General features: G+C 37.5%; 2 protein-coding genes and 3 pseudogenes across 5 annotated transcripts in view; 2 read left to right on the top strand and 3 right to left on the bottom strand.

The window, feature by feature from the left end:
- The window catches only part of LGALS3 (galectin 3), an 18,518-nt gene extending 296 nt beyond the window's left edge, over positions 1–18,222 (top strand). Inside the window, exons 2-6 of the mRNA XM_077122574.1 lie at positions 6,395–6,416; positions 7,017–7,427; positions 8,679–8,767; positions 15,439–15,604; positions 17,912–18,222. Coding sequence (XP_076978689.1) covers positions 6,399–6,416; positions 7,017–7,427; positions 8,679–8,767; positions 15,439–15,604; positions 17,912–18,067 — 840 coding nt within the window. The 5' untranslated portion in view covers positions 6,395–6,398 and the 3' untranslated portion in view covers positions 18,068–18,222. The remainder of the gene's footprint in view (positions 1–6,394; positions 6,417–7,016; positions 7,428–8,678; positions 8,768–15,438; positions 15,605–17,911) is intronic.
- A 25,595-nt stretch (positions 18,223–43,817) lies between these two features.
- On the bottom strand, positions 43,818–49,558 carry LOC143651790 (proteasome maturation protein pseudogene; annotated as a pseudogene).
- A 24-nt stretch (positions 49,559–49,582) lies between these two features.
- On the bottom strand, positions 49,583–121,695 carry DLGAP5 (DLG associated protein 5). 4 transcript variants are annotated; one of them, XM_077122570.1, is made up of 19 exons: positions 121,526–121,694; positions 109,776–110,014; positions 107,464–107,663; positions 104,869–104,931; positions 103,667–103,751; positions 103,454–103,573; positions 94,548–94,618; positions 73,858–74,132; positions 73,004–73,131; positions 72,481–72,610; positions 70,547–70,632; positions 69,601–69,761; positions 66,513–66,602; positions 61,835–62,054; positions 58,362–58,554; positions 55,138–55,213; positions 53,688–53,937; positions 52,580–52,626; positions 49,583–50,830 (listed from the first exon to the last, which is right to left on the bottom strand). In XM_077122570.1, exons 2-19 carry the CDS (start codon positions 110,011–110,013, stop codon positions 50,690–50,692), a joined length of 2,574 nt encoding a protein of 857 aa, XP_076978685.1. In that variant the 5' UTR covers position 110,014; positions 121,526–121,694; the 3' UTR covers positions 49,583–50,689. The 4 variants fall into 4 exon arrangements, with proteins under 4 accessions (XP_076978685.1, XP_076978686.1, XP_076978687.1 ...); XM_077122571.1 differs by lacking the exon at positions 121,526–121,694 and adding an exon at positions 121,320–121,486; XM_077122573.1 differs by having other exon boundaries at positions 50,714–50,826.
- Positions 63,081–63,316, top strand: LOC143651214 (diphthamide biosynthesis protein 3-like; annotated as a pseudogene).
- Positions 88,492–93,946, bottom strand: LOC143652631 (actin-related protein 3 pseudogene; annotated as a pseudogene).
- Positions 121,696–144,179: the final 22,484 nt, after the last annotated feature.

Here is a 144,179-nt window from a genome sequence, read left to right as displayed (position 1 = left end):
GACCGACGGAACTTCGCGCTCAGGGCGAGCGGGCGAGGCGGCGGCCGCTGGGCGAGCCGGGCGCCGGCCGCTTTCTGGGCGCTCGGAGGACGCACCCCGGCCGCACCCGGGCCCCACCCTCCCGCTGCCTCCGCCGTCTGTGGTTTATGGACGTGGAGTCTCTCGGAACCCGAGTTGGGCCACTTCCGAAACGGCTTGGTGCAAATGCAAGCAAGCGTGCTGCGGCGGGACCCCCGCATCCGACCAAGCAGCCCCCTCTCTTCCGGTATTAGAAACCAGGCGTAGGGCGGCTTTTGGGACCTGTGATCCCGCTGCCCGGGCCACTTTTATCTCTACAAGGAGATCTTGGTGAGGGCAGGAAAGAGTTCTAACAGGCCCAACAGTCCCGAGACAGGGGTTGCGGCCAGCTTTCTGAATGTGGATTCCACGGAAAAGGGTGCTGCCCTCCCCACCCCACCCCCAGGCGTCCGGAGCATGCGTCGCTTTTGCAAAGTCTGCACACCCTAAACTGTTAAGTGACTCATCCCTGCCCAGTTTGGCTACTTTGGGCCATAAAAGCTCATATCTGTGCTAGGGATGTGTCAGGAGCGGCAGAATTGTGCAGAGCCTCAGCTGGGGGGTTTTAAAACGTGTTTGAGGATATATTCTGAATTATCAGCTTATCAAACAGAAGTAAAAATGCGGCCACTGGCGGTTGGGTGCTAGATGCTAGAGAGACAGGCACCTATCGGTGGACTTGGGTCCCCCAGCCCTTCAGAGCCAGCCATTCCTATTTCAGATACTGTGGAATATTTGTAAAATGGGTCGTGGACAGTGAGGTCAGCTGGACTTCGGTGACCCAGTCTCCTTCTGGGATTCTGGGAAAAGAAGGGCAGGCAGGCTTTTTTAATTCTGAAGAAAATGAGAGAGAGAAAATGAACTACTTGGGTGCAGTGCATCAGAGAAAAATCCCACCATCTTCCAAAATTTTGATTTGTATGCCTCATGTTTAGAAAGTTTTCTAGGAAAAGTATTTGTTCCCATAAAAGTTAAAGTTTAATAATAAAAATTTATTTTCCCACGAAAAATGGTCTCCTTTTTAGCCTTTGACTTTGAATTTTTGGAATGGGACTTTCATTTCTTTGATGGTCCTGCCTCATCCTTGATCTTTTGGAGATTCGAGCTGGTTCCTAAATTCATGTTTTGATGGTTTAGAAGCAGCGCTTCTTCCATATCCTGGGAGAAAATTTGATGATGGTGCATGAATGTTTAGGGTTTAGAAGTGTTAGGAGGTTGCCTCATGAAGTAAAATAAGTAGCAGAAAAGGGGGCATTCTGCCCTGCCTGGTGGATTGACCCTCAAAGCTAGTCGTTTTCAAGTAGAATGGGAAGCCTCGCTCTACTGAGACTTGACTTCCTATCAAGAAGAAATGACTTCCTATCATTTAATCATTGATAGTTCGCAGTGCTACGGATACACATAGGAGCTTCAGGCAGACTTCTGATCTATTGCTAAGGATGTCAAGAGGGCCAATCTCATCTGTAATTTAGATCCTGTTTGCCTAGAACCTTCATGAACCAGACGCTGAGTTTCCACTGCGACAGAGACCTATCATCAGAGAGTATAACTTGAGTACCCTGTGCCGGCTTTAAGTATTAGTAAGCTTGTGAACTGATGGACCTGCAAACTCGTGGTAATTGAATAACTAACTCATGAGTTCTATTGAGCTCTGTGTGTGTAGTGCCTGAAGTGGTTCTTCTCATTAAATTCTGAGTAGGTAACAGAAGAGCCTTCCAGGGCAGTGCTTGCTGTATACTTCCAATTGCGTTGGACTAAGTATCATGTTCTCTCTTGACTACTGTTCAGCTTTTCCATAAGGGAAAAAGAACCAGTAACTGAGAAGCACAAAGTAATTTTGCCTCCCTTGCTCCTGAGGAACTAGCATGAGAAAGAAATCCCAGGAAAGGATGGGTCTCCTTCACCCCGCTTAACATGGGTTGTGGAAAGTGGACTTTCCCCCAGCTCCGCTGAGTGTTTCAGGAAGTAGACCCCCCCTTTGTGTTCCTTAGGGAGGAAAGTGGTGCAGGGTTCTGGGGTTCTGAGGTAATACATTCATCATCTACTTCCATTAACATTTCTGTAACGGTCAGGGCCCCTCGAGCAAAAATTTCAGAACTGTGCCTGATAACCCAGATGAGTGGGTCCATTGCTAGGGTGGCCTAGAATTGCATGGTACGGTAAGCTACTCGATGTTAAAGGGAAGAGCTACCAGCTACCAGCCAATGAAAATGATCTACATTTCGGCACCTGTTTAAGTTCCTCATTCTAAAGCTACACTGAATTACTGTAAGTTTTCCAAATATGGAGACCCAGGTAGGATTTCCCATTTTGGGGGTGCCTTGTCTTTCGTGCAGTGTTTCTTTTCTGGTTCTTCAAAATTCTCTGATTCTGGGAAGGCCAGAATGGAGTTTTCATATCTCTGGAGCAGGGAGATTTTTTCTTTTACATTTAATTGGCCTTCTCTCTGTAAACTGCTTCATCTGGGGGGAAAAAAGTGTAGCTAGAAATTTTTCAGGCAGCTAGATGCTAATTTTAAAATAGATGTCTTAAAAAAAATGTTCTGAGGTTGTCCAGCTTGATTTCAAAAGAGCATTGTTACAACTCTTTTCAAAAAAAGAGATCTGATGGTAGAGGTTGACATAACCCAAACAGCGTGTTCCCAGTTTTTGGAACACTTGTTGAAATGTGGTTATGATTAGCAAAGTGACTGTGCAAAATGCATCCCAGTATTTGGCTACATGGTGTGTTGGGCAGAGTCAGCCAGTCAGATTTCTGACAAAAACATGATTCTGCTTTTAAATTTGTTTACCATTTCAGCAGGTTATGTAATTCTGGATGAAAAAACCAGAGACTTGCTTTCTAAGAGTAGTAGTTAACACTTTCCAAAGAGTATACTTTAAAATCTCAAAGTGTGAGGTGTTAGTGTTGAAGGAGCCGGCCAAGGCATTCTGGTGACAGGCTGACTTTGCCCCACCATGTCAGCTCTCTGCTCCTCAGCTTTCTCACCTCTAAAATGTAGTATTAATTTCTCCAACAGTCTCCTAAGATGTTATCAGAATCAAAACAGGTAAGCTGTGTGAAAGTGCTTTGTAAAGAGAAAAGCACCACGCCAATGCAATGCAATTCTAATTGGCCTTTCTGTTGTGTCACAACACAATCCAAACTGTCACCCAAGGTGTTACGTAAAACACAGTGGAAATAGAGTGAAATCAGCTTTTTTTTCTCCAAATTTCTTTGGTCGGGTTGGAAAATAAACTGAACATGCTCGAGCAGAGACTTTGAAAATAATAAATGCTAATATTTTCGAAATGTCCCTTTATTGTGACTTTCTGGTTGTAATCAGCCTTTAAACACATCTTAGGCTGGTTGGAGTGATGTTACTAAGACATTTGATGAGATCAGTGGTACAAATTTAGCTAGTTTTAACAACAGAAGCTCTCTTTTTGTTATTTCTTGACCTGGGTATGTGCATTTATGTAGGGATCCACGTGCTAATCAGCCTAGATGAGTAGTTCTCAGCCTGGCATGATTTTGTCCCACAGACGACATCTGGCACTGTCTGGAGACATTTTTGATTGTCACAGAGGGGTGGGGGTACTACTTAAATCGCGTGTGTTGAAGCCAGAGATGCGGCTAAACACTGTATAATGCGTAGGGCAGCCCCCCCCCCCCAACTAACTATCCTATGTCAGCGGTTGGAAAGTTGAAGATAAGCCCCCAGGCAATAGGGAACATTTAAAGCAAGTCAGCACACTTATAAATTTATTTCTGGGTCTGTGGTATGTTTCCTAGGCATGGAAGATTAACTGTAATCCCTAGGAACAAAGTTCTTTGCCCACATTGAAGTTCAAGATTGTTCTCTACCAGCATGCAAAATGAGAAAGGCTTTATTTGTCGACTTAACAATTTTCTCTCTTTCCTTTTCTATACCAACTCCTCTCTTGAGTTCCTCCTGGGATAGCACAGTTTCCTAAGCAGTGGCAACTTTTGGGGGAAGGACCTGAAGGCAGAGAAGCATGATGGGCACACTGATAACCCAACTCCCTTAAAATATTTTGGAGAATGCCCAGATTAAAAAAGATATGTGAAAAAAAAATAGTCAAGGTATTCTTCAACTGTGATTTAATTAACAGTGGTATAGTATAGAATATTGGTGTGTGTCTGAAGCACACATTAAGTCCTGGAGAAGACCTGCCGTTTGAATTTTCACCAAAACAAACAATATTTTACATTTTTAGGATCTAGCAGTAAATGACATTCATTGGGTCTCTTGAAGCAATGTCATATCTTACAATAATTGAGTAATTATCAGCAGTGAGCAAATCAAGGGAAAAAGGGTTCTGCCTGTTTCAAGGTTCAGGTAATTTTGGCCATAGCACAGGCCATCCTGAGCTTTGAAAGAACTCACCCAGGCCTCAGGGAGACCAGAGCCACCCTACCGCCCCCCTCCCTGAGCCCCTGCAGTGAAATCGGTTGTAAAACATCTAGTGCATCTTAGAGTCTTGACAGAGAGAAAGTAGGAAGAAGCAGGAATGACGCCTGAAGGCCATGGTTTGGGGCAGCTTCATCAAGGCAGACCCTTTGGTAGTAGCTTGCCCACACGCATTTTCCTCCATCTCCTGACTTTTTTCATCTTAGGTTATTACATAGTTAGAGTTCATTTAGAATAACAAGTATCTTTAAAAAATAAAAATAAAAAAGCAAACATCTTGTGCCTGCCTTTCTTACTTCATTGCTTCGCTTCCAAATCTCAAGTCTCCTTCAAGGCTTAGCTCAAATGGCACCCCCATGAAAGCATTCCCATCCCACTGTTGAGAAATAATCGGTCTAGTTTTGAATTCCCACGGCACAAAATCTGACTCATGGCATCAGCCTTTTTTTTTTCAGTTTGCATTTTGATGTATGTGTCTCATACATCCTCTGCTGAACAGAAAACCCTTTGGCCATCTAGATCTTGGCTTGCTCATCTTCATACCCAGACAGGAGCCCACGCAGTGCCTGGCCCAGAGCAGCATGAATGCAAATGAAGATGATGGGACAGCAGATGTGTCTCATGGCTCTTGTGTTTCATATCTCAGTAGGAATCAACCAACACCTCTTTCCATGTAAAACCCAGTGGAGGGCTTGGCTGGTAGTGGCAACGAAAGGGGAGGTAAATGATACTAACACAGTGAATGCTTTATAAGGGGTGATGGATGAAGAATGCAGGAGGGAAGATGAGAGAAGACAAAGATAAACCATGACTGCATTTATTTTACCAAGGAAAGGGAGAGAACATTTTCTTCCTCATTCTTCTTCTAGCCTCCAGCATTATATGGCCACTTACTCTCAGGATTCAAAGTACAGACTAGTGTCAGTTAGAGTTTAAAGTTATGAGCTAAATAGGTTTTAATAATCTAGCTAGAGTGGTTACTCACCTTGCTGAGATCGTATTTATGGCTCCATACTACTGACAGCGTATTTGGGGTGTAGACAGGATTGTGTGTAGAAGATTGCCTGGAGATTAACTAAACTGCCCAGTGAACTACTGATGCAAAATTTAACGGACGCCGATGTTCATAGTGGCATTATTCACAATTGCCAAAACAAGGAAGTAGCCAAGTGCCCCTCGTGTCCATCAGCAGATGAATGGATGAACAAAATGTGGTATATGTAAAAAGGAATGAAGTTTGGATACATGCGACACCATGAATGAACCTCGAAGACATCAGGTTGAATGAAATGAGCCAGACACGAAAGGACAACTATTGTATAATCTCACTTAAATGAAATAATCTGAGTGTGCAAATTCAGAGTGAGAAACCAGAATATAGGTTACCAGGGGCCCGAGTGAGGGCAGAGAATGGGGAATTGATGCGTAATTGTCACAGAGTATGTCTCTGTAGGGTGATGGAAAAGGATGGTGGTGATGGTAGCAGAGCATAGCAGATGCAGTTAACACAACTGAAATGTATATTTGAATGTGATTATAAGGGAAATTCTAGGTTGTATGTACTACCAGAATAAAAATGTTTAAGAGCCATAGGACTGTATAACACAAGCAGCGAACCCTAATGTAAAGTAGGGACTACTGTTATAGTACAATTATAATAATATTGTTTCATCAGTGGTGATAAAGTTACTGCACTAAAGTGAAGTGTTACTAATAGGGAAAACTGTATGTAAAAGGGGACGGTTTGTGGGGACACTGTACTGTCTGTATTTCACTGTAAACCTACAACTTCTCTCATTAAAAAAAAAGCTAGTAAACACTCAAAAAATAAATAAGGCACAAAAAATTTTAAACCAAAAATATAAAATTGGTGAAATCTTGTAAGGATCAAATGGTAACCTATTTTTTTTTACTCCTTTTCAGGAAAATGGCAGACAGTTTTTCGGTAAGTTTTTCATTTTTTTCTTATCCAAATATACATTGCATGTGGGTTGAAGACTTTTTAGCACTAGACTTTCCCCTTTAAACACTCCTGCCACATGGCGTCCTCTGGCCTCGCCTGTCCTGTGAGGGCTTGTTAGCTGGAGTCTGATTTTTCTGGCCACAGATTTGGGAAGAAAGCCAGGCAAGAGAGGCCTGGGCAAGATGGACTCATGGTCAGTAACTGAGGAATGGGCAATGGGAAATACGGCGGAGTCTGAGCAGCCAAGTTTTTATGATCATTTTTCTCACATTGATTAAAAGTATATGCTTTTATAGAGAGGTTAACTAGCTCCTAACTTTAGCAAAATTACAAAAATGCAGTCCTCTATGATCTGAGATAATGGGAGACAAGAATAAAATGTAAAGGTATATATAATCCCAAAGTCTTCTTTTAATCTTAAGAACTCTAAGTACTGAAACTGTCAGTAGGTGGCAAAATTGTATTTATGCTGGTTTCATACCTTCACCATATCCCTTTGCTTCTTAGATGTTTCTGTTTACCTGAAAAACCTGTTTTCTTGACTATTTTCCATCTTGTAATTGTTTCTTTCTTCCTTTCCAGCTTAATGATGCCTTATCTGGGTCTGGAAACCCAAACCCTCAAGGATGGCCTGGTCCATGGGGAAACCAGCCTGCTGGGGCAGGAGGCTACCCTGGGGCTGCTTATCCTGGAGCTTACCCCGGGCAGGCACCTCCTGGGGCTTACCCTGGGCAGGCACCTCCTGGGGCTTACCCCGGGCAGGCACCTCCCGGAGCTTATCCCGGGCAGGTACCTCCTGGCGCTTATCCTGGACAGGGGCCACCTGGGGCCTACCCTGGCCCAACTGCACCTGGAGCTTATCCTGGCCCAACTGCACCTGGGGCCTACCCAGGGCAACCGAGCGGACCTGGGGCCTACCCACCACCTGGACAGCCAAGTGCTCCTGGAGCCTACCCAGGTGCTGGCCCCTTTGGCACCCCGGCTGGACCACTGGTGAGATGGAGTTCGTCATTTCATTTACTTGACTGGGACAAGAGCAGATGGAGAATGCAGCTATTGTGGGGGCAACATAGCCATCACTTTGCAGTGCTCTGGCCAGGTGCTCTGGGCATTGATATGCAAAGGGCTTCAAGAAGACCTGAAGCTTTAAATTCACTGCTTAGGGCCACTTTTCAAGGATTAGCCATATTATATGTTGGTCCAGTAGAAAAAAAATAATTGTTTGTATTGAGTTTATTATGTTTTATATCCCCTAGGATAATTATTGGTTAAGGCTTATGAATCAGAGGTGACTCTGACCTTCCAAGGCTGGAGAACTAGAGCATCCACAGTGCGTTTGCCCAAACTGGGAGCTCAGGCTGAGGATTTTGTGGGAACGGGGCAGGGGAGACAATTCTAGGTCGTACCTGTTGGATTTGAGGCACTGGCAGCAAAACCAGAAAGGGGGGTGTATACGATTGTTAAGGATGAAGATCAGAACTGGAGATAACAGATTTGGGTGATAGCTGAACCCTTGGGATTAAGGGAAGTCACAGGGAAAAAGATTATAAAGGGAAGAGAAAAGAGGCTATAGAGATAGAGCTTTGGACATATTCATAGGACTTGAACATAAATGTTCAGTAACTGTTTGTGGAATAAAGTAGGAACTGTACTAACTAGAAAGTGTTCATTCCACATATTATCACTGAGTATCTGCTGGGCACAGAGCACTCTGCTGGTGCTGTGTAAATACAGAGAACCCAGAACCCCAGACTGCTACAGTGCCTGCCCCACGGAGCACAGAAATCCCACAGGCGCAATTGGATGTTTAGAAATAACCATAATGAAGTACATTCTATGACAAGGGTCTTAAGAGTGGCACAAAAATGTGTTGTAGAAGTTTGATTGCTAGGTCTTCTTTAGCCTTTTTGTATTTAAAACATTTTTAAAAATAGTCTAAGTGAATGAGTTAAAGATTGGGATGATCACTCAATTCATGTGAGTTATAGCATTCAGAAAGAGGGTATTTTCTGCTTTTGGCACTGATTAACTGATGGCTTTATTCTCAGTTACTTGTGTATGTAGGGAATCTTGTCTCTTAAGGCCTGGACAAGGTGGCCCAAGAGTCTGATCAGAGGGTTTAAATTAGGATTATGTGTTACTCACACATATTCACGGTGATTGAACTTTCACTACTGTTTTTTTTCCCCATTCCCTAAGAAAACTTGAGTGTCTATTGATGTATATAATTTTTTTCATTCCTAGATTGTGCCTTATGACCTGCCTTTGCCTGGAGGAACCTTGCCTCGCATGCTGATTACAATTCTGGGCACAGTGAAACCCAATGCAAATAGGTAAAGAGCAAAATTAACAAGACTAACTTATTTATTAATTGGTTTTTGTGTAAAGGATGATACATTTTGAGTTGTAGATTTTTAAAACTATATATTTAGAATCTTGGCTATATCATAGTATAATACCATAAACTAATGTGTTCCTACTAAGAGGATAAGGTTTCCCTTGCCGAATCTCGTTTTTCCTGCCAGGACCAGAATAAAATGTGAGGACAAAGAAGAAGAAGAGAAAAACCCCATTCTTTTGGGGGCCAAAGCCTTAGAATTAAAGGAAGGTAGAGCCGTTGTGATGTAATGTTGGCCTACCCCTCTGCCTCTGAGCCACTTACTTTGTAATATAATGTTTGTCTAAGCCTGCCTCTGAGCCACTTAGAACCAAGCATACATTTTATGTCTAGCTACCCATTAAAAATGAGGGTCAAAACCAAAAAGTTCCCATTGGACATAGTTCTAAGTTCAAGTCAGAGCTGGACTATTCTCCTCTCTGTATGCATGTTGACAAAAACCTGTGACACTTGTGGCAGCCCCAGATCACTTGAGCTATGCTGTCATTGCCTCTCCTACTGGGCACAAAAGCCGAGTCCAGATTCCCGGGGAGCTGGCCTGGTCTCAGTGACAGTGAAGTCTCACTCTGGATAATACACTCCTCCACTGTTCCACGTTTTTTTTCAAAAGAACTCGGTGTTTTAAAAGCTTTTGAGGTAGGTCAGGATGCAGCTTTTTTTTTTGCTTAAACAATGAGGATTTACTGGCTCACAGTTTTGAGGTTAGGAGAAGTCAGAAATTGAAGTGTTAACAAGGTGATGCTTTCTCCCTGGAGATTGTGGCTTTCTGGGCTGGCTAGGATACAGCACTTTTTACTTCTTTTTTTTCAGCAGCTGAGCTCTAAGCACACAACCTAGCAGCATCTAAGAGGGCTGTAGCTGGAATTTAAAGTAGCTGCTCTTCTCATATAATATTTCTAAGTGTCAGGGTACTTACAGTAAACAGTAACACAACCTGTTCTGTATTTTGATATGTTTCATCTCATTTAATCTTTACAGCTGAAGGCAGGGTAATGAAAATTGCCATCCCCTTTTTATAGAAAAAAACCAAGATGAGAAGTGGTAGGACCAGGAACCCCATTTGAAAGGGGATTCAAAAGATTAGATTTGAAAAGATTCTACAGGTTCAAAGACTTTATCAAAATCGGTCGACCTTAGCCATTGGAACTGGTTTGATTGAAGTAAGCTAGGATGGGGCAAGGCTTTACTGAGGTGAGTTTGGAGAGTCTGTATTGATTTACAGCTGCCCTGGATGCCTGACTCTGGTTACCACCACTGATTATACTTAAACATAACACACGGAAGCTAAGGGTGTCCTGAAGCCGTCAGTGTGCCCGTCCCTGAGTCTAGCACACAGTGGTTCTGCTAAAGTTCCAACAGCCATTGAATAGTCTGGGTCTCTGGGTCTTATAAACAGTCCACAAAAGGATACAGATTCACGCCATGTACTGAGGTCTATTCAAGAATCCATAAATGGCCTCTGAGTATCTGCGACTTTGCTCCTGAGGAATTAATAGGAGTCACCTTCTCTGCCACCAGGAGATGGATTCAGCTTCTGATGTGATCATTTCACATTCCAATAGCCATTCCCGTGACCTGGTCAGCTAGAGGTCTGGTTCTGCACGCCAGTCACTACCCTAAGACAACACTTTTTTCCACACAGCTGCTTCAGCTTCTCTCAAGCACAGTGTTTCCTGGCACAATAAAGCTTGTCTCACAGAAGAGACATTATAAACACATATATCTGCTGCCCATGTCTTTATCTGTCTTCCTCCCAAAATAGCATAGAACCAGCATACCTTATTCTGTGTATACCATGTTCACGTGCTTGTATTTGCTTTTCCCCTCCGACGACCCTTAAAACACAGAACCACACTGATACTGTTGTAGTTTCCTAGGCTGCTTAAAGCAGATCCCATGAAGTGGGTTGGCTTTAAACAGTGGGATTAGCTTACAGTTTGAGGCTGTGAGACTGTCTAAATCAAGGCATCATCAAGGCAATGCTTTCTTCCCAAAGACTGGCTGCCAAAGATCCTTTGCTCCTTTGCCACACGGCAAGGCACCTGGGGACAGCTGCTGGTTTCTCCCTTCTCTTCCGGGTTTCATTGCTTTCATCTTCTTTCTCTGGCTTTTTCTTTCTCTCTCTGTGTTCATTCCATATATAAAGGACTTCAGTAAGAGGATTAAGATCCACCCTGGGCTATGCCTTAACTGAAGTAACCTCATCAAAACGTCCTACTTGCACTAGGTTTTATACCCACAGGAATGGATTAGCTTTAAGAACAAGATTTTCTGGGGTACATACAGTTTCAAACCACCATACTCCATCCTCTGGACCCCCAAAAGACTTGCTCTTTCTATATGCAAAATACATTCATTCCATCATAATTTCCCCAAATCCTTAAGCCATTTCAGTAACAATACTAAATACAAAGTCTCATAGAAAACAGTTGTAGTGTGGTATGTCCAAGGGCAGAATTCCCTTCCGGCTGTGGACCTGTGAGAACAAGTTATCTGCTTCCAGTCTACAAAGAAGCAACTCATAGCATAAACATTTCCATTGTCATAGGGAGAAATTGGAAGGAAAACAGGGGTCATGGGTCACAAACAATTCCAAAACCTGCAGGACATACTCCATTAGGTTTCAAGGTCTGAGAGTCATCTCTGGAATGATGTTTAGTCATCTGGGCCTGATGGAGAAGCAGCCCCACCCCTTCCAAATGCTTGCACAGCAGCCTGAACCTGGGATGCAGACTTCAGCCTCTGAGAACACTGGGGAGACAGTCAGCCTCTCTGTAATCTCCAGGGCACAGGCTCAACCCCCTCAAAACAGAGTGGTGGTGGCCAGACTCTCTGCAATCCCCAGGGAATATGCTCCACCCTTTGTGAAGACTGGGGCAGCAGTACTCTTCCTAAATAACCAGGCAGAAGGCTTGCCTTCTCCAAGCTCTGGGGCAGGGTCATCCTTTGTATCCACATGCCCAGGCCTGCCTTCTTGGCCTGAGAAGACACTGTCAGCCCAGACCTCAGCTTCCACAGTTTTGCTTTTGAATCTGTCCCTTTTAGTCCGGGCTGACGGTGGTTTCACTCATATAAGTCTTGCAAATAAAACTTGTCAGTTTCGCATTATGTTACAAGCGGTTCAAACCATCAGACAAAAGAACCTTCTACAAATCCTTATATTTCCAGTTCTGATTTGCACTGAAATGGCTGACTGGTTCTATGTTTAATTAAACCCTCACATGGAGCACTGTTCTGGGGACTCACTTCATGGAAGCTCAGAATTTTCCAAACCATCAATTTCTCATTTCTTTGTGCCAAGAGTTGTTCTCAACTTATCCCTTTCCTCTCACATTTTATTATAAGCTGCAAGGAGAAACCAGGCTGAACTTTCCACATTTAGTTTGGAAACCTCAGCTAAATACCCAAGCTCGTCACTTTCAATTCTGCCTTCTGTCTCCATCTGATATGAGAACTCAGTTTTGTCAAGTTCTCTGCTACTTTAAAACAAGGCTTGCCTTTCTTCCAGTTTCCAGTGACACATTCATAATTTCTAAGGCCTTATCGGAAGCAACTTTAATATCCATATTTCTACCAAAGTAATCTAGGCCTTTTCTATCAAGTGCCCACAGCTCTTCCAGCTTCTATCCATTACCCAGTTCCAAAGTCATTTCCACATTTTTGGTATTTACAACAACAGTACCCTACTCTTCTGGTACCAAAAATCTGTTTTAGTTTCCTAGGCTGCTTAAAACTGATACATTAATTGAGTTAGTGTGAGCAATTTATCGTTTAAATTTTTTAATTGTTGAATTTATTAGCTGACAGTCGGAGGCTTTGGGAATGTCCAAATCAAGTCATCATCAAGGCGATGTTTTCTTCCTGAAGATTGGCTGCCAGTGATCCTTGTTCCTAGGGCACGTGGCAGGCAGGGCACATGGCAGCATGTGCTGGTTTCTCTTCTCTACTGGGTTTCGTTGATTTCGGTTTCTTGCTTTTCTGGCTCTCTCTCTCTCTCTCTCTCTTTGTATTCATTCTGTCTATAAAGGACTCCAGTAAAAGGATTAAAACGCACTGTGGGCCATGCCTTAACTGAATATCCTCATCAAAATTATAATAGGTTTATACCCACAGGAATAGATTAGTCTTAAGAACATGATTTTCTGGGGTGGCTTCCAAAGCACCACGTTAGGATTATTGCACTGGGACATTTAGTTGCAATAACTCTGGAGATGTAGATTGAGACTGTGGTGATAAAGACAAATTTTGATTGAAATGGTTCTGATGGTAGTAAACTGAAAAAACTGTTGCTTGGCCTTACAAATTCTAAGTGATGAATTGCACGAAAAAATATGGTTTGAGTTGGTAGCGTGAAAATATCTTCCTTATCATTGCAAAGAAAATACAATCATTAGATATTTGTCAAATACAAATTCTACTGCTATTTGATTATCTTGGTCCTTTCCCTATGAATTTAATAATTGTATGATACATTTGTAGTTGAATGTGACTATTACTGTGTGAATCAAAATACCCAGAGAATTATTGTTTAAGGTCTAGAATACAAGCCTTGCTTTAGAACAAGAACCTTGTTCTTAATATTCGAGGAAAAGGAACAGTGTTAAAAAGTTAAACTAGCACTTCCATTAATTGCACTTCACATCATGAAATCATGAAATGTTTAATGTATTTATTATCTTGACTTTACAACTTAGCAACTTTAACTACTACCTCATTCTTGTTATTTTAGAAGAACTAGGTTTCTGGTTAAGTATGAGGAAGCCAGGAATCTGTTGCTCTTTATGGAGCTGACTTGCCTTTTACCCGTGTCAAAAGCAACCTGGCAGGGGGTGGTGTAGCAGTGGCTCAGTGGCACAATTCTTTTTTTTTTTTTTAATTTATTTATTAATTAAAAAAATAAACAAAATAAAACAACATACATAATCAGTAATTCACAATATCATCACTTAGTCGCATATTCATCATTTATCAGAACATTTGCATTAATTCAGAAAAAGAAATAAAAAGACAATAGAAAAAGAAATAAAACGAACACAGGAAAGAAAAAAAAAAGATTATACCTACCATACCCCTTACCCCTTGCTTTCATTGATCACTAGCATTTAAACTAAATTTATTTTAGCATTTGTTCCCCCTATTATTTATTTTTATTCCATATGTTCTACTCCTTTGTTGACAAGGTAGATAAAAGGAGCATCAGACACAAGGTTTTCACAATCACACAGTCACATTGTGACAGCTATATCATTATTCAATCATCCTCAAGAAACATGGCTACTGGAACACAGCTCTACATTTTCAGGCAGTTCCCTCCAGCCTCTCCATTACATCTTGAATAACAAGATGATATCTACTTGATGCATAAGAATAACCTCCAGGATAACCTCTCACCTCTGTTTGGAATCTCTCAGCCATTGACACTTTGTCTCATTTCCCTCTTCCACCTTTTGGTTGAGAAGGTTTTCTCAATCCCTTGATGCTAAGTCTCAGCTCATTCTAGGGTTTTTCTCAATCCCTTGATGCTGAGTTTCCATTCATTCTAAGATCTCTGTCCCACGTTGCCAGGAAGGTCCACACCCCTGGGAGTCATGTCCCACGTAGAGAGGGGTAGGGTGGTGAGACTGTTCGTTGTGTTGGCTGGAGAGAGGGGCCACATCTGAGCAACAAAAGAGGCTCTCTTGGGGGTGACTCTTAGGCCTAGATTTTAAGTAGGCTTGACCTATCCTTTGCCGGGGTTAAGTTTCATACGAACAAACCCCAAGACTGGGGGCTCTGCCTATAGCTTTGGTTGTCCACACTGCTTGTGAGAATATTAAGAATTCAACTTGGGGAAGTTGAATTTCTCCCTGTTCTCACCACTCCCTGAAGGAGGCTTTGCAGATACTTTTCCACTCACTGATTGAATCACTCTGGGATTCATCGGGGCATCACTCTGGACAAACCAGCAAAATCTCATATCCTACCTGAGATTCCAAGTACTTATGGCGTTCAGTCAAACTATCTACATAAGTTATATTAGGAAATGCACTAGTCAAAATATAAATTTTGTAACTAATAAACATTTTTTGCTTTAGTCTCACACAGAAGGTGACATTTTAAAATATTAATTACTATCTATTTTCAGTATCAGTGGCACAATTCTTGCCTGCCATGCCAGAGACCCAGGTTCAATTCCCAGAACCTGCCCATGCCAAAAAAAAAAAAAGGCAACCTGGCAGGGTGGAGGTTAACTACCATTGTCCTTGATGTGGGGCATAAAGTGCCTCTTAACCCCTATAAGGAAACCTTGAAGGACTTTTGTCAGTAGAAGTGGGAAAGAGAATATGACAACTGAATGGGGATGATGTGACCAAAGACACAGAGAGCTAAGAAAATTCAGTGCATAATGCCTTGCTTCCCTTTAGTTACTATAATAGTATGGAGAACACCTGGCCTACTGTACTTTTCAATTTGAACTCATTCTCTGGTTTTCATTTGCTTTCTGTTCAGAAAATGTTCCTGTATTTTATAAAATGGTTTGCTCTTCAGTAAATGATGTTCTTTACTTGGTGTAAATGTTGTACAACTTTAATCATTTTAAGAACACTAATCTTTGGTTTAAAACAGACTTGCTTTAGATTTCAAGAGAGGAAATGACGTTGCCTTCCACTTTAACCCACGCTTCAATGAAGACAACAGGAGAGTCATTGTCTGTAATACGAAACTGGATAATAACTGGGGAAGGGAAGAAAGACAGATGGTTTTCCCATTTGAAAGTGGTAAACCATTCAAAGTAAGTTATTGCTATTACTATTTATTGATCATATATATTTCTCATGGGGAATCACTTTAAAATCACAATGCACGTGAAATTAATTTTTATCTCCTGTTCTTTGGCACCTCACCAGTACATTTCCTCCCCATCCCAGGGGACCAACTTCAGCAGGCTGGGGCTATGGCCAGGAGTACACACTTCCCAACTCCATCCAGGCACCTCACCATTACCAGCCTTCTGAGTTTGAGTCTTTTTGGAAGTGGAAATAGTGTCTTTAATTTTAAAAAAGGAGGAAAATCCTTATGGTACAGTTGGATCAAGACTTAGTGTCTTAAAACAACACAATTGATGTGGTGATCAAGACTAATTTTTTAAAATACATACTTGTCTAGGGTAACTTTCCAGAAACCCACAACCTCTAGATGAGTCCCTGGACCAAATAAGTCCTGAAATGCAGAGGGCCCAGCCTCTCCAGACATCAGCTAGTCCCATCCCCCATCCATATTATTGACAGCCCCTTCCAACATGAAAAAGTTAGAATCGACATAGCCTAAATACCCCTAAAGAGTGGGAGAAAGATCAAAGGTGATGGTGGAGTTTTACAGAGAAGGTAGGGTTTAACAAATGAGTATGATTGCTGTATCATTATACTGATATTTCTTTTAGTCTCTAGTATCTTAGAACAGCTAAAAGTAAAAACCTAAAATTGTGGAATTGTAACCCATACCAAACTCTGAAATCTGTTCAACAACTAATTGTTGCAATTGCTTTGAAATTTATTGCTTTTTTGTATATGCTGTTTTTCACAAGAAAGAAAAAAAGTCAATTGTGATGATAAATGCACAGCTATAAGATGAAAAAAATTAATATAATCATACTGCATTAAAGAATAAAGAATTTAAAATCTTAAAAAAATACATACTTGTTTTGTGAAAAGAAAAATTTATAGATTTGTATTAAGTAAAACGTCATCTTTTACCACTTATCCTCACAAAGGTTGCAGTTTGGTGAGTATCTTTCCAATATTTTCTATGACATATAACACACTTTTAATTTTTGAGCACAAATAGCATTTACTGCTTCAACAGATATTTATCAGGTCCATGGCAGTGATTTTGGGTTGAGTGTAGAATGGTCAATGAAACAGCTGAACTGTTTTATTAAAAACTTTATTAAACAGATTATTATTAAAAACAGCTGAAGCTCCACAAGGGCAGGAGTTGATAGGGACCACGTTCCACATTTGGCGGACATCTTTCCATAGCAGAACATAGTTACCTAATAATATTTCACTGTTTAGATATGTGATAATTGAACCAACCCCCTATTGATGAAAATTTGAATTACTTCCAGGTTTATCCTTATTATTTCAGTTTACTAAAGCTGCTGGAATGCAATATGCCAGCAGTGGATTGGCTTTTACAAAAGGGATTTATTAGGTCAGAAACTTAGTTTTAAGACCATGAAACTGTCCAAATTAGGCGTCAGCAAGATGATACCTGGACTCTGAAGAAAGGCCAAAGGCATCCAGGGTTCCTGCACCACTTGAAAGGCACATGGCAATGTCTACTAGTCCTTATCTCTAAAATGTCTCTGGGATTCTGTGTCCTTTCTTCTTCCTCCTGGGACATTTCTGTCTCTGAGGTCTCTCCAAAATGTCTCTGTCCTTTATTCCCTCATAAAGGATTTCAGTAAAGAAGATAATAGCCACCTTGATTGGGTGGGTCACATCTCCATGGAAACAATCCAATCAAAATGTCCCACCCAGCAGAAGGTCTGCTTCCACAAGAATGGATTAGAGGAACATGGCTTTTCTGGGGTACATAATCATTTTAAACCAGCCCAACTATTCTTACACATAAATCTTTGTTTCCTAGAAGAAAAATTCATCCAAAGAGTATACACATTTAATATTTAGATAAATATGAATACTATCAAATTCCTAAAGATTAAGAATTAACACATCCTCTGATCCTTGCCCAAAATGGTTATTCTCAATCTTTGTAAAATTTGCTACTCCATTAGTAAATTCCTACTTTAGTGTTTTTACTTTTAGGAGTTTTAGGCTATATGAAACTTTTAGTTCTTATGTAGATACATTATTAATCTTTTCCTTTATGGATTTACTTATGTATCCTAATAATTTTATTGCTTCATCTTCTTTTGTTTAAATCATCAATTAATCTGGAGTTGACTTTTGTTGTAAAGTTATGTATTCTTGGCCTTAGTTGCACATAAAGATGGAATGTTGAACATCCTGGGCTCAGGCCAGACTGACTTAAATTAATGTGCATTTCTAACGGTTCTGTATATGTATCATTTCAGATACAAGTGCTGGTTGAATCTGACCACTTCAAGGTTGCGGTCAATGACGCCCACTTGTTGCAGTATAATCATCGGGTGAAAAATCTCAACGAAATCAACAAACTGGGCATATCTGGTGATATAGACCTAACTAGTGCTTCATACACAATGATATAATCTTTGAGGATCAGAAGCTTTTCTAAAAAATAAAATTTGAATGTAAGCCATACACATTTAAGAGCTTCATATTCATTATAAAAAAAACTTTGTTTATCCATCAACATCGTTCTTGTAAATCATCCATTTAATAAATATTATTATTCTAAGAGTTAGCTGTCTTTATATGTTATTTAATTTAGTACAGTTTATTCTAGATAATGCTCATTGAACTCAAAGGAGAAAGAAATGTGTGCCAATATTAATACTGCATTAGGGTCTCCTACATTTTTCAATACTTGTTAAAATATTTTTTTAATAAAGGGTTAGGAGTATATACTACTCCCAAATTATTTTCTCCATTTTCTTCCAGAGTTTCATAAAAACCAGGAGATGCTACTGGGAGAACATTCTTTCCCTTGCTTATTTAAGAAAATATTATATATGCAGAAAATGAGAAAAGTAGGAAAAAAAGCTTACCCACAGATGACCAATGGCCCATTAACCATTACTGACAGTTACTATTAACATCATTCTGGTATATTTCTTTTGACTACTTTTTACTTTAAATATTTTTATTGAGAAATCTTCACACACATACATTTCATACATGGTGTACAATCAGTGGCTGACAGTATCACATAGTTGTGTATTCATCATATGATCCTTTTTTAGAACATTTGCATCACTCCAGGAAAAGAAATAAAAAGAGAAAAAAAACTCATACATGCCCCTCCCTCTTATTGACTAGTATTTCCATCTACCCAATTTATTTTACCCTTTGTCCCCCGTTATTTTTTTATTTTTATTTTTTAGTTCATACAAGAACCTTATTTATTTTTGTATTGTTAAACAGTTGGACACATAGGTCTATACAACCCCTTTCAATCGTCTCCACCTTCATTGTGGTAATATTACTTACAGACCCACTAGAGAATGGCCTTCACTTCTATCTATCCCCTTATATTTGATTTCAACATCATTAGCTAACCGTTTACCCATCTCTAACTTGTATTTATTTCTAAGTCCCCTAAACCCTGTATTATAAGCCTCCGATTTTACCTTTACCACAGTCACAAAAGTGGAGTCATACAGTATCTATCCCTTTGCGTCTGGCCTATTTCACTCAGCATTATGTCCTCAAGGCTCATCCATCTTGTTATGTGCTTCAGGATGTCATTTTGTCTTTACTGCTGCATAATATTCCATTTCATGTATCTACCACATTTTGTTAATCTATTCATCTGTTGATGGACATTTGGATCGTTCCCATCTTTTGACAATTGTGAATAATGCTGCTATGAATATTGGTGTGCAAATATCTGTTTGTGTCACTGCTTTCAGCTCACAAGTAATGCTACTGCTAGGTCATAGGGCAACTAGATGTTTAGTTTCCTAAATAACCACCAAACTGTCTTCCATAATGGCTGTACCATTATACATTCCCACCAGCAGTGTATAAGTGTCCTGATTTCTCCACATCCTCTCCAATATTTATAGTTTCCTATTTGTTTAACAGCAGCCATTCTTATAGTTGAGAGGTGGTATCTCGTAGTTTTGATCTGCATTTCCCTTATAGCTAATGGAAATGAGCATCTCTTCATGTGCTTTTGAACCATCTGTATTCACTCCTCAGAAAAATGCCCATTCATATCTTTAGCCCATTTTATAACTAGGTTGTTTGTTCTTCTATTGTTGAGTTGCAGGACTTCTTTATGTATACACGATATCAAATCTTTGTCCGATTGTGTGATTTCCAAATATTTCATCCCATTGAGTTGACTGCCTCTTCACCTTTTTGACAGTCTTTTGAGATGCAGAAGCATTTGATTCTGAGGAGTTCCCATTTGTCTACTTTTTCTTTTGTTTCTGCCCCCTATTATTTTTTATCCATATTTTTTTACTCATCTGTTTTGACTGCTTTTTAATCCTATTTTATCTCTTTAAATTAGAGTTCACTGCTTTCAAAATTTGATACAATATGAGGTTATCTCATATTGTAAATCCTGTTAGTTTTCATGAAATCTCCAGAATTGTAGAGGAAAAAAAGTAGTTTTATTTAGGTACATAGTCAGTGTTCTAGTTTGCTAGCTGCCAGAATGCAATATACCAGAAACAGAATGGCTTTTGAAAGGGGGAATTTAATAAGTTGCTAGTTTACAGTTCTAAGGCCAGGAAAATGTCCCAATTAAAACAAGTCTATAGAAATATCCAATCTAAGGCATCCAGGGAAAGATACCTTGGTTCAAGAAGGCCGATGAAGTTCAGGCTTTCTTTCTCAAGTGGAAAGCACATGGTGAACCCAGCTTTTCTCTCATCTGGAAGGGCACATGGCGAACACAGCGTCATCTGCTAGCTGCTTCTCTTGGCTTCCTTTTTCATGAAGCTCCCTGGGAGGCGTTGCCCTTCTTCATCTCCAAAGGTTGCTGGCCCATGGACTCTCCTTTGTGGTGCTGCAGCATTCTCTGCTCTCTCTGAATCTCTCTTTCTCCAAAATGTCTCCTCTTTTAAAGGACTCCAGAAACTAATCGAGACCTACCCAAATGGGTGGAGACATGCCTCCAGCTAATCCAGCTTAATAAATCACATCTACAGGGAGATGATCGAATTACAGTTTCAAACATATAATGCTGAATAGGGTTTAGAAGAAATGACTGCCCTTACAAAATGGGATTAGGATTAAAACGTGGCTTTTCTAGGGTACATGAATCATTTCAAACCAGCACAGTCAGCTTCAAAGATTTAATTGTTCTCATTGTCAGAATTCTTCACCATCCCTTTCTGCCCTTCCTTCTTACCAGCAAGTAAGTTATTAATTATTATTTATTAATATTTCAAAATTAGGTTGTAGTCATACCCTTCATTTTTTAGAAGATCAAAATAATATTTTATCCATTACTGTTCTTATACTGACATCTTCTCAAATACTTTAAATTGGTAATGTTACAGGTTTAGTTTCCCAGGAAGCAAAGAGGTTATGTGATCAACAGCTGTAGGAATGAGACAGCAGAGGTCTGGGCAGAGGGAGAAGTTAAGTGGCAATGCCTCAGGCTTCCTTACTCTACTGAAGTTTTTTTTTTAATATTTGTATTGAGAAATCTTCACACACGTGCATACCATACACGGTGTACAATCAGTGGCTCACAATATCATCACATAGTTGTGTATTCTTCAACATGATCCATTTTAGAATATTTGCATCACTCCACAAAAAGAAATACAAAGAGAAAAGAAAAAACTCACACATACCATACCCCTTACACCTCTCTCTCATTGACCACTAGTATTTCCATCTACCCAATGTATTTTACCCTTTATCCCCCCATTATTTATTTTTTTAATCCATATTTTTTTACTCATCTGTCCCTACCCTTAATAAAAGGATCAACACAAGATTTTCACAATCACACAGTTACATTTTAAAGTTTTATCTTTATACAATCATCTTCAAGAATCACAGCTACTGAAACACAGCTCAAAAGTTTCAGGTACTTCCCTCCAGCCACTCTAACACACTATCAGCTAAAAAGGGATATCTATATAATGCATAAGAATAACCTCCAGGATAACCTCTCTACTCTATTTGAAATCTCTCAGCCACCGACACTTCATTTTGTCTCATTTCTCTTCCCGCTTTTGTCAAGAAGGCTTTCTTAAAATCTCTTGATGCCAGGTCCCGGCTCATCCCAGGATTTCTGTCCCACATTGCCAGGAAGATTTACACCCTTGGGAGTCATGTCCCACATAGAAGGGAGGGTAGTGAATTCACCTGCTGAAGAGAGAGGCCACATCTGAGCAACAAAAGAGGTTCTCTGGGGCTGACTCCTAGGCTTAATTTTTTAAAAACTTTTTTCTATTTTATAATATAACATATATAAAGCAAACAAAGAAAAAAGCAATTGTTTTCAAAGCACTCTTCAACAAGTAGTTAGAGGACAGATTCCAGAGTCTGTCATGGGTTACCATACAATCCTCTCAGATTTTTTCTTCCAGCTGCTCCAGAATATAGGAGGCTAGAAGGCATAAATATTTATTTTTATCATCACAATCGACTTTTTTGTGTGTGAAAAATAACATATATACAAAAAAGCAATAAATTTCAAAGCACAGCACCATATTAGTTGTAGAACATATTTCAGAGTTTGGCATGGGTTACAATTCCACAATTTTAGGTTTTTACTACTAGCTACACTAAGATACTGGAGCAATATGATTCTGCAATCATATTCATTTGTTAAATCCTCTCTTCTCTGTATACCTTCTTAAGCCTAATTTTAAGTAGGCTTAGCCTATCCTTTGCAGGAATAAGTTTCATAGGAGCAAACCCCAAGACCAAGGGTTCAGCCTATTGATTTGGTTGTCCCTAGTTCTTAAGGGAATATCAGAAATTCTCCAAATGGGGAAATTTAGTATTTCCTCCTTTCTCCCAGTCCCCCAAGGGGACTTTGCAAATCTTTCTTTACTCACTGCCCAAATTACTCTGGGTATATAAGGGCATCACACTAACCTGGACAAACCAACAAAATCTCACATCCTATTCAGACTCCATGCAATTATGGTGTTCAACTAAACTGACCATACAAGTTAAATTAGGAAATGCACTACCCAAAATATAAACTTTGCTACAAATAAACATCTCTCCTTTTGGTCTCACACAGAATTTGAAGTTTTAAAATTTGGATGATATCCTATACCCTGTATTCTGATTTACCTTAGTCCCATCCAGATCAGCTTCTTTCATATCTCTAGTTGAAGTTTGATCCTTTTTTCAACTTTTTAAACAGTTCCTGTATTGGGTGCTGCTGACTTTCATCGTTTCGGAGCTCTAACTGTGAGTCTTAGGTGTCTTATAAATAACCAAAGTTTACTGGTTTTAAACAAACAGGTTATAAACAAACAGCTCAGTATCTCAGCGTTTTCTACTGAAGTTTTGATGACCCTTCAAAGTTATTCCAAGTTGGGGCATGGGGTTAGGCTTTTCTATCCTCACTTCAGTCACTGAATACAGACCCCCTGGGTAATGGGGTGTGACCTTGGTGAAGCATGCTCTGGGGCTGAGGCAGTTCTCATACGGGATGACAGCTGATGGCTGTCTGCCAGCAGTATTTCTAGCAGTTGAGGGAATAAGCACTTCACTCCGAAAGGGTCTGGGCAGCACATCACAGCAGATTTCAAAAAATATGTTGATGCCTTACCTCAACATTCTGGTCTCCTAATTATTCTACTTATATGCTTAAATGGGAGAAAATAAGCTTTAGAGATAAGAGAGAACTTGGTGTTCATCCAAATCTGACTATTGGCAACTATCTGACTTTGCAAGTTACAGAAATCCTCTGAGCCTTGGTTTACTTTGTCTCTAAAATGGGTGGTATAATACATCTCTTGTGGGGTATCTGTGATCATTAAATGAAATATTGTTTTCAAGATCTTGCCAAGTAGTAGGTGTTCAATAGATGGAAATTCCCTTTCTTCCTATTTTGAAAAGGCTCTTGTTCTACCCAAGTGTTTTTTTTAAACTTTTATAAATTGTAAAATATAACATATATATACAAAGCAAAGAAAGAAAAAAACAATAATTTTCAAAGCACTCTTCAACAATTAGTTACAGAATAGATCCTAGAGTTTGTCATGGGCTACCACTCCACTATCTCAGATTTTTTCTTCTAGCTGCTTCAAAACCCTGGAGGCTAGAAGTTATATTAATATAGTGATTTAGCAGCCATACTCATTTGTTAAATCCCATTTTCCCTGTTATACCTCCTCCTTCTTCTTTAAATATCTCAATCTATAGGACTCTCTGGGGAATGCCCGTTCTGACTTTGGGGAATGCCCATTCTAATACCCAAGTGGTATATTTTCTTTTTCATTTTATCCCCAAAGATTTTCCTGATACCTCATAATTCTAGGGTCCAATCACTCAAAAACACTCTATCTAGTTGTAAGAGACAATATCCATTCTCTTAACAGTCATGGTTTTATTCAGATATGATTCCAGATTCAACAGGGAATACCATTTCATTTAAGCCAATCAGTATCTGGGCCCCTCCTGCTGACTCTCTTTATTTTATCTTTATTTAAAAAATATTTTTATTGAGAAATACCCACACATGTACAGTCCAACTATATTATACATCAACAGCTCACAATATCATCACATACTTGTGTATTCATCACCATGATCATTTTTAGAACATTTGCATCACTCCAGAAAAAGAAAAAGAAAAAAAAAAGAACTCATACATCCCATACCACTTACCCCTCCCTTTCATCAATCTACAGTATTTCAATCTACGCAATTTTTACCCTTTATCTCCCCCTATTATTGATATATATATATTTTTTTTTTTTCAAAGAGAGGAAAAGTTTATTGCTAGGCACAAAACAGAAAATCAGATGGCCCATTGGCTCAAAAATCTGTCTTTCTGAACTGCAGAAAGGCTCTCCCTCTTCTTCATTCCTTTAGAACTAAGAAATAGTAACAGTTTGCTAATTATTAGCTCTGGGTCACTGCAATATCCCTTGTGGTTGTCCTACACCTAGTCTTATATAAATCAGCTTCTCTCTAGTATTCCACCATACACTAACTGATACATTAGTATAATTAATTCAGGATCTAGTAGTGAGCTCTTCTCCTCTTTAATTTCTGGGTAGAGTGAAACATTTACTCAAAAATCTGGGTATTACTTTCACTCAAGAAAAGCTGATGCCATCCACAACACCCCTTTGAGATGGGAAAGCATGTGGCTGGCATCTATTGGTCCCTTGTTCCTGGTCTCCGTTGCTTTCAGCCTTTGTTTCTTTTTTTTTTTTTTTTTTTGACATATTCCAAGTTTATTCTCGAATGTTGTTTCACATCAGTGGGACCATACAGTATTTGTCCTTTAGTTTTTGGCTAGTCTCACTCAGCATAATGTTCTCTAGGTCCATCCATGTTATTACATGCTTCATAAGTTTATCCTGTCTTAAAGCTGCATAATATTCTATCGTATGTATATAACACAGTTTGTTTAGCCACTCGTCTGTTGATGGACATTTTGGCTGTTTCCATCTCTTTGCAATTGTAAATAACGCTGCTATAAACATTGGTGTGCAAATGTCAGTTTGTGTCTTTGCCCTTAAGTCCTTTGAGTATATTCCCAGCAATGGTATTGCTGGGTGGTATGGCAATTCTATATTCAGCTTTTTGAGGAACCGCCAAACTGCCTTCCACAGCGGTTGCACCATTTGACATTCCCACCAACAGTGGATAAGTGTGCCTCTTTCTCCGCATCCTCTCCAGCACTTGTCATTTTCTGTTTTGTTGATAATGGCCATTGTGGTGGGTGTGAGATGATATCTCATTGTGGTTTTGATTTGCATTTCTCTAATGGCCAGGGACATTGAGCATCTCTTCATGTGCCTCTTGGCCATCCGTATTTCCTCTTCTGAGAGGTGTCTGCTCAAGTCTTTTTCCCATTTTGTAATTGGGTTGGCTGTCTTTTTGTTGTTGAGTTGGACAATCTCTTTATAAATTCTGGATACTAGACCTTTATCTGATATGTCATTTCCAAATATTGTCTCCCATTGTGTAGGCTGTTTTTCTACTTTCTTGATGAAGTTCTTTGATGCACAAAAGGGTTTAATTTTGAGGAGCTCCCATTTATTTATTTCCTTCTTCACTGCTCTTGCTTTAGGCTTAAGGCCCATAAAACCGCCTCCAATTGTAAGTTTCATAAGATGTCTCCCTACATTTTCCTCTAACTGTTTTATGGTCTTAGACCTAATGTTTAGATCTTTGATGCATTTTGAGTTAACTTTTGTATAGGGTATGAGATACGGGTCTTCTTTCATTCTTTTGCATATGGATATCCAGTTTTCTAGGGACCATTTATTGAAGAGACTGTTCTGTCCCAGGTGAGTTGGCTTGACTGCCTTATCAAAGATCAAATGTCCATAGATGAGAGGGTCTATATCTGAGCACTCTATTCGATTCCATTGGTCGATATGTCTATCTTTATGCCAATACCATGCTGTTTTGACCACTGTGGCTTCATAATATGCCTTAAAGTCAGGCAGTGCGAGACCTCCAGCTTCGTTTTTTCCTCAAGATGTTTTTAGCAATTTGGGGCACCCTGCCCTTCCAGATAAATTTGCTTATTGGTTTTTCTATTTCTGAAAAAAAAGTTGTTGGGATTTTGATTGGTATTGCATTGAATCTGTAAATCAATTTAGGTAGGATTGACATCTTAACTATATTTAGTCTTCCAATCCATGAACACGGTATGCCCTTCCATCTATTTAGGTCTTCTGTGATTTCTTTTAACAGTTTTTTGTAGTTTCTTTGCATAGGTTTTTTTGTCTCTTTAGTTAAATTTATTCCTAGGTATTTTATTCTTTTAGTTGCAATTGTAAATGGGATTCGTTTCTTTATTTCCCCCTCAGCTTGTTCATTACTAGTGTATAGAAATGCTACAGATTTTTGAATGTTGATCTTGTAACCTGCTACTTTGCTGTACTCATTTATTAGCTCTAGTAGTTTTGTTGTGGATTTTTCCGGGTTTTCGATGTATAGTATCATATCGTCTGCAAACAGTGATAGTTTTACTTCTTCCTTTCCAATTTTGATGCCTTGTATTTCTTTTTCTTGTCTAATTGCTCTGGCTAGAACCTCCAACAAGATGTTGAATAATAGTGGTGATAATGGACATCCTTGTCTTGTTCCTGATCTTAGGGGGAAAGTTTTCAATTTTTCCCCATTGAGGATGATATTAGCTGTGGGTTTTTCATATATTCCCTCTATCATTTTAAGGAAGTTCCCTTGTATTCCTATCTTTTGAAGTGTTTTCAACAGGAAAGGATGTTGAATCTTACAAATGCCTTCTCTGCATCAATTGAGATGATCATGTGATTTTTCTGCTTTGATTTGTTGATATGGTGTGTTACATTAATTGATTTTCTTATGTTGAAACATCCTTGCATACCTGGGATGAATCCTATTTGGTCATGATGTATAATTCTTTTAATGTGTTGTTGAATACGATTTGCTAGAATTTTATTGAGGATTTTTGCATCTATATTCATTAGAGAAATTGGTCTGTAGTTTTCTTTTTTTGTAATATCTTTGCCTGGTTTTGGTATGAGGGTGATGTTGGCTTCATCGAATGAATTAGGTAGTTTTCCCTCCACTTCGATTTTTTTGAAGAGTTTGAGGAGAGTTGGCTAATTCTTTCTGGAATGTTTGATAGAATTCACATGTGAAGCCGTCTGGTCCTGGACTTTTCTTTTTAGGAAGCTTTTGAATGACTAATTCAATTTCTTTACTTGTGATTGGTTTGTTGCGGTCATCTATTTCTTCTTGAGTAAAGTTGGTTGTTCATGTCTTTCCAGGAACCCGTCCATTTCATCTAAATTGTTGTATTTATTAGCGTAAAGTTGTTCATAGTATCCTGTTATTACCTCCTTTATTTCTGTGAGGTCAGTAGTTATGTCTCCTCTTCCATTTCTGATCTTATTTATTTGCATCCTCTCTCTCCTTCTTTTTGCCAGTCTTGCTAAGGGCCCATCAATCTTATTGATTTTCTCATAGAACCAACTTCTGGTCTTATTGATTTTCTCTACTGTTTTCATGTTTTCACTTTCATTTATTTCTGCTCTAATCTTTGTTATTTCTTTCCTTTTGCTTGCTTTGGGATTCATTTGCTGTTCTTTCTCCAGTTCTTCCAAGTGGACAGTTAATTCCTGCATTTTTTCCTTTTCTTCTTTTCTGATATAGGCATTTAGGGCAATAAACTTCCCTCTTAGCACTGCCTTTCCTGGGTCCCATAAGTTTTGATATGTTGTGTTTTCGTTTTCATTCGCCTCAAGGTATTTACTAATTTCTCTTGCAATTTCTTCTTTGACCCACTCGTTGTTTAAGAGTGTGTTGTTGAGCCTCCACGTATTTGTGAATTTTCTGGCACTCCGCCTATTATTGATTTCCAACTTCATTCCTTTATGATCCGAGAAAGTGTTGTGTATGATTTCAATCTTTTTAAATTTGTTAAGACTTGCTTTGTGACCCAGCATATTGTCTATCTTTGAGAATGATCCATGAGCACTTGAGAAAAAGGTGTATCCTGCTGTTGTGGGATGTAATGTCCTATAAATGTCTGTTAAGTCTAGCTCATTTATAGTAATATTCAGATTCTCTATTTCTTTATTGATCCTCTGTCTAGATGTTCTGTCCATTGATGAGAGTGGTGAATTGAAGTGTCCAACTATTATGGTATATGTGTCTATTTCCCTTTTCAGTGTTTGCAGTGTATTCCTCACATATTTAGGGGCATTCCGGTTCGGTGCATAAATATTTATGATTGTTATGTCTTCTTGTTTAATTTTTCTTTTTATTAGTAGATAGTGTCCTTCTTTGTCTCTTTTAACTGTTTTACATTTGAAGTCTAATTTGTTGGATATTAGTATAGCCACTCCTGCTATTTTTTGGTTGTTATTTGCATGAAATATCTTTTCCCAACCTTTCACTTTCAACCTGTGTTTATCTTTGGGTCTAAGATGTGTTTCCTGTAGACAGCATATAGAAGGATCCTGTTTTTTAATCCCTTCTGCCAGTCTATGTCTTTTGTTTGGGGAATTCAGTCCATTAACATTTAGTGTTATTACTGTTTGGATAATATTTTCCTCTACCATTTTGTCTTTTGTATTATGTACATCATATCTGATTTTCCTTCTTTCTACACTCTTCTCCATACCTCTCTCTTCTGTCTTTTCGTATCTGACTCTAGTGCTCCCTTTAGTATTTCTTGCAGAGCTGGTCTCTTGGTCACAAATTCTCTCAGTGACTTTTTGTCTGAGAATGTTTTAATTTCTCCCTCATTTTTGAAGGACAATTTTGCTGGATATAGGAGTCTTGGTTGGCAGTTTTTCTCTTTTAGTAATTTAAATATATCATCCCACTGTCTTCTAGCTTCCATGGTTTCTGCTGAGAAATCTACACATAGTCTTATTGGGTTTCCCTTGTATGTGATGGATTGTTTTTCTCTTGCTGCTTTCAAGATCCTCTCTTTCTCTTTGACCTCTGACATTCTAACTAGTAAGTGTCTTGGAGAACGCCTATTTGGGTCTATTCTCTTTGGAGTGTGCTGCACTTCTTGGATCTGTAATTTTAGGTCTTTCATAAGAGTTGGGAAATTTTCAGTGATAATTTCTTCCATTAGTTTTTCTCCTCCTTTTCCCTTCTCTTCTCCTTCTGGGACACCCACAACACGTATATTTGTGCACTTCATATTGTCCTTCAGTTCCCTGATCCCCTGTTCAAATTTTTCCATTCTTTTCTGGATAGTTTGTTTCTTTTTGGAATTCAGATGTTCCATCCCCCAAATCACTAATTCTATCTTCGGTCTCTTTAAATCTATCATTGTAGGTATCCATTGTTTTTTCCATCTTTTCTACTTTATCCTTCACTTCCATAAGTTCTGTGATTTGTATTTTCAGTTTTTCTATTTCTTCTTTTTGTTCAGCCCATGTCTTCTTCATGTCCTCCCTCAATTTATTGATTTCGTTTTTGAAGAGGTTTTCCATTTCTGTTCGTATATTCAGCATTAGTTGTCTCAGCTCCTGTATCTCATTTGAACTATTGGTTTGTTCGTTTGACTGGGCCATATTTTCAATTTCCTGAGCGTGATCGTTATCTTCTGTTGGCGTCTGGGCATTCAATCAGATTTCCCTGGGTGTTGGAACCAACAGGTTGAAAGATTTTTCTGTGAAATCTCTGGGTTCTGCGTTATCCGGCCCAGTAGGTTGTGCTTGTGGCACTCGTTTGTCTGCGGGTCCCACCAGTAAAAATTGCTGTGGGTCCTTTAACTTTGGAAAACTCTTGCCGTGGGGGAGGTTCGCCAGCCAAAGCGGCTTGGAAGAGTGCCAGCTGGCCCAGGGATCCGAACGCGGGGAGGGTTGCCGGCCGCCGCAGCCCGGGAGAGAGCCCGTCTGAATCTCCTAGCCGGCCTGGGGCACCAAGCGTGGCGGGAGGGCGCCAGCCGCCGCGGCCCGGGAGAGTGCACCGTTCCCAGCCGGACCGGGAAGCCACGTGTTTGGAAGGGACCCCAGTCACCGTTCTCTGTGGCCTGGGGATCTCTGATCCAATTCTCCCAGCTGGTCAGGGGGGCCACGCGTTGGGGGGGGGCACCAGCTCCCGCGACTTGAGGGGACCGTCTGTCCAATTCTCCCAGCTGGCCCGGGAAGGAGGAAGGGAGGGACTCCGGCCGCTTGCAGCCCTGGCCTGGAGAAGCCCGCGCCCCTCGGTGTTCTCACTGGAGTGGGTTCTCCCAGCCAGTCATCTGTTCCAGAATGGGGTACGCTGTCTTCTTGATCTCTGTCGTGGCTCTGGGAGCTGTTCTGTATCGTTTCTACTCCCCAAGTAGCTGTTCTGGAGGAGGAACTAAGACCCGCGCGTCTTACTAAGCCGCCATCTTCTCCGGAAGTCTTATTATTTATATTTTATCCTTATTATTTTTTTACTCATCTGCCTGTATCTTGGGTAAAAGAATCATCAGACACAAGCTTTTCAGAATCACACAGTTGCATTGTAAAAGCTATATAGTTATACTTATACTGTCTTCTTCAAGAATCAGGGCTACTGGAACACAGCTCAACAGTTTCAGGTATTTCCTCTAGCGACTGCTGCAATACATCATAAACTAAAACCGGGTATCTATATATTGCATAAGAATAACCGCCAGAAAAGCCTCCTGAATCTGTTTGATATCTCTCAGCCACTGAGATTTTATTTTCTCTCATTTTTCTCTTCCCTCTTTTGGTCAAGAAGACTTTCTAATTCCCGTGAAGCTGGGTCCTGGCTTATCCCTGGGAGTCAGGTTCCACATTGCCAGGGAGATTTATAAGCCAGGAAGTAATGTCCCACTTAGAGGGTAAGGCAATGAGTTCACCTGCTGAGTTAGCTTAGAGAAGAGGTCATATCTAAGCAGCAAAAGAGGCTCTCTGGGCGTGACTCAGGAATAATTATCAGGGCTTATCTTCTCCCTTGAAGGAATAAGCTTCGTAGATGAGGGTTCATCCTATTGAATTGGTTGTCATGTCAGTGAGGTACAAGGTTTTTATTTTTTAATTATTTTATTTTATTCTTTTAAATACCAAAAAACACCAAACAAATGCAAACATTCCTATTTTGATAATTCTGTTCTACATATATAATCAGCAGTTCACAATATCATTACATAGTTGCATATTCATCATCATGATCATTTCTTGGAACATTTGCATCTATTCAGGAAAAGAAATAAAATGAAAACAGAAAAAAATTTATACACAACATACCCTTTACCCCTCCCTTTCACTGATCACAAGCATTTCAAACTAAATTTATTTTAACATCTGTTCCCCCTTTATTCATTTGTATTCCATATGTTCTACTCGTCTGTTGACAAGGTAGATAAAAGCAGCACACAAGGTTTTCACAATCACACAGTCACATTGTGAGAGCTATATCATTATACAATCATCAACAAGAAACATGGCTACTGGAACACAGCTCTACATTTTTAGGCAGTTCCCTCCAGCTTCTCCACTACATCTTGAATAACAAAGTGATATCTACTAAATGTGTAAGAACAACCTCCAGAGTCCAAATAACTCTGTTTGGAATCTCTCAGCCATTGACACTGTCTGATTTCACTCCCTTTTGGTCAAGGTTTTCTCAATCCCTTGATGCTGAGTCTCAGCTCATTTTTGGGTTTTTCTCAATCTCTTGATGCTGAGTCTCAGCTCATTCCAGGATCTCTATCCCACATTGCGAGGAAGGTCCACACTCCTGCAAGTCATGTCCCACGCAGACAGTGGTAGGGTGGTGAGACTGCTTGTCGTGTTGGCTGGAGAGAGAGGCGACATCTGAGCAACAAAAGAGGCTCTCTTGGGGGTGACTCTTAGGCCTAGATTTTAAGTAGACTTGACCTATCATTTATGGGGTTCAGTTTCATATGAACAAACCCCAAGACTGGGGGCTCAGCCTATAGCTTTGGTTGTCCACACTGCTTGTGAGAATATCAAGAATTGAACTTGGGGAAGTTGAATTTCTCCCTGTTCTCACCATTCCCTGAAGGGGGCTTTGCAAATACTTTTCCACTCACTGATCAAATCACTCTGGGATTCATCAGGGCATCACTCTGGACAAACCAACAAAGTCTCATGTCCTACCTGAGACTCCAAGTACTTATGGCGTTCAATCAAACTATCTACATAAATTATATTAGGAAATACACTAGTCAAAATATAAATTTTGTAACAAATAAACAATTTTTGCTTTAGTCTCACACAGAAGGTGACATTTTAAATATTAGTTACCATCTATTTTCAGTACCCTGCAATAATGACATTCCTTTGTTCTTCCTCACGCAAAAGCATTTTTAAAATTGTACCTTGTACATTTCAGTATTATTATACACTCTAGGCATTCCTAGATTATACCATCTCAATCTTTAACATCTATCTTTCTTTCTGATTTCATTCATGTCCCCGCCTTCCTCCCTCTATCATTCTCACATGCAGCTTCATTCAGCATTTTAACATAATTGTATTACAGTTAGGTAGTATTGTGCTGTCCATTTCTGAGTTTTTGTATCTAGTCCTGTTGCACAGTGTGTATCCCTTCAGCTCCAATTACCCATTATCTTACCTTATTTCTATATCCTGATGGTCTCTGTTATCAACAAAATATTCCAAGTTTATTCACTAACGTCAGTTCATATTGGTAAGACCATAAAGTATTTGTCTTTTTGTTTTTGGCTAGTCTTACTCAGCATAATGTCCTCAAGGTCCCTACATGTTGCTACATACTTCATAACCTTATTCTGTCTTAAAGCTGCATAATATTCTATCGTATGTATATAACACAGTTTGTTTAGCCACTAGTCTGTTGATGGACATTTTGGCTGTTTCCATCTCTTTGCAATTGTAAATAATGCTGCTATAAACATTGGAGTGCAAGTGTCTGTTTGTGACTTTGCCCTTATGTCCTCTGAGTAGATTCCTAGCAATGGTATTGCTGGATCATATGGCAATTCTATATTCAGCTTTTTGAGGAACCGCCAAACTGCCTTCCACAGTGGTTGCACCATTTGACATTCCCACCAACAGTGGATAAGTGTGCTGCTTTCTCCACATCCTCTCCAGCACTTGTCATTTTCTGTTTTGTTGATAATGGCCATTCTGGTGGGTGTGAGATGATATCTCATTGTGGTTTTGATTTGCATTTCTCTAATGGCCAGGGACATTGAGCATCTCTTCATGTGCCTTTTGGCCATTTGTATTTCCTCTTCTGAGAGGTGTCTGTTCAAGTCTTTTTCCCATTTTGTAATTGGGTTGGCTGTCTTTTTGTTGTTGAGTTGAACAATCTCTTTATAAATTCTGGATACTAGACCTTTATCTGATATGCCATTTCCAAGTATTGTCTCCTATTGTGTAGGCTGTCTTTTTACTTACTTTCTTTTTTTTTTTTTTTTTAAGATATAGAATGTTAATATAAAGAAAAAAAATAAAAGTAATAATAATAGTAAAAAAAACCCAAAAAACAACCTATAGCTCAGATGCAGCTTCATTCACTGTTTTAACATGATTACTTTACAGTTAGGTATTATTGTGCTGTCCATTTTTGAGATTTTGTATCTAGTCCTGTTGCACAGTCTGTATCCCTTCAGCTCCAATTACCCATTATCTTACCCTGTTTCCAACTCCTGCTGGACTCTGTTACCAATGACATATTCCAAGTTTATTCTCGAATGTCGGTTCACATCAGTGGGACCATACAGTATTTGTCCTTTAGTTTTTGGCTAGTCTCACTCAGCATAATGTTCTCTAGGTCCATACATGTTATTACATGCTTCATAAGTTTATTCTGTCTTAAAGTTGCATAATATTCCATCGTATGTATATACCACAGTTTGTTTAGCCACTCTTCTGTTGATGGACATTTTGGCTGTTTCCATCTCTTTGCAATTGTAAATAACGCTGCTATAAACATTGGTGTGCAAATGTCCGTTTGTGTCTTTGCCCTCAAGTCCTTTGAGTAGATACCCAGCAATGGTATTGCTGGGTCATACGGCAATTCTATATTCAGCTTTTTGAGGAACCGACAAACTGCCTTCCACAGCGGTTGCACCATTTGACATTCCCACCAACAGTGGATAAGTGTGCCTCTTTCTCCGCATCCTCTCCAGCACTTGTCATTTTCTGTTTTGTTGATAATGGCCATTCTGGTGGGTGTGAGATGATATCTCATTGTGGTTTTGATTTGCATTTCTCTAATGGCCAGGGACATTGAGCATCTCTTCATGTGCCTTTTGGCCATTTGTATTTCCTCTTCTGAGAGGTGTCTGTTCAAGTCTTTTTCCCATTTTGTAATTGGATTGGCTGTCTTTTCGTTGTTGAGTTGAACAATCTCTTTATAAATTCTGGATACTAGACCTTTATCTGATATGCCATTTCCAAGTATTGTCTCCCATTGTGTAGGCTGTCTTTTTACTTTCTTGATGAAGTTCTTTGATGCACAAAAGTGTTTAAGTTTGAAGAATTCCCATTTCTTTCTTTCTTTCTTCAGTGCTCTTGCTTTGGGTGTAAGGTCTATAAAACAACCTCCAATTATAAGATTTATAAGATATTTCCCTACATTTTCCTCTAACTGTTTTATGGTCTTAGACCTAATGTTTAGATCTTTGATCCATTTTGAGTTAACTTTTGTGTAGGGTGTGAGATATGGGTCCTCTTTCATTCTTTTGCATATGGATATCCAGTTCTCTACGCACCGTTTATTGATGAGACTGTTCTGTCCCAGGTGAGTTGCCTTGACTGCCTTATCAAAGATTAAATGTCCATAGATGCAGGGTCTATATCTGAACTCTCTATTTGATTCCATTGGTCAATATATCTATCTTTATGCCAGTACCATGCTGTTTTGACCACTGTGGCTTCATAATATGCCTTAAAGTCAGGTAGCGTGAGACCTCCGACTTCATTTTTTTTCCTCAAGATACTTTTAGCAATTGGGGCACCCTGCCCTTCCAGATAAATTTGCTTATTGGTTTTTCTATTTCTGAAAATTAAGTTATTGGGATTTTGATTGGTAGTACATTGAATCTGTAAATCAATTTAGGTAGAATTGACATCTTAACTATATTTAGTCTTCCAATCCATGAACACAGTATGCCGTTCCATCTGTTTAGGTCCTCTGTGATTTCTTTTAACAGTTTGTTGTAGTTTTCTTTGTATAGGTCTTTTGTCTCCCTAGTTAAATTTATTCCTAAGTATTTTATTCTTTTAGTTGCAATTGTAAGTGGAATTCGTTTCTTGATTTCCCCGTCAGATTGTTCCTTACTAGTGTATGGAAACACTACAGATTTTTGAGTGTTCATCTTGTAACCTGCCACTTTGCTGTATTCATTTATTAGCTCTAGTAGTTTTGCTGTGGGTTTTTCAGGGTTTTCAACGTATAGTATCATATCATCTGCAAACAGTGAGAGTTTTACTTCTTCTTTTCCAATTTTGATGTCTTGTATTTCTTTTTCTTGTCTAATTGCTCTGGCTAGAACTTCTAACACAATGTTGAATAACAGTGGTGATAGTGGACATCCTTGTCTTGTTCCTGATCTTAGGGGAAAAGTTTTCAGTTTTTCCCCATTGAGGATGATATTAGCTGTGGGTTTTACATATATTCCTTTTATCATTTTAAGGACGCTTTCTTGTATTCCTATCCTTTGAAGTGTTTTCAACAGGAAAGGATGTTGAATCTTATCAAATGCCTTCTCTGCATCAATTGAGATGATCATGTGATATTTCTGCTTTGATTTGTTGATATGGTGTGTTACATTAATTGATTTTCTTATGTTGAACCATCCTTGCATACCTGGGATAAATCCTACTTGGTCATGATGTATAATTATTTTAATGTGTTGCTGGATTTGATTTGCTGGGATTTTGTTGAGGATTTTTGCATCTATATTCATTATAGAGATTGGTCTGTAGTTTTCTTTTTTTGTAATATCTTTGTCTGGCTTTGGTATGAGGGTGATGTTTGCTTCATAGAATGAGTTAGGTAGCTTTTCCCTTGTCTTCAATTTTTTCAAAGAGTTTGAGCAGGATTGGTACTAATTCTTTCTGGAATGTTTGGTAGAATTCACATGTGAAGCCATCTGGTCCTGGACTTTTCTTTTTGGCGAGCTTCTTAATGACTGATTCAATTTCTTTACTTGTGATTGGTTTGTTGAGGTTGTCTATTTCTTCTCAAGTCAAAGTTGGTTGTTCATGCCTTTCTAGGAAGTTGTGATTTCATCTACATTGTTGTATTTATTAGCATAAAGTTGTTCATAGTATCCTGTCATTACTTCCTTTATTTCTGTGGGGTCAGTGGTTATGTCTCCTCTTCCATTTCTGATCTTATTTATTTGCATCCTCTCTCTTCTTCTTTTTGTCAGTCTTGCTAAGGGTCCATCAATCTTTTTGATTTTCTCATAAAACCAGTTTCTGGTTTTATTGATTTTGTCAATAGTTTTCATGTTTTCACTTTCATTTATTTCTGCTCTAATCTTCATTATTCCTTTCCTTTTGCTTGCTTTGGGGTTAGTTTGCTGTTCTTTCTCTAGTTCTTCCAAGAGGACAGCTAATTTATTGATTTTTCCCCTTTCTTCTTTTTTGATATAGGCATTTAGGGCAATAAATTTCCCTCTTAGCACTGCCTTTGCTGCGTCCCATAGGTTTTGATATGTTGTGTTTTCATTCTCATTTGCCTCGAAATATTTACTGATTTCTCTTGTAATTTCTTCCCTGACCCACTGGTTGTTTAACAGTGTGTTGTTGATCCTTCACATATTTGTTAATTTCCTGGCACTCTGCCTATTATTGATTTCCATCATTCCTTTATGATCTGAGAAAGTGTTTTCTATAATTTCAATGTTTTTAAATTTGTTAAGACTTGCTTTGTGACCCAGAATATGGTCTATCCTTAAGAATGATCCATGAGCACTTGAGAAAAAGGTGTATCCTGCTGTTGTGGGGTGTAATGTTCTATAAATATCTGTTAAGTCTAGCTCATTTATTGTAGTATTCAAATTCTCTGTTTCTTTATTGATCCTCTGTCTAGATGTTCTGTCCATTGACGAGAGTGGTGAATTGAAATCTCCAACTATTATAGGAGATGTGTCTATTTCTCTTTTCAGTGTTTGCCGCGTGTATTTTGGAGCATTCTCACTCGGTGCATAAATATTTATGATTGTTATGTCTTCTTGCTGAATTGTTCCTTTTATTAGTGCATAGTATCCTTCTTTGTCTCTTTTAACTGTTTTGCATTTGAAGTCTAATTTGTTGGATATTAGTATTGCTACTCCTGCTCTTTTCTGATTGTTATTTGCATGAAATATCTTTTCCCAACCTTTCACTTTTAACCTATGTTTATCCTTGCATCTAAGATGTGTTTCCTGTAGACAGTGCATAGATGGGTCCTGCTTTTTAATCCATTCTGCCAGTCTATGTCTTTTGATTGGGGAGTTTAATCCATTAACATTTAGTGTTATTACTGTACGGGTAGTACTTTCTTCTACCATTTTACCTTTTGGATTTTATATGGCATATCTAATTTTCCTTCTTTTTACCTTTACTCATAGTCTTCATTTCTACACTCTTCTCCACATCTCTCTCTTCTGTCTTTTCATATCTGTCTCTAGTGCTCCCTCTAGTATTTCTTGAATAGCTCGTCTCTTGGCCACAAATTCTGTCAGTGATTTTGTCTGAAAATGTTTTAATTTCTCCCTCATTTTTGAAGCACAATTTTGCTGGATATAGAATTCCTGGTTGGCAGTTTTTCTCTTTTAGTAATTAAATATATCTTCCCACTGTCTTCTCACCTCACTGATTTCTGCTGAGAAATCTACACATAGTCTTATTGGGCTTCCCTTGTATGTGATGGATTGCTTTTTTCTTGCTGCTTTCAAGATTCTCTCTTTCTCTTTGACCTCTGACATTCTGATAAGTAAGTGTCTTGGAGTACATCTATATGGATCTATTCTCTTTGGGGTATGCTGTACTTCTTGGATCTGTAATTCTTAGTCTTTCATAAGAGTTGGGAAATTTTCAGTGATAATTTCCTCCATTAGTTTTTCTCCTCCTTTTCTCTTCTCCTTCTGGGACACTCACAACACGTATATTTGTGCGCTTCATATTGTCATTCAATTCTCTGCGTCCCTGCTCATATGTTTCCATTTTTTAACCTATATTTTCTTTTGCTTGTCAGATTTCAGATGTTCCGTCCTCCAGTTCACCAATCCTATCTTCTGCCTCTCGAAATCTACCCTTGTAAGTTCCCATTGTTTTTTTCATCTCTTCTACTGTGCCTTTCATTTCCATAAGTTCTGTGATTTTTTTCAGACTTTTGATTTCTTCTTTTTGTTCATTCCTTGCCTTCTTTATATCCTCCCTCAATTCACTGATTTGATTTTTGATGAGGTTTTCCATGTCTGTTTGTATATTCTGAATTAATTGTTTCAACTCCTGTATCTCATTTGAATTGTTGATTTGTTCCTTTGACTGGGCCATATCTTCAATTTTCCTAGTGTGATTTGTTATTTTTTGCTGGCATCTAGGCATTTAATTACCTTAATTAGTTTATTCTAGATATTGCTTTCACTTGTTTTACCTAGAGTTTTCTTGCTGCATGAATTTGTTGTCTGTCTGTTCTTTCACATTAGTTCAGCTTTTTCTGGACATCTAGCTTAGGTTTTGTTTAACAGAGAATTTTTCAGTTCTTGTTTTCTTGTCTCTTGCTCTGACTTCAAGGTGCCTTCCCCCATCCTCCACCCTTAGGAGGGTCTACTTAGGTATTATAGACCCCAGCCAAATTTTCCCAGTCCAAACTGGCCTCCTGTCAGGAGGAAAGAATCACCTGTGTCAGTTTTCCCTGAGGGTGAGACCCAGCATGTTGAAAGATTTTTCCTGTGAAGTCTCTGGACTCTGTTTTTCTTATCCTGCCCAATATGTGGCTCTTATTTGCCTGCAGGTCCCACCAACATAAGATGATGTGGTACCTTTAACTTTGGCCCACTCTCCCTGCTGGGGGCGTGGTGGAGAGAAAGGAGAGGTTGTAGGCTGGTTTTAATGGCTTCAAATTACCAAGCCCTGGTGTTTGAATTCCTTAAGGGAGGGATTCCAGCTGAGTTGGTCTTCACCCCTCCCCTGGGGAAGGCACAGGCTCCAGACAAGCCCTCAAACGAACTTGTTTCTACCTATGTCCGGGCCAGTTGCAGCCTGAGAAGTCCTGCTGCTGTATCCAAAGGCAGTCAAGCCTTTGTAGAAACACAGCCACAAAAACTTGTTACTTCTTTTTTTCTTTTTCCGTCAGCCCTGCCCCCTTGGCGCCAGGGCAAAAATGAGCAACCTCTGCTTTGACCAGGTTCACCTGAGCTGGGGGCCTATTTTCAGTTGTCAGAATGTGTTAATTAATTCCACGATTGCCATTTGGTTGCACTCAGTGCCTGCTGCTGGAAAAGTCCCTTTCCTTTCCCCTCTGGGAAGCAGCCTGGGCAAGGGTCGCTGGCTGCAGTGGCTTGGGGAAGTCATGGTTCTGGGGGGGCTCACAGCCGGTCCACCTGGTCCAGACTGGGGTACATTGTGTCTCCAGTCACTGACATGGCTCTAGGAGCTGTTCTGTACTGTTCCTGGTTATTTAGTAGCTGTTCTAGAGGACGATGTAAATCACGCACCTTGCTAAGCCACCATCTTGGCACCTCCCCCTCTGGTACAAGGTTTTGTTGCTATGAGTGGTAGGCTGAATATACACTCGCCCCCTCTACCCCTCAAGATGACCACATCCTAATCCCTGGAACCTGTGAATGTTACCATATATGGCCAAAAGGACTTTACAGATGTGATTCAGTTAGGGATCTTAAAGCAGGGCATTTATCCTGGATTATCTGGATGGTCCTGATATAATCACAACTGTCCTTATATGAGGCAGGTGATCAGAGGGACAGAAGGCAATTTACTAAAGTAGAGAGAGATTTAAGATGCTACTCTGGGGACCTTGAAGATGCAGGGAGGGGCCATGCCTCAAGGCATTAAGGAATATACCTCTAGAAGCTGGAAAAGGCAAGGGAATACATTCTCCACTAGAAGCCCTGGAAGGAACCAGCCCTGTCAATACCTTGGTTTTAGCCCTAAAAGGCTTATTTTGGACTTTGAACCTTCAGAACTGTAGGAAAAAAACATTGAGTTGTTTTCAACTGGTAAGTTGGTGGCAATTTGTTACAGAACCACCTACCAGGAAACTAATATACCATGTTAATTTCATCTTTCCTTTTGTTTGTATAATAGTTGACTCACTCTTCCTTCTGTATACAGTTAGGGAGGAGAAAGAATTGCAAGTGTATGTGTGAGTCCGTATAATTTGGGATTCAATATTAAGCCAAAGGCTCTCTGAAGGTAGGAACTTCTTGAATAAACATCTCCTAAGTCCTGAGCAGAAGTTCAACAGCCTTGAGCCCCCATGCTGTGGGTTGACTACATAAGCAAGGACCTCAGGATGAACAAATCAATGATGGAACTGCTATGAGGGTCGTGTGCACATTAATCACACCTCCTTGTGGTTTGGAAGGCCACCAGATGATAATGCTGCCTTTAACCACAACTTACTGAGCTGAGAAATTTCCTCGGCCCAGTAAAAGCCAATGATAACCTTACATACATCTTTGTTTCTCCTTTCATTTCTCACTCCTTTGCTGGATAGTGGAATAGAACCCTTCAGGACTCCATTCTAACTGCTGTCTTTCATCCAGGGAACACCTGTGGACAAATGAAACATTGGGACAGGAGTTCCAGTTCCACAGCATGCAGCCCAAGATCTCCAGAAACCAGCAGCTGCCCTCTCACCTCTCAGGGTTCTCTTAAGAATATGGAAATGTTTCCACCATGCCATGCTGTAGTGGTTAATGCTTGATACAATGTAAAATAGACACTGTACTTTGGGTCAGCCAGGTAGATTTTCTCACTTGTAATGGAAGCTTTTAGTTTCCAGTTGCAGGTAAACGTATTAGTTGGTCTCAAATAGTTTGAGATCAGCATTAAGTCCAGAGGTACACATTTTTTACTGTTGTTTTGGTTTTGTTTTGTTTTTGATGGCTGGGGTAGTTAGATTCAGTTGTCAATTTGGCCAGGTAAATGTACCTAGTTCTGTTGCTGTGGATATGAGCCAATGGTACATGAACCTTATCTGTTGCTGATTACATCTGCAGTCGGTTAGGAGGTGTGCCTGCTGCAATGAATGTCGTTTGACTTACTTGGCTAGTGCTTAAATGAGACAGTGCAACGGTAGCACAGCCCAAGCAGCTCAGCATACCTCATCTCAGCACTAGTAGCTCAGTCCAAGCCTTTGGCGATGCAGAAAGAAATCACCCCAGGGAGTTGTTGGAACCCAGAGACCTGGAGAGAAGGCCAGCAGAGATCACCCTGAGCCTTTCCACGTAAGAAAGAACCTCAGATTAAAGTTAGCTGCCTTTCCTCTGAAGAACTAATGAAATAAACCCCCTTTTATTAAAAGCCAATCCGTCTCTGGTGTGTTGCATTCCAGCACCTAGCAAAGTAGAACCATAGCCAATAGCACTTAATGCTAGATTTTGTATGTAAAGAATGGCTCAATTCCAGATACTTTCCTCAAAGGGAAAAAATGGTCTCAGCATTTGTAGCATGACAGTTCCCGGGTAGATAAGGTGGTGGTGAGAAAAGTCTCTGTATGTTTTGGGTGTTCCTTTGTCACGTATGACACAGCAAATTCACTCTTGGTATTTACCAAGGAGAGATGAAAACATGCATCCACACAAGGATCTCCCATGAAGGTCTGTGGCAGCTTTGTCTGTAATAGCCAAAACCATGTGTTTCAAACAGGATCAAGTTCAGTTGTGAGTCACAGATGGCTGGCAAAAAGCAGTGCTTTGAACAAAAAAGAAATTCATTTCTCTTTTACTTCCTGAAGGTGAGAAGTTATCAACCCAGGATGCCATCAGAGACTCAGGTCCTCTTACTTGTGCCACTGTGCAAATATTCATTCCTAGGACCACCTCCTGGTCCAAAAGAGATGCTATAGCTCCAGCCCCTACATCCAATTCTAGGAAAGGCATGCTTCCCTCTTTTAAGATCACACACCATGGAAATTTCAAGTACCACTTTCTATGACATACATAAGTCAATCACAGGACCACAGCTTCCCAGGCAACAGCTGAGCGCTGCGGGCGCAGCTGGAGAGAGAGCTGGGAGAATCCCTCCTGGGGTGGGGGCTGCAGTGCTAGAGAAGGACATCCCAGAGGGAGCGGGTCAACCGATTGCTAAGGAACAGCCTGGGAGTCGCCCTGCTCTTTGCGCTGTGTTTCATAGCATGAGAGCAGGGTAAACAAATTTAATAGTAGCTTTTGTCTTGTCCACCAGGCTTACTGCTTCCCTGAGAATAACTGGGTTATTCTCAACAATCTGGATCATGTGCAGATTGTTCATAGTGAGCTGTATGTTGTCAACCCAAACATGCCCTTCTACTCTGCAGCTTTCAAAACCAAAATACTGCCGTTAAGTTAGTTACTCTCACAATACATTTCAGTAAAGGTTATTCAGGAAGTTGATGGTACCTATCCACACAATGAGACTTCTTCATACTGTATCCCCTAGTGAGGCAAGCTAGACCGGGGACCTGAGAGGGAAGAGAAGTCCTTGAGCAAGGATGGTTGGGAAGGTAGGTGGTCCCTACAGATACCCTACCCAGGGGTGACCCACTTACTGGTAACACCCACCATCTAGAGCCAAACAATCCCCGCCCTGAGTGAGTTATCTAAGGAGAAGGGTGGAGCTAACTGACCCACCAAAATGTACTATCTACCACCACCCTGGAGAGAAGGGAGGGTAGGAAAAAGAGCCTGGAACAGGAAGAGGGAGGGAAAGCAAGTAAACCACAAATGAAAACAGCCCCACATTGCGAGGCCTCTTAGCCTTCACCCCCTCTTGCGAGAGTGCCCACATGTTCTTTCACATACATATTCAATAAACTTTCTATTTGCTTACTTTATGTTGTGCTATGCCCTTGAATTCTTTCTCATGGTATGGCCAAGAACCTGGAAGCCAAAATCCAGCAACACTAGTTTCATAGTTTCTGGGTTTTGTCCTTCTCTCCGCTGGACTACCTTCTTGGTGACCAAAGGCTGAAGAGGCACCGTCACCCCTGTATAATTATTCCCTTTGGAACCAGTCCTGAGGCTAGTGTTTGTAGCTCAGACCAGACAAAATCTGAGTTTGGCCCAGCTTCAGGACCTGCCCAAACACTTCCTTTTACTTCCATTTTAGCAATTATAAATAACAATGACCAAGGAATTGTATATTTTTCTTTTCTTTTGAAGGATTTTTAACATTTAAAAAATTTTTAAACATACATTTTTTAACTTATGCATCTTGTAATATGTAAAACAAGAACAAGGAAAGATGCGATTTACTTTTTTTTAAACAGTATTACTTGGTTACATATTAAATATCAATAAATATCAAATCTATAAGAACCAGAGTTTAATATACTTCTGTTGGTAACTTTACTTTTGTCACTTTAAAGAGAAGATGAAAATTAAAACCTGTGAGCTTATAATTTTCAACTTAAAAGAATCAAATGGTTGTAATTTAAAACAGTAGCAATAGAGCAAATGTTCTCATGAGTATAAATGGTTGATATTGAAACAGGTTAAAGTATAAACATTTTATTTTATTCTTAATTTGAAGTTGCCAGTGAAATCAATTACAAATACTTATTCTGAAAGATGCTACTATGAATTCAGGCTACACATTCAAACATTGTAATGATCATTCAAAATTAAATTTATGGAATATCTAGAACATGGATTTAATCAGAACCTGTAGGCATATTTATAATATTCATTTGCAATGATTTTTTTTTAAAGACGTATAAGGCCACTACGTTAACATAAACTAGCTTTAAAGACATCTCTTTTTAGTGTTTTCAATTATTACATGGCCATAAACCAAATAATTTCAAATGATCACTGATAATATTTAGGCAAAAATTCTCATGTGTCAGTACTTTTAATATTGTGTAAATGTAGAAAGACAACTATAAACAAGGTGTAGTCACTATTTTCACTAACACACAATCATATTACAGTAAAACAAGTTTATATTCAACCATCAAGTGTTGTTCTCCCATTACTTCATTTTGTGATGGATCATTAAGAATATCTTCAAATCCAATATTCTTATCATTAACCCTTAAAATATCCAAGGAAAAGTTTGACCTCTGAAGAAATGGAAGCTGCTGAGCCTGCTGTACTACCTTGAATTCCATCTGTAATTTTAGTAGAGGAAACAGACCTTGGATATTTCTCAGTGTGGAAAAATTCATTTGATCCTGGTTGAGCTGGAAATTCTTTTCTGATAATTCAAGAGGATGACTGCACAAAAGGTCATTTTTCACGGAAGGAAATCCTTCTGTGAAAAAGATCTTGGCTTTCAAAAGGGTCACTTGCTGAAAATTCCACAACTGGAATACTATCTTTTAGCTGAGATCCAAGTTCTCTGGCATTCATCTTCAGCCCTCTGTCCACATCACCTCTCAGCCTGGTTACCATCAGCTGGCCTGCCACCTGCTTGTTTTTAATTTGCTTTTTCTTATGTATCCAGTGAGCTAAGTCCTCAGGAGTTGATCTACCGATATTTCTAAATTCCACTGGCAACTTTTACTTTTAGTAATTGGTGATGTGGCTGCCACCACTTCAACCACGGATGACTAGATAGCCATTCAGAAATCATAGGTCCTCATCCCTGGCCCTTTTATCATTTCTCTTCCCAAACCATGTTTCAGTGATTCAGAGTCATTCCAGCAAATCCAATTCTCTAATATCAATTGTGCAGGTTATCAAAAAATCTCTTACCTTCCACAGCTCCTGACCCCAAATGCAAACACTGCAGTAACTCAATCAATTCATTCTGACTTTAGATCAGACCCCACTGGTTAAGGGCAATCCTCAGGCACCAGATGTTGAGTTTGGAGGCCTAAGCCACCCACACTTCTCACTCACTGGCTACAAACTTGAGGGTTCCCACAACCCCCTCAGCTTCAATAATTCTCTAGAAGGATTCACAGAACTCAGAAGACTTCATAGAACTTACAATTATAGTTAAGAGATACATAAGAGTGAGATCTGGAAGAGTATGAAATGCAAGCTTCGTGTCCTCTTTATGTGGAGTCAAAATACATCACCCTTCCAGCTCAGCAGCAATGCATTTTCTCAATCATGGAAGCTCTTCTGAGCTTTGAACGCCCTGAGCTTATATGGGGTATTATTACATAGACATGATTGATGAATCAGTGTCCATGTGGTTGAACTCAATTTGCAGCTCCCTTCCTCTCCCAGAGGATCAAAGCCCCAATTATTTAATCACATGGTTGGTTTTTCTGATGGAACTAGCCCCCACCCTAAGACTGCAGGTGTGGTTGGCCAACTCCCAGTCTTCTCCTTAGCACATGAACTACCAGGTATGGGCCTGGGACTGCCATGAAGAACAAGAGACACTCCTAACACAGGAAATTCCAAAGATTCAGAAGTTGCTTCCCCAGGGAGCCAACTTTTTCATTATACTTTATTGCTTTATATGGATTTAAGTTTTAGATAACGTTGCATTAACCTCCTTGAGATGTTCATGGCCCTCGGTGCTTAGAAAACCCTAAGGGTTTTATATATGTTTTTGTGTTCTGCTTGGCTTACTTGAACTTTCCATTACTGAGCTGTTAAAGCTATTTTACCTTTTGGCAAGACTAGGAATTCTGAGCACATTTTTCTAAACCTCACTTAGCCTCCCCACAGTTCACATGGACTTAATAATATCCATCTTTCTCAAAAGTCTAACATACTTGTAACCAAGAAATTAGGATTTAAGGGATGATTTTGATTACTGAATCATTCTATATTCCTTTTTGCTTTCTGGTATATTGGAGTAGACAGAGGGAAATACTTGAAATCGCTAAACTGTAATCCTGCTGCCTTGATCTCTGATAACGACTGTATCGCCTTTATCTTCTGTCCCTGTGACTGCAAAAACCTTGCGAGCTGGTTTCAAAGGATTATGTACCCTAGGAAAGCCGTGGCTTAATCCTGATCTTATCATGTGGAGGCAGCCTTCCTTAATCCCCATTCAGCATTATATGCTGGGTGGCTTGATTAGATTAACTGCATGAAGATGTAGCTTGCCCAACTGTGGGTATTAAATTTTGATGCGAGGAGATTTTGATGCCACCCATTCCACATGGAATCATTTAAAAGAGAAAGCATTTTGGAGAAAGCTTCAGAATGACAAGATTCATGAAAGCCAGGAGGCTAAGAGCTTGGAGACTGAGAGCCCATGCAGCTAGAGACCTTTGGAGATGAAGAAGGAATACACCCCTGGGGGCGCTTCATGAAACAAGAAGCCTGAAGAGAAAGTTGGCAGATATCACCATGTTCTCCATGTGACTTTCCAGTTGAGAGAGAAACCCTGAACTTCATCTGCCTTTCTTGAGTGAAAGTAAACTCTTGATGGTGCCTTAATTTGAACACTGTTATAGACTTGCTTTAATTTGGAGATTTTCATGGCCTTAGAACTGTAAACCTGTAACTTATTAAATTCCCCTTTTAAAAGCTGTTCCATTTCTGGTATATCATATTCTGGCAGCTAGCAAACTAGAACAGCTTGTGACTAACCTTCATTGTACCCATTTATCAAGTTTTTCAACTTTAGAGTCTTGTGATCAGTAAAGACAGCCCCTAATGTTAATGAAGGGTCTTGGGTCAGTCCAGAACTATCTCAAAAGCCCAAAGTTATCCTGATAACAGACTGGATTTAACCAAAATGGGTCCACCAGACATACGCAGTAGCTTAGACTTTAACCTACAAGTCACTTATACCTCATTGTAATACAAAAAATACAAAAAAAATTAAGATATCAGATATTAAGTCTGCTATTTTCTTCCATATATTCTGGGACTAAGCATGCAATCATTCTGCGCATGCTCACTAATTAGATCACTTCTGATTACACGAGCTGGAGCCACTGTGCTCATTATTCTAAAGACTGTCCATCTATTAATTCTATAAAACTATCAGAATTATTGCAGTTTGGGGGAGACAGATTTTGGGCCAACAGGCCATCTGCTCTCCTACTGTGTGCCTAGCAATAAACTTTTTCCCTCTTTGAGACCCTAGTGTCTCAGGGATTGGTCATTTGAGTGCACTGGGCCAAAGAATCCACTGCCTTTGTCTAATAATACATCTCCCTCCGACAACAAAGTAGATGTGTTTTATTTTCTTATTTGAAAACCCCTAATCTAATAGGAATTATCTACAAAATTGATGCTTGTTTGGTGACTGCCTTGAACCTCAACTCATTTGTAGACAGAAATGACTGGGCCCAGTTCTGGTTACAAACTTCAGCTATTCCAAGTCTTTTTGGTGCTCTGATATTCAGATGGCCTTGTCTTCTACAATCTAATAAGAGTTAAGAGTTTGATAAAAGAAACAATATTTCAACACATTAAGTGATTGGTAAAGTTCTCTTCAAGAGGAAAAGGTATTTCCTTCAAATTTTTCCAAAAGGAAAAATGAAAATAAAAGGCAAAAATTTAATAGCCACCTCTAATAACTTATTTGAAACTGCAGCATTGTAAACTAACTTCAGAATGCAAAAGCTCATCTAAACCTTTTTGTAGAGCCACTAGAAAGTCAGCAGATGCCGCCATGTTCGCCACGTGCCCTTCCAGCTGACAGAGAAACGTTGAATGTCATTGGCCTTCTTGAACCAAGGCTGCCATGCCAGGAAACACCATATGGAGGTTTGATGGATTGGGCTTGGAAACAGGATTCTCCTAACAACCCGTTGAGGACCCCAACCTTGACTTGACTACATGATGGAAGGAGCATGGATGCCTGAATTTCAGCTGAAGGAGTGCTGCCCTGCTTTCATTGGACTTTAGAAAAATAAAATGAGATTCACAGAGGTGAATGTTCACATAAAGAACAGGAATTTGACTGGGATCCAAGCCAGGCATGTGTGTACTACAAGACCTTATGATTGAATTTGCATCTATTCTTTTGCAATGTTTGGGGTAAATTTCCATGTCAGGAGAAAACTGTTGATGTAGTGAGAGGCAAACTGATTCCCAGAGACAGGTTCTAGTCAGCAGCAACATGGGTGAATGGATACATGGATGCTAAAGGTCTGTGTCAGGGAATTACTTTCTTGATGGTGACATGACTCCCTGCTTTTACGTCATTTATAGTGATAAATTTGTTTAAGTTTTCTGTTTTTTTCTTTGAAAAGGAACTCTGATTTTAATTTAATTTCACTTTTACCCCTTTACTTGTAATCTATTCAAGGAATTGGAAAGGAGTGTGTTCTGGTTTGAAAGGAAGTATGCCCCCTAAGAAAAGCCATGTTTTAATATAAATCCCATTTCGTAAATATAGAATAATCTGTATTCAATACTGTATGTTTGAAACTGTAATCAGATTATGTCCCTGGATGATGTGATTTAGTCAAGAGTGGCTGTTAAACTGGATTAAGGGACGACATGTCTCCACCCATTTGGGTGGGTCTTGATCAGTTTCTGAAGTCCTATAAAAGAGGAAACATTTTGGAGAGGAGATTCAGAGAGAGCAGAGGGTGCTGCAGCACCACAAAGCAGAGAGTCCACCAGCCAGTGACCTTTGGAGATGAAGAAGGAAAATGCCTCCCGGGGAGCTTCATGAAACAGGAAGCCAGGAGACAAAGCTAGCAGATGATGCCATGTTTGCCATGTGCCCTTCCAGCCAGGAGAGAGGGGCAGTAGAGACCATCCTGTGCCTTCCCACGTAAGAAAGAACCTCAGTGGAAAGTTAGCTGCCTTTCCTCTGAAGAACTAATAAAATAAACCCCCTTTTATTAAAAGCCAATCCGTCTCTGGTGTGTTGCATTCTGGCAGCTAGCAAACTACAACAGAGTGTGACTGGTATTGAAGCAGTTAACTAGATTCTCACAAATTAATAGAAGCTGACAATATTAGTATTTTAACTTATTTGTCTTCCTTCCTTCTACCCTCCCTTACTTCCTTCTTTCCATCCTTTCCCATTCCTTCTCTGCATCTCTCCTCCCCTCCTTGAAAGATTCGTGAATCCCATTTCTGAAAATCTTCTGTTTAATTGGCTCTGACAGACAGCTTACTGATCCCGATCTCTCAGTCTAGATTCAGTAAGGAATGGTATAAAGGTAAAAAATGACAAAACCATTGTTTTACAGAAAGAAGCATAGCATTAAAACTCAGAATAACAAATGGCTTTAGTACAATTGGTATTCCAGAGAGGTTGACAGCTTTCATTAAATTCTATTCAAATCGAAGAGAAAAAAAAGCCCTTTGTTGTAATTACTGATGTCTATAACACTCCCCAATAAATATTCACTGATGTATTATGGTACTTTCCCTTAGTGCAAAATATAATATTTTATCTCAATATAATATTTTATTTCATGTATATGATCATATAGGAAGTACATTTGGCCTGGGATTCACCGGAACCCAGCATCACAGGATTGAGAAAGGCTTCTTGACCAAAAGGGGAAAAAGAGAAAAGAAGCAAAATAAAATTTCAGTGGCTGAGAGATTTCAAACAGAGTCAAGAGGTTATCCTGGAGGTTATTCTTATGCATTATATAGATACCCCTTTTTAGTTTATGGTGTATTGGAGTGGCTGGAGAGAAATACCTGAAACTGTTGCACTGTGTTCCCATAGCCTTGACTCTTGAAGACAACTGTATAAAGATATAACTTTTACAATGTGACTGTGTGATTGTGAAAACCTTGTGTCTATTGCTCCTTTTATCTAGGGTATGGACAGATGAGTAAAAAATATGGATAAAAAATAAATAAATAACAGGGCAATATGGGATAAAATAAATGGAAATGCTAGTGGTCAGTGAGAGGGAGGGGTAATGGATATGGGATATATGAGTTTTTCTTTTTATTTCTTTTTTCTGGAGTGATGCAAATGTTCTGAAAATGATCATGGTAAAGAATACATAACTATGTGATGACATTGTGAACCACTGATTGTACACCATGTATGGACTATATGTGTGTGAAGATTTGTCAATAAAAATATTAAAAAAAGAAAAAAAGGAAAACAAACAAAAGCTCATCTAAAGAAACAGCATACCCTGGAAAATGCAATATATAAAGCCGTTCAAAAATCAGCGAATTTAAGAATTCAAAATAAGAGCAAAGTATTTGCAAATGTTTCTGTCAAAGTTTAATACTATATTTTGAATAAACTGAAGGATGCTTCATAAGTAAGTATATTCAGCTTTCACCTTACACATTCTAAACAAGAGTGGTAAGACAAGTAAATTTTTTATTCTGCATGGTTAATGTAAAAAATATCCCAACTTCCCTTGAGAAACAACATCATATCTAAAACAAACTTTGAAGAACCTTGAACATTAAAACATTACATGACAATATATAAATGGATTGAGTAGAAGTTAACAGAAACAAAAATTATTCATAGTTTCAAATATTCTAAGAATTTATCAAGACATCAATAATATGAAGAGAAACATTTTTGTATTTACTTGTAAATTCAAAATTCTTCCGGTTGTTCTCCACTGAGGGGTCTGAGAGGTGAAAAGGTAATCAGGTTACCACCAAAGGATATGTGTCTGGCATGATCTTGATGTCTCCTTTCCACATGAGTAAATGGATTACTGCAGTTCAGGTCTGTCTAGAATAAGAGAAATCATTAAAGTAACTGTTTTACCAATTAAGTTTTGAACATTGCTACTTATTAGTAGATTCATTAAGAAACATAAATAACATTTTTAAATATAATCAAATATAACATGAATTATGAATGGATTCATTAATAACAATGGTTATGCTACTTTGCACCAAATCTAATTTAAAATATATAGCTTTTTTTAAATTGAAAAGTTATATTAGGAACATGTGCCTAAAAAAGAGGTGATTAGTAATATATAGATGGATTTAAGACGTATTATGCAGCTTGAATAAAATAAGAGGCCATATCCTAAGCTACTTGTGCAGATGCTACAATCCCTGATCTACATAACAGCACTTAATAGGCATCTTATTAGAGTGTGACCCTGTTGGGATCCTCTTCTCTTTTCCACCTCAGGCCTTACTTCAGGTTTAAATGATGCTACTGGGCAAGTAATAATGTGGGCCTAAAATAGACAAATGGGCCTATAGGTATGGTATAAGGTATGCCAAAATCCTAGTATTTATGGAAACAAGGAAGAAATCACAGGGGGACAAAATTATAAGGGTACTAAGATTTATCAATGGGATAATGTATAATATAACTGTGAAGCACTTTTAATCATATCACTGATACAAAAACCAATATTACAATTTGTTAATTTCCAGGTTTACTTATAATATCACATATTATCAGAACCAATTATTGAGAGTTAAGATCTGGGATCAGGAGTAAATGGGGTTTATATAAACTGGCCTTAAACTGAAGTCCTTGACCCTCTAGATCTTAGCTTGTGATTAAGGAAGGTGTGAGGGTCATAGTAACCCACTTCACTCTGCTACTGAGTCACAGGACAGTCCAGGAGGTTGACCACAAAGAAGGCAGCTTGGTAATATAATAAAAGCCAAGATATACAGAGACCCTTAAGGAATTAGTAGCTTAAGGAAACGGTATTTGCCAGGGTTCATGAGGTAAATGAAAATTGTTGCTATTTGATCCTACACTTGCCATAGCAAAAATCTTATATTCTGGGATCAAAAATTAGCAAACTAAAGTTACTCCCTGATCCATTTTGGCAGTTGTTCCCGGAGAACTTCAAGGTAAGGCTTTAAACCAGAGTTGTCAATCTTGGCTGTACATTAGGATTTTACAGTTAATAAGGCAAATAGATTCCTGAAATTATAACCTATTCATATCATTACATGCTTAATGAGAGATTAACACAGGAGAGGTGAGAACATTTCTAAGAAGCTCCACAGAAGGGCTAATGTTTGAACTAGATTTAGAAGGAAGATGTCTCCAAAAATAAAGGCTGGAGAAAGCTTTCAAACAAAACAGCAAGACATAAATAGAGTAATCTAAAAGAATGCAAATAAAAGCCAGTGATAACTAATGGTAGGATAGACATCATCTCCTAAATGTATGTTTCAGATAGGCAAAAACTTCTAAATATTTTTCTTGCATTACTTATAAATATCTAGCATATTAGATATTCAAGTATTCAACCTGTCATAGCAAATTTGATAAATAAATCATATAAGGAAATGAATCTTCAGGGTTTAATACTAAACTATACTATATTTTAAAGTATATAAACATGGGAATCTTTTTCACATTTAGAAAAAAAATGAATAATGAATACATTTCAGAGTAAGCAAAATCATGAGAAGACGTAAATTTTAAACCTTACCCACAAATTGAAAACAAATCTAGAATACAAAGGAATTTGTCAAATCAAGTTTGAAAACTTACTGAATCAAGAAGCTGGGATTCAGTAGTGAGATCTCTGTCTCTTAGTACTGAAAAACAAACAAAATTTTTTTTAACTTTTTAAAGAATATTCTCACAGTCAAGGGTTGTTAGAAAATAGAAAAAGCCTAGAAATATATGTAAAGTGCCACATATTAAATTTTAAGGCAAAAATACAGGTAATTTTTTGCTACTACTTTTTTTTTTGTCTTGTTTTGCATGGGCAGGCTCCGGAAATTGAACCCAGGTCTCCAGTATGGCAGGCGAGAATTCTGCCACTGAGCCACTGTTGCACCACCCATGACTTTACTTTTTTTTTTTTGCATGGGCAGGCACCAGGAATTGAACCCAGGTCTCTGGCACGGCAGGCGAGAACTCTGCCAGTGAGCCACCATGGCCCACCCCACAACTTTTTTTTACGTGTAGTCAAATTTCTTAGTAATTTTTAATCCTAAAAGAGTCTCCTGCAAACAAATCTCATGCTTGTAATGTTAGAGATACCTAAAAAAATAAAGGCCGGATGAAGAACACAGAGAACATTAAATGCTGGTCAATATTACACTGTTTTACTTAGCCTCAGTTTCCAGACAGACCAGCACCATGGAGTAACATATGAAAACAGTAGCTGAAACTGTCATACATTATCTTATAACAAAAATACAAGAGTCATTTCCTACTGCAGAACAATTACAATAAAATAGATAGGAAAAATAGGGCATTTTAAAGAAAGGTTTGGTGATATATGTTGAAAGGAGGATGCCTAAAATAATTTTAGGGAATTTTTCTAATTCTAAGTCTTCACAAACAGTGGAGGATCCCAAATAGTTAGGTTTAACGTAAAATGGTTCTTACATCCAACTTGGATTGGTATCTTGGGTTAATAGAAATTTAATTTTATTTAATAGAAACAGTTGATTTCTATTAGGTGTTCCTAATGGAGCAAAGATTACTACATCAAAAACTAATTCTTATAAGATATATTCTGTGGATATGTAATTCTTCAACCTTGATCCTTAGAAACTGGTATTCATAAGCATTTAGAACATCTATGCCTTTGCCTATGTTAGCTTATTAAACAAAGCCTCATTTAAATATATTAAAAAGATCTCACCTGATTGACATAAAGAAATTTTAATTTCTTCTTCCTGTGATGTGTTATTTTGTAATAGTATAAGTTTTTCAGGGCTACTCATCAAAACATCCTGTGCTATGATTGAAGAATTCAGTTCCATTCCCTCTATGACATCTGAAATTTCTTCTTTTTTTTTAGTATTATTATATGCCATTTCACCAGCAAGTAGCTGCAAATTCATTCTTTCACTGGGCAAACAATCCATCTCAGAGTTTATCTTATTTGCTTTCTAGAAGTCAACAACAGTATTATATTTAATTACCAAAAATTGGGGCAAATAGAAAAAGTCCTATTGTACCCAAAATAATAAAAACAGAAGGCTGGGCGGGCCGCGGTGGCTCAGCGGGCAAAGTGCTTGCCTGCCATGCCGGAGGACCTCGGTTCGATTCCCGGCCCCAGCCCATGTAAAAAACAAACAAACAAACAAAATACAATAAAACAAGAAAATGTTTAAAGATGTTTCCCTTTCTTCCTTCCTTCCTTCCATCCTTCCTTCCTTCTCTCTGTCTTTCCTTCCCTTCCTCCCTCTCTCTTAAAAAAAAAAAAAAAAAAAACAAAAAAAAAACAGAAGGCTGACATTTTAAACAGGCTAAAGGACATTGTAAATCCTACCATTCTTACTTCCTGAATAGTTAGCTCAGATAATATTTTGGAAATAGTATGACTCAAAGAAAGTTTTTCAGTGATTATATATACTCCAGCTCAGGAGTTGATAAACACTTTCTGTAAAGGCCAGATAATAAATGCTTTAAGCTTTGAGAGTCATAAGGTCTCTATCATAACTACTCAATTCTGACAGTACATTGTGAAGGCAGTCAGAGACAGTATGTATATAAACAAACATGACTGTTCTAACAACACTTTATTTACAAGAGTAGAGATCATAGTTTGCTGGCCTCTTCTTGTTCACTGGCTCCTATTCATTTTGATGTGAGGTAAAGAATAGAAAATGGCATTGTGGTTTCAAATGAGACAAATGACTTTGAAACAAGAACTACTACTCTGTATGACTGACTTAGATTTCCAATGGAGTTACTACGGGCATACATTACTTTACTGAGTTTCATTTTATTGTACTATACAGATATTGCATTTTTACAAATTGGAGGTTTGTGGCAAATCTGTGTTGAGCAAGTCTTTTGGTGTCATTTTTCCAACAGTATGTGCTCACTCTGTGTCACATTTTGATTAAGGCATGTACATTGGATTTTTTAGACATAATTGCTACCACAAACTTAACAAACAGCATAGCATAAGCATAACTTTTATATGCCCTGCAAAACCAACATTTTCATGTGACTCATTTTGTTGCAATATTTACTTCTTCGTGGTGGTCGGGAACTGAATCCACAATATTCTCCACATATGCTTGTTATATAATAATGTAGATAATATACATTATGCATATATGCATTGGAATAGGACTTACATGGTTTACTTCAATTAAATCTTGAAATCCAGGACATAGGGCATCAGGAGACCGGGCATCTTCTACTACACTGTTCCTTACAAATAAAAAAAATCAGCATGGAATTATATTCCATTAGTTAAATGTACTGCTATCTTTGATTTGTAATTTGAGTCTATGCTTTTTCTTTGTCCTTGTATTTTTTTTAACTTTTTTATTGTAAAATATAGCATATATACAAAGCAAAGAAAGAAAAAGCAATAATTTTCAAAGCACACTTTAACAAGTAATTACATGACAAGATCCCAGAGTTTGTCATGTGCTACATTACACCGGCTCAGATTTTTCTTTCTTGCTGCTCCGAAACACTGGAAGCTAGAAGGAATATTAATATGGTGATCAGTCATTATTCTCATTTGTTAAATCCTATTTTCTCTGTTATACCTCCTTTCTTTTCCTTTAATCCCTCTCTCAATTTATAGGGCTCTTTAGGCAATGCCCATTCTGACTTTATGTTGAGAAGGGTGTCAACACTAAAGGATTAGAGGGATGTAATCAATTGATAATCTTGGAGAGGCTGGTCCATCTAGGTTTCAGATTTATCTGACCTAGGAACCCTCTGAGAGTTATAGGTTCCAGGAAGGCAAACTTAGTGGATGAAACCTTTATAGATTCTTAGTTCAAGTCATAGGCATTCTTAAGAGTCAACAGGACTGATGTTGGTTGGGGTTTAGCAAACCATGGCAATTAGCACTATCCTACTGAAGTTTGCATAAGAGTCGTCTCCAGAATAGTCTCTTGACTCTATCTGATCTCTCGGCCACTGAAGTCTTACGGTATTACATTTCTTTTCCCCTTTTGGTCAGGAAACATTGTCAATTCCATGGTACCAGGGCTCGTGAGTCTATTCTTCATGGAGGGAATTAGTTTAGAGAATGGGTCAAAGATGGAGCCTGATCCCAAATCAGGCCTGATTTAAAAAGACTTTTGGATTCTAGCTATTGCAGGATGGCCTTACAAACTAAATGCTATTTTTGCTCATGAGCCTGTTACCATGGTAGCCAGTTAAGCTAATGTAGATTCAGAAGCTCTGAATATCAAACAAATCCAGGTCCCACACTAGGGAAAGGTCAGGGGGAAGGTGACTTCTGAGAGTGTGGAAGCAACATTTCAATAATTGTTTAACTGGAGTTGGCTACATTTACATACAAATTATAAAGCAATGTATTCTAATCCTGAGGTTCTTAATTTGTATTTTATTGGAAATATCTGTTTCAACTTCCTCCAAGTTCATATATATATAAACACACAGTATTTTTCGAGCTTTCTTTCAGCTTCACGTTGCCTTAATTTCACAAAGTTGTTTATTTATAAGATGCTTTCTCTTTTTTTTTGAATTTTTTTTTAAACATACAAACATGAACATTCTTACCATATGATCATTCCATCCTTGGTATATAATCAATAACTCACAATATCATCACATAGTTGTATATTCATTACCATGATCATTTCTTAGAACATTTGCATCAATTCAGAAAAAGAAAGAAAAAGAAAAAGAAAAAAACTCATACATACCATACGCCTTACCCCTCCCTCTAATTGATTGTTAGTATTTCCATCTACCCAATATATTTTAGCCTTTGTTTCCCCTATTTTTTTCTTTACCCCTATAAGATGCTTTCGTTCAGGACTATTTTTAGAAATTGTATAAAAATGTTTAAATGAGTATTTTCAAAATTACCACTCAAAAGCAATTAGGGATCTGGTTAGTGCCAGATAATAAACTATAGACTAATAAACTATAGACTATAAATTTCTTGCATTTAAGTCATGACAATAAATTGATATTTTATAATCCACAGGTTTCTAGAACACTTAAATATTTTAGCCTCCATAGAGGCTAAATATACTTTGGTTATTCCTAAAAATTTAAAAATGTTAAACTCATTTCATGAAGTATTTATGTGTTTAAAAATAACAACTTTAATTTGCTTTCTCGTTTCTAATTCATGGGGTGTTCCTTATTTTTTTGATAGCCCTGTTTGCTGCTACGGCTGAGTATTCAATGCAGTCCCATTGAAAGATTACTAATAGATCCTAACAGTCTAGTTTTGACTCTAGATTATAATGATTTTTTTCCACCCACTTAAAAGTATTTCCTTTCCTATCCATATCTCCAGTGCATTTATTTTCCATGGACAGGGGAGATTTTGATGCATTTGAGAGGGGCAGTACTGTGTAGTAGAAATAATACAAGCAGTGATAAGTTTTACCAATTATATAAATTGAATTTGGGTGTGTTATTAACTTAAAACCTCAGTTTTCACACTTGAAAAATGAGGATTTAGTACCTACCCCACAGGGTTGTTATGAGGGTTAAATAAGATGACACATGTTAAGGACTTAGAACCATGTCTAGTTCATAACAGTTATGCAGTACACATTAGCTCCTCCTTCTGTATGTTCTGCCATCTGTCAAGACCTCAGTCTCAAGGTACTTGCTATGAAGCCTGGTATAAAAGTATGTACTTATCAATGACTCTGTAAGGGAGGTATCAATACTTCTACCTCATAGATGATAAAACTGAAGTTTCATAGCTAGTAAGTCAGTGAGCTGATTTTCAGCTCAGATCTGTTGAGTACCAAGGTCTATTTTAGCACCAAAGGATACCATTTTCTTTTTAGTTCTGCAGAATTTACTTTGTCTGTCTAAATATGATTATTTACTAACCAGAAATCTTAAAGCCTCAGTTTCTTCATTCATAAAATGGAAGTACTGTCTATATGTTACAGTCATGGTGAAATGATTTAAATATGTCTCGCACATTTTATTAGCATAACAATCCAAAATGGTACTTAATTTCAGAATATGTTAAACTTTTCTTAAAGAGTGCATTTATTTTGTTTTACATTCAAAGGGAGCATTATTTTTCTTTTTATTTTTTTCATTATATAATTGTATACTTATCATCAAAATCAACTTTTTTTTCCTTTTTTTGTGAAAAATAACATATATACCAAAAAGCAATAAATTTCAAAGTACATCGCAACAATTAGTTGTAGAACAGATTTCAGAGTTTGGTATGGGTTAACAATTCTCCAATTTTAAGTTTTTACTTGTAGCTGCTCTAAGATACTAGAGACTAAAAGAAATCTCAATATAATTATTCAGCAATCATACTCTTTGTTAAACCCTACCTTCAGCATACTGTTAAACTTTTAATAACATATTGAAGAAATACCTGTTTTCAGTAGTATTTGAAAACAAAATCTTATCAACAGGGTGTTTGCTTTTGGTAGACTGAGGATCAGGATTCTTTGGTGATGTAGGTTGAATTAGAAGGCCCATCTCAGCCTTGCTCTGAGACACAGCTTTGCTGACAGATTTAGGAGTTCTAAGTCCTTGAGAAAGATGCTCAGAAGAGATAGAAAGTCCTAAAAGATGAGAGAAATCACTTCAACACCAAAAAATTTCTTTCATTTACTTTTCATTATAACAAGGAAGATGGGACAAATTCTTCCAATTGGCTACTTTCTCCTGTGAAATGATGTTTGTTCAAGTCAAATGCCTGGGATTTTCAGTTAAAGACAATATTGAACACATGTATTAGACTCTGCTTCCCTTTGACATCTTGCTACTATAACATTAACAGATAATCTTAAAAGGCAGAAATCTACAAGGACAAAAGAAGAGACAAGAAAATTTTACAAACTTTAATATAGATGGATGAGAGATTTATTACTTAGTAAATGTAAGAAAACTAATCGTAAGCCACCAGTTAAGAAAGGATGAGAAATAATCCAATTTATACCACAAAACTCTAAAGAAATTGGTGGCCCCAAGTAACTAGAAGTGGAGATGTTTAGAGGACACAGAAGGAGTACTATATGGAAAATAAGGGGATTAAGTGAGTGAGCATTTACAAATGAACTGTTGAGACTCTCAGTTTTCTTCCCTGCATGGCTCATACCTTCCAGAAAGCAGATTGTGAAAATCTTCTTTGGGGAATCTAACTACTCCATAAAAAAATGCTTTAATACAGTGATGTTTAAGTTCCCAGTATAATGGGCCAGCTAAATCACCCCACAGTAAGGGCCTACCCATGTGCACGGAACTTCTGGTCAGCATCTTAGCACCCTATTCCTAACCAGGAGCAGGCAGTGAAGGATAACGAAGCACCTGAGGAGAGCCTCTAACACAAGAAATGGGTACCAAAAGCAAACACATGAAAGTATCTTGGAACAAATACTGACTATATAGGGGGAAGAAAACATAAAAACTATAAATAATAGATTCAGAAAGATGAGATACTGCAGCATATAACCAACAATTATAGAACGTTATTAAAAAACATTCAGAGAACAAGAAAGGGTTCCCGTGAATTAAAAGCATAATAGCCAACATGAAAGTTGAAGAAAACTTCCAAAAGTAGAAGGAAATAACAAACACAGGGAAAAGCTTAAAAAACAGACTCTGCTTACTAGGAGAATACATATTTGCAAAAGAAAGATTAGAGAAAACTGAAAGTAAACCAAAGGAATAGCTCAAGAAAAATTCTGCACCCTGTCTAGAGATATGGTGGTAAACAATACAAGACTCCATTAAGATTTGAAAATGGTCACCTCTAGGGAATGGAAAATCGGATGAGAGGGGCTCCTTGCACGACTACTCTTTGTAACAAGCCTCATATAAATTGTACACTCTATAACTAAAAAAATCTTAAAAGATCAATTTATTATCATAAACCTTAATCTCTCTCTCCATATGGGATAAGTTGGGTACATGAAAGTAGTGACAAGGTTGGGGCTGTAGAAACCACTAGGATTCCTGGGAAGTAAAGAGCCATGCTATTAGCAGTAGGGAGATTTCTGATATGCAAGGAATGCAGTTGCTAAGGGTAAAAGAAACCAAAATTGTACCAGATGTGATACCTAACATGACAAGATGATGCATTTACATTTTAATATAAACATTAGAAAGCAGATATTAGACCAGCAACTCAGGGTTATTTTTTTATTTTTTAGCTCAGGGTTATTTTCAGGACACAGTTTAAAAATGGGGAGAAAACAGCCTATCAGCTTATTGGTAGTTGAAGAGGAACTGGCCCCTTTATTCTTCAAAATAAATATGTAGCACTTAAAGAAATATCTACCAAGATTTGAAGCACAGATTACTTCAACTATTACCTCTCATTCTTTTAAAAATTTTTTTAGTCGTATAATATAACATATTTACCAAGCAAAGAAAGAAATAAGCAATAGTTTTCAAAGCACTCTTCAACAAGTAGTTACAGGACAGATTCCAGAGTCTGTCATGGGCTACCAAACAATCCTCTCAGATTTCTCCTTCTAGCTGCTCCAGAATATTAGGAGGCTAGAAGGAATAAGTACCTTTTTTTTTTTATCATCACAATTAACTTCTTTTGTGAAACGTATCATATATACAAAAAAGCAGTAAATTTCAAAGCACAGCACCACAGTTAGTTGTAGAACATATTTCAGAGTTTGGCATGGGTTACAATTTCACAATTTTAGGTTTTTACTTCTAGCTGCTCTAAGATACTGGAGACTAAAGGGGAAATCAGTGTAATGATTCAGCAATCATATTCATTTGTTAAATCCTATCTTCTCTGCATAAGTCCACCATCACCTTCGATCTTTCTATCCCTCTCTGTTGGGGTATTTGGGCTATGGCCATTCTAACTTTTTCATGTTGGAAGGGTCTTTCAATAACATGGGGTAGGGAGATGGAATTATTTGATGTTCTGGAGAGGCTGGGCTCTCTAAGTTTCAGGACTTATCTGGTCCTAGGACCCATCTGGAGGTCGTAGGTTTCTGGAAAGTGACACTACTGCATGGAACTCTTGTGGAATCTTATAAGTTGCCTTAGGTGTTCTTTAGGATTGGCTGGAATGGTCCTGGTTGGGGGTTGGCAGGTTATGATAGGTAGCAAGGTCTAACTGAAGCTTGCGTAACAGTAACTTCCTGAGGAGCCTCCCAACTCTATTTGAACTCTCTCTGCCACGGATGCTTTATTAGTTATACTTCTTTTTCCCCTTTCGGCCAGAATGGAATTGTTGATTCCACAGTGCCAGGGCCAGACTCATCCCTGGGAGTCATCTCCCACACCGTTAGGGAGACTTTCACTCCTGGATGTCAAGTCCCATGTAGCGGGGGTGGGCAACGATTTTACTTGCAGAGTTGGGCTTAGAGAGGGTATATTACTTCTCATTTTATGGCTTATAAATAAATAATCTCAATATAGATTTATCTACCTTCCATTAAGCTTCATTTTAAAACAAAGTTAGAGAAATATGATGGCTTGACTGCTAAGTCCCCTTTGCATCTCAAATTCTAACCCAACTTCTAACTCTGTGACCTGGAGAAAACCACTTCTCATGCTTCCATCATTTCCCTTAACTCTCGGGACACTGTGACCTACCTCACAGGACTATAAGGTCAAGTGGTAAAAACAGATATGAAATCACTTAGAAAATACAAAAGCTATTTTAGAACATATATTACACTTAAAGCAATCTGACCATCCCATCAAAATGTGATTTGTATGTGTGTTTGTGAACAAGTACACAGTTCATTTTCTAATAGTCACAGAAAGCTTATAGACCTGCATGTAAAAACTATCTTTAATCTCTTATATACAGTCTCTTGTCTACCCCAAATATTTCCCTTAAATTGTCTCAGCAAGAAAACTAACCTGAAAATGATTTAACTGGACTTTCAATTCTAAAAAATCCAGCATCAAACACTATTTTATCAACTTCCTTTGGTATTAAAGAGGTTGCTGCTTCAGCATGTTCTTCCTGTTTAATTCTGTCTCTCATTGCATTTTTTATGGCAGCTAGGCGATTTCTAGCTGCAATTCTTCCACCATCATCTTTTTTGGGTTTATTTGCTATACCAGAGATGACTTTTTTCTGCAAAGAGATATTATGACATTTATTAAAGCTGTTCACTACAATTTTATGAGAAAAGCAAATAAAACATACATTAAATATTTCACATTCATGAAATATGTATCAATTTCCTGGTATGTGCTTAAAATTATGTGAATAAAAAGATAAAAAAGATAAAATTCCTGCCTTCAAGGAGTTTATAGCTTAGTGTAGGAGCCAGACAAGGACAATAGGTAAGATAAATATTGAGTCAGAGATAAATTCAGAGGACTATGGGAAAATACAAAGATGGCACCTAAATCAATCTTCAGAGCACTGTGAAAGGATTATAGAAAATATATATAAGCTAAAACCACAGTTAGTAAGGTTAAAATATGAAGTGAGGAAAGGGGAGGGTTGATGGACTAGGTAGAGCGAATAGCCTATTTGAAAAATTACAAGTGAAAGAAAGCACAGAGGAGTTGGTAAGAGATAGCAGTTGCCCTTGCATGTAACTGTTCTGAGGGGTTACATTTATATAGAGGACAAAGGAATAGAGAGCTGTTGATGATTTTTAAGCAAGAGATTAACATAATTGGATTTGTGTTTTGGAAAGATCACTCTGGTTACAGCCTGGTGAATGGACTGGAGAGTTACAATCCAGTTCGGAAGAAGATAGCTGCAATGAATAGTGGGAAAAGACAGTGGTAATAAGAGTAAGGAGAAAGAAATGGAAAAAAGTGAACAGATTTAAGAAAAATTTAAGAGGTAGTATTGATAATTAGTGATCTACTGGATGTGTGTGGGACAGACAGGGCAAAATAGAGAAAGAAAAGGACCAAAGAAGATATCCAGGTTTTTAGTTTGGATACCTGTGGGACAGTCATACCATTCACTGAGATAGGTGTTGGTGTATGTAAAGATGATTTCAGTTAGGGATATATTGATTTTAAGATACAGTGAACTGGTGGTGACTGCACCCAGCCCCAGCCAGCGCCATCAAAATTGGACCCACAAAGGTGGTATCAGACAGCAGGGGTGACAGCCCTTCTGCTGACCCCAGTGATGATGGCGATGTTTCATGACAGGGTGGAGAGCAAGCTGAAGACTTGGAGACATATTTCTACCCCTGTCCACGTGGGGATAATTTCTCTATCACTGAAGAAGAGCTAGAGAAAGGGGAAGATGTGGCAACGTGTCCTCGCTGCTCTCTCATTATAAAAGTGATTTATGACAAAGATCAGTATATATGTGCAGAAACAATCCCAGCACCTTTCACCTACAAAGAATTAGTTAAATGCTGAGGAAGGGTTTAAGAATTCAAATTTCAATTGAGCCAAGATGAAAAAATCAAATACAAAGTTACAGATCTCTTCACAAGGACAATTTTTTTTGTGGCTGTTTTGTTACAGAGTGTGGAATCCTTCCATTAACTGCCACATTCACCTTCAATTAAAGAAGCAAGTCACAACTTGACATACCTGGATTTCATGCATAAAACTTGAATTCCAAGTGTTCTTAATTTTTCATCTAATTTTTTAAAAAAGATAATTTCAAAGCAATACTTTTTACCCTTCAGTTTTATGATTTTTATATCATAAACCTGATTACTTACTTCTATATCTTAAAATCATCTATCTCAAAGTCATTAGTATTCCTTGATAGAAAAAAAAAGTTGTGTTTTTTACTTGATTATCAATATTATTAAAATTAGCCCTTCCTTTGAAATTTAACATCAACTTTACTACTCTACACTTGGAACCAGTGACTGTTCAGATTAACAGTTCAGGATACATGATGACTTCTACCGGAATGAGCTGTCCCAAATTCAAATGTTGTTGCTTTTGTAGCTACTGATATGATGTCAGCTCTTTCTGCTGATGTTGAATTTCAAACAAAAACAGATACACTTAACAGAGGTCTATTATGAGCACAGAAAAATGGAAAGAAAAGTTGCCAACGTTGAAATATCCCAGCAGAAAAGAAGCATAAATAGCACTGGCAATCAGCGATCTGTGATAAACTGCAATAGTAGGAATCATTTTGTTTCCAAAGCAACTGAATCACTAAATATGTTTGTGAACTACAAAAAAAAAAAAAAACAAAAAAACATTGGAATCCAATCCACTGTGAAACAGAAAGTAAACCAGGGTCGTTTTAGATATGATTAGAGTCCTGTTTGATATATGTTCCTTATTTATCCCAACAGACATATCTGGAGTCTTTCTAAGAACCCATTTGTGGCCCAGGCTCTGCTTCTAATTAGTAATCTTTGAGAATGCCAGTGGATTCCTTATCTGAACAATTAGGTGGCTGGATCAGATGATTTCTTAACTGTCAGTTCTATAATGTCAGGTTTGGGAGCTTGTAGGAACTGAAATGGTATCTGAAAACTTCATAAACTCAAACTCTCTAAATCATGAATTACAGGGAATGAGATTCTCTTCTTCAAAAACTTGATGTCACCATACTTTAAAATTTTAAATTATGAAGACAGCTGTTCAAATGATTTTACATACATTTTAGTATATACCTCCAGAAAGAAACATTTTTTTTTTAAACACCCAGCATTTTTGGTAACTTTACATATTAATTTATTACCAGGATAAACTATTAGCATGCTAAAGTCATATAATTAAAAAAAAAGATTCAGTGAATTAAAATATGTAGAATTGAGCTCAGCACTCAGTGTGGTTTGAAATATAGATTTGGGAATCACCACGGGGTAAACAAGACTGCACAGAAGAATTTCGAACATCACAAACATTTTAAAAGGATAAATGGAAAAACCAGACACTTGCAAACATGACTGAAGAATGGGCTAAGATCTTGGAGGAAAACTCAGTAGAATATAATTTTAAGAAGGAAAGAATGAACCCTAATAAATAGGGAGAATAGTTATATCTTATAAATAAGTGTCTCATGACTTCAGCAACTAAATAGATCAATATCCTTGGTGATAACTTTTCCAGAGGCACAGGAAGGGGTGAAGATGAATTATAATGAGTTGCAGAGATAAAACAAACCAAAATAGTAAATAGTAAAACTAGAGTACACACAACTTTTTAAGGGAGCTTTTGATTGGGAGAAAGAAACAGAACAGGAGTATAGATAACTGACTGCAGATGTGAATGTCACACTTAAAAAAAAAATGTACACATAAGACACTTAAATATGTCTAAAAACTGACAGAAAGGAACAGGGAAGGAAAAAAAACAAGGAAATTAATGGAATGAAGTCAATGAAGAGAAATAAAATAAGAAGGCTACGGTATATGTAAAAGGTTAGATTTATTTTATTTGTTCAATAATCTTAATAGCCTATAAAATAAAGTAGGAGGAGAGAGACACCCGGTGCTAAGGGGCAAAATTGCAAGGCTCTGATACATTGCGACACTGATCCTGCCATCATTTGTATCACTGATGATATTAATGCTTCCAGGGACTAAGTATTCAACAAAAAAATACCCCCAGCAGCTTCCTTTCATGTTTAGGAGACTTGAAATTCATTCAAGCAATTCATAATTATTGTACTTATGGTCCTTGAAATGGGACGATTTCATTAGGAAAATTTTATAAGGTTCTTTAACACCGTAATCTCCTAAAATAGGATTCAAAGAGTTTTTATTTGGATTGCATGACATAAAACGCCAATCTAGAAAACCTTATTTTATAACTACAGGTATTTTACAAATTCATAAAGAAAAACTGACAATACTCCAACATATCTTGAAAAGTGTCCATCTAAACCAAAACCTCTGAGTTCAAAATATTACTGAAAGAAAATGTTTATTATTTTTAATATTCAATGTTTTAAATTTTTTATTAGAAATGATAAGAATGGAATTTATCATGTTAAAGCAAATTTTATAGGAGAAAGTAACAGGAAATTTTACAAGACAAATTATAGGGAAAAAGACATTCCTCCTTTCTATTAAAAAATTCTTTCGTTTCTAAATATATCATACAAACTAGTGGTGGCATTGCCTACTAGTTAGAAGTATAAATTCTGGAATGAGAAAGCCTGATCTGAAGTCCAGTTCTACCTCAGACTGCTCACCTGTACCTATCTCATAGGACTGTTGTGAGGATTAAATGAGTTAATATATGGAAAGTACTTGGAATAGTATTTGAAACAGACTAAGCACTATATAAATTATCAACTACGACTATTCCTATTAAAACAAAATCTTCAATACAGTTTAAAGAATAAAACAAACACCCATCTGGTACATATGATTTAACTTAGAAGCCTCGCAGATGCCACAACTCAGTCACAGACATTACCTTCTTCCTTCCAGAAATAACCACCCTAAATTTTGTGTTGATCATTTCCTAACTTTCTTCAAAAGGCAATCAGGATATCTGAGTAATATATGGAAGCTGCTTTGTGAAATGATGAAAATTGTGAAGGAAAATGTTTTATAAAGATTAAAAGCAAAAACTAATTAAAGTAGAAGAGCCTATAACAGGAACTTGAACATAAAACCCACAAACTTACCCGTAAGACTTTTTTGCTTGTATTATTGCTTTGCCATCCAGATTCTTCAAGTTTGCTCAAATTGTTAAATTTTTTGTTTACATCATCTATCTATTAATAAATAAAGCATATATTTATCAAACTAACGCTAACCAAATAAAGTTAAACCGATGAAAAGAAGCTTCAAAAACAATATCAAAATTGTGGCTCAGAACTGGTGACAGAAAAAATTAGACACATTCCAATTTATATTCAAAACAAAAATTTCTACGGTAAAACCGTTTATTGATGTTGTTGGTCTTATAAACCTCCCAAATCTACATGTAAGAGGTAATAGATGAGTAATACTCCTGAATCACTTTTAATCCATAAAATGGTATGATACCTTAAATATTTTCCCCCTTTAATCAAACAATGTGAAAACAATCTAATTTTAAAAGATTCAAATAATACACTTATTCATATACATAACAGGATGGAAGTGTCTGATCTCCACCCTTATGCCATTTCCAGTTCCCTTCAAAGTAACCACTGTAAACAGTTTCATAAACGTGCTCTGAGTCCCCTTACTATGTATTTATACACATGCATTCTCTCAGTTTCTCTTAAAACAATGCAAATATCAGAAGGACTCAAGATATATATACCCATAGGAACTGAAACCAGGGACTTGAACACTTAACAATTTGTACACCAATGTCCGTAGCAGCATTATTCACAAATGTCGAAGGGTGGAAGCAACCCAAATGTCCAACAACAGATAAATGGATAAACAAAATGTAGTTTAGTCATAAAATGAATTATAATTCAACAATAATAAGGAATGAAGTACAAATACATGCTACAACATGGATGACTCTCAAATACATCATGTACGTGAAATACAGTAGATGCAAAAGACCATATACTGTATGATTCTATTGTTATAAAATGTCCAAAAAAGGCAAATCTACAGAAACAGTAAGTAGACTAGTGGTTGCCTGGGGCTGGAAGTGGGAATGGAGAGTGACTGCAAACAAGCCCAAAGGAACTTTTTGGGATGATGAAAACGTTCTAAAATTGGATTGTAGTGATGGTTGCACAGCTCTGTAAATTTACTAAAAATTAACGAACTGAACACTTCAAATAGGCAAATTTTATGATATATAATTATAGCACAATAAAACTCTAAAAAAAAAAGACCTCAGAAGCTGCCTTGAAGAGGTGCCAACTGGCCAAAGCTGGGAAATGTGTATCAATAAAGACGCAATTTAAACATATCAAATATCTTTAAACCCATAAATTAGCAAACCAGCTCATTATAATGAAAACTGGTAAATACATAAAAATTAGTCATAATGTAATGTTTATATTACTATGACTACACGAACATTATCATATCTAGTCTATATGATTACTGAGATTATTATGCTTACTTCTTCTAAACCTCATAATTGTTTGCTTTCTATTTGCTCAGTTTTTTATGTACCTATCATCAATTCAGCTCTAAACTCTCTTCAATAAGTACAAATCTCTTCTTTTTAAATTAAAAACAAAATAAAGAAGTAATGTATCCAGTTCAGCTTCACAGAGAGATATCTTCCAGAGCCTTGGGACCTCTATTCCAAACGAAACTACTGCTTCCTAAATGTACTCACAGCTGTCATCTCTCAGACTCCTTTATTCACTATCAGTAATGACTGCCTAAGCCCCTTTCTGGGGATGGATCCCACCTCCTCCCCGCTTCTTGGCTTATTCCATCATTTTTGTGAGGTATATTCTCAGCTTCCTAAGAAAGGGTAAATGGGAGGTAAAATTTGAGACCTAGTATGTCTGAAAAATGTCTTTTCTATCTTCACACTTGGTTGGGTATAGAATTCCAGGTTGGACATTACTTTCCCTCAGAATTTTGAGGGCATTGTTCTCTCAGCTTTCGGTATTTCTGCTGAGAAGTCCAAAACTATTCTGATTCTTGAACCCTAGAAAAAAACTTATTTCTTTCTGTATGCTTCTAGATCTTCTCTTCATCCCAAGAGTTGTGCAATTATATTTAAAGATGTTGCTCATGGGATCTACTCTAATTCACAATGCTAGGCACTCCAAGGGTCCCTTCATCTAGAATTCATGCTCTCCAGTTCTGGGAAAATTTTTTGAACCATTTCATCGATCATTTCTACCCCACTCTTTTATTTGTTTTCTTTCCCCCAAATTCCTATTATTTGGATTTTACACTTCTTGGACTGGTCAACTTAGTTATCTGATCTAGTTGCCCTTATTTTACATCTTTTTCTGTTTTATGTTGAATATTGTATTTCTTTCTTCTTATTTAATAGTTAAACTGCCTAATATCTTTGAGAATATTAGTACTGGCTTTTAAAAGTTCTTTTTTTCCTTCCATTAACCCCATTCCCTCCATCCAAATAGCTTTCTTCCTGTAAGCTTGTTTTTGTGTCTTTTTTTTCTTAGGTTTGAGGCCTTCATCAACTGGCTAATGGTTTTTTTTTGGGGGGGGGGGGGTACATGGTTTGGGAATCGATCCCAGGTCTCCCACATGGAAAGTGCACATTCTAACCACTGAACTACCCATGCATCCTTGGCTAATGGTTCTTGAAATGGTATTTTATATGCTTATTTCTAGAATAAGCTAAAAAAGCTAGAAAGTATCATCTCCACCTATGCCTTTACTGATCCTCCTAGTGATTCTCACTATTATAGCATTTTCTACATCAGATGGGAATTATATGTCATGTCAGACTCTCCAGTGAAACTACAAACTCCTCTGGAAGAGAGAATGTGCCTTATTTACCAATTCCTAGCACACAACAGGAAATCAATAACTGTTAGTTGAGCTGAATGACCAAAGACTAGATTTATTCATTTTTTCACAGGTAGAATCATTACAGATTTCAACTACTGAATATAATCCTCATTTTAATATGGGTTATTATTATAACATATTAGCTATAAAATTCAGATAGTTCTTTTCAGTTTACAAAAATGTTTTTTAATACCTCAATTAATATGACAGATACCTAAGGAGCTACTATTACCTTTTTTTTACTGTTACCCAATTTTATGAAAAATAAAACATATTTTTAAGTTAATACATTCAAAATTGTTGACCACATACCTGAAAACTAACCATATCCCAAAATCCATCCAGATCTGTACAGGTAGTCTCCTTTTCACCTCGTTTATATTCACAATCATTTACCAGTCCTTCAAACTGTTTGAACCTTTCCTTCATAAGGAGTCTTGTTTGACCAACTGCTGTACGAATAAGATCTTTAGCTAAAAGGAATATGAGGTTTTTAAAAGACAAAGCAGGACCTTTATTAAAAGTCAACCAATTGATAAGAAGAACTCACCCCAAATATCCTGGGCCTCAAAGAATCACATTCTTACCTCAGTGTAAAACAAAAAATAACTACTTCAAAACTTTTTATTAAAAATATTGAACATTAACTATTTGCTTCAATTCCTACTAAAAAATTAGCAGTATTCATTCTCATACATACTGCTATATGGTAAATAACATTTTATCTTTCCTTAAACATCTGTTACAAGAATTCAACCTTAACTCATTGCAAATAATCTATCTAAGAAGATTATCTTTTAGATAACTTTAAGATGCATTAGCTTCTTTTTAAGGAGTTCACACTGATAGCACACAAAGGATTTTTTCTAAACAGTTTCCAAGTAAATAAGATTATAGAACTTTTCAGAAAATCCTTTTCATGTTGATTTAAGTAATTTTCATTCAGAAAATATTTTGTATAAACAACACCAGATATATTGATATTATCCATAAAGTCATATAAAAAAACTAATAATAAAAACAGGCAAATGTCTAACTCACAGGAATAATAGTATTTTGATTACTTATATCTTTTAGGACATATGTCATTTCAGCACAAAAATATCAGTGCATATATTGAGATATGAAAAATTCATACTATTTTGAATAATAATGAAACTATAAAGTTGAACAACACCAGATTTTTATGTTTTAGATAAATGTAACCATATGAAAAGTAACAAAGCTAAGACATTAAAAAATATAAATGTTTTCTCACCATCATCTGGAATGTCCAATTCAAGTTTACTCTCCCATACAATGCAGTGTGATGTTAATTTCTCAGTTTCTGATTGGAGAATATTTCTAAAATTATGACATACATCTCAATTTTACAACTGTTTCTCACACTAATATCTAAGTATTAGCATTATGACATATTTATAATATAAAGTTCTAAAGGTAAGCACAACATTCACTTCTCAGAGTTAATGCTTAAATATTTCATGAATTATGATATATTAAAATCCATAAGTGCAAGTTGATATCCTGTATATGTCCATCCTTCAACCCAATAACTTAGGTGAATGGGTAATTCCAGACCTCACTTTTTAGGCTACTACTTCTAATTTGTTGTGTTCTCATTTTTCAGAGGCTGAACTGAGTTAGACTTTCTATGGTACACATCAGATTCTTTGCTACTGTCCACAGAGCCAAGACCAGCATACCTGTCAAGAATAAGATAAGGCTAAAAAGTCTGAGATTACAATGATAGACACTTACAGATTCTCTCTGATTACTAGGCTTTACCTGGACGAAGGAACTGGGTCAATTTTGTCCCACAGGGGACATCTGGCTGTGTCTAAAGATACTATCATAACTGGAGGGGTGGGTATCTAGTGGGTAGAGGCTAGAGATGCTGCTAAATATCCTACAACTCACCAGATGGCCCCACACAATAAAGGATTATCTAGTCTGAAATATCAATAGTACCAAGAATGAGAAACTCTGGTCTAAGGGAAGCGTAAACTGTTTTTATATATAAAAACATCCTTGGGTGCACAGGTGGTTCAGTAGTACAATGCTCGCCTTCCATGCAGGAGACCCAGGTTCGATTCTTGGACCATGTAGCAAAAACAAAACAAAACAAACAAAACCATCCTATGAGAAACTGAGGATAGTTTTTGTACCTTAAAAGAAAAATTGAGTTGTTTACACCCAATGGCATAATATAGAACTACTGAGTTTAAAAAGGAGACCTAGCTTACCTCTGACATTATCTAGTTGGATAACTTGCTTAATATCTCAATGTCTCACTTGAACAACACAATAGATTTGCTAATCTCTAAAATCCTTTACAACTCTAAAACTTTATGTCTCTAAAAATAATTGAAGTGGCTCTGAAATACAGGAAAAGATACTCATGACAAATGAACCTTAAAATGATGGTAAAATAATATTTCTCATCTATTTCATTGGCAAAACTAAAAAAATTGTTAAATCTGTACTGGAAAAAGCATTAGAAAACAAGGACTCTCATATCCTGTTGGAGATATGAGATGTTATATTGAAGTGATTATATATTTGTATATTAGAGAATTCAAAGTATACAAGGTTAATCTCTGAAGCATTGACTGTGATAGCAACAGACTGAACCCAATGTAAATGTCCACTAACAGGGAACTAGTTAAATAAACTGTGGTATATCCATATAATTGGAAACAATGTGGCCATTAAAAAACAAACAAACCATAAACAGTAATAAAGAAAGCTCTTCAAGTACTAAAATGAAATGCTTCCAACATTTAACATTAAGTGAAAACAGTATAGTGTGTATAGCTGGCTACCATTTATATGAAAAAAAGGAAAAGAAACATGTTTATATTTGCCCACACATGCATTATCTATCACAGGGAGGGAAGATTCACAAGAAAATTATACTGACTGCCTCTGTGGAAGGTTCAAACCATGGCGTTTGGAGAGTTTAGAAGGAGACGTCTCACTTGAATACTTTTTCCTATTTTTTGAATTAGGAACAATGTGAATGTACTAGCTATTGAAAAAATATAATTATAATTTAAAACATAAAAGAAAATTATCCAAAGTCAGTTTCCTCCTAATTAGTCTCTGTACCAAGGTTAAAATATTTTCTTCAATTTTGGTTTTAAATATCTAGACATTAATACAAAATTCTTACACTGTAAAAAGACAAACCTGAAATATGGGACATCATGCTGTAGTTGATATATTTGGCCTTCATTTATTTCAAGTGATGGGACAACTTCTATTATTGGAAGACCATTTGAATTTTTAGTAGTAGCTTCATTTTTATTTAAGACATGTTCTATAAATTAAATAAAATATTACATATTAATTTCAAAGTAGCAATTCCTAAAATGACATCTTCCATAGAAACACTAATTTTTAAAATGCTTCAACTTTCTAAATGTAGAATTAAAAAATTTTATTTCTGCTTCAATCATTTCATTCATCACATTTCCTGTAGTCTCTCTCAATATACTTCATCTCTTTAAGATTACACTTTTCCCCCCTTTTTTCTCAGTCTGTAGTTCTCATTCTAACTACCTTGCTCCAGATATCTTTATCCTTGTTCTTTAATCTTTTCTGACTCTGAGGTCAATATCCTTGAACTATATGGCAAAAAAAAAAGTATAAACAAATCACTGATAAGTCACAATCCAGAAGGGCAAATAAAAATTTAATTAAATTACTATACCTTTATCCCAAGCTGTGAGAGAACCCAAAGGACATGGTAATTTATTTGAATCTTGGTGTACTGTCTCGGTAGAGTAAGTTTTATAATTGTGTGCCAAAATTTCTTTTGTTGCTTCTTGAGTCTTATCACTAAAAACAACATAAATAAATACTTCATGAATTATGTAATTCCATATATTTAATTGAGGGATCTTGATATTTTGTTGACTTTTAAAATCTGGGATAAAATAGAAATATTTTCTTTAAAAAATATATGTTTATTCTGGAAAGAAAGAGCTTAAAAACCAACTTTACTAATTGTAATGAGAGTCAAAGATTTTTAAGATCTCTTAATGGAACACATTAATCTTGAATGCTGCTGAGCAGTTCCTAGTAATTTTGCTACCAGGTAGCTTTTGCAAAATGACCTTGGCCTTTTCTTTTAAAGACTCAAACTGATTTTTTTCCACTTTGCAAGTTAATCATTTTTGTCTTTAGAGGTAGATTTTCTAAAGTGATACTCAACAAAAAAACCACGTCAAAGTATACAGCAATTCTCTTCTTTCTAAAAATGTATTTCTACATGTAGTATAATTTCTAAATATTACAATAAAGTCACTTATTAAAAGAAAACTTCCCCATAATTGTATGGTGAAAATAATAATAATAACAGTACACAGGAAATGTCAAAACAAAACTGTCAAATGTGACTGCAGCCTTCTGAAGAACTAAAAAAAATTTTTTTCTTGATTTATAATTAGCATAGTTTACTAACTAAACAATAACATTCAAAAATCACAGAGAAATTTAAGAAAGGCCATTAATATTTTGTCATTCATCTTAGCAAGGAATTCATTATTAAGATTACATTCTTACATTTTTGTATTTAAAGGCGTCCAGCTGGAACTGGGTGTCAAGAAAGCATCAGCACTTCTGGGAGTCATGGGTGTTGCTTGATAGGTTTTCAGGCCATCCAGTGGCTGGAACATAAAATCTTTAGGTGCAAAGGAATTCCTCTCTCTTATTTTTGCAGTATTTGTCTTAGGTAAGCTTTCCATTTTTGAAAAGCCTCCATATGGATCCATTCCATTTATTGCACTGGTTTGTGAATCCAAAGCATTTTCTTCTTTCTCAATTTTAAAAGAAATATCCTGGATGTAAGTAAACAGAGGTGAGTAAGAATTTCTCTTCTAGGGATATATATGACCAATTTTTACAGGCCTAAGAATGTAACTGTTGAGCTATATGTCCCATGTAAATAATTTGAGACACACAAAAAGATACAATTAAATGTATACATGGAAGGACAAAACTAGCTACATTAAATCACTGTAGTGATTAAATCACTGTTCCTGTTGTGATCCAGGAAGACAGACAGCCAATCTTAATTAAAAGACTAAATAATACATTTTCTTTTTTAATTTTTATTCACAAACCAGATAATCCATCCTAAGTGTACAAGCAATGGCTCTCAGTATAATCACATAGTTATGCATTCACAGTACCGTCAATATGAGAACAAAGAACACCTTCTATAATGGTGGTGCTAATGGTAGCACAACATTGTGAATGTAATTAACACCACTGAATTTTACACTTGAAAGTGCTTAAAACAAGGAATTTTATGTTGTATATATATTACCACTATAATTTTTAAATGTGTTTTTGATATTAAAGCAAATTAAAACACATGGAAACTAAAGAGGATATATTTATTTAACTAACAAATATTTATCTTTTTATTTTAATTGTATCAATAATTACAGTGGTTTGAGAACTGGAAATCCAATGTCTATTTAATGATTACTATGTCAAGAAAAAAAATTCTTAAAAAAGAATCCTTTTAAAAAATACCACATGAGCAAAAATATTTTTCACTGTGATGTAATAAGATTAATAATGTAAAATATGAAGTATATTTTATTTTTCAAATCAATTGCTACTTGGCACATAAATACATTTTTTAGAGACTTCTAAGTTTCTGTGGGTATTTTTTAAATAAAATGATTTTATAGAAAATTCATTTTCCAGAAAAATAACTAAAAGACCTCCTCTGACCTGTTTGTACACAGCCACAATACATTTAAGATACAGACCAGATTGCAACTAGTTTTTAGAAGTAATCGAATTTACTTCATTTTAAAGCCTTTACTTTTTTTTTTGTGAAACGCTCTTCAACTCAAAGGGGGTAAAAATATAAGATAGATGAATGTATCTATTTTGAATAAAACATCTCTCTAACACATACACAGCTGGTGTATTAGTACTTAAAGGGCACTTAATTTAACTTTTATTCTTGTGTCCAAAAGATACAAAAAATGTAGGCAACAGATAAAAACTTTTGGCCTACAGCTGGCAGAATTGGGCAGGCGGTCCCCTCAAGCTATGGCGGCTGGCGCCCCTACCACGCGCGGCCCCCCGGACCAACTGAGAGAATTGGATTGGAAATCCCCAGGCCGCGGAGAACGGTGAAGGGTGGGGGCCTTTCCAAACACGTGACTCCCCGGTCCGGCTGGGAACGGTGCACTCTCCCGGGCCGCGGCGGCTGGCGCCCTCCCACCACACTTGGCACCCCGGGCCGACTAGGAAATTCGGACGGGCGCTCTCCCGGGCTGCGGCGGACGGCGACCCTCCCCCATTCAGAAGCCCAGGCCGGCTGGTACTCTTCAAAGCCACTTCGGCTGGCGAACCTCCACCACGGCGAGAGTTTTCCAAAGTTAAAGGACCCACAGCACCTTTTACTGGTGGGACCTGCAGACAAACGTGTGCCACGAGCGCCACCTACTGGGCAGGATAAGAAAAACAGAACCCAGAGATTTCACAGAAAAATCTTTCAACCTGTTGGGTCCAACACCCAGCGAAATCTGACTAAATGCCCAGACGTGAGCAGAAGATAACGGATCACGTTCAGAAAATTGAAAATATGGCCCAGCCAAAGGAACAAACCAATAGTTCAAATGAGATACAGGGGCTGAGACAACTAATGCTGAATATACGAACAGAAATGGAAAACCTCTTCAAAAACCAAATCGATAAATTGAGGGAGGACATGAAGAAGACATGGGCTGAACAAAAAGAAGAAATAGAAAAACTGAAAAATCAAATCACAGAACTTATGGAAGTGAAGGATAAAGTAGAAAAGAAGGAAAAAACAATGGATAACTACAATGACAGATTTAAAGAGACAGAAGATAGAATTAGTGATTTGGAGGATGGAACATCTGAATTCCAAAAAGAAACAGAAACTATCAGGAAAAGAATGGAAAAATTTGAACAGGGTATCAGGGAACTCAAGGACAATGTGAATCGCACAAATATACGTGTTGTGGGTGTCCCAGAAGGAGAAGAGAAGGGAAAAGGAGGAGAAAAACTAATGGAAGAAATTATCACTGAAAATTTCCCAACTCTTATGAAAGACCTAAAATTACAGATCCAAGAAGCGCAGCGCACCCCAAAGAGAATAGACCCAAATAGGCATTCTCCAAGACACTTACTAGTTAGAATGCCAGAGGTCAAAGAGAAAGAGAGGATCTTGAAAGCAGCAAGAGAAAAACAATGCATCACATACAAGGGAAACCCAATAAGACTATGTGTAGATTTCTCAGCAGAAACCATGGAAGCTAGAAGACAGTGGGATGATATATTTAAATTACTAAAAGAGAAAAACTGCCAACCAAGACTCCTATATCCAGCAAAATTGTCCTTCAAAAATGAGGGAGAAATTAAAACATTCTCAGACAAAAAGTTACTGAGAGAATTTGTGACCAAGAGACCAGCTCTGCAAGAAATACTAAAGGGAGCACTAGAGTCAGATACGAAAAGACAGAAGAGAGAGGTATGGAGAAGAGTGTAGAAAGAAGGAAAATCAGATATGATATATATAATACAAAAGGCAAAATGGTAGAGGAAAATATTATCCAAACAGTAATAACACCAAATGTTAATGGACTGAATTCCCCAATCAAAGACATAGATTGGCAGAATGGATTAGAAAACAGGATCCTTCTATATGCTGTCTACAGGAAACACAGACTAGACCCAAAGATAAACATAGGTTGAAAGTGAAAGGTTGGGAAAAGATATTTCATGCAAATGACAACCAGAAAAGAGCAGGAGTGGCTATACTAATATCTAACAAATTAGACTTCAAATGTAAAACAGTTAAGAGACAAAGATGGACACTATATACTAATAAAAGGAACAATTAAACAAGAAGACATAACAATCATAAATATTTACGCACCGAACCAGAATGCCCCAAAATACATGAGGAATACACTGCAAACACTGAAAAGGGAAATAGACACATATACCATAATAGTTGGAGACTTCAATTCACCACTCTCATCAATGGACAGAACATCTAGACAGAGGATCAATAAAGAAATAGAGAATCTGAATATTACTATAAATGAGCTAGACTTAACAGACATTTATAGGACATTACATCCCACAACAGCAGGATACACATTTTTCTCAAGTGCTCATGGATCATTCTCAAAGACAGACCATATGCTGGGTCACAAAGCAAGTCTTAACAAATTTAAAGAGATTGAAATCTTACACAACACTTTCTCGGACCATAAAGGAATGATGTTGGAAATCAATAATAGGCAGAGTGCCAGAAAATTCACAAATACGTGGAGGCTCAACAACACACTCCTAAACAACGACTGGGTCAAAGAAGAAATTGCAAGGGAAATTAGCAAATACCTCGAGGCGAATGAAAATGAAAACACAACATATCAAAACTTATGGGACGCAGCAAAGGCAGTGCTAAGAGGGAAATTTATTGCTCTAAATGCCTATATCAGAAAAGAAGAAAAGGCAAAAATTCAGGAATTAACGATCCATTTGGAAGAACTGGAGAAAGAACAGCAAGCTAACCCCAAAGCAAGCAAAAGGAAAGATATAACAAAGATTAGAGCACAAATAAATGAAATTGAAAATATGAAAACAATAGAGAATATCAATAAGGCCAGAAGTTGGTTCTATGAGAAAATCAATAAGATTGATGGGCCCTTAGCAAGATTGACAAAAAGAAGAAGAGAGAGGATGCAAATAAATAAGATCAGAAATGGAAGAGGAGACATAACTACTGACCTCACAGAAATAAAGGAGGTAATAACACGATACTATGAACAACTTTACGCTAATAAATACAACAATTTAGATGAAATGGACGGGTTCCTGGAAAGACATGAACAACCAACTTTGACTCGAAGAAATAGATGACCTCAACAAACCAATCACAAGTAAAGAAATTGAATTAGTCATTCAAAAGCTTCCTAAAAAGAAAAGTCCAGGACCAGACGGCTTCACATGTGAATTCTATCAAACATTCCAGAAAGAATTAGTACCAACTCTCCTCAAACTCTTCAACATAATCGAAGTGGAGGGAAAACTACCTAATTCATTCGATGAAGCCAACATCACCCTCATACCAAAACCAGGCAAAGATATTACAAAAAAGAAAACTACAGACCAATCTCTCTAATGAATACAGATGCAAAAATTCTCAATAAAATTCTAGCAAATCGTACCCAACAACACATTAAAAGAATTATACATCATGACCAAGTAGGATTCATCCCAGGTATGCAAGGATGGTTCAACATAAGAAAATCAATCAATGTAATACACCACATCAACAAATCAAAGCAGAAAAATCACATGATCATCTCAATTGATGCAGAGAAGGCATTTGAAAGATTCAACATCCTTTCCTGTTGAAAACACTTCAAAAGATAGGAATACAAGGGAACTTCCTTAAAATGATAGAGGGAATATATGAAAAACCCACAGCTAATATCATCCTCAATGGGGAAAAATTGAAAACTTTCCCCCTAAGATCAGGAACAAGACAAGGATGTCCATTATCACCACTATTATTCAACATCTTGTTGGAGGTTCTAGCCAGAGCAATTAGACAAGAAAAAGAAATACAAGGCATCAAAATTGGAAAGGAAGAAGTAAAACTATCACTATTTGCAGACGATATGATACTATACGTCGAAAACCCGGAAAAATCCACAACAGAACTACTAGAGCTAATAAATGAGTACAGCAAAGTAGCAGGTTACAAGATCAACATTCAAAAATCTGTAGCATTTCTATACACTAGTAATGAACAAGCTGAGGGGGAAATAAAGAAACGAATCCCATTTACAATTGCAACTAAAAGAATAAAATACCTAGGAATAAATTTAACTAAAGAGACAAAAAACCTATACAAAGAAACTACAAAAAACTGTTAAAAGAAATCACAGAAGACCTAAATAGATGGAAGGGCATACCGTGTTCATGGATTGGAAGACTAAATATAGTTAAGATGTCAATCCTACCTAAATTGATTTACAGATTCAATGCAATACCAATCAAAATCCCAACAACTTATTTTCAGAAATAGAAAAACCAATAAGCAAATTTATCTGGAAGGGCAGGGTGTCCTGAATTGCTAAAAACATCTTGAGGAAAAAAACGAAGCTGGAGGTCTCGTGCTGCCTGACTTTAAGGCATATTATGAAGCCACAGTGGTCAAAACAGCATGGTATTGGCATAAAGATAGACATATCGTCCAATGGAATCGAATAGAGTGCTCAGATATAGACCCTCTCATCTATGGACATTTGATCTTTGATAAGGCAGTCAAGCCAACTCACCTGGGACAGAACAGTCTCTTCAATAAATGGTGACTAGAGAACTGGATATCCATATGCAAAAGAATGAAAGAAGACCCGTATCTCATACCCTATACAAAAGTTAACTCAAAATGCATCAAAGATCTAAACATTAGGTCTAAGACCATAAAACAGTTAGAGGAAAATGTAGGGAGACATCTTATGAAACTTACAATTGGAGGCGGTTTTATGGACCTTAAGTCTAAAGCAAGAGCACTGAAGAAGGAAATAAATAAATGGGAGCTCCTCAAAATTAAACCCTTTTGTGCATCAAAGAACTTCATCAAGAAAGTAGAAAGACAGCCTACACAATGGAAGACAATATTTGGAAATGACATATCAGATAAAGGTCTAGTATCCAGAATTTATAAAGAGATTGTTCAACTCAACAACAGAAAGACAGCCAACCCAATTACAAAATGGGAAAAAGACTTGAACAGACACCTCTCAGAAGAGGAAATACAAATGGCCAAAAGGCACATGAAGAGATGCTCAATGTCCCTGGCCATTAGAAAAATGCAAATCAAAACCACAATGAGATATCATCTCACACCCACCAGAATGGCCATTATCAACAAAACAGAAAATGACAAGTGCTGGAGAGGATGCGGAGAAAGAGGCACACTTATCCACTGTTGGTGGGAATGTCAAATGGTACAACCACTGTGGAAGGCAGTTTGGTGGTTCCTCAAAAAGCTGAATATAGAATTGCCATACGACCCAGCCATACCATTGCTGGGTATCTACTCAAAGGACTTAAGGGGAAAGACACAAATGGACATTTGCACACCAATGTTTATAGCAGCGTTATTTACAATTGCAAAGAGATGGAAACAGCCAAAATGTCCATCAACAGAAGAGTGGCTAAACAAACTGTGGTATATACATACGATGGAATATTATGCAGCTTTAAGACAGGATAAACTTATGAAGCATGTAATAACATGGATGGACCTAGAGAACATTATGCTGAGTGAGACTAGTCAAAAACTAAAGGACAAATACTGTATGGTCCCACTGATGTGAACCGACATTCGAGAATAAACTTGGAATATGTCATTGGTAACAGAGTCCAGCAGGAGTTAGAAACAGGGTAAGATAATGGGTAATTGGAGCTGAAGGGATACAGACTGTGCAACAGGACTAGATACAAAATCTCAAAAATGGACAGCACAATAATACCTAATTGTAAAGTAATCATGTTAAAACACTGAATGAAGCTGCAACTGAGCTACAGGTTCTTTTTTTTTTTTTTTTTACTATTATTATTACTTTTATTTTTTTTCTCTATGTTAACATTCTGTATCTTTTTCTGTTGTGTTGCTAGTTCTTCTAAACCGATGCAAATGTACTAAGAAATGATGATCACGCATCTATGTGATGATATTAAGAATTACTGATTGCATATGTAGAATGGTATGATTTCTAAATGTTGTGTTAATTTCTTTTTTTCCGTTAATTAATAAAAAAAAAAAACTTTTGGTCTATTTGTTAAAAGCAAAATGGAGGAGAGTCGGGGCAAGATGGTGGTACAGTGAGGAGCAGAATTAGTTCTTCCTCTAGGGCAGCTAGTAACTGTATGGAACAACTCTTTGGGGGAACTCAGTGATGATAGTCTGGATAGTCTAGTCTGGAACGGTGGAACTGCCAAGATCCCACATAGAAATGAAGTTTCCCCAGCCACAGAGACTGTTGGCATAGCAGCCTGGTTACCTGCGGGAATGAGAAGCCCTGCTCTGTCTGCTGGGACCAGCCACTCCACCAGGCATCACGAACAGCCACCCTGACCTGCACAGACAATAGCCACCCTACCCTGTGCCATCATGCTCAGTTGGATGCCACAGTCAGGGAGAGGAGGGTCTAAGGGGAAGAGGTACCTCAAGGTTGCCATATATTGGTAAGCCTCAATTTGATTTGAATCCCCTTTATAAGATCTGGGTCTTGGTTTGTAATTACTGACAAACCAAATGCAAAAGATAACCTTCAACGGAAACCCAAACAAATGTAAAACCTTAAATGAATCAAGGAAGTTAACCTGCAAAATAATCTAATCAAGAAAAACAAATGCTCCAGGTACAACAGGAAGTCACAAAGCATGTGAAGATTCAGGGAGATATGGTCCAGCCAAATGACCAAATTAAAATCTTGGAGGGGACACGGAATTGAGAACAATTAATTAAAGATGTTCACAATAACATAAAGGATATCAGGAAGACCTAGAGGAGCATAAAGAAGAATATGAAAGAATAAACAAAAAAATAGCAAATTGCACAGAGAGAAGATACTGTAGACCAAATTAAAGATATACTAGAGACATTCAAAATGGCAGATTTGAAGAAGTGAAAGAGAATAAGCAAGCTAGAAAATAGGATGATTGAACTAGAATACACAAAAGAATAAAAGGAAAGAAAGATGGAAAAATGGAATAGGATTTCAGGGAGATGATGGGCATTATCATCATGGAGAGTATAAATATAAGCATTATGAGAGTCCCAGAAGGAGAAAGAAAGAAAAGGATTAGGTAGGTTACCTGAAGAGATAATGAGTGAAAACTGCCCAAATCTTATAAAAGACATAAATACGTAAATGAAAGAAGCCCCACCACCACCCCAAATAGAATAAATACAAATACACCAAGACACATACTAATCAGGTTGCCAAATGTTGAAGAGAATCAGAAAGTTGTGAAAACAGCAAGAGAAAAGCGATTCACTACATGCAAGGGAAACCACATAAGATTAAGTTTGGACTACTCAGCAGGTATCATGGAGGTGAGAAGATGGTGGTATGATATATTTAAGATCTTGAACAAGAAAGCCTTCTAGCCAAGAATTCTTTATCCAGCTAAGTCGTCCTTTCTTTTTTTTAAAGGGAGAGAGTAAATCTCAGACAAACAAAGGCTAAGAGAATATGTCAACAAGAGACCTGCTCTACAAGAAATTCTAAAGAGAGTTCTGCCAGCTGGGAAAAAAAAAAGACAAGAGAGGGAGGTCTGCAGGAGGGCAGAGAATTGAAGAGTATCAGTAAGGTAACTTAAAGGATAAAAAGAAAGAGAGGGAAAAGAATATATAGATCTGGCAAATAAAAACTAAAAGGATAAGATGGTAGATTTAAGAACTGCCTTTACAGTAATAACTTTGAATGTTAACAAACTAAACTTATCAATTAAAAGATACCGATTGGCAGGTGGATTAAAAAGTATGATAGGGGATGCAAGGGTAGTTCAGTGGTAGAATTCTTGCCTGCCACGCAGGAAACCTGGGTTTGATTCCTGCCCATGCACTTCCCAAACAAACAAACAAATATACAAAACAACTAAACAAAAATATTCAACAAATGGTGCTACAATAAGGGGATACGCACATGGGAAAATAATGAAATGTGACCCCTACCACACAGCATACAGAAAAACAATATATATTATATATATATATATATATATGCTACTTACAAGAGACTCATCTTACACCCAAGAATATAATTAGACTGAAAATGAAAGGATAGAAAAGGATGTTCTATGCAAGCTGTAACCAAAAGAAAGCAAGAATAGCTATGTCAATATCAGATAAAATAGATTTTAAATGCAAAGGTGTGATAACAGACAAGGAAGGATGCTACATATTAATAAAAGGGACAATTCACCAAGAAGAAATAACAATCAGAAACGTTCATGCTCCCAGTCAAGGAGCTCCAAAGTACATAAGGCAAACACTGGCAACACTGAAGGGAGCAATAGATGTTTCAATAATAATACTGGGAGACTTCAATACACCACCCTTTTCCATAGTTAGAACAACCAGATACAGGATCAATAAGGAAATAGAGACCTTAAGGCGATAAGTGAATTGGACCTAACATACATACACCCCCAAAATCACGATACACATTCTTCTCTAGGGCTCATGGAACATTTTCCAGGACAGATCATATAGAGGGACACAAAACAAGTGTTTCTAAATTTAATAGATTGAAATCATTCAGAGCACTTCCTCTTGACTGCAACAGAATGAAAATGGAAATCAATAACCACCAAAGAACCAAAACTTTCACAAATACCTGGAAATTAAATGCACTCTTAAACAAACAGTGGTTCAAAGAAGAAGTTGCTACAGAAATAGGTAAATATTTGGAGATGAATGAAAATAAGAATACAACATATCAGAATTTATGGGATTTATGGGATATGACAAAGGCTGTGTGCTGAGAGGAAAATCTATTGCCCAAAATGCCTATATAAAAAAAAAAAAAAAGAAAGAACAAAAATCAAGGAATTAACTGCTCACCTGGGGGGACTACAGAAAGAACAGCAAACTAACTGTAAAACAAATAGAAGAGAAATAAAATTTGAAGCAGAAATAAATGAACTGGAAAACAAAAAACCAGTAGAATCAATAAAACCAAAAGTTGGCTCTTAAAATCATACAAGGATACTGTGAGCAACTATATGCCAACAAACTAGACAACTTAGATAAATGGACAAATTCCTAGAGACACACGAACAACCTACACTTACTCGAGTGGGAACATAAGATCTCAACAATACAAATGTAAGTAAAGAGATGTAATCAGGAAAAAAAAAAACCAAACAATACAATTGTAAGTAAAGAGATGTAATCTGTAAAAAAAAAAAAACTTTCCCCAAAGAAAAGTCCAGGACCAGACAGATTCACGGGAATTTTATCAAACATTCCAAAAAGAGCTAACACCAATCCTGGAAAAGAGCTAAACATTCCAAAAAATGAGGAAAAAGAATGCTACCCAACTCATTTTATGAACCTAACATCCCTCTAATACCAAAACTAGACCAATCTTTCTAATAAACATAGTTGCAAAAATTCTCAACATGTTACAAGCAAACTGAGTTCAACAACACATTAAAAGAATTCTATGAACAAGTGGGGTTTATAACAAGAATGCAAGGATGGATGGTTTCACATGGATCATGTGAAAAAAATCACATGATCATATTTGCTTGATGCTGAAAAAGCAATAGACAAAATTCAGCGTCCTTTTCTGATAAAAACACTTCAAAAGGTAGGAATTGAAGGAAACTTCCTCAGTATCATAAAGGACATATATGAAAACTCTATAGCCAGCTCTACAGTTTCCGGCACTTCCCTCTAGCCTCTCTAATACACCTAAACTAAAAAGGGGATATCTATAAAATGCATAGGAATAACCTCCAGGACAACCACTTGACTCCGTTTGAGTTTTCCAGTATCTATGTTTCTTGAAGATGAATGTATAATGATATAGCTTTTGCAATGTGACTATGTGATTGCGAAAACCTTGTGTCTGATGCTCCATTTTTCTATAATATTGACAGATGAGTAAAAAATATGGATTAAAAATAAATAAATAGGGGAAACAAATGTGAAAATAAATTGAGTAGACTGAAATACTAATGAACAATGAAAGGGAGTGGAAAGGGGTATGGAAAAAATAGGGGGGACAAAGGTTAAAATATATTGAGTAGATGGAAATACTAGTGGTCAATGAGAGGGAGGGGTAAAGGGTACGGTATGTGTGAGTTTTTTCTTTTTTCTTTTTATTTCTCTTTTTGGAGTGATGCAAATGTTCTAAAAAATGATCCTGGTGATAAAAGTATTACTATGTGATGATATTGTGAGCTATGATTGTACACCATACACAGACTGTTTGTATGTTAAGAATGTCCATATTTGTATGTTGTTTTGGTTTGATAATACAAAATAAATTTAAAAAATAAATTAAAAAAAGAAAAGAAAACCCATAGCCAACATCATATTCAATGGTGAGAGACTGAAAGCCTTACCCCTAAAATTTGGAATGACAAGGATGCCCATTGTCACTGCTATTATTGAATATTGTACCAGAAGTTTTAGCTAGAGCAATAAAGCAGGAGAAAGGAATAAAGGCATCTAAATAGGAAAGGAAGAAGTAAAACTTTCATTATTTGCAGATGACATGATCCTATACTTGGAAAATCCTGAGAAATCTATGACAAACCTACCTGAGCTAATAAATTCAGCCAAGTGGCGGGATACAAGTTTAATGTACAAAAATCAGTAATGTATCTATACACGAGTAATGACCTAACTAAGGAGACACTTAAGGAAAGAATTCCATTCAAAATAGCAACTGAAAGAATCAAATATCTAGGAATAAGGTTAACCAGATACGTTAGGGACCTGTATGCCGAAAACTATAAAACACTGCTAAAAGAAATAAAAAAAGATCTAAATAGATGGAAAGACATTCTGTGCTTATGGATAGGAAGGCTGAATGTTGTCAAGATGTCAATTCTACCCAAATTGATCTACAGATTCAATGCAACACCAATAAAAATTCCGAAAACCTATTTTGAAGCCTTTGGTAAAACTTGTTATCACCCCAGAGAACCTCTTTTGTGGCTCAGATGTGGCCTCTCTCTTTCTTAGCCAACATGACGAGCAAACTCACTGCCCTCCACCTCTCCATGTGCGACATGACTCCCAGAGGTGTAGACCTTCCTGGCAACATGGGACAGAAAACTTAGAATGAGTAGGGACTCCACATCAAGGGACTGAGAAAACCTTCTTGACCAAAAGGGGGAAGAATGAAATGAGACAAAATAAAGTGTCAATGGCTGACAGATTCCAAACAGAGTTGAGAGGTTATTCTGACGCATTAAATAGATATCACCTTTTTAGTCAAGGTAATGGAGAGGCTGGAGTGAACTGTCTGAAAATGGAGAGCTGTGTTCCAGTGCCATGTTTCTTGAAGATGATTGTATAATGATACAGCTTTAGCAATGTGTCTGATTGTGAAAACCTTGTGTCTGATGTTCCTTTTATCTACCTTATCGATAGATGAGTAAAAAACATATGGATTAAAAATAAACAAAAGGGAACAAATGTTGAAATAAATTTAGTAGATTGAAATGCTAGTGCTTGGTAAGGGGAGGGGGGTATGGTATGTATGAATTTTTTTCTTTTTAATTTTTCTGGATTGATGCAAATGTTCTGAGAAGTGATAGTGGTGATGAATATATAATCATGTGATGATATTGTGAGTTACTGTTTATATACCAAGAATGGAATGATCATATGGTAAGAATGTTCGTGTTTGTATGTTGTTATGTTTTAAAAAAATTAAAAAAAAACAAAACTTGTTATCAAATTTATTTGGAAGTTTCCATCTCCCTTGGACCGAGGAGGGCAGTGGTGGCAGTCTGCAAAGGAACCTTCGGCTCCCAACCCTTAAGCGGGACAGTGCTGCTCAAATCTGACCACCGCCGATGAGAGAGGTGGAAATAGTGAGTTGGAACAGCGCCATCGCCACCGGTGTGCTGTATGCAGGACCCTTTTCATTGGGTATTCCATTTACTTCGACCTCAAGAGACAGAGTGACCCCAATTTCAAGAACAGGCTGTGAGTGTGAAGAAAGAAAATCAATTCATGTCTGCTCACTTTCCTCATTTATAAAATAAGGGAACTGGTCCAATGATCTCTAAGGCATCCCTTTCAGTTCCTAATTTATATAGTTCTGTCCAGCATCTTCAAATCCACCTTCTCCTAAGGAGTGTCTTTATTTGGCCACTAGGCCTTGCGCTGAATTTTGCAAGTTAGCCTGATCTAGTATTTCTAAATTGATCTTTTGTTAATATTTAATTATTGTGTTTTCACTGAAATCATATGGTTCTGGCACAATTCTGTCAGTTAATTGGAAGTGTATTTTTTAAGGTAACTGGGATGACCTGCTTGTTTTTTTTTAAATTTTTAAAATTAATTTTAAAATTAAAAAAATATATTACAAGAAAGAAACATAAACATTCTTAACATATGATCATTCCATTCTACATATATAATCAGTAATTCACAATATCATCACATAGTTGCATGTTCATCACCATGATCATTTCTTAGAATATTTGCATCAATTCAGAAAAAGAAATAAAAAGACAACAGAAAAAGAAATAAAATGAAAACAGAAAAAAAAATTATACATACCATACCCCTTACCCCTCCCTTTCATTGATCACTAGCATTTCAAAATGAATTTATTTTAACATTTCTTCCCCTTATTATTTTTATTCCATATGTTCTACTCAGGGATGACCTGCTTGTAAAAAAAAAAAGTTGCTCTTTGCATTTATCTTCAACGAACCTTTTTAATCCTAATTTAACTTCATTCATTTATCCTGTTGAACACTGAGAGTAAAGAGTAACCTTTTGGCTGAAGACTGAAAGAATGGAGCTAGTAGGACCTTCTGTTCTCAAATACTGACATGTTAGCTGAAGTTACAGATTCAATTTCAGAATGGAGAATAAGGAATCTGGGTATTGGGTGGCATGTGCTGAACTAAGCAGCATTTCTTATATAAAATAGCTTTGTGCTGTATAAAAGTCTGTGGAGAGATCCCAAAGATTTTCCCTATGTACTGGGCTTTTTTTTTTTTTTAACTTGGTTTACTTACTAACTTTTCTTACCTTAACCTAGGGTTTTTGTGTATATGTGTGGTTGTTCTGGCTTTCCAGAAATTACCCTCTTTCATTGAAGTCTTGTTGAAAAGGCAATGAATGATAACTTCACTTTAGACTAAGTCAAGTACATTTTCTTATTTAAATGACAACTTTGGTACTTTAAAATTAGGTCCTACTTTTGAAAGCTTAGCTGTATTACGCTAAAAAAAAATTCACTTGCTTTTTCCCCCCAGTGAACAATGTTTCCTACTTAAAGCTTTTTTTTTAAAAAGAAATTTGTGCCTTTATTAGGACAGTGTTAGGTTTTAAATACACCAATGCTGATCATCAAATTATTGTTTTTTTTTAATAAGAAATGATGCTACAGAATTGCAATACTGGTCCAACACTCTTGTCTTTACTTTCCTTTTAAAGTAAGAAACAGAATGCACGTAATCAGAAAACACTAGCAGGCATCAATTAATCCAAGATACTAGCTTCTTAGTTCCAAAAGCACTTGCAAAGAAAACCATGGAGAGGGTCGAGGGGAATAAAGCAATTCCTAATAACTGGAATCCCATGAACATGTATGTCAAGTCTCATGAGGCTACTTTTAGAATTAATCTGTTATTTGGTCACTTTTTTCCCTCACATACTACAGTTTTTCTTTGACTTTTTCTTCAAAGTATAAAAAGTAGGAAATATAAACAAGCTCTTGCACTGCACACTTAGATGTGTACAATTCAAGCATTATAAAGCTATCTACATACTGATAAATCCCATCAAATCTTGGGTAATTCAATAATATACAAAATATAAGGGCACAGAAAGAGCTAAAATCCACTCCTTTTTGTTACACATAAGAGTTAAATTTCCAATCTAAAGAAAAACACATTCATTTTCGCTTTCTTCTACATTCACATGTTGATACACTTATTAAAATATTCCTGTATAATTATGTTTGGTCTTATTATTGTCAAGTCAGGCTTAAAACTTCAAAACAGCTATCCAGACAAAACAGGCAATCAGAAAGATGGATCTCTTCCCCAGTCCCAATAACTAGAAGTCAATTTTATGACGTGACTCAAAAACACTGGGTTGTAATGACAAATGCTAGGTCCAATTTCTTCATAATCCTTTTTGATGAGGCATACTTGGTAGAACTCAGGTGCGGAGGCCAGCATCGATCCCCCAAATCAGACTGCATATCGCTGCATGTGGTTTGTAATCACTTTTATGTCAATAGGCTTTGGCTTCAATCTCCCACCACTCAATTCCTCACTTAATTTCAGCCTGGCATCTACCGTTCTTTTCAAATCTCTTTGCAAGTGATGTCCAAAGTCCTTGAACATGGTTGAACCTCCAGAGAGGACAATGTTCTTGTAGAGAAGATGTGTGACATCAATAGGACAATTCTGAATTACCTCATCTACAACTTTTGAGATAGGTTGTGTGAAGTCTGGATTAGCAAATTCTGGGTGAAAAAATATTTCAGGTCCCAAGAATCGCTCATAACCAACATCAATTCTTTCTCTGAGATAGCACTGATTCCAGTATACTGCTTAATCCACTTTGACCCGTGTGTGTCAGTTAGAGATAAAACTGAAGCCAGTTTGGTTGGGACTAAGGCAAATCAGAATACAGGGCAAAGGGTGATAGGGTATGCATTCTAGAGCTTCACGTATTGTATGAGACCAAAGGCAGAGAGGTTTATTGCATCTAGAACTTAATTTAATGTAAGACAATTAAATTAACCTGCCTGAGTAGCTCATTTTAACAACTTAAATGCATGGAACTCAGAATGGGAATGAGGCCCTGTAATTCTGTATGGCTTAATGTAATACCCAGATACATTCTAGACTAAGGTGGGCTAGTAATTAAAAAGTATTGGTAGAGTCCCCTCTGGGGGAAAAATATGGAACTATCAAATTTCCCAATCTGGGCAACAACTGATACTATCTCAAACATTTTTAGGGTCTTCCAGGAAAATAGGCCAAGCCCTTGATTTTAAGGATTCCCTGTACAAAACTCATTTCTGTAGCAGAGAAGCTAAGACTACTTATTATTATGCCTAAGAGTTACTTCCAGGCAACCTCTTTTGTTGCTCAGATGTGGGTTCTATCTCTTAAAATCCAACTCTTCAAGGAAAATTATTACTCTCCCTGCTACACGGGACAGGACAATCAAGGGTGAAAGTCTTACTGAAAACATGGGACATGATTCCCAGGGATGAGTCTGGCCCTGGCACCATGGGATCGACAATGCCTTCTGGACCAAAAACGGGGAAAGAAATGTGACAAAATAAGGTATCAGTGGCTAAGAGAGTTCAAATGAAGCTGAGAGGCTATTCTGGAGGCTACTCTTATGCAAGCTTGGGCTAGATAATGCAAACTGCCGTGGTTTGCTAAACCCCAAACAACATCATTCCAGGCAACCCTAAAGAACAGTTAGGGCTCTAAGACTCTACACAAGTTTCATGCATTAAGTCTACTTTCCTGAAACTTATAACCTTCAAAGAGTTCCTGGGACAGATAAGTCCTGAAACCCAGAGGGGCCAGTCTTTCCAAGAATATCAACTAATTCTGTTCCCTGACTTATATCATTGATACTCCTTTTCAACCTTAAAAAGTTAGAATGGGCATACCCGCAAAGACTGCTATAGATTGGGAGTAGAATCAAAGGAGAAGGAGGAGTTGAGATAGAGAAGACAGGATCTAACAGATGAATATGACTGCTGAATCACTATATTGATGCTTCTTCCAGCTTCTAGTGTTTTAGAGCAGCTAGATGGTAAAACCTTAAGCTGTGGAATGGTAACCCATACCAAACTTGGAAATCTGTTCTGTAACTACTTGTTAAAATGCATTCTGAAAATTATGGCTTCTTTTTAAAAAAAATTACTTTTTACTTTGTGTATATAAGTTATATTTCACAATAAAAAACATTTTTTAAAAATGGAGAGGGAAAGAATGAAGTATAAGTCACCTCATATAATTCTATCTTTTCTTTTTAAAAAACACGTATTCCTCAGCTAGCATCCTTGTAAAAAGTCAGCAAAAGCAACAGGACATTTTAGGAAATGAGATTCAACGGTATAAATACCAACCAGAAGACTTCACTCACTTTCAAACACAGTGGCAAATATAGAAAATGTCATTAAATCAAGTTATCCCTATATTCCAAGGATTCTGTTAAGGCATATTTAACAAATCACAGTTCTAAACCTCTCTGTCTACTATGCTGCAAAAATGATTTTAATAATGATACACATGTCATAGCACCACTTTGACAAAATACAGTTCTACTCTATTGCTAAAAAGAAACAATTGGATAGGAATAGGCATTTGTAACCCAAAGCATGACTATTATGGTGATGCCAATTTACTTTTTTTCACTTATCTGAAAGGCAAGGAAAGAAACCAGAACTCTATAATGAAGTTACTCCTTCTCACTCTATTTGGGTATTTTATATCAGGTTCTCATATGATCTGTTTGTGACCATAGGGATAAGAACACTCACCTGTGGATAGGGTTTACTGAGTCCCTCAAGACAATGCACTATCAGAGTCAATCACTGGATAGGGCGTAAGGTAGAAAGATAGGCCTTAGACTGACTCATCATGACTGAACACTTGTTTTTTTTTTTTTTCTACAACACACTCAGGGATGAATTCAGGCACTAGGAGTTCCAGGAAGCTTCTATACCTTGGTGTAGGTGGGGAGTTTGGGAGACGGTAAGCATGACAGAGAACCACCAACTAAAGATGAATAAACTGTATCTTCCAAGATAAATGATCTAGTTTTGGGTTATTCTGTTTCCATTTTATTATCTTAACCTAAAGTTCTTACAGGGAATTTGGGACTGGATAAGAGTTAAAGTGGTAATACTGCTCATCCCTGAGGCCAGCATGAAGGTGAATGTAAAAATAAGTGATAAGTAAGGGGAAAATGAATTAAAAGGGAGGATCTAGGAGGTCCAGCTGCTTCGTCTGTAAAGACTGACCCCACATTCCCTTCTTATCTGCGTTTCACTTTTTTTTGACTCATCATTTGTTATATATTATTTCAGTGTAATTTTTTTTATTTTAACATTTTTTCTTTTTGCATGGGCAGGCACCAGAAATTGAACCCGGATCTCTGGCATGGCAGGAGAGAACTCTGCCTGTTGAGCCATTGTGGCCCACCCTTAACATTTTTTTTATTGTGAAAAATAACATATATAAAAAAGCAATAAATTTCCATGTACATTTTAACAAGAAGTTATACAACAGATTTTAAAGTTTGATATGGGTTACGGTTCCATGATTTTTCATTTTTACTTCTAGCTGCTCCAAGACATTGGAGACCAAAAGGAATAACAATATGATTCAGCAGTCATATTCATTTGTTAAATCTTATCTTCTCTATTATACTCTTCCTTCTCTTTTTTATTTTTGTGAAAAATAACATATATACAAAAAAGTAATACATTTCAAAGTACATTGCAACAATTAGTTGTAGAACAGATTGCAGAATTTGGAATGGGTTACAATCCTACAATTTTAGGTTTTTTTATAGCAGGTCTAAGGTACTGGAGACTAAAAGAAATATCAATATATTGATTCAGCACTCATACTCATTTGTTGAACTCGACCTTCTCTGTATAACTTCACCATCATCTTAATCTTTCTCTTACTCTTTAGGCATATTTGGACTATGGCCATTCTAACTTTTTCATGTTGGAAGGGGCTGTCAATAATATGAGATAGGGGAATGGAACTAGCTGATGTTCTGAAAAGGCTGGCCCCTCTACATTTCAGGACTTATCTGATCTAGGGACCTATCTGGAAGTTATAGGTTTCTGGAAAGGTACCCTAGTAGAATCCTAGGTATTCTTTAGGATTGGCAGGAATGGTTTTAGTTGGGGTTTGGCAAGTTATGATAGTAGTAACATCTAACTGAAGCTTCTGTGAGAGTGACCTCCAGAGTAACCTCTCAACTCTATTTGAGCTCTCTCAGCCACTGATACCTTATTTATTACACTTCTCTTCCCCACTTTTGTTCAGGATGGCATTGTTGATTCCACAGTGCCAGGGCCAGACTCATCCCTGGGGGACATCTCCCACACCACCAGGGAGACTTTCAGCCTTGTCTGTCATGTTCCATGTAGGGGGGAGGGCAATGGTTTCTCTTGCAAAGTTGGGCTTAGAGAGAGTGAGGCCATATCTGAGCAACAAAAGAGGTCCTCCAGAGGTGACTCTTAGACACATCTATAGGTAGGCTAAGCTTTTCGACTTCATGAACTTTACAAGAACGAGCCTCAATATTGCATTTCATTTTAATAAGAATCTAGCTCGGTTTCTTGCAGTTTGGCATAACATTTTTTTTTAAGGCTAAGAAAGGGTATCATGGATTATAAGCCAAAGGACTGGGTCCTCAAAATGGTGGCTTTTTTTTTCTTTTAAAAAAGCATGGTTTATTTAGATAAATTAAAATGGTTGTTACTGTGATACTCATAAGCAAAACTCAAATTAAGTCCTGGAAACCTTGAATTCACTTCCTAAACACAACTGAATTTGCTTATACATTACCAAAATAGCTCCATGAAAACAAAGTAAAATTTACATTTCTTAACATGGGAAAAGATAGGCTAGGTTCATATGACAAACAATACAAGCTCTATCAAGTCTCAGAAACTTCCAAATGTGTTCTGGTTTGGATATAAAAGAAGGTACCACATCTAGCTGGTGTGGGTAAGCAAGATAATGAGAGAGGAGTGTAGGTAAGAAAATATGTCACTAAAAAACAATTCAGCAGCAGGTCATTATGAGTATGAGCCTATCACAATCAAAATCCTCTACCGTGACCAAAAGGACCAGTCATGGGGGCTCAGGAGTTATGTCCAGCAAATGTAAAGTAAGGAAACTACTGAAGGGAAATAGGTGGCTCAGTTTTGAGGATCCTTTAAGACACTATGTGAGATGCTATCAGAAACATTAGCTTATTTAAATCTTAAAACCACTCTATATACAAGTATTCTATACCTACTCTACATAGGTATTCCATAATAGAGATAGGGAAACTAACTCATAAATTACATAATTTATCCAAGGTTATACAGTTAATTAGAAGCAGAGATAACATTTAAACTTGGGTCTAACTGAATCATCCAAAGCCAATGCATCCCATCTTACTTCATCCTGTCCATTTGCTAATTCTCACATGATAAATTTCTCCAGCTGTGCTCATATTTTCTCGATCTCCTGTCAACCAAAGTATGCTTTCTCTATCTATATAAGTTTCAAAAATAAGATACCTGAAAAACAACAGTAAATGCTCTTGATACTTTCTTATGGTTTAAGGAGCTTTTGACATACATGCAAGTTAACTCCTTAAAGCAGTTCTGTATGTTCAATTTCAACTTTATGAAAGTAGGACTGAGTTCTTCAAAGCATTTAGAAGGAAACAGATGTTTATACTCTACCTTGTTAGGTTTTGTTTCTATCTTTTTGACAGGTCTTCCTTTAATTGGTGCCTTTCCTTCTGGTTCATTATCTAAAATAAAAATGAAATAAGACATCTATTTTGATTAGATAGAAAATGCTCTATTAAAAGTACTGGGCTAAAAAAGGGGAAGAGAAAAATAAAACAACATAAAGCTTCAGTGGGTGAGATTTCAAACAGAGTCAAGAGGTTATCCTGGAGGTTATTCTTATGCATTATACAGATATTCCTTTTTAGGTTATGGTGTATTGGAGTGGCTAGACAGAGGTACCTGAAGCTGTTGAACTGTGTTCCAATAGCTTTGATTCTTGAAGATGGCTGTATAACTACATAGCTTTTACAATATGACTGTGTGATTATGAAAACCTTGTGTCTGATGCTCCTTTTATCCAGGGTATAGACAGATAAGTAAACAAATAAGGATAAAAATAAATAAATAAAAATTAAAAATTAGGTATATTGAAATACTAGTGGTCAATGAGAGGGAGGGGTAAGGGGTACAGATGTGTGTGTTTTCTTTTTGTTTCTTTTTCTGGGGTGTTGCAAATGTTCTGAAAATGATCATCGTGATGAATACACAACTATGTGATGATGTTGTGAGTCACTGATGGCAAACTACGGATGGACTGTATGTGTGTGAAGATTTCTCAATAAAAATATTTTTTTTAAATAAAAACAAAGTTATTTTGGCAGTTATATAAACTTGGATTAATTTTTTAAAAAGAGAAATATTATCTAATAAATGCAGTTTCACTAATAAAAATATTTTAAAACAACAACAAAAAAAGTACTGGGTTAACAAAAAAAGTACTGGATATCCAGGGAAATAAAAAGGTAACAACAGGAATGTTAAGTATTGAAGAAATTTGATGATTAAAAGCCTTATCATAAAATGGGATAAATGCAGGCAAAACTTCTTGCATTGATAGGCACAAACGACTTATTTAAAAAACAAAGGAGTTTTACCATTTTTTTTCTGAATACCAAAAAAATACTAATACAGAAAATTAGTATAATTCAGAGAAGGACAAAGAACAACCAATAAAAATATTTATCAATGAAGATTCCATTACTCAGTAATAGTAACTGTTGATGACAGTTGTGGTATGTTTTTCCCTATGTCCATATAGTCATATATTATTTTATAGAGTTGTTACTATACATTTCAGAGTTTGACCTGTTTTTCTTTTCCCACTTACTATATCATGAGCCATTTCACTAAGTGTTCTTTCACAATCGTGCTCTTAATGGCTGCATAAAATTCCACCGAATGGATGAACTATAATTTATTTGGGCCATTAATTTTTTACTTTAAAGCCTTGCTTACACTCAGTCAGAAACTTCAACATTTGAGCATCTGCTTTGTGTTACCCACCATTCTGGATGCTGAAGTACAGAACTTTCAGGAACTGGAATCTCTCCTACTCAAAGAAGAATATGCTGATTTTAAAAATTGAACACAAAAATCTCAAAAACAGGTGTTAGATGAGGCAAGATGACAGCATATGGAGGAGTAGAACTTGTTTTTTTCCTCTAGAGCAACTAGTAATTAGCCAGGAACTGTCTGGAACAACTGTTTGGGGGATATCTATGAATCTACGAATGGACACACATTGTACACTAGTCTGAAACAGGTGGAAAGTCTGACATCACAACACAGAACTGTGAGTAAAGCCCTCCAAAGCTGGAGGCAGGCTCAGTAGGAAACACTTCCCTGTGGGAGAAAGAAGAGGCCTCTTCTGGGAGTAAGGGACGCCGTGCAGCCACGTTCTATTTGCAGTTTTTTTTGTTTTTGGCATGGGCAGGCTCCAGGAATTGAACCTGGGTCTCTGGCATGGCAGGCGAGAACTCTGCCACTGAGCCACCATTGCCCACCCTTCAGTTGCAGGTTTAATTAACAAATCTGATCTGCTGAATACAAGCTGCAAGCACAAATAAATGGAGAACAAGCAAGGAAGGAATCCTGAGGTATCTCCAGGCAGACAGGAGGTAGGGTTGACTAGGAAAACACAAACAAAAGAACTGAGACTTTTTGAGTCGGCCTAGCTCAAAATATTGGAAAAAGGCTATACCCTAAGGAACAAAAAGCCAGGTACCAACTGGGGTTCTTGTAGGTGAATCTTGGGGGCTGGGGACTGACTTTGAAAAAGGATTTTTTTAAACTAAACTAAGTAGCTCATTAGAGAAAGCCTCAGGCATTTTCACTTGTCAGCCCTAATTCTGGTGGAGTTCAAATAGGTCCAAGGCTGGTGGAGTTAAAATAGGTTTGAGAAATTGCTGAGTGTATGTGTTGGGAATGTTTGTGCTTCTTGTAATTTTTTTTTTTTAATTAATAAAAAATTAAAAAAAACAAAATAGGTCTGAGAGTCGAGGTAACAAGCCAAGTGAAAGAGTTAATTCCCTAAAGGGCTTATCTTCTCCAGAAAAGGGGAGGGAGAGAAAGTGCACAAATATACATGCTACGAGTGACCTAGAAGGAGAAGAGAAGGGAAAAGAGGCAGAAAGCATAATGGAGGAGATATCATTGAAAATATCCCTTTTCTTATGAAAGACATAAAATTACAGATTCAAGAAGCACAGCATACCCCAAACAGAATAGATCAGCACAGACCTACTCCAAGACACTTAAAGATTGCCAAATGACAAAGACCAAGAAAAGAATTCTGAAAGCAGCGAGAGAAAAGCAATTCATCACATACAAGAGAAGCTCGATAAGACTATGTGTGCATTTCTCAGCAGTAACCACGGAGGCAAGAAGGCAGTGGTAGGATATATTTAAGATACTGAAAGAGAAAAACTGCCAACCCAAAATTCTATATCCAGCCAAACTGTCCTTCAAAAATTAGGGAGAATTAAAAATATTCTCAGACAGACATATTTTTATGCACAGGGGACCTGCTATATAAGTCCCCTGTGAGAGTTTATGCACAGGGGACCTGCTATATAAGAAATACTAAAGGGAGCATTACAGGCAGATAGGAAAAGACCAGAGAGAGAAGTCTGGAGAAGAGTGTAGAAATGAAGACTATCAGTAAGGGTAAAAAGAGAAAAGAAATAATAAGATATGACAAAAAAAATTCAAAAGACAAAATGGTAGAAGAAAGTACTGCTTGTACATTAATAACATATAATGTTAATGAGTAAAACTTTCCCAATCAAAAAACATAGACTGGAGCGGGCCATGGTGGCTCAGTAGGCAGAGTTCTTACCTACCATGCCAGAGACCCAGGTTTGATTCCCAGTGCCTGCCCATGCAAAAGAAAAAAAACATAGACTGGCAGAAGGGATTTAGAAACAGGACCCATCTGTATGCTATTTATAAGACACTCTCTTTAATGAATTTGGAGAATTTCAGTTAAGAACAGAGACCATCAGGAGATAGAAATAGGGTAGAGATTGGGTAATCGGAGCAGAAGGATACAGATTGTGCAACAGGATTGATTGTAAAAATTCAGAAATGGATAGCATAATACAACTTAACTGTAATACAATAATGTTAGTATTACTGAATGAAGCTGAATGTGAGAATGATAGAGGGAGGAGGGCTGGGAACACAAATGAAATCAGAAGGAAAGATAGACGATAAAGATGAGATAGTATAATCTAGGAATGCCTAGAGTGTACAACAATAGTGACTAAATGTACAAATTAAAAAATGTCTTCACATGAAGAACAAAGGAATGTTAACATTGCAAGGTGTTGAAAATAGATGGTAATTCAAATTTTAAAACTTTAACTTATGTGTGAGACTAAAGCAAAAAATGTTTATTTGGGTACAAAATTTATATTTTGGCTAGTGCATTTCCTAATACAACTTATGTGGATAGTTTAATTGAACACCATAAGTACATAGAACCTTGAGTAAGGCATGAGATTTTGTAGGTTTGTTCAAAGTGATGCCCCGATAAATTCCAGAGTGATTTGAACGGTGAATAAAAAAGTATTTGAAAAGCCCCCTTGGGGGAATGGCAAGAAAGGGGGAAATTTCAGCTTCCCCATGTGAAGAATTCCTGATAATCTCACAAGCAGTGGGGACAACCAAAGCAATAGGCTGAGCCCTCAATCTTGGGGTTTCTTCATATGAAACTTATCCCCACAAAGGATAGGCTAAGCCTACTTAAAATCTGGCCTACAAGTCACCCCTAAGAGAAATTCTTTTGTTGCTCAGATGTGACCTCTCTCTCTCTCAGCCAACACGACAAGCAAACTCACTGCCCTCCCCCTCTACATGGCACATGACTCCCACAGGGGTAAATATTCCTGGCAACGTGGGACACAAATCCTAGAATGAGCTGGAACTCAGCATCAAGGGATTGAGAAAACCTTCTAGATCAAAAGGGGGAAGAAAGAAATGTGACAAAATAAAGTGTCAATGGCTGAGAGATTTCAAACAGAGTCCAGAGGTTATCCTGGAGGCTATTTTCACGCATTATATAGATATCATCTTTTTAGTTAAGGCATTTTGGAGAGGCTGGAGGGAAGTGCCTGAAAATGTAGAGCTGCGTACCCTCTCATCTATGGAAAATTGATCTATGATAAGGTGGTCAAGCCAGCTCAATTGGGACGGTGCAACCTCTTCAATAAATGGTGTTTGGAGCACTGGATATTCATATCCGAAAGAATGAAAGAGGACCCATATCTCACACCTTATATAAAAATTAACACGAAAATGGATTAAAACCTAAACATTAGAGCTAAGACCACAAAACTTTTAGGAGAAAATGTAGGGAAATATCTTATAGATCTTGTGATAGGAGGGTTTTCCTAGACCTTACACCCAGAGCACGTACCATGAAAAAACAAATAGATAAATAGGATTTTCTCAAAATAAAACATTTTTGTGCATCGGGGGACTTTGTCAGGAAAGTACACAGGCAGACTATATATAGACTATATTGGGAAACAGTATTTGGAAACCACATATCACATATGGTTTTAATATTCAGCCTATATAAAGTGATTCTTCAATTCAACAACAAAAAGGAAAATAACCCAATTTAAAAATGGGCAAAAGACATGTATAGACATTTTTCAGAAGAGGAAATGCAAATGGCTCAAAACCATATGAAAAGAAGCCCAACCTCACCAGCTATTAGGGAAATGTAAATCAAAACCACAATGAGATATCATCTCACACCTACTAAAATGCACTGTGAAAAAACCAAAACGACAAGTGCTGGAGAGGATGTGGAGAAAGAGCCATACTTATTCATTGTTGATGGGACTGCAGAATGGTGCAAACTGCTCTGGAAGGCAGTTTGGCAGTTCCTTAGGAAGCTACGTATAGAATTGTCATATGATTCAGTATCTCATTACTAGGTATATATCAGAGGAACTGAAGGCAAGGACACAAACAGACATTTGCACACCAAAGTTTACAGCTGCATTATTCACGATTGCCAAGAGATGGAAACAGCCCAAATGTCCTTCAATGGAGGAGTGGCTAAACAAACTGGTATATACATATGAGGGAATACTATGTAGCTGTAGGAAAGAATGAAGTCATGAAGCAGGTACCAATGTGGATGAACCTTAAGAACATTATGCTGAGTGAAATAAGCCAGAAACAAAAGGACAAATACCGTACGATCTCACTAATATGAACTAACATTAATGAGTGAACTTGGAGAATTGAAGTTAAGAACACAGGGTATCAAGAGATAGAAAGAGGGTAGAAATTGGACATTTGACACTGAAGGATGATGGAATGTTCAATAGGTATGACTGTAAAAATCCAGAAATGGATAGCACAATACTATCTGATGGTAGCACAATATTTTAAGTACAATGAATGAAACTGAGTGTGAGTTTGGTTGAGGGAGGAGGGTTGGGGCATGTATGACACCAGAAGGAAATACAAAGGATAAAGACTGGGACAGTACAACCTAGTGATGCTTAGAGTGAACAATGATGATGACTAAATGTACAAATAAAGGAATGCTTATGCATGCAGGAGAACAAATGAATGTCAATATTACAAGGGGCTGAAAATGGAATGGTATATAGGGAAAAATACAATCAGTGCAAATGGGCATACAATTAACAGTAACATTATAGTATGCTTCCACAACGGTAACAAAGGAAATACGCCAAAGCTAAATGCCAATAAGCAGGGGATGTGAAGGAGTGGGATGGGATTCCCTGTGGCAGAAATGGAAATGTCCTCATACAGATTGTGTTGGTGAAGACATGGCCATGTGATTATAACTGGGAACCACTGATTTTTTACTGAAGTTGGATTGTATGATCTGTGAATAAAACTGTTTAAAAATGAACAGAGAGATACAAGTGCTCAAGAAAATGTGGAGAGATATACCTGTGAATTGTTGGTAGGCAACTAGATGCATGCAGTCCCTACAGAGGGCAGCCCTCCACAAGAGGCTAGGGGTAGGATTGCAGCCCTGTACTTAAATGTATACTTGGAGGAACAGAGAACAGGGACAGAAGTGGAAAGTTATACACTGGTGTTTATGGCAGTAGTGTTCATGTTTTACAATGGATGTAGGTGACCTAAGGGTTCATCAACTGAGGAACGAAAGGGGGAACTGTGGTGTATATATACCATGGGCCACTGAAAGGCTACCAGAAGGAATGAAGTTGTGAAGTATGCAAGTGAGCAAATGAAACTTGAAGACAGCATGTTGAATGAAATAAGCCAGAAATGAAAAGGCAAATATTATAACACCTCACTAAACATGGACTAACTATAATGTGCAAACTCTGAGAACTGAATTCAAGAGCGCAGGTTATGAGGCGAAGGCCTATTGTAAAGATTCCTAGATGATAAGCTCTTAAAGCAGTCATATCAGTTCTGGAGATGTAACTGTTATTTCTAAATTCTGAGATGCTGAGCTCCTTGTGTATTACTTGGTTGTTCCCTGGGACTGCAGGTATTTGTGTGACAACTGAGACTCAGAGTTCTGCAACTATGAAAGTCAGCATTACCCCATATAGCAACTGTTAGAAACACTGAAAAAGTGATCAGACTTCAATTAGAGATGTGAAAGAAATTGATCTGGGTAGGATTAAGGTAAATTAGACTAAAGGGTAAAGGATGATACTGATTATATTTTAAAATTTCAACTTCTGTGTGAAACCAAAGGAAGAGACATTTATTTGGTGCAAAATTTATATTTTCAGTAGCACACTATCTAATTTAATTTGTATGGTTAGCTTATTAAAACACCATAAATTCATGGAAACTTGAATAGAGAATGAGATCTTGGTTTGTACAGTTTGGTACCCAATATATCCCAGAGTATACTGGGCAGAAGACTAAAAAGTATTTGTAAAGTACCTGTGAAGGACTGGGGAAAAAGGTGGAAATATTAAACTTCTCCACCTGGGGAAGATCTGATATTCTCACAAGCATTGGGGAATTGACAATTTGATAGGCTAGGCCTGAAATTTTGGGGCTTGCCCTTATGAAACTTATTCCTGCAAAGAAGAAGCTAAGCCTACTTGTGATTATGCCTAAAAGTCACCTCCAGAGAACCTCTTTTGTTGCTCAGTTTTGGCCTCCCTCTCTAAACCAACTCATTGCCCTCCCCTCTATGTGGGACATAACTCCCAAGGGTGAAAATCACTCTGGCAATGTGAGACATGACCTCCTGGGATGAGCCTGGCCCTGGCATCATGGAACTGAGAAAGATTTCCTGACCAGAAGGAGAAAGAGAAATGAAACAAAATAAAGTTTTGGTGGCTGACAGATTTCAAATGGAGTCAAAAGGTCATTCTGGAGGTTATTCTTATGCAGTATACAAATATCCCTTTTCAGTTTTGGGGGTATCAAAGTAGTTAGAGAGAAATACCTGAAACTACTGAAATGTAACCCAATAGCCAAGATTTCTGAAAATGACTGAATAATGACAGACCTTTTTTTAAAGTGTGACTGTGAAAACCTTGTGACTGACACTCCCCTCATCCTGTGTATGGACAGATAAGTAAGGAATAAAAAAAAAAGAAAATATAAATAAATAATGATGTCTGTGTGTGTGTTTGTGCTGGCTTGAAAGGATTATGTACCCTAGAAAAGTGACATTTTAATCCTGATTCAATCTTGTGGGAGCAACCTTTCTTTTAATCTCTGTTCAATAATGTAGATTGGAATATTTTGATTAGATTATATCCATGGAGATGTGACACACCCAATTGTGGGCATTAACTTTTTGATTAGATGGAGACGTGACTCCACCCATTCCAGGTGGGTCTTGATTAGCTTACTGGAATCCTTTAAAAGAGGAAGCATTTTGGAGAGAGCAACATACAACAGAGCCACGAGAACCATGAGAGCCCATGCAGCCAAAGACCTTTGGAGATGAAGAAGGAAAACGCCCCTGGGGGAGCTTCATGAAACAAGCCTGGAGAGAAAGCAAGCAGATGTCTCCGTGTTCACCATGTGCCTTTCCAGTTGAGAGAGAAATCCTGAACTTTATCAGTCTTTCTTGAGTAAAGGTAATTTCTTGTTGGTGCCTTAATTTGGATATTTTTATAGACTTGCTTTAATTGGGACATTTTCACAGCCTTAGAACTGTAAACCTGCAACTTAATAAATTCCCCCTTTTAAAAGCCAGGGGAATTTTACATCACATTCCGGCAACTAGCAAACTAAAACAGGGGGTATATGATGTTTTGGGTGTTCTTTTTTACATTTATTCATATTTTTAACTTCTTTTGGAGTAATGAAAATGTTCAAAAATCGATTGTGATGACGACGAATATACAGCTATATATGATGATATTGTGAACCACTGATTGTACAATTTGGATAATTATGATATGTGAATATATAATATATCCAAAACATTGCATTAATAAATATTTAAAACAAAAACCCTCAAGGAATAAACATTCCAATTTAGTCACTGGTGAAGAAATAATTCTCACCATTAGTAACTCTTGAGACTGGGTTTCTTGTTGTGGTAGATGAGACTGCTTTGGCAGTATGCTTTGCTTGAGCAGCTGATCGAGTCATTCTCATTGATGAAAGGATGGCAGGTTGTACAGCTGGGGGGAAAATAATCAAATCAAATGCTATATGTAATTATTAATTTAATTCTGTGACAGATATGGTCTTTTAATAATTGATAATATTCCTACCTTTTTTCTCTTTGTCCAACACTTTCTTTTCAGAAGTTAGACTTTGACCAGGTTGGATTGCTTGAATATCACTCCTATTATCAACCTTTCAAAAGATTAGGTAGGTGCCATGTGATTTAACTGCATAATGAATCAAGCCACCATGTTTTTTATCTATAAATTCACAGAATCTATAAACCCCTCATCCAAAGTCGACTTAGCAAAAAAAAAAAAACCCTCTTCTTCAAAGAGAACAAAGTAAAGAAAAAAAATTTCCATTATATAAATTTCTTTCTTTCCATTTAGTATCGTAGAATTCAGAAAATGTTAATAACCTAAGCTATTAAAAATAGGTGACTATATAATCTTACTGCAGGTCCTTAAACACACTAGGCATGCATACTCTTCAAGGTCTTTGAATTCTGCCTAGAAAGTTTGTCTCCAGGATATAAAGCTCTTCCTTGTGGCTTACTTACCTACTTCCTTAAATACTTTACACAAAATGCTACCATATTAGTGATATCCAGCCCGACTGTCAATCAAAATTCCACCCCACCCTTATTAATAGCATTTCCCATCTTCTTTCTCTTTTTTATCCTGTCCATAATATATATGACCATCTAGCATAATAAATATTTATTTTCTTACTGCCTGTCTCATCCTATCTGTAAACTTCATGACAGAAGGGAATTTTGTTTGGTTCACTGCTATATCCCAGAGCTTAGAACAGTGCCAGCAACATGGTTATGACTCAAAATCTGCCGAATACTTGATTAGCTTTCTCATCCAGTAAATAGGGACACTATTTCCCTTCTTGCCCACTTCACTTTTCTTTAATAACCTTTCTAATGCTCCATGTATAACGGTGTTTTGAAAACCTATGAGTTTATAACACCTACCCTAAATGTTTTATATCCCTGTCTGTGATCCATGGTAACTTGGACTTCATAATAGGAGCCCAGAAATGAAAAAGAGCCAGGATACAAAAACAAAGTTTAATATAGATCTCCTAAAGGATGTCTGGGCAAAGAATATTTTAAATGAGTACTTCCTTAGCATCCAGTAAAAAACTGTTCTATTTTATCATGTCAGTATCAGTGATTCTGGAACCTGTTACTCCAGTAAATTAATCACTACTCTTGAAGCTAATAATAGATTAATTTACTTAATCTGAGGAAAAAAGTATACTAACCGTACCTTAGTAGATTAAATTAAAACTATACCTTAGCCTGATCCATTAGATCTTTGGCCTTGGACCTCGTAACCCGTACAGAAGATGGAACAGCCTTAAAAGCAAAAGAAGATAAAATAAAACAAAATCAAAATAAGCTGGCAAGTTTTACTTTTCTGTTTCAGGAGCTAAAGCTCCCATTTTAAAGCTCAATTTTTATTCTTAATCATTTACAGCAAAAAATACTTGCTAACTTAAATTTCTGCTTTTTCTTGGTTCTGTCTGATTTAAGTTTAACATAATAGGTTCAAAATTTACTTTTATCTCTCAAGGAGAGACAGAAGAAAATTTAAACCATATTTCTCAGGTATTAGGATTCTCACTAATATGATTAAGTAGACATATTGGAGAGGGAAGATATTTTATAACATACTTTCCTAGACGTGACAATTTGTTTTCAACCTCATGATTATGTACTAGTACACTGTCACTAAGAAAATGGAGAACTGATCACTGTAGAAACATAAAATATGGAAAAAATCTAGCAAGAGGAAAACCAATTAATTTAAGAAGTGATAAGATACTGATTGACTGTCAAATTACTTAAGATATATAATCATACCTTTCCTTTAGATTAGAAGCCATTTTCTTCTTCAAATATTAGTACAAACCTACTGTTAATAGGCTTTTTTTTCTGGAGTACATAAAAGAAGCCAGAGTTCAGCAATGCTGAATAAAAACAATTATTCATGAACCTTATCATTTAACACAATGGTGTGCCTCTTGTCCCACGTACATAAAACCCTGTCTTAAAAAAAGTTTATAGGTTAGATCCATAATTGACAGCCTACATATTCTTGAAAACCCAGATTAAATGTTATCTCTTCTAAGAGTTCTTCTTTTATGTTTCTCCAAACAGATACAATCTCTTTCTCATTCTACCCTTAAATACATTCTAATAATTTCTGTCTTTTCCACATTATACTAAAGTTATACCCATAGTAAATACTCAGAGAATTGTTGAATGAATCAGTGAGATTCAGGAGACCCAGAAACATGTGTCATGGTCAGGTTCATGTATCCATTTGGCCAGGTGGTGGTACCTATTTGTCTGGTTGGGCAAGTGCTGGCCTATCACTATGAGGACATTTCATAGAATTAAATCATGACCACATTGGCTGCACCCACAGCTGATTCCATTTGTAATCAGCTACGGGGAGTGTCTTCTGCAATGAGTGATGCTTAGTCTAATCACTGGAAGCCTTTTAAGGAGGATTCAGAAGACAGGTCTCTTCCTCCCTCTCCTGTGGAGTTTGTCCAGATCCTCCATCGGAGTTGTCAGCTTCACAGTCTGCCCTACAGATTTTGGACTCTGCGTTCCTATGGTTGCGTGAGACACTTTTGTACATTTTATATTTATGGATATTTCCTGTTGATTCTGTTTGTCTAGAGAACCCTAACTAATATAATAGGCAATATCTTGGATCTTTATATTATTCAATTCTAACTTAAATCAGGAATGAGTATATAATCAATAGAATCTTTTAAACAGTCTTCAAAAGGAGATGTTTTAAACATATCCTAAAAAATAGCAAATCACTAATGACTACCTAATCGCAAAGTCAACTGCTTCTTTTCAAATTTCATCTTTCTTGACTGATCACTTTCTTCTTTGGATTGCCCCTGATATAGTTTTTATCCTCTATTTTAATTCTCCTGTCACTGGCTATTCTGTCTCAGTCCATCACAGGTACTTGACTTCTGCCTACCTGAAGGTATTCTCTAGACCTGTCTTAGAATTTCTCATAATTCTAAGTGGATGGTCTCATTTAGTCTAATTGCTTAAACATTCATCCATACTCCCAATATCATATTTCAAATCCACATGTTAGGACCTATCTCCACCCTGACTTCTACATTTTTATTTCCATTGTCTGACATCTAGATGGCCCAAACAGGTTTAAAAATAATTTTTGAAAGTTGTCAATAAGTACCCACATAAAGCTATTCCTTTCCTTGCCTTCCAAATCTCCCCCCCCCCCCATCTCTTTTAAAAGCAGCAGTGCTCAAAACTTCCTCAGAGTCATTTTATCTCTGACTCATCAAATCCCTTCACCCTTTACCATCTATTTGGTCACCAAGGGCTGTTAAATTTCACCCTTATGATGTCTTATACCCATTCTTTTCTTTTAACCCCCCTGCCCCAGTCTACTTATTGTGTCCCCCACATTCTATCATGATAGTCCCACAAATGGTCTTTCTATCTATAAATGCTTCCCTTTCCAAACTATAATTTTCAAGGTCAGAGTAATCTTTCTGAATTACTTATTTGATAATAGTATCATACCATTTATAAGACTCCCTTGGCTCCTCATATCCTACAGGATAAACTCCAAATCCTTTGGCATGGCATGGTTTAACCTAGTTCTATCCTTTTTCCTAGCTTTATCCTATCTCACCTTATTTATAGCCACCTTAGGAGATCTGATGATCATTTTTCTAAGCTACTACTTAAAGCCATTCCTGTCTCCTACCAATCAGTCTAAAGTGAAAAAAGGGGAAGGTGTTATTTTAATATTTAATCTCGAAAAGAATTTACAGCTAAAAAGAACTATTTCTCTATATCATGTTAAGAAACTAAATTCACCTTTTTGGGCTCAGCTTTCAGAGCATTCTTGCTTGAAACAGACCAAAGAAAAGAAGGCATATCAGGTCTATAACGACCCACTTTAAATACTCCTCGTTTAGCTTTCTCCCTCTGCTCTCTCAATTTTTGAAGTTCTTTTTCTTCTTTGTATTTTTGGAGCATTTGTTTTCGTTGATCACCTAGAACAGCTTTTGTTGACCCTAAGAAGAAACAAAACAAAACAAAACACAATATATAAAGCATTTCAGACAAAATTTTGTGAAATATCTCAAAAATCATTTTGTCTAACTTTAACTGCTGCTAAGAAATGTTTTTAATCCTATTTGTTAGTTCCTTAACTATAGGTTATTTAAACTCTTTTTAAAAATTTTATCGTGGGGACATTTATAACATAAAATTTGCTGTTTTAACCATTTTTAAGTGTACAATTCAGTGGCATTATGCATGTTTACACTGTTGTCCAACCATCATCACCATCCATTATCAAAATCTATTTATCATCCCAGACAGAAACTCTTTACTTGTTAAACAATAATTCCCCATTCCCCTCTCCTCCAAGTCCCTTATAATATCTGATCTACTTTCTGTCTCTATATGAATCTGCTTATTCTAGATACTCAGAACTTTATTTCTGTTTATGGCTGAATAATATTCCATTGACATGTATATACCACATTTTGTTTATCCATTCATCTGTGGACACTTAGGACAACCCCTATTATTTTTAAATTTTTATTCCTATTCCTTTTGCTTCATTCATTAGAGTATTTTTTAAATACTTGCACTGTTCTATATGTACATAATATATAACTTCACATTTAAACTCATTAATATCTATGATAGCCAGCCTATGAGCTGACCTTCAATGATTCTTGCCTCCTGGTATTCATGCCCTCATGTCATCTCTTCCCACAATGAACATGACTGACCAGTATAACCAAGAAGAGTACTGTAGAAATTATAAAGTATGACTTCCAAGACTAGGTCATAAAAAACAATGCAGCTTTTGCTTTGCTTTCTCCTGGATGGGGAAAGCCAACAGCCATATTGTAGGGATACTCAAGCAACGCCTACATGTCAAAGAACTAAGGCTGCCTTCTGATCAGGGCTTTTTTTACTCTCAGGTATTAAACAATGTTTTGTCACCAGTCAAAATTAAAATTACAATAGACAACTCAACAACAAAAAGATAAATAACTCAATAAAAAATGATTAAAGGACTTGAGTAGACATTTCTCTAAGGAAGATATACAAATGACCAAGAAGCACAAGAAAAAAAGATGTTCAACATCATTAGCCATTAGAGAAATACAAATCAAAATGACAATGAGATACATTTCACACCCACTAGAATGGCTACTATTAAAAAAACAGAAAATAACAAATGCTGGAGAGGATGTGAAGAAATAGGAACCCGTCTACGTTGTTGGTGGGAATGTAAAATGTAAAATGGTGCCCCTGTAGAAAACAGGCAGTTCCTCTGAAAGTTAAGCATAGAATTAACATATGCCCTGGCAATCCCACTTCTAGGTATATGTACCAAAGAATTAAAAGCAGGGAGTCGAACAGGTATTTACACATTGATGTTCATAGTGATACTATTTACAATTGTCAAAAGGTGGCAGCAACTCAATTATCCATCAACAGAAGAATAAATAAACAAAATGTGGTAGATACATACAGTGGAATATAATTCAGCCATAAAAGGGAATTGAGTTCTCATATATGGTACGACATGGATCAACCTCAAAGATATCATCCTGAGTGAAGTAAGTCAAACTAAAAAGACAAATATTATATGACCTCATTGGTATAAAATAATTAGAACATGCAAATTCATAGAGTCCAAAATGAGAATACAGGCTGTAAGTGGCAGTGGTGGTAGTGGGGAATGGGAGTTAATGCTCAGTTGGTACAGTTTCTGTTTGGGGTAATGGAAACATTCTAGTAATGGATGGGGGTGACAGTAGCACAACACTGTGAATGTATTGAACACCACTGAATTGTATACTTGAAAGTGACTAAAATTATTAATTTTAGGTTGTACATATGTTGCCAGAATAGAACCGTACAACACAAACAGTGTTTTTGTTGGTAAAACACTATGGTAAACTATGGACTACAGTTAATATAATTATAATAATCTTTCATCAATTGTAACAAAAGTACCACCCTAACGCAAAATGTTAATAAAAGGGAAAACTGGGGGCACGGGGTGGGGGGGGCACGTTATATGGCACTTTATGCATAACTTTTCTGTAAATCTACAACTGCTCTAATTAAAAAAAAAATTACAATGGACCTTTACTTACTTGTCTTGACACTGGTCTTTTCTGGTACAAGCTCCTGAGATGATGCATCTAATTCAGCAAAAATTCTACCTTCCAAGATTGGAATATTGATGTCTTTCAAACCAAAGTGTCTATTTCGTTCATATTCCTTATGTCTGTTTTCTTTCTGAGACATTGATTTCCTATGAGCAATTCTGGTCCTAATCATGTCAGTACTTAAATCCTTTCTGTAACGACTGGCAAAATTTGATGAAGTCATCCTGTGAGGGAAAAGAGATATAGACACCAATTAATACGGATTTTCATTTTATTATTTAACAAATAAGGTTTCAGTTCAAAATTTTCACCTCCTATCCCACCTCAGAGACTTCTGAAATAAAAGTATTGAAATACAAAATGGAAAAAAGACATGATATTGAAGAGGGAGAAGAAACCACAATCTATTTTGGGTATTCTAAATAGGAACTTGATTCACATATAAGTGAAGCCTAGGAAACTACAGTTCAGAATATATACAGAGAAGAAAGCACGCAGGTCAGGGGGTGGTTGCAATCTCTACTGGACTCACCTGGCACATTGTGGGCCTGAGCATGGAGAGGGGAAGGAGCTGCAACCCTGCTGCATGAAGGTTTTAAACTTTGGATAACTCCAGAGGGTAGCCTTGGTTGGAGAAGCTGAAGAACTGAGATGCAGAGAACCAGAGACCATCCAGCCAGTGCAAAGAGCCTAATGTGCCCCCTTCCAAACAGAAGCTGGGAGTCCTCAGGAGTGTACAGACAGGGAGACTGAGATGAGGAAGTACACCAAGCTACTTCTTGAATATGCTAGCCCTGTCCCATGACCCGCTATTCCCCACATAAACCATGCACCTGAACCCCCAACCCCCACCCACCCACAGCACTCCAAGCATCCCCACCCTGAACCCCTCCCTGCACATCTCAGTCCCAGCCCCAGCTCCAGCCCAACACACCTATTCTCTGCAAGCAGCCAGTCCAGCTGGGTACCTCCTGAAACCTGCACTCAGCCCCTCAACCCCTCCTCCCCCTCCCTAACCCCTGCAGGCAGTGACCTGCATATAGGGCTGCAGGCATTCAGCTTTCTGCCTGGCCCACACCTGCCACCAGCTCATATAGCTGCACAACCCCACTCCCACCTGCCCTGAGCTCTGTGCATACATATGAAAGCACCTGGATCCCCCATATCTGTGCACATGCATGTGTACCCCTGCCACATCCCCCTCTCCAAGTTCTAGGCAAGTGCTTACCTACGCATCCGGGCCACAACTGCCTCCAGCCATGCAAGTGCAACACTGCCCCACTGCCCTGACTCTGCTTAGGTAGGTGTACACCAGAGGACCCCCCCCACCCCAAGACCATGCACACCAGGGCCCGGCTTCCCAGACCCACATACATGCATAGCGAAATCCTTCCCACCAGGTGCCCACACATCCATCCACTGACCTCTTGATCCATGCACCTCAACCCCCTTGCCCCGCACACCTACACAGCCTTGCTACATCCCCTGGTACAAGCACCCTCCTCCTGTACCTGGCAGGTGCTCACATGCATCTGTGCTACACAGCCCCCACCCTGCACACATGTGCACCCCTGCCCCCCCCATTCCCACACTTGTGCAGTGTGCCAGGGCCACTCCCACTCCTGATCCTCGTCCTGCAACACCCATAACCTGTGCCCTGCCCCTATGAACTCACATACCTGCAGCCCAGCCCCCCTGGACCACTCCCCTGTGCAAGGACACACTCAACCCCTGCCGTCCCTCTGCCCCATACCCCACACCCTGATACCCATGACCCCCATGTGCCACATGCCCACCCACATTCTGCCTGGCACCAGCCCCTATGCAACCTCACAGCACCCTCCCTCCATCTCCCCCTGCACCCTATCTCTGTGTCTCCAAAGCTGCACCCCACTCCTGTGCTCCAAGACCTGCATGAACTACACTCCACCCCCATGACCCCAGCACACCTCTCTAACCCCACACGCCATGTTCACAGGCACCAGCATAATGTCCCAACCCGTCCCTATACCTGCGCTGCAACTCATCACTGCATGGTTGTACCTCACCCCATGCCCCACATCCTGCTCCAAAGCGGACCTGCAAGTACAAAGCTTTAGACTACTGAAGGAAATCAACTTCCAAAATAACCCTATCAAGATATTTAAATGCCTTGAAGGCAACAGGAGATCACTAAGCATATAAAGATTCAGACAGATATAGCCCAGCCTAATGACCAAATTAAAACACCAGAGGAGACACAGACTTTAGAACAGCTAATCAGAGATGTTCATATAACTCTAATAAATAAAATCAATGAGATGGCTAATGACATAAAGGAGATCAAGAAGACACTAGAAGAGCATAAAGAGGGATTTGAAAGAATAATAGGAAAATAGCAGATACCAGAGATTAAAGATGCTATAGACCAAATAAAAAATATATGAGACATATAACAGCAGATTTGAAGAGGCAGAGAAAGAATAAGTGAACTAAAGGACAGGACAACATGAACACACAAAAAAGCAAAGGGCACAAATGGAAAAATTTGATCTTAGGGAAATGATGGACAAAACAAAGTGCATAAATATAAGAACCACCAGTGTCTCAGAAGGAGAAGAGAAGAGTAAAGGGCTAGGAAGATCAGTTGAGGATATAATGGGGGAAAACGTCTCAACCCTTATAAAAGACATAAATATGTAACTCAAAAGAAGCCCAACAAACTCCAAATAGAATAAATTCAAATAGGCCTACCCTCAAAAACACATTAATCGTTCTGTCAAATGTTGAAGAGAAGCAGAAAATCCTGAAAGCAGCAAGAGGAAAACAATCTAACTACATACAAGGGAAACTACATAAGACTGAGTTTGGATTACTCAACTGGCATTATGGCAGTAAGAAGGCAGTGGTATGATAAATTTAAGACCCTGAAAGAGAAAGACTTCCAACTAAGAATTCTGTAACCAGCAAAACTGAGGGAGAGATTAAAATTTTCACAGATAAACAAACACTGAGAGACTCTGTCCACAAGAGAGTGGCACTACAAGAAATACTAAAGGGAATTCTGCTGGCTGAAAAAAAGATACAGGAGAGGGAGGTCTGGAGAGGAGGGCACAGAATTGAAGAGTAGCAGGAAGGGTAACTTAAAGGACAAAAAGAGAAAGAAGAAAAAGAATACAAAGATCTGAAAAATAAAATTCTAAGGAGAAGATGCTAGATTCAAGAAATGCCTTTACAATTACATTTCTGAATGTTAATGGGCTAAATTTACCAATTAGAAGATACACATTGGCAAAATACATTAAGAAATATAATTCAGCCATATGCTGCTTATAAGAGACTCATCTTACACACAAGGATACAAATAGATTGAAAGTGAAAGGTTGGAAAAAGATGTTCCACGCAAGCTGTAACCAAAAGAAAGCAGGAGTAGCTGTACTAATCAGATAAAATAGACTTAAATGCAAAGACATCATAAGAGACAAAGAACACTATGTATTAATATATATTAATAACACTATATATTAATATAATATATATGATTAATAATAATCATAAATCTTTATGCTCCCAATCAAGGAGCTCCAAAGTACATGAGACAAACACTGGCAAAACTGAAGGGAGTGTTAGACATTTCAACAATAACAGTAAGAGACTTTGATATACCACTCTCCTCTATAGACAGAACAACCAAACAGGATCAACAAGGAAACAGAGAACTTTAACAATTTGATAGATGAATTAGACCTAACAGACATATATAGGTCATTATACCCCAAAAACCAGGATATACATTCTTCTCTAGTGTTCACGGAACATTCTCCAGGATAGGTCATATGCTGGGGCACAAAACAGGTCTTTATAAATTTAAAAACACTGAAATTATTCCAATTACTTTCTCTGATCAAAATGGAATGAAGTTGGATCTCAATAACCACCAAAGAATGAGAAGTTTCAGAAATATATGGAGATTAAATAACATACGTGTAAGCAACCAGTTGGTCAATGAAGAAATTGCTAGAGAAATTAGTAGCTATTTGGAGACTAACGAAAATGAGAATACAATGTCTCAGAACTTAAGGGATGCAGCAAAGGCTGTGCTGAGAAGGAAATTTATTGCCCTAAATGCCTATATTAGAAAAGAAGAAAGAGCAAAAATCAAGAACTTAACAGCTCACCCGGAGGAACCTGAGAAAGAACAGCAAATTTAACCCCAAAGCAAATAGAAGAAAGAGAAATAACAAAGATTAAAGTGGAGTTAAATGAATGGGAGAACAAACGAACAATAGAAAGAATCAATACAACCAAAAGTTGATTCTTTGAGAAAATCAATAACATTGATAGACCCCCTAGCAGGCTGGCAAAGATAAAAAGAGAGAGGATGCAAATAAACAAAATCAGAAATGGGGGGAGGGAGGTCATTACCACAGACCCTGAAGAAATAAAACAAATCATAAGAGAATACTATGAACAACTATATGCCAAGGAACTACACAACTCAGATGAAATGGACAAATTCCTGGAAACACACAAACAAGCTCCATCGACTCAAGAAGAAATAGCAAATCTTAACCAACCAACTGAATCTCAAGTAAAGATTCAATCAGTCATCAAAAATCTTGCTACAAAGAAAAGCCCAGGACCAGAAAGCTTCACAGGGGAATTTTAGCAAACAGTCCAAAAAGAACTAACACCAAGCCTGCCTTTGATTCAAGGCAGTATGAACCAAAATGCCAACAACCTACTTTTGAAGACTTCAGAAAGCTAGTTACTAACATCTGGTGAGAAAGAGGCTCTGAATACCTAAAAGCATTCTAAAAAAGAAGACATGACAAGATGGTTGAGCCTTGAGGACATAATGCTGAGTAACTTAGCCAGACACAAAAGGATAGATACTGTTGTGCTGCTCAAATTCTTCCAAAAACTGAGGGAAAAGGAAACACTACCTAATTCATTTTATGAAGTTAACCACTTTAATACCAAAACTTGGTAAAGATGTTTTAAGAAAGGAAATGACAGGCCAATCTCCCTAATGAATATAGATGCAAAAATTCTCAACAAAATACTAGCAAACTGTATCCAACAACACATTAAAAGAATTACACACCACGACCAAGTGGGCTTTATACCAGGAATGCAAGGATGGTTCAAGACAAGGAAATCAGTTAATGTAATACAGAACATTAACAAATCAAAAGGAAAAAAAAAAATCACATGATCATCTGAATTGATGCTAAAAAAGCATTTGACAAAATTCAGAATCCTTTTCTGATAAAAACACTTCAAAAGATAGGCACAAAGGTAACTTTCTCAATACGATAAAAACATATATGAAAAATCCATAGCCAGCATTGAACTCAATGGAGAAGGACTGAAATCTTTCCCTGAGATCAGGAATGAGACAAGGATGCCCTCTGTCACAACTATTATTCAACATTGTACTAGAAGCCCTAGCTAGAGCAATCAGGCAGGAAAAAGAAATAAAAGGCATCCAAATTGGAAAGGAAGAAATAAAACTTTCATCATTTGCAGAGGACATGATCCTATACTTGGAAAATCCTGAGAAATGTACAACAAACTTACTTGAGCTCATAAACTCAGCAAGGTGGCGAGATATAAAATTAATGTGCAAAAATCAGTAATGTTTCTACACACAAACAGTGACCTACCTAGCAGTCAAATAAGGAAAAAATTCCACTCAAAATAGCAACTAAAGGAATCAAGTATCTAGGAAGGAACTTAACTAGGGACGTAAAGGCCTTGTACATGGAAAACTATATAACATTGCTAAAAGAAATTAAAGATCTAAATAGGCGGGAAGACATTCCCTGGTCATGGATAAGAAGGTTAAATGTAGTTAAGGTGTCAGTTCTACCCAAATTGATCTACAGATTCAAGGCAGTATGAATCAAAACACCAACAACCTACTTTTGAAGACTTGGGAAAGCTAGTTACTAACATCTGGTGGGAAAGAGGCCCTGAATATCTAAAAGCATTCTAAAACAGAAGACATGACAAGATGGTTGAGCCTTGAGGACATAATGCTGAGTAAAATTGGCCAGACACAAAAGGATAGATACTGTATGAATCCACTTTTATAACCATGGTAAAGATAAAATCAGAGGCTTATATACAGAATATAAGGTACCTAGAGATAAAAGGAGGCTAGAGATGGGTGAACGGTTAGTTAATGAGACTGAACTTATATGTAAGGGAACAGATAGAAGTGAAGGTGGTTCACAAGTGGATCTATAAGTAATATTACCATATTGAAGGTGAACACAATTGAAGGGGATGTATAGACCCATGTGTGCTACTGATCAACACAACAAATATAAATATGTTCTTTTTTTTAAATTTTTTAAGCCTTTTAAAAAATATAGCAACAAACATCTTAACTTATCATTTTGTTCTACATAAATATTCAGTAATTCACAATATCATCACATAGTTGCATATTCATCATCATGATAATTTCTTAGAACATTTGCATCAATTCAGAAAGGATATAAAAAGACAACAGAAAAAAATTCATACATATCATACCCCTCACCCCTCCCTTTCTTTGATCACTAGCATTTAATCTAAATTTATTTTAACATTTATTCCCCCATTATTTATTTTATTCCATATGCTTTACTCGTCTTTTGACGATGTAGAAAAAAGGAGCATCAGACACTGGTTTTCACAATCACACATCACATTGTGAAAGCTGTATCATTATACACTCATCTTCAAGAGACATGGCTACTGGAACACAGCTCTACATTTGCAGGTAGTTCCCTCCAGCCTCTCCATTACATCTAGACTAACAAGGTGATATATATTTAGTGTGTAAGAATAACCTCCAGGATAACCTCTCAATTCTGTTTGGAATCTCTAAGCCATTGAAACTTTATTTTGTCTGTTTTCCCTCTTCCCCCTTTTGATTGAGGAGGTTTTCTCAATCCCTTGATGCTAAGTCTCAGCTCATTCTAGGATTTCTGTCCCACATTGCCAGGAAGATCCACACCACTGGGAGCCATGTCCCACGTAGACAGGGGGAGGGCAGTGGATTTATTTGTGTTGGCTGGAGAGAGAGCCCACATCTGAGCAACAAAAGAGGTTCTCTTGGGGGTGACTCTTAGGCCTAATTTTAAGTAGGCTTGACCTATCCTTTGTGGGGTTAAGTTTCATATGAACAAACCCCAAGATCGGGGGCTCAGCCTATTGTCCGCACTGCTTGTGAGAATATCAAGAAATCAAGTTGGGGAAGTTGAATTTTCTCCCTTACTCACCATTCCCAGAAGTGGACTTTGCAAACACTTTTTTATTCACTGTTTAAATCACTCTGGGATTTATTGGGGCATCATTCTGGACAAACCAACAAAATCTCACGCCCTACTCAAGGTTTCATGTACTTACGGTGTTCAACTAAGCTGTCTACGTAAGTTAAATTAGGAACTACACTAGTAAAAATATAAATTTTGTACCAAATAAACATTTTTTTGCTTTAGTCTCACACATAAGTTAAAATTTTAAAATACTAATTACTATTTTCAACACCCTGCAGTAATGACCTTCGTTATTCCTCATGCAAAAACATTTTTAAAATTTGTACATTTAGTCACTATCATTATACACTCCAGGGATTCCTAGATTATACCATCTCAGTCTTTATCATCTATTTTTCTTTCTGATTTCATTTGTGCCTCCAGCCCTCCTCCATCATTCTCACATTCCGCTTCATTCAGTGTTTTAACAGAATCGTATTACAGTTAGGTAGTATTGTGCTATCCATTTCTGAGTTTCTACAATCAGACCTGTTGCACAATCTGTATCCCTTCAGTTCCAATTACCCAATATCTTATTCTATTTCTATCTCCTGATGGTCTCTGTTACCCATCACTTGGAAGTTCTCCAAGTTTATTCACTAATGTCAGTTCATATCAGTGAGACATACAGTATTTGTCCTTTTGTTTCTGGCTAATCTCACTCAGCATAATGTCCTTAAGGTCCATCCATGTTGTTACATACTTCATAACTTTATTCTGTCTTACAGTTGCATAATATTCCATCGTATGTATATACCATGGTTTGTTTAGCCACTTATCCATTGATGAACATTTTGGCTGTTTCCATCTCTTCGCAATTGTAAATAATGCTGCTATAAACATTGGTGTGCAAGTGTCCGTTTGTGTCCTTGCCCTCATGTCCTCTGAGTAGATACCTAACAATGGTATTGCTGGGTCATATGGCAATTCTATATTTAGCTTCCTGAGGAATCGCCAAACTGCCTTCCACAGCGGTTGTATCGTTCAACATTCCTATCAACAGTGGATAAGTGTGCCTCTTTCTTCACATTCTCTCTCCAGCACTTGTCGTTTTCTGTTTTATTGATAATGGCCATTCTGGTGGGTATGAGATGATATCTCATTGTGGTTTGGATTTGTATTTCCCTAATAGCCAGGGAAGTTGAGCATCTTTTCATGTGCCTTTTGGCCATTTCTATTTCCTTTTCTGAGACGTGTCTGTTCAAGTCTTTTGTCCATTTTGTACTTGGGTTGTCTGTCTTTTTGTTATAAATAAGTTCTTACATGAACTACTGCAAAGGTATGAATCTTGTACAAAGAGTGTGTAAATTCGGGGCTTAGGGGGAAAACTGCTATTGCATGCTATGAGCTATGTTTAAAAGGTAAACATCAACAGTACTTCAGCAACACCAGGGGTAAATAATGGAAGAAGGGATAAGAATTAAAGAGGGGGTTGGATTTTCTATTTGGTGAAGGTGTGTTTATTGGTTATCTTTCTCTTGGGAACAATGAAATTATCTAAAATTGAGAACTGATGGACTGCTGACTTTGGACATTATAATGATGCCCAATGAATGGAGATGGCTGAAGAATGTATGGAAAGAAAAGTAGACTGGCAAACAATGGTGTATACATATGATCAAATATCGTGCTGCTACCAAAAGGAAGAAAGTTGTGAGGCCCGCAACATTGTGAATGAACATGTGGACCATTTGGTGAGGCAAAGTAAGCCAGGAAGAAAAGAGCAAATGCTGTATGGTCTCATTTAAAAAATACTCACAAGAAAACAGGGGCCTAGACTGTAACCTCTTATAGTAGACAAATTTAGTTCAGAGTGGTAATTATTAATTCTGGATTTTGAGAGGCTGTCTTATATATCTATAACCTGGTATTTAAAGCTAAGAATGAAGCCGATCAGGTTGGGATTTTAAGGTAATTGAAAATACAGGGGCAAGGAAGATATTGACTATATTTTAGAACTGCATCTACTCTTTTGAAGCCAAAGGAAGAAACATTTATTTCGTCCAGAACCTAAATTTTCTGTAGCACAATAATCTAACTCAACTTGTCTGGACAGATCATTTAAATAATCCAAACACAGGGAGCCCAGAATAAGAATGAGAGCCTTTAATCCTGTATAGCTTGATGTAATCCCTGGATACATTGTAGAATAAATTAAGCAAATAATAAAAAAATATTGGCAAAGACTCTTGAGGGATGGGAAAAAAAAAATGGAACTATTAAACTATCAACAGCAAATCCCCTGACACTATGTCAAACTTTAGGGAACACCCAAATCAATAGTCCAAGGCTTTGATCATGAGGCTTACTCTTGTGAAGCTTATGTAGGTAATGGAGAAGATTAGCCTACCTATAGGCATGCCTAAGAGTTACTTCTGAAGAACCTCTTTTGTTGCTCAGATGTGGCCTCACTCTCTCTAACCCCAACTCTGCAAGTGAATCATTGCCCTCCCCTCTACATGGGATATGACATCCAGGGGTGAGAGTCTTCCTGGTGGCATGGGAGATGACTCCCAGGGATGAGTCCAGCCCTGGCACTATGGGCACTATGGTCAATTCCATCCTGACCAAAAAGGGGGAAAAGAAGCGTAACTAATACAGTGGTAAAGAGAGTTCAAATAGAGTCAAAAGGCTACTCTGGAGGTTGCTCTTAAGCAAGCTTAAGTTAGACATTGCTACCTATCATAATTTGCCAACCCCCAACCAGGACCATTCCAGCCAATCTAAAAGAACACCTAGATATAAGACTCCACAAAGGTTCCATGCACTAGAGTAAGTTTCCAGAAACCTACAACCTCCTGATGGGTCCCTGGACCAGATAGGTCAATATCCCATATTATCAACAGCCCCTTCCAACATGAAAAAAATAGAATGAGCATAGCAGAATACCCCTAAAGAGTGGGAGAAAGATCAAAGGTGATGGTGGAGTTATACAGAAAAGGCAGGGTTTAACGAACGAGTATGATTGGTGAACTATTATACTGATATCTCTTTTAGTCTCCAGTATCTTACAGCAGCTGGAAGTAAAAACCTAAAATTATGAATTATGGTATTGTAACCCATAGCAAACTTTGAAATCTGTTCTACAACTAATTGTGATGTGCTTTGAAATTTATTGTTTTATATATGTTACTTTTAACAGAATAGAAAAAAAGTGGATTGTGACGAATACACAGCTATGTGATGGTATTGTGAACTACTGATTGTACACTTTGGATGCTTATATGGTATGTGAATATATAACATAAATCAATAGAAAAAGTAAAAAAAAAAAAAAGGCTATGGGCTAACTATAGCAAACTGCAAAAAGATGTGTGTAAGTAAAGGTGAAAACAGAAGAATGAAGTGAATGAGCATACACAGAATAGTTTTCTTAACTGTCCTCTGGCAATAAATGCCGGCAGTCTGGTACGTGCTTTCAGGCCAAAAGACAACAATCAAAAAACACATGAGAAGTCTATGAAATGATGAATAGGCAGCTGGATATTACAAGACTGAAACAAAGAAGGGATTTCAGGAAAAACTACCATGGTAAGGCAGAATGATAATCCTATCAATCTTCTCTTGCAAATAGTTTTCTATGAATAATATTTTCAGCTCTGCAAGAAATCACATAGCTTACTTGGCACATTCCTTTTTCTTGGAAGAGAATATATTCAAACAAAAAAGTTTGACCTGGATGCTAATTACATTCTCCTTTAAGAACCCAGGGAAAGTGACAATGGACTGTGGTTTTCGTCACGAACTCCCGGCTACTATTTGATGTTTAACCTTTCACAATAATTTGCTAAATACTAAGGAAAAAATAAAACTTATGTTTTAGTTATTTAAAAACACAGAAAAGCACTATCCAAAACAAAACGAAAAAAGAGATAACTAACATGAAAGCCATACTTGATCATCACCCTAACCCTAAAATACAGTTTCTATGACGGCGAATGTACAAATGAGGTAAATTAACTGCCCATATTAGCACAACTAATAGGTGGTGGAATTAGGACCCCAAGCCAGTCAGCCTGGCTCTTGACACACATCTGAATTCTCTTCTATTGGCTGACGAATTTTTATGGGCTTGAAAGTCTTGAGTGGTCAGTTTCAAACCGGGCGTTTTCAGTCGTCACAAGATCTGGGAGGAGCCATGGAATTTCATGTCCGGCCCAGGGATGCTACACATCCGGAATCGTGAAGAATTATCCCACCCCAAAAGCCGACTGTGCCCCGGTGGAGAAATACTGACCGCTACATAGATCATGCCAACAAATATTTCCTCCTCTGAGGGTCGCGTCAGCAGCTTCGGGCAAGACAGGGGATGGGGTCCTAGGGGAGCCTTCCCCTGAGGGACGTCCAACTCACAGCCCCGGTCTTTGGGCCCTTCTAGACCTTCTAGATTCTCACCGGAAGCGGTTCAGCGCCCTCCCTGCGGCTCCCCCAGAACCCACCTACCTGAGGTGCTTCTAGCGTGAAACCTCAACGAAACTAAAAGTAAAGGAACCCTCTCGGTCTGGAAGACCACCGCTGCCTTCGAAACAGGAACGCTTACACCCCGAGACTCCGCCAAATTCAAACTTCCCATACAAAGCTTCTGATTGGAGAGACTTTAATCAACACTTCCGGGGCACGTGCCCGCCCCTTCCCACGACGAGGCTTGCGATTGGTTCGCTCGCTGCAACATTTGAATTGATTGAAAGGCGAAGGGACGATTCAAAGGATGAGCCTGAGCGGAAGAAACCGGTTCGCTACGCTGTGTGAGACCAAGTAGGAGCGGCGGTATCTCGAGCCGGGGGTTGGGGCGGGGCTGGGTCCGCCCGAGGCTGGAACGGGCATGGGACGGGTCAGGCGTGACGTTCGGGCCAGAAGAGCGACACTCGAGCCTGGGGAATGGCGGCGGGGTTGCCGGGGCCAAGTTGGCGGGCTTTCGAAATCAGCTCCTCCACTCCCGGGGCCTCTTGGGCATCCGAGGAAGGACTGAGGCACCCAGGGGTAGCCGCTGAGGCTGCGGGAGGGATTCAGTTTGCAGGGCTTCTTAATGTCCCTGTTTGGTCACAGAAATCCAGCAGGCTTACTGGAGTGGTTACTTCAGGATTCCAAGGAAGGGATTACCGCACCAAATTTCTCTTTACCTCGTTTCGTGCTGCACATCATTTCCAGGCTTTTTTTTTTTTTTTCCTAGTTTATTTTTGTTGTTGAAGTAAAATTTACATCCAGGGAAAAGCATCATTTTTAGCAGTACGGTTAGTTCTGTGAGTTTTGATGGAACAGCTGTGTAACCACCACCTAGGAAGATACGGGGTGTGTCCGTCACCCAAAAGGATTCTCCCACGCTGCCTTCGGTCAGTCCCCCACCCTCACCCCTCCTGATTTCTAGCGCCCTAAATACGGAGGTGGTGGGCACTCCTGTGTGTCAGCCTCCCTTTTGTCAGCCTTATGTTCCCGAGATTAGTTCATAGTGCGTAAATCAGCCGTTGCATCGTTTTTATTGCCGAGAAGTATTTGGTTCAATGCGTTGTTTCCCCATTCGCTTGTTGATGGACCCTGGAGTTGGTTCCGGACTTTGGCCACTATTGAATAAGATTGCTTGCTATACACATTCTGTACAAGTCATTTTGTGGGCATGTTTTATTTCTCTTGGGGAAATGGAGGTGTGGAATTTCTAGGTCATTCTGGGTATGCTTAATTCTGTAAGAAACTGCCAGGCAGTTTTCTAAAATACTTGTACCATTTTTTTTCACCGCTGCCTGTGATTTATAAGAGTTCCAGTTGTTTCACATGCTCATCAACGTTTGGGGTCCTCAGCCTTGAGCCTTAACCCTTCTCCTGGGTGTTAAATCGTATCTCATTTTGGTTTTGCAGTTCCCCAATGGCTAAGGATGAGCATCTTTTCATGTGCTTATTGACTAATTTTATGTCTTGTTTTGTGAAATGTCTTTTCAAGTCTTTTGCGTATATTTTAAAAATTGGAGGCTCATCTTTTTTTTTTTTTTAATTTGGTCTTTTTATTATTTATTTGGGAGTTCAGTCTCCCTATCCTGGGTACAAGACCTTTTATCAGGATGTGTGCTGTGAATCCTCACAGTGTTTGAGTTGCCTTTTGTGTGTGTGTGTGTGTGTGTGTGTGTGTATGTAAAAGGATCATTTTATATATCCAATTTTTCAAAATCTGTTAACGGTTCCACCCACTGCAAGTATTTTAAATTGATTCAAACTTGAGATTGACATTTAATCTAATTAAAACTCTACTTTGAATATGCAAATAAAATATGCAAGTCAACAACTGATATATGTTTCCACTAGAGAAATACATTAAAAACTTAAAAGAAAATTTGCAATGTACTTCTGTGACCTTCTATTTGTATTTTTTTGAGAGCCCAAGAAAAGCAGACCCAAGTATAAAGAAATTGAAGTTATTTCATTTTTTCTAACCTCTGAAAAACATGACTATGAAAACTAGCTAAATCTCAAGGGTTTATTTAACTAATCAAACTTCTTAGTATCTTATGCTTAGTGTATGGGTTGTCTTTTTTTTTTAATTTTTTTATTAATCAAAAAAAAGAAAAGAAATTAACACAACGTTTAGAAATCATTCCATTCTACAAATGCACTCAGTAATTCTTAGTATCATCACATAGATGTATGATCATCATTTCTTAGTACATTTGCATCGATTTAGGAAAAGAACTAGCAAAACAGCAGAAAAAGATACAGAATGTTAATATAGAGAAGAGAATTAAAATAATAATACTAATATATATATATATATAAAGGAAAAAGAAAAAAAAAACAAAAGATACAAACACACAAACAAACAAACAAAAAACCATATTTCAGGTGCAGCTTCATTCAGTGTTCCAACCTAGTTACATTACACTTAGGTATTATTGTGCTGTCCATTTTTGAGTTTTTGTATTTAGTCCTGTTGCACAGTCTGTATCCCTTCAGCTCCAATTACCCATTATCTTACCCTGTTTCTAACTCCTGCTGGTCTCTGTTACCAATGATATATTCCAAGCTGATTCTCGAATGTCGGTTCACATCAGTGGGACCTTACAGTATTTGTCCTTTAGTTTTGGGCTAGACTCACTCAGCATAATGTTCTCTAGGTCCATCCATGTTATTACATGCTTCATAAGTTTTAGTCTGTCTTAAAGCTGCATAATATTCCATCGTAGGTATACGCCACAGTTTGTTTAGCCACTCGTCTGTTGATGAACATTTTGGCTGTTTCCATCTCTTTGCAATTGTAGATAATGCTGCTATAAACACTGGTGTGCAAATGTCCGTCTGTGTCTTTGCCCTTAAGTCCTTTGAGTAGATACCTAGCAGTGGTATTGCTGGGTCGTAATCCATTCTGCCATTCTATGTCTTTTGATTGGGAAATTCAGTCCATTAACTTTTAGTATTATTACTGTTTGGATAATATTTTCCTCTACCATTTTGGCTTTTGTATTATATATATCATATCTGATTTTCCTTCTTTCTACACTTTACTCCATACCTCTCTCTTCTGTCTTTTCGTATCTGACTCTAGTGCTCCCTTTAGTATTTCTTGCAGAGCTGGTCTCTTGGTCACAATTCTCTCAGTGACTTTTTGTCTATAAATGTTTTAATTTCTCCTTCATTTTTGAAGGACAATTTTGCTGGATATAGGAGTCTTGGTTGGCAGTTTTTCTCTTTTAGTAATTTAAATATATCATCCCACTGTCTTCTAGCTTCCATGGTTTCTGCTGAGAAATCTACACATAGTCTTATTGGGTTTCCCTTGTATGTGACAGATTGTTTTTCTCTCGCTGCTTTCAAGATCCTCTCTTTCTCTTTGACCTCTGACATTCTAACTAGTAAATGTCTTGGAGAACGCCTATTTGGGTCTATTCTCTTTGGGGTGCGCTGCACTTCTTGGATCTGCAAATTTAGGTCTTTCATAAGAGTTGGGAAATTTTCAGTGATAATTTCTTCCATTAGTTTTTCTCCTCCTTTTCCCTTCTCTTCTCCTTCTGGGACACCCACAACACATATATTTGTGCGTTTCATATTGTCATTCAGTTCCCTGATCCCCTGCTCAAGTTTTTCCATTCTTTTCCCTATAGTTTCTGTTTCTTTTTGGAATTCAGATGTTCCATCCTCCAGTTCACTAATTGTAGCTTCTGTCTCTTTAGATCTACCATTGTAGGTATCCATTGTTTTTTTCCATTTTTTCTTCTTTGTCCTTCACTCCCACAAGTTCTGTGATTTGTTTTTTCAGATTTTCTATTTCTTCTTTTTGTTCAGCCCATGTCTTCTTCATGTCCTCCCTCAATTTATTGATTTGGTTTTTGAAGAGTTTTTCCATTTCTGTTCGTATATTCAGCATTAGTTGTCTCAGCTCCTGTATCTCATTTGAACTATTGGTTTGTTCCTTTGACTGGGCCATATCTTCAATTTTCCGAGCGTCATCCATTATTTTCTGCTGGTGTCTGGGCATTTGATCAGATTTCCCTGGGTGTGGGACCCAGCTGGTTGAAAGTTTTTTCTGTGAAATCTCTGGGCTCTGTTTTTCTTTTCCTGCCCAGTAGGTGGCGCTCGTGGCGCTCGTCTGTCTGCACGGCAATCGGCCCGGGAAACCGCGCGTGGAGGCGGGGGTCGCTGGCCGCCGCGGCTTGGGAGAGTGCCGGTCCTAATTGCCCAGCTGGCCCGAAACGCCAAGCGTGATGGGAGGGCCCCGCTATCCAACGTTCCCAGTCAGACCGGGGAGCCACGTGCGTGGAGGGGACCCCAGTCGCCTGCCGCCCCGGCCGGGAAAACGCGCGCCCCTCGGGTATCTCACCGCAGCAGATTCTCCCTGCCCGTCAGCTGTTCCAGAATGGGGTACGCTGTCTTTTTGGTCTCTGTCTTGACTCCGGGAGCTGTTTCGTATTGTTTCTGTTTCTTTAGTTGCTTTTCTGGAGGAGGAACTAAGACCCGCGCGCGTCTTACTAAGCCGCCATCTTCTCCACACACCTCTTTTTTTTTTTTATAAACTTTTTATTTTAGAATAATTTTAGATTACCGAAACACTGTGAAGTTAATTTCCTCTGTTAGTAACATCTCATATTAGTATGTTACAAAATATATTTGTTACAGCCAATGAATTGGTAATGATACCCTATCATTAACCAAAATCCCATACTTCATTTGGATTTCCTTAATTTTTACATAATGTCTTTTTTTCTGTTCCAGGAGCCTATCCAGGATACTTTTAGTTGTCGTGTCTCCTTGGGCTCCTTTAGACTGTTAACACTTTCTCAGACTTTTCTTGTTTTTGATAAATCTTGACATTTTTGAAGAGTACTGGTCAGGCATTTTATAGATTGTCCCTCAGTCGGTATTTATCATGTTTTCCTTATGAGAGGGTGATGGGTTTTTGTGAGGATGACTGCTGAAATGAAGTGCCATTCTTAAAATATTTCAAGGATATATACTATCAGCATGCCTTATTATTGGTAATGTTAACTTTGATCACCTAACTGAGATAATGTTTGCCAGGTTTCTCCACCGTAAAGCTACTCTTTTTACCTCCTCTCCATAGTATACTCTTTGGAAGAAAGTCACTGTACAAAGTCCAGACATAAGGATTGAGGAATAATGCTTCATGTCCTTGAGAATAGAATATCTACATGAATTATTTTGCACAGATTTGGCTCTACTCTCCCATTATTTATTCAATTATTTTATATCAGTACAGACTTATGGATACTTATTTTATACTTTGATTTATAATCCAATACTAACTTTCTTTATTTTGTCTCTCAAATTGTTGCAGTTTGGGTCTTAAGTCACTTTGACATCCCCATTATGTGGGGTGGGGGTGTTTTTTTATGTGTGTGTCTATTCGCACTTCTTTAATTCTGGCACTACAAGATGCTCCAGGATTGTCTTGTATTTTTCCTTCCCCAATCCTACAGGCAGCCATTTCTCTAAAGAACCCAGGTTCCTTTTATTGGAAAATGAGATAACCAAGATCTGGGTGCTAGATGTGCTTCTTGCTACTAAGGAGTCTCTCAGATGACAGAGTGGGAAAATATACCTATCTATACTAAGCTGTGTGCATATATATGTAAATATAAATATCTCTATGTGTAGTCATCTGTGTCTATATTAAATTAAACATGAGTTCATGCTGATTCTCCCAACTCTAATCCATTACCACATGGATCATTCTAGCCTTCTCCCCTTGTTCTCTGTAAACTCCCACTCCAACGGTGGGAAACCTGGCTCTGTGGGTTGCCTTTTCTTTTCTTAACAATGTCTTTGGTGAGTAAAAGGTTTTAAATTTGATAAAGTTCCATTTATCAATTTTTAAAAATTTTATGGTTAATACTTTTTGTTTCCTCTGTAAGAAATCTTTGCATATCTCAGGGTCATGAAGATAATTTCCCTTACTTTCTTCTAGAAGCTTTGTGGGTTTAGCCATTAGGTTTAAGTCTGTGATCTGCCTCATACAAATTAATTTGTATGTGGTATCTCCAGTCTTTTCTCATTTTTATTAGACTTTGTCCAGCATCACTTATAAATGAAACTTGTTTGTGAGGAAAGTTTTTCCTGAAAATTCCTCCTCGATTTTCTGAGTTTAAAACTATAGTACTTAGTTGCATTAAAAGATATAAAATAAAGTATAACATATGGGAAAAACATGACATTGAATGTTCATTCCATTTGGCAACAAGGATGAGATTGGCAGCATTGGTGAGAACAGTTTCAAATGAGTGGCAGAAACCATATGGCAATGCATTAAAGCTTTACTGGAAATTACTGAAACATGGAGATAGTGTAAGCCAGGAATTAGAGGTTTTAGTGGTGGAAAAGACTTTGAAGATTAATTTTTTGTACAAGATCCCAAAGCTAATTAAATAGCAGAGGCAGGTCTCAAGCCCTGGTCTTCTAATCTTCCTGGCTGAAAACAGAACTTGTTTCCACATTTATTCTAGAATGGAAAAGAGCAAAAACTTTGGAGTCAAACAGATTTGGTTTTAAATCTCCACTTCACATTGGGTAGGTTTTCTGCACTTCTCTGAATCTCCATTTTCTTATCTATCCCTTCATATTTTTTGCATGTTAAATGAAATAGTCAGGTTTTGCTTCTTATCAAGATGTTGAAATAGTAAAATTACTGACTCCTACCCATAAGATCAACTTTAGGATAGCTAGAGAGGGAAAAACGCCAAGCTCCTGGGTAAACAACAAGGTGCCAAGAAAAGAGAAAATTCTGGGGCAATGTTTTGAACCAGTGTTTATAGAATGATGGGTTTGGCCTTGGAAAAAATATGAAAGGAACTGTTGGAGTTTGGCCTTTGCTTCTCCCCTGATATTTCCTTAGGGCAAACTGTGCCTGCTCCTATATAGCAGCAACTAAGATCATTGAGAGATCCAGAGAGAAAAAATAAAAATAGATATTTGAAAGTAAGCAAATACCTTTGTAATACTTGTTGTTTGAAAATGCTAAGACCAAAGGAAAAATAATATATATTCATAAAAATCCAAGATTAAAAGTTCTCTAGACAATATCAACATATGGATGAAGAGAGTATGGGGAAAACAAGGGATGAGATGAACTCAAATTCTTCTTGTCTTATTAGAGAGTATATAAAGTATGTTTGTGTGTGTTTTAGTTTGTTAATGCTGCCAGAAATGCAATATACCAGAAATGGTATGTAAAGGGAATTTATTAAATTACAAGTTTACAGTTCCAAGGCCATCAAAGTGTCCAAAAAAAAAAGGTATCAAGAATAAGATAACTTGATTTAAGAAAGACCAACCTGGGAGGGTGCATGGCTGATGTCTGCTAGTCCTTTGGCTTCTGGTTTCAAACAGCTTCCCCAGAGGCATTTTCTTTCTGCATCTCCAAACCTCTCCATCTGTGTCAGCTCTGAGCTTTTTCTAAAATGGTTCTCTCTTAAAGGACTCCAATAAGTGTATTAAGACCCAACTTGAATGGGTGGAGATACATCTCCATGGAAACCCCCTAATCAAAGGTGCCACCCACAATTGAGTTGGTCACATCTCCATGGAAGCAATGTAATAAAGATCCCCCTCAAACAATAAGTCTGTCCCACAATTTGGCCTAGAAAATAGAACATGGCCTCTCTGTGGTACCCAACAGCCTCAAACCAGCACACTAAGTATCTTTTTTTTTTAAGTAAGGAATAGAAAAAGTGAGACAACTGAAATTACAAATTAAGATAATAGGAAGTTATAAATATATTAATAATTACAGTCAATATAAATGGAGTGAATTCAACAGTGAAAACATAGTCTGGATTTTAGTTAGGGATAGGGATTTTCATAATAACATGATAAAAGGTTTAGTTCACCGAGATAGAACAATACAAATCCTGTACCTATCTAGATAAAAAGGGTCTCACAACAGACAAAGGCAAAATTTATAGAACTGAAGGAAAAACTTGATAAATTCACCATCATATTGGGAGACTTGACACACCTGTCTCGTTATTGATATTTCAAATAGACAAAAAATTAGCAAGGATATATAAAATTTCTGAACAAATTCTGAACAATGAACAAACTTGACCAAATGAGCATCCAACAGTTAGAAAATACACATTTTTCTCAAGCAGTCATAGAAAAGTTACAAATTATCACATAATATGTCATTAACATAAAGAAAGCTTCAATAAACTTAAGGAATATATGTATCCAAGTAATTTAGAAGCTAAAAGCAAAAAAATAAATTAAAATTGCTGCTAAATAACTCATAGGTTTAAGAAGAAATTGTGATGGAAAATTAAAAATACCATGGTTAATGAAAATAACACAAGTCAAAACTTATGGGATACTGCAAAAGTGCTTTGGGGGAAATTTGAAGTGTTAAATGCTCATATTAGAAAAGAAGAAAGTGTCAAAATAAAAAGGTATGTTTCGCTCTTAATATATTATAAAAAGAATAACTGAGTAAACTCAGTAGAAGGAAAGAGATGATAAAAGTAAAAAAGAGGAAGCACTGAAATAGAAAGCAAAGATATAATAAGAAAATCAACAAAGTTAAAATGTGGTTCCTTGAAAAAAATTGAAATAGGCAAAACTCTAGTAAGACTGATCAAAAAAAAAGAAGACAAAAATAAACAATATCATGAGTGAGAAAAGGGTTATATCAGTTATCTATTGCTGTATAACAAATTATTCCAAAAGTTGGTAGCTTAACACAACTGTTTTATTTGGCTCAGGAATTTGGGCAGGTATTAGTGGGGACACTTCATCCATGCTCCACATCTGTAGCCTCAACTGGGATGCCTTGAATAACTAGACATTGGCTGTGATGACTGGGCCTCTTTCTTTTCATGGCTTAAATGGAGCCAGAGGATTCAATACGGCTTACTTAAGTATGCAGGCCATGGTATTGGCTGTCTACAAGGACCACCCTCTCAACATGGTCACTCTCATTCTCCAGGACTTTTCTCTCCATTTGGTCTCTCTGTCAGACTGCTTAGACATTTTTATATGGCAGTTGAGTTCCCTCCCAGCATAAGTGGAAGTTACAAGACCTCTTAAGATGTGGTCTTGGAAGTACCATAATGTCACTTCCTCCCCCTTCTATTGGTCAAATCAAAGGTCAGCCTATATTCAAGGGGGGTGGATTTTGATGGGAAGAAAATTAAATTATAATCAAAGGGGAGTGGACACAGAGATGAGTGATTCATTTGAGGCCATTTTTAGTAATCCACCAAGAAAGCATAATTCCAGATAAAGTATTCAAAAGATAATAAGAGATACTGTTCTGTATAATAAAGAGTTGTGGGGTCAACATTTCAATGTAAGATATCTCCTGAAAAAACCTCCTAAGAGAGTCAACAAATAAAAGGCTTAATTCTACTTGCTTAAAACTCTGGAGGGGTGTTCATGTGACACCTGAGACTTAGAGTTAGAGCTCTGAAGCTATGAAAGTCAGGAGTACCCCAAACAGGAACTATTTAAAAAGTTAAAAAGTGATCAGATACTGAGTAGAGACATGAATGAAGCTGATCTGGATAGGACTAAGGTATATCAGAAGACTAGGTAAAGAATGATATTCATATTTTAAAACTTCAACTTTAGTCTCTGTGTGAGACTAAAGGGAGAGATGCTTGTTCAGTGTGAAATTTATATTTTGGGTAGCACATTTCCTAATTTAACTTGTATGGTCAGTTTAATTGAACACTGTAACTACATGGAATCTTGAATAGGGCATGGGATTTTGTTGGTTTGTCCAGATTAGTGTGAGGCCTGGCCTCGATAAATCCCAGAGTGTTTTGGACAGTGAATAAAGAAGTATTTGCAAAGTCCCCTTAAGGGAATGGGGAGAAAGGGGAAAATATTCAACTTCTCCATTTGGAGAATTTCTGATATTCTCGCAAGCAGTGGGGACAAACAAATCAATAGGCCAAGCCCTTGATCTTGGGTTAGCTCCTATGAAACTTATCCCTGCAAAGGAGAAGCTATGCCTACTTAAAATTAGGCCTAAGAGTCTCCCCCAGAGAAACTCTTTTGTTGTTCAGATGTGGCCTCTCTCTGTAAGCCAACATGGCAAGTGAACTCACTGCCCTCCTCCCACTACATGGGACATGACTCCCAGAGGAATAAATCTCCCTGGCAAAGTGGGGCAGAAATCCTGGAATGAGCCAGGACCTGGCATCAAGGGTTTGAAAAAACCTCAACCAAAAAGGGGAAGAGAGAAATGAGACAAAATAAAGTTTCAGTGGCTGAAAGATTTCAAACAGAGTTGAGAAGTTGTCCTGGATGTTATTCTTAGCATTATATAGGTATCCCTTTTTTAGTTTATGGTGTATTGGAGTGGCTAGAAGGAAGTACCTGAAACTGTAGAGCTGTGTTCCAGTAGCCTTTGTTTCTTGAAGATGATTGTATAATGATATAGCTTTTACAATGTGACTGTGTGATTGTGAAAACCTTTTATCTTATGCTCCCTTTATCTAGGGTATGGAAAGATGAGTAAAAAATATGGATAAAAAATAAACAATAGGGAGAACAGAGGTTAAAATAAACTGGGTAGATAGAAATACTTGTGGTCAATCAGAGGGAAGGGTAAAGGGTATGATATATATGAGCTTTTTCTTTTTTTATATATATATTTTTTGCTGGAGTGATGCAAATGTTAAAAAAAAATGGCCATGGTGATGAATACACAACTATGTGATGAAATTATGAGCCATTGATTGTACACCATGTATGGAATGTTTGTGTCAAGAATATAGGTTAAGTTTTTATAACAAAGATATTAAAAAAACCTTAAAGTGGACAATTTAAATGAGTGAATTGTACAGTATTGAGTTATATCTCAATGAAGTTGCTTTATTTAAAAATCCCAATTTAAAAAAAAACAAACAAAAACCTCTGGAGAATAGTAGAGGCTGGAGAAGGACTCTATAAATGCTGAAGCAAAGAAAAGGAAAATCATAGGGAGGAAATTTTCATCCTGGAATGCCGATCCCATTCCCTCTCTTTACTCAGTTCTGTGCTGGTTGGGAATCCCTCAGAGACAAAGAGGTCGGGGTCCCTCCCTCCCTCTAACAGCAGTCACAGACTTTACAGCCACTCACAGGAGCATGGTAGAATCCCATGCATGTCCAGCCACTTGGGTCCCAGGTCCACAGAGACCCAGGGCAGAAAACAAGCTGCTTGGCAGTGCTACATGCAGAAGGGCCAGGGGGAAGAAACGAGGAAAAAAAAGAAGCCACAACTGGAAAGTGGTGCACTCAATCCAGTTTCTGTTGGCTTCACCACCTAAATGCAAAACAAATTTTTCTGGAATGACCCACCTTTCTGAATTGACGCCATCTGGCTCCCAGGGGTATGAAGACCTAAAAGGGGAGAAACCACAGACAGAAGCGCCTCAGGGAGAGAGAAAAGTGGAGGTGGGGGGCGGTAAATAGAGCTGCTGTAAGACAGGAGGTTCCCAGAACTGAAAAGTGCAAGGAAAATAATTCAGTGTTATTATTGTAAAGGCAGTACTTACTCAGCCATTTTATCCTTTGGTTTTGTATGTCATATCTTTTATTGTCTCTTTTTTTTAACACTTCTATTTATCTTTATTGATAATCTGAACTTCTTCACACTATTCCACTCTCTCTTGTCTTTTCCTTTCAATTCTTGGTGAGCAGAGAATTTAAAGAATTTGTAGGGGCTAGGGAGAAAATTCTGCAAAATAACAAACGGATCAAGATTTCCAGAGAAGTAACAGAGGAAAGAAGCTTTCTCCTGGAGGTGAAGCAATTGCACAAAAAGTGCAATCTCAACATTTTTGCTGCATATACAGGTCAAGAATAAGATGAAGAAGAGCTGAAAAAAATCTGATCAGTTAAACATGGGCTATTCTAAGGGTCAGGAGTAAAGCAGATTAAGCATCAAAGAAGAGACTTAACACAAAGCAAATAAAGCCCTAAGCATGAGAGAGAGAAGCTGGGTTTCAGAGTAAACTCATCAAGATAATCAGATGCCTAGATATCAGCAAAAAATTACAAACCATAATAAGAAATGGAAGATATGGCCCAATCAAGGGAACTAATAAGAAATGGAAGGTATGGCCCAATCAAGGGAACAAATTAAAATTTAAGAGGAGACACAGAATTTGGAATGACTCATCAAAGAAATTCAAACAGATCTCCTAAATCAATGCAAGGACATGAAGGAAATATGGCTAAAGTGATTAAGGATATTATGAAAACATTCTGGAACATAAAGAATTTGAAAGCATAAATAGAAAAATAACAGAAATTAAGGGAATGAAAGAGATTAAACAAAAGAGATTAAAAATACCTACAGGCACACAACAGCAGCTTTGAACAGACAGAAAAGAAAACTAGCAAGCTAGATGACAGAACAATTGAAATCTTACAGACAGAAGAACAGATAGAGAAATGAATAGAAAAAAGTGAGCGGTGTCTAAGTATTTGAGTGATAGCACGAAGCGCACAAACATACACATCATGGGTGTACCAGAAGGAGAAGAGAAGGGAAAAGAGGCAGAAAGAGTATTTGAGGGAATAATGGCCAGATTTTCCCCAACTTTTATGAAACACATAAATACACATGCCCGAGAAATGTAACATATTCCATACAGAATAAATCCCAATAGACATACCCTGAGACATACTAATTAGAATGTAAAGTGCTAAGATAAAAAGAGAATTCTGAAAACAGCAGGAGAAAAGCAACTTGTCACTCAAGTTGTCACATACAAGGAATCTGCAGATAAGACTAGGTGCTGATTTCTCATCAGAAGACATGGAGGTAAGATTGCAGAGGTATAATATATTTAAAGTACTGAAAGAGAAAACCTACCAGCCAAAAATTCTTTATCTGGCAAAACTGTCCTTCAAAAATGAGGAAGAGTTTAAAATATTCACAGATAAACAGAAACTGAGTTTGTCAATAAGAAACTTGCCCTCTAAGAAATACTAAAGGAGTTCTGCAGGTTGAAAGGAAAAGACAAGAGAGAGTGGAGTAGTATGAAGAAGTTCAGATTATCAATAAAGATAAATAGAAGGGTTAAAAAAAGAGACAATAAAAGACATGACATACAAAACCAAAGGATAAAATGGCTAAGTAAGTACTGCCTTTACAGTAATAACACTGAATTTTGATGGAATAAACTCCCCGAACAAAAGACATGATCCACCTATATTTAGTTTATAAGAGACTTACCATAGACCCAAAGACACAAATAGGTCGAAAGTGAAAGGTTGGGAAAAGATATTCAATGCAAATAGTAACCAAAAAAAAAAAAAAAAAAGCTAGGGGAGCTACATTAAGATTGGACAAAATAAACTTTAAGTGCAAAGCTGTTATAAGAAACACGAAAGAACCTATATAATAATAAAAGGGGAAATCCACTAAGAAGAAATAACAATCATAAATATTTATACACCTAACCATGGTGCCCCAAAGAACATGAGGCAAACACTGGCAAAACTGAAGGGAGAAATAGATATATTTACAATACAAGGTGGAGACTTCAATACGTCACTCTCATCAATAGGTAAGAACATCTGGATGGAGGATCAATAATGAAACAGAGAATCTAAATTAACTAGACCTAATAGACATATACAGAATATTGCACACTCAAACAGAATATACATTCTTCTCAAGTGCCATGGAGCATTCTGTAGGCTAGACTGCATGTTGGTAAAATAAATAAATATATCAGAAGGGTAAAGCAGACAGAAAATTTATTTAGAGAGGACATGTGGGCACTCTTACAAAGACAAAGATGAGAAAGGGAAGAGGCCCCAATACATTTTTTGTTTGTTTGTTTGTTTTACATGGGCAGGCACCGGGAAACGAACCTGAGTCTCCAGCATGGCAGGTGAGAACTCTGCCACTGAACCACCATTGCCCTGCCCCCCAATATATTTTGAAAGAATGAAATTATGCAAAGCAGTTTCACTGACCATAATGGAATGAATCTGGAAATCAATAACAGGCAGAGAACTGGAAGATTTACAATTATATGGAAGCTAAATAAGAAATTGCAAAGGAAATCAATAAATATCTAGAAATGAATGTTTCTTCATTTTCTGTGAAGTGTGTTCCTTGATCAGAAGCAATGCTGTGTGGAATACCATGACGATGGATTAGGCATTCTGTAAGCGCATGGATGGTAGTTTAGGCAGAAGCATTGCATGCAGGGAAAGCAAACCCATATCCAGAGTATATGTCTATTCCAGGTAGAACAAATCACTGCCCCTTCCATGAAGGGAGTGATCCAATGTAATCAACCTCCCACCATGTAGCCAGTTGGTCACCTTGGGGAATGGTGCCATATCAGGGACAGAGCGTGGGTCTCTGCTGCTGGCAGATTGGGCACTCAAAAGTGGTGGTAGCCAGGTCATCCTTGGTAAGTGGAATTCCATGTTGCTGAGCTCATGCATAACCTCCATCCCTACCACCATGACCACTTTGTTCATGACCCCATTGGACAATGACATCAGTTGCTGGGGAAAGAGGCTCACTGGTATCCACAGAACGGGTCATCTTACCTACTTGATTATTAAAACCTTCCTCTGCTGAAGTCACCCTCTGGTGCACATTCACATGGGACACAAATATCTTAATGTTTTTAGCCCACTCAGAAAGGTCTATGTACGTACCTCTTCCCCAGATCTCCTTGTCACCAATTTTCCAATTATGGTCTTTCCAAGTCCCTGACCTTCCAGCCAAACCATTAGCAGCAGCCCATGAGTCAGTATACAGATGCACCTCTGGCCAGTTCTCCTTCCAAGCAAAATGAACAACCAGGTGCACTGCTTGAAGTTCTGCCCACTGGGAAGATTTCCCCTCACCACTGTCCTTCATCCTGGAAAGGGGCTGTAGTGCTACAGCTGTCCACTTTTGGGTGGTACCTGCATATCATGCTGAACCATCTGTAAACCAGTCCCGAGTTTTCTCTTCCTCAGTCAATTCACCATAAGGGACTCCCAAAGAGGCCATAGCTCTGGTCTGTGAAAGAGAAGGCAATGTGGCAGTAGTGGAGACCATGGGCATTTGGGCCACTTCCTCATGTAACTTACTTGCACCTTCAGGACCTACTCTAGCCCTATCTCATATATATACTATTTCCATTTTATGATGGAGTACTGCTGTGCATGCCTAACTTCATGGCTTGGTGGGGCAGACAACACCCACCTCAGGATAGGCAACTCAGGTATCATTGTAACTTGGTGGACCATGGATAAGAGTTCTCTATTAAGGCCCAGTAGCAGGCCAAAAGCTGTTTCTCAAAAGGAGAATAGGTATCTGCAGCAGATGGTAAGGTTTTGCTCCAAAATCCTAATGGTCTGCATTGTGATTCTCCTATAGGGGACTATTGGGACTTTAGTAATAGGTCTGGAAGAAATGAGGGGTGGTGGGGTGGGTCATGAAAGAAATTAGAAGTATCTTCCAAGCCATTTGCTTCAGAGCATTCATTTGCAGTTTCATCTGCCAAACCAAGATTAATCACTCTAGGGCTAATCTGTTCAGGTGGAGGTTGGGTGGCCAACTCCCCAGGGCAGGCTGGAAGTGGGGTGGCTATGTCCTCAGGGAAGACTATTACAGGGTTATCTATCTAGAGAAGATTCAGCATGACCTAGGGTTTCAGCCTCTTTACCGACATAATTATCAGTCCATATGTCACCATCCCATTTTTCAGGGTCCCATTCCTTTCCAATCAATGCCCTCACTTTAATGGTAGACACCATATAAAATTGAGATTTCAGTTTATGTTGTAAAGTTGCTACTCTAACTTTAGATTCTGGGTCTGATTTTTGGAGATCTCAAGTCTACAGCTATAAGAAATAACATTTTCCTTCAGGACACTCATAGAAACATTTACATCTGTCAAAGGGCATGTAAGCTTCTCATTTGAAGCCTTAAGCCCATCCCTTTCACTCATTAATGTATCCAGTGTATCTAACAAAAACCAGCCAACATCTCTATACTGCCTATCTCCACAAAACTCTGTAAAGGTGCAAAAACATTATTCCCCAGAGCCTGGTTTCATACAAGCGAAGCATTAGAAAAATCAAATAGTGATATTTTTGACTATCTCTTTTGCCAACTCAGCTCATGGATTGGCAGTATCATTCATCATTCTGATTATGGAAATCAGAGTCCTTAGTGCCTTTGAGTCCAGTCAGAGTAGAAAATCAATCACAAAAACCCATTTAAAAAATTTATTTATTAATTAAAAAAATTAAACCACATAAAATATCAACATATATAATCAGTAATTCACAATATCATCACTTAGTTGCATATTCATCATTTCTTAGAACATTTGCATTAATTCAGAAAAAGAAATAAAAAGACAATAGAAAAAGAAATAAAACGCACACAAGAAAGAAAGAAAAAAAGATTATACCTTCCATACCCTTTACCCCTCACTTTCATTGATCACTAGCATTTCAAACTAAATTTATATTAGCATTTGTTCCCCCAATTGTTTATTTTTATTCCAGATGTTCTACTCGTCTGTTGACAAGGTAGATAAAAGGAGCATCAGGTACAAGGTTTTTGCAATCACACAGTCACATTGTGACAGCTGTATCATTATTCAATCATCCTCAAGAAACATGGCTACTGGAACACAGCTCTACATTTTCAGGCAGTTCCCTCCAGCCTCTCCATTACATCTTGAATAACAAGATGATATCTACTTGATGCATAAGAATAACCTCCAGGATAACCTCTTGACTGTTTGGAATCTCTCAGCCATTGACACTCTGTCTCATTTCCCTCTTCCCTCTTTTGGTCGAGAAGGTTTTCTCAATCCCTTGATGCTAAGTCTCAGCTCATTCTAGGTTTTTTCTCAATCCCTTGATGCTGAGTCTCAGCTCTTTCCAAGATCTCTGTCCCATGTTGCCAGGAAGGTCCACACCCCTGGAAGTCATGTCCCACATAGACAGGGGGAGGGTGGTGAGATTGTTTGTGTTGGCTGGAGAGAGAGGCCACATCTGAGCAACAAAAGAGGCTCTCTTGGGGGTGACTCTTAGGCCTAAATTTTAAGTAGACTTGACCTATCCTTTGTGGAGTTAAGTTTCATATGAACGAACCCCAAGACTGGGGGCTCAGCATATAGCCTTGGTTGTCCACACTGCTTGTGAGAATATCAAGAATTCAACTTGGAGAAATTGAATTTCTCCCCATTCTCACCATTCCCCTAAGGGGGCTTTGTAAATACTTTTCCACTCACAGATCGAATCACTCTGGGATTCATCGGGGCATCACTCTGGACAAACCAACAAAATCTCATGTCCTACCTGAGATTCCAAGTACTTATGGTGTTCAATCAAACTATCTACGTAAGTTACATTAGGAAATGCACTAGTCAAAATATAAATTTTGTAACAAATACACATTTTTTGCTTTAGTCTCACACATAAGGTGACATTTTAAAATATTAATTACCATCTATTTTCAGCACCCTGCAATAATGACATTCCTTTGTTCTTCCTAATGAAAAAACATTTTTAAAATTTGTACATTTAGTCACTATTAGTATACATTCTAGGCATTCCTAGATTATACCATCTCAATCTTTAACATCTATCTTTCTTTCTGATTTCATTATGTCCCCAGCCCTCCTTCCTCTATCATTCTCACATGCAGCTTCATTCAGTGTTTTAACATAATTGTATTACAGTTAGGTAGTATTGTGCTGTCCATTTCTGAATTTTTGTATTCAGTCCTGTTGCACAGCCTGTATCCCTTCAGCTCCAATTACCCAATATCTTACCCTATTTCTATGTTCTGATGGCCTCTGTTAGCAATGAAATATTCCAAGTTTATTCACTAATGTCAGTTCATATCAGTGAGACCATACAGTATTTGTCCTTTTGTTTTTGGCTAGACTCACTCAGCATAATGTTCTCAAGGTCCATCTATGTTGTTACGTACTTCATAACTTTACTCTGTCTTAAAGCTGCATAATAATCCATCGTATGTATATACCACAGTTTGTTTGGCCACTCGTCTGTTGATGGACATTTTGGCTGTTTCAATCTCTTTGCAATTGTAAATAATGCTGCTATAAACATTGGTGTACAAATGTCTGTGTCTTTGCCCTTATGTCCTCTGAGTAGATACCTAGCAATGGTATTGCTGGGTCATATGGCAATTCTATATTCATCTTTTTGAGGAACCGCCAAACTGCCTTCCACAGTGGTTGTACCATTTGACATTCCCACCAACAGTGGATAAGTGTGTCTCTTTCTCCACATCCTCTCCAGCACTTGTCATTTTTTTTTTGTTGATAATGGCCATTCTGGTGGGTGTGAGGTGATATCTCATTGTGGTTTTGATTTACATTTCTCTAATGGCCAGGAACGTTGAGCATCTCTTCATGTGTCTTTTGGCCATTTGTATTTCCTCTTCTGAGAAGTGTCTGTTCAAGTCTTTTTCCCATTTTGTAATTGGATTGGCTGTCTTTTTGTTGTTGAGTTGAACAATCTATAAATTCTGGATACTAGACCTTTATCTGATATGCCATTTCCAAATATTGTCTCCCATTGTGTAGGCTGTCTTTTTACTTTCTTGATGAAGTTCTTTGATGCACAAAAGTGTTTAATTTTGAGGAGTTCCCATTTATTTATTTCTTTCTTCAGTGCTCTTGCTTTGGGTGTAAGGTCTATAAAACTGCCTCCAATTATAAGATTTATAAGATAATTCCCTACATTTTCCTCTAACTGTTTTATGGTCTTAGACCTAATGTTTAGATCTTTGATCCATTTTGAGTTAACTTTTGTATAGGGTGTGAGATACGGGTCCTATTTCATTCTTTTGCATATGGATATCCAGTTCTCTAGGCACCGTTTATTGAAGAGACTGTTCTGTCTCAGGTGAATTGGCTTGACTGCCTTATCAAAGATCAAATGTCCATAGATGAGAGGGTCTATATCTGAACACTCTATTTGATTCTATTGGTCAATATATCTATCTTTATGCCAGTACCATGCTGTTTTGATCTCTGTGGCTTCATAATATGCCTTGAAGTCCGGCAGCATGAGACCTCCAACTTCGTTTTTTTTCCTCAAGATACTTTTAGCAATTCGGGGCATCCTGCCCTTCCAGATAGATTTGCTTATTGGCTTTTCTATTTCTGAAAAGTAAGTTGTTGGGATTTTGATTGGTATTGCATTGAATCTGTAAATCAATTTAGGTAGAATTGACATCTCAACTATATTTAGTCTTCCAATCCATGAATACGGCATGCCTTTCCATCTATTTAGGTCTTCTGTGATTTCTTTTAACAGTTTCTTGTAGTTTTCTATGTATAGGTCTTTTGTCTCTTTAGTTAAATTTATTCCTAAGTATTTTATTCTTTTGGTTGCAATTGTAAATGGAATTTGTATCTTGATTTCCTCCTCAGATTGTTCATTACTAGTGTATAGAAACAGTACAGATTTTTGAATGTTGATCTTGTAACCTGCCACTTTGCTGTACTTGTTTATTAGCTCTAGTAGTTTTGCTGTGAATTTTTCATGGTTTTCTACATATAGTATCATATCATCTCCAAACAGTGATAGTTTTATTTCTTCCTTTCCAATTTTGATGCCTTGTATTTCTTTTTCTTGTCTCATTGCTCTGGCTAGAACTTCCAACACAATGTTGAATAACAGTGGTGATAGTGGACAACCTTGTCTTGTTCCTGATCTTAGGGGGAAAGTTTTCAGTTTTTCCCCATTGAGGATGATATTAGCTGTGGGTTTTTCATATATTCCTTTTATCATTTTAAGGAAGTTTCCTTGTATTCCTATCCTTTGAAGTGTTTTCAGCAGGGAAGGATGTTGAATTTTGTCAAATGCCTTCTCTGCATCAATTGAGATGATCATGTGATTTTTTTGCTTTGATTTGTTGATATGGTGTATTACATTAATTGATTTTCTTATGTTGAACCATCCTTGCATACCTGGGATGAGTCCTACTTGGTCATGACGTATAATTCTTTTAATGTGTTGCTGGATTCTATTTGCTAGAATTTTGTTGAGGATTTTTGCATCTATATTCATTAGAGAGATTGGTCTGTAGTTTTCTTTTTTTGTAATATCTTTGTCTGGCTTTTGTATGAGGGTGATGTTGGCTTCATAGAATGAATTAGGTAGCTTTTCCTCCACTTCAATTTTTTTGAAGAGTTTGAGGAGAGTTGGTACTAATTCTTTCTGGAATGTTTGGTAGAATTCACATGTGAAGCTGTCTGGTCCTGGACTTTTCTTTTTGGGAAGCTTTTTAATGACTGATTCAATTTCTTTACTTGTGATTGGTTTGTTGAGGTCATCTATTTCTTCTTGAGTCAAAGTTGGTTGTTCATGCCTTCCTAGGAAGTTGTCCATTTCATCTACATTGTTGTATTTATTAGCATAAAGTTGTTCATAGTATCCTGTTATTACCTCCTTTATTTCTGTGGGGTCAGTGGTTATGTCTCCTCTTTCATTTCTGATCTTATTTATTTGCATCCTCTCTCTTCTTCTTTTTGTCAGTCTTGCTAAGGGCTCTTCAATCTTATTGATTTTCTCATAGAACCAGTTTCTAGTTTTATTGATTTTCTCAATTTTTTTCATGTTCTCAATTTCATTTATTTCTGCTCTAATCTTTGTTATTTCTTTCCTTTTGCTTGCTTTGGGGGTTAGTTTGCTGTTCTTTCTCCAGTTCTTCCAAGTAGACAGTTAATTCCTGAATTTTTGCCCTTTCTTCTTTTTTGATATAGGCATTTAGGGCAATAAATTTCCCTCTTAGCACTGCCTTTGCTGCGTCCCATAAGTTTTGATATGTTGTGTTTTCATTTTCATTTGCTTTGAGATATTTACTGATTTCCCTTGTAATTTCTTCCTTGTCCCACTGGTTGTTTAAGAGTGTGTTGTTCAGCCTCCACATAATTGTGAATTTTCTGGCACTCTGCCTATTATTGATTTCCAGCTTCATTTATTTATGATCTGAGAAAGTGTTTTGTATGATTTCAATCTTTTTAAATTTGTTGAGACTTGCTTTGTGACCCAGCATATGATCTATCTTTGAGAATGATCCATGAGCACTTGAGAAAAAGGTGTATCCTGCTGTTGTGGGGTGTAATGTCCTATAAATGTCTGTTAAGTCTAGTTCATTTATTGTAGTATTCAAATTCTCTGTTTCTTTATTGATCCTCTGTCTGTATGTTCTGTCCATTGATGAGAGTGGTGAATTGAAGTCTCCAACTATTATGGTAGATGTGTCTATTTCCCTTTTCAGTGTTTGCAGTGTTTGCCTCACGTATTTTGGAGCATTCTGGTTTGGTGCATAAATATTTATGATTCTTATGTCTTCGTGCTGAATTGTTCCTTTTATTAGTACATAGTATCCTTCTTTGTCTCTTTTAACTGTTTTACATTTGAAGTCTAATTTGTTGGATATTAGTATAGCTACTCCTGCTCTTTTCTGGTTGTTATTTGCATGAAATATCTTTTCCCAACCTTTCACTTTCAACCTATGTTTTTCTTTGGGTCTAAGGTGTGTTTCCTGTAGACTGCATATAGAAGTATTCTGTTTTTTAATCCATTCTGCCAGTCCATGTCTTTTTATTGGGGAGTTCAATCCATTAACATTTAGTGTTATTACTGTATGGGTATTACTTTCTTCTACCATTTTGCCTTTTGGATTTTATATGTAATATCTAATTTTCCTTCTTTCTACACTCTTCTCCACACCACTTTCTTTTGTGTTTTCATATCTGTCTCTAGTGCTCCCTTTAGTATTTCTTGCAGAGCTGGTCTCTTGGTCACAAATTCTCTCAGTGATTTTTTGTCTGAAAATGTTTTAATTTCTCCTTCATATTTGAAGGACAATTTTGCTGGGTATAGAATTCTTGGTTGGCAGTTTTTCTCTTTTAGTAATTTAAATATATCCTCCTACTGTCTTCTCACCTCCATGGTTTCTGCTGAGCAATCTACACATAGTCTTATTGGGTTTCCCTTGTAGGTGATGGATTGCTTTTCTTTTGCTGCTTTCAAGATTTTCTTTTTGTTTTTGACCTCTGACATCCTGATTAGTAAGTGTCTTGGAGAACATCTATTTGGATCTATTCTCTTTGGGGTGCGCTGCACTTCTTGGATCTGTAATTTTAGGTCTTTCATAAGAGTTGGGAAATTTTCAGTGATAATTTCCTCCATTAGTTTTTCTCCTCCTTTTCTCTTCTCTTCTCCTTCCAGGACACCCACAACATGTATATTTGTGTGCTTCATATTATCATTCAATTCCCTGAGTCCCTGCTCATATTTTTCCATTTTTTCCCTATAGTTTCTGTTTCTTGTTGGATTTCAGATGTTCCATCCTCCAGTTCACTAATCCTATCCTCTGTCTCTCGAAATCTACCATTGTAGGTTTCCATTGTTTTTTATATCTCTTTTACTGTGACTTTCCTTCCCATAAGTTCTGTGATTTGTTTTTTTCAGACTTTCCATTTCTTCTTTTTGTTCATTCTTTGCCTTCTTCATATCCTCCCTTCAATTCATTGATTTGGTTTTTGATGAGGTTTTCCATGTTTGTTTGTATATTCTGAATTAATTATTTCAACTCTTGTATCTTATTTGAACTATTGGTTTGTTCCTTTGACTGGGCCATATCTTCAATT

This window comes from Tamandua tetradactyla, chromosome 12 (genome assembly GCF_023851605.1).
Source record: "Tamandua tetradactyla isolate mTamTet1 chromosome 12, mTamTet1.pri, whole genome shotgun sequence".
Lineage (NCBI taxonomy): Eukaryota > Metazoa > Chordata > Mammalia > Pilosa > Myrmecophagidae > Tamandua > Tamandua tetradactyla.
The sequence above is the reverse complement of the archived record's forward strand: the minus strand, read 5'-3'. Positions and strand labels throughout refer to the sequence as shown.

Coding starts and splice junctions, on each gene's coding strand:
- DLGAP5 (XM_077122570.1), bottom strand. CDS start 110,013: ATGACTTCATCAAATTTTGCCAGTCGTTACAGAAAGGATTTAAGTACT. Junction 107,664..109,775: donor AAAGACCAGTGTCAAGACAA/GTAAGTAAAGGT, acceptor GTTTCTTCTTAG/GGTCAACAAAAGCTGTTCTA. Junction 72,611..73,003: donor TCTCACAGCTTGGGATAAAG/GTATAGTAATTT, acceptor TTTAATTTATAG/AACATGTCTTAAATAAAAAT.